The sequence below is a fragment of the Ostrinia nubilalis genome, chromosome 12 (genome assembly GCF_963855985.1).
Source record: "Ostrinia nubilalis chromosome 12, ilOstNubi1.1, whole genome shotgun sequence".
Classification (NCBI taxonomy): domain Eukaryota; kingdom Metazoa; phylum Arthropoda; class Insecta; order Lepidoptera; family Crambidae; genus Ostrinia; species Ostrinia nubilalis.
Window position 1 is genome coordinate 2,891,353 of NC_087099.1, and position 119,392 is coordinate 3,010,744.

Here is a 119,392-nt window from a genome sequence, read left to right on the forward strand (position 1 = left end):
TAAATTTTCGCGTGATTGTGATCAGGAAAGTAGTGTTAGTGTAAATATTTATTATTGTGTACGTATATTTTGTGTAGATAGTGTTATTTGAGCTGATATTCGGTAAGTTTTTTTTTCATTTTCGTCTCTCACCATGAACGATCCTCCTGACCCAGGGGGATCAGTTCCCCCTGTTTTTGATGAGCCTATCAGCTCACCTGGACACTCTTCTCCTTCAGTAGGGTTTTATGTGACGGTAACTAATGATACAGATTCCGAAAATTCATTTACTGCTCCCCCCGCTCTCAAACGTAGCCACAAGAAAAGAAAACTTCATGGACAGGAAAAGAAAAAGGTTGATGGTCGTACGAGTAACGCTGATGATAAAACTCCTTCAGTAGATCCTCCTACTCCCACTCCAATTGACCAGGATTTGCCAAATTCGGGCTCTGCTCCCGCCACTATTGGACGGAAATTCTACAATGACTCTGATACGGCTCCATACATTGTCCATGTCCAACGCAATCAATCGTCTCCCAGTGACAGCGTTTATTTGCATCCGGTGACTTTTGGGAACTTTCTAAAGAGACATAACTTTCACAACATTATTGATGGAAGTGTAAAGAGAATTGGACGAAACAAATGTTCAGTCTCATTTTCAGATTTCTCTCAAGCTAATTCATTTATGAGTCATCCTAAACTGGACTCCAATGATTATAAGGCTTTTATCCCCACATTTAACGTTACTAGGATGGGACTAGTTCGAGGAGTTCCAGCAGAATGGTCCCCTGAGGAAGTCGTAGAAAACATGACAGTTCCATTAGGTGGTGGCAAAATAATAAAAGTTCGTAGATTGAATTTTAAGTCTTATATTAATGGTACAGTTTCTTGGAAACCCTCCCAATCAGTCGTAGTAACATTTGACGGACAATCTTTACCTAAACGAGTTTTTGTATGCTATAATGCTTTGTCAGTGGAATTGTACATTTTCCCTACAATTCAATGTTTTAATTGTTGCCGATTTGGTCATACTAAGGCCCAATGTAGGTCCCAGCCCCGCTGTTTTAAATGTGGGCAAGCCCACATTGGTGATTCTTGCTCCATCCATGAAGACCAAGCCTCCTGCTGTCTTTGTTCTGGTTTCCACTATGCAACTAGTAAGTCATGCCCAGAATTTGTCCGCCAAAAGAAAATCAAGGCTTATATGGCTGAAAATTCCATCTCGTATGCAGAGGCATCCAAGCTCCACCCTCCAGTCTCCAAGTCCTACGCAGACGCTCTGTCCTCTAGTCCTGTAAAACAAAGTACACCTATTAAAAATATGCCTTACTATAATACTAATTCTGGTTCCTCAAAGTCAACCTCAAGTTCTTACAAAAAGACTGTCTTCCTTCCACCCCGTCCCTCTCCTTCACATTCAAAAGGCTATGATAAGGTAGCCCATAATAATTTAATCCGTGACTACTCTTTCCCTTCCCCAAGGGATGGATGTGCTATCAATAACCAACCTAAAGAAGACTCAACAACAAATTTATCTAGCCTTATAATGACTTTGATTAATGTTTTTTCTCAGTGTAATCTCAAATCACCGTCCAACGTTGCCCCTTTAATTGAAAGTCTAATTAGATTCCTGCAAAATGGCTGCGAAGGCAATGCAATGGAACTGCCGGAGTATCATCAGCAAAAAGAGTGACTTTTTTCATATGATTAATAAGATTGAGCCTTTTGTTTTTGCTCTGGCAGAAACTTGGCTTAAACCCAATCAAAAATTTAAAGTTAATGGTTATAATTCTATCAGGGAAGACAGAATTGATGGATATGGTGGAGTAGCCATATTTATCAACAAATCTGTCTCTTTTAGTCCAATTCCAATCCCTAATCATAGTAACGAATTTTCTATTATAGCAATAAATATTTATAATTTTTGTTTAGTGTCTATGTACATACCTCACCCCTCTTCTTCTATCTTAAGTGAAATTGATCAATTAATCTCAACTCTCCCTAAACCTCTGATCATCTTAGGAGATTTTAACTGTCATCATCGTGCATGGGGCAGTTCTATTTCAAATAACTATGGGGAAATGTTATTAGATATAATTGACACTCATAACTTATGTACATTAAATACAGGATCTCCTACCCGTTTTACCAGTCCAGGCCAAAGTCAAAGTGCTGTTGATTTGTCAATATGTTCCCCTAGCCTATCCTCTCTGTTATCTTGGCAAACTCTACCCTCATCATATGGCAGTGACCACTTCCCCATATTAATTACTTTTCCATTTAATAGTCCTATAACATCTAAGTATGTTCCATTACTTAAACACAGATTACCAGACAAAACTAGTAATGCTTGGAATACTTTTAAAGAAGGTGTTGAGAACTATCTATCGTCTCTCCCAATTGTCTCTTCAGGAAATGAATCCACTTGTGCCTTGTCCTTTACCAATATATTAGTTGAATCTGCGAACAGAGCTTTTCCGTTAAAAGTACCTAATCGTAAGCTTCCCCCACAACCATGGTGGGACAGTGACTGTACAGAGGCCATCAAAAAAAGAAAGGCTGCTGAGCGCAACTATAAAGCAAATATGACAAATGAAAATTATTCAGAATTGGGTAAAGTTATTGAAGAAACTCGAGAACTTTTTAAAAAGAAAAAGTTTGAGAGCTGGAGAAAGTTTTGCTTATCAATTTCCCCTGAAACGCCATCTTCGATAGTATGGCAAAACATTCGTCGATTTAAATCTGCAATGACAGATTCTTCCCACCCATTTATCCCGTTAGAAATTGCTTGTCCATTTGTTGATAAACTGGCTCCTCCATGGGTCCCTGAAAAACTAACTATAACTCCATCGCCAGTCGCTGTGTCTGTTATTGAACAGCCATTTACACTGTTTGAACTCAAGGGAATCATCCAAAATGTAACTGATTCGTCTCCAGGTGTAGATGGTATTCCGTACTCCTTCTTTCATAATTTAAATGATCATGTTCTCTCCTATTATTTACAAATTATCAATTCTATTGCGTTGACAGGTAATAGTGTCCCTCTGTCATGGAAGTCCCAAAAAGTGTTGCCAGTTCTTAAACCAAATAAGTCCCCATCTGACCCATCTTCATACCGTCCAATAGTTCTGTCCTCAGTATTATTGAAATTAGCTGAACATCTGGTAAAGAATCGGCTTGAATGGTTTTTTGAGAGTAATGATTTACTGGCTGTTAACCAGTTTGGATTCAGAAAGGGAAAAAGTACTATGGACAATATTAGTTTATTTATCACCGATATTAGGCTTGCATTCTCTGATAACCAGTCAGTTGTTGCAACTTTTTTAGATATAAATTCCGCTTATGATAACGTGATAATCCCAATATTGCTTAAAAAACTCTACGCCTTAAAAGTTCCTACAATGCTTAGTAACTTTATCATTAACATCTTATATGAAAGGTGTCTAGAACTTTCACAGGATGGCTCCACGTTTAGTCGCACTTGTTGGAAAGGACTTCCACAAGGCTCTGTTCTTAGCCCTTTGTTATATAACGCTTACACTCACGATTTGGCATCATCAATTTCCAATAATAATACAAAAGTTTTACAATATGCTGATGACTTGCTGTTTTATAATATTGATAAGAAAATAGAAGTTGCTGCGTCAGCACTTACTTCTTCACTATCTAATTTAAAATCCTGGCTTGATAATAATGGATTAAACTTATCTGCTAATAAAAGTGCCACAGTAATTTTTTCAAGATTGAGAAATCCACCTCCTGTCCAAATTTCTTATGATAATGATTTGATTCCTGTAAAACCTCATCACAAATTTCTGGGAGTAATTCTAGACTCAAAACTGACTGGAAATCAACACTGCGAGTATATTGCAGAAAAGTGTGAAAAAAGAATAAATATTCTCAGATGTTTATCTGGAGTTTGGTGGGGAGCTCACCCTTTTTCAATGAAGCTTATATACAATGCTCTCATCAGAAGTGTTCTGGACTACGGCATGTTTCTTCTCGAGCCAGGCAATAAATCTGCTTTTAAAAAATTAGATCTGATACAGTCAAAAGCTCTCAGAATTGTAACAGGTGCCATGAAAAGTAGTCCAGTAAATGCGCTTCAAGTTGAATGTTGTGATCCTCCTCTCAAATTTAGACGGCAGTTTCTGTGTGATAAATTCCTCTTTCGTACATTCAATTTCTCAAATCATCAACTTTTCCCAAAACTTCACTGCTTATCAGAAAAAGTTCCCATTTCAGACTATTGGAAACATAAAACTATTCCTTGTCTTTTGCACAGCTACAATAAATTAATGTCTCTGTCCTCTCCCATATTCCGTTCAAAACACTTACCATTGTTTCATTGCAGTATTGAATCTCTCTTAGTCCCTATAAATATTTGTTTTCTCCCAATTGATAAGCAAGATCTAAACATTGTATCCAAATTTAATGAAATTTTAGACACAGATTATAATGGTTTTCATCACATATATACAGACGCATCTAAACATTCTTGCACAGAAATTACTGGAGTCGGGGTTTTCCACTCGCAGTATAAAATTGTCCAAAAAGTCAAATTACCTCCAGAATCCTCCGTCTTTACGGGGGAATGCTTTGGCCTTTTCAGAGCAATAGAATATGCAAAATTATATAGACTTAAAAATGTTGTCATTTTTACGGATTCCATGAGCGCACTTCAAGCTTTAAATCAATTTCCTTTTAAATCCAGAAACCAGTACCCTGTAATATATGACATTAGAAAGTTATTTTATGAATGTATTTCACTTGGCCTGAATGTTTGTTTCGCCTGGATTCCTAGTCACTGTGGGATAAGAGGTAACGAAATTGCAGATCGTCTTGCCAATGAGGCGGTCTCCTGTGGAGATTTGTTTCCCTATCAGAGTTATTGTCATGATCTCCTAGCATTGCCCAAACTTTCTTTAAACTCTTCCTGGCAATCGGATTGGGAAATTAGTTGCAAATCAAAAGGCTTTCTTTTTTCACTTCTTCAGCCACAAATACCTACAAAGCCTTGGTTTTTCAAGTTGAAATTTGATAAGAGTGTTTCTTCATCTATCATACGCATGAGGTTGGGTCACACGTGTACACCCTCTCACCTCGCAAGACTCCATATCATTAATGATGATTCTTGTGAGTGTGGCACCGATTCAGGCACTATCAACCATATTTTCTTCTCCTGTCCTAGTTTTGACCGCTCTGCTTTCCTTCGGGAACTCTCTTCCTTACACATTCCTTTCCCGTCTTCTATAATGTCTCTCCTTTTCCATAAAGATCCTGTTGTATATAATTGTATAGCCAAGTTTATAACTGTAAATAATATAAAGCTTTGATTTTTGTATAAACGTATGTATATTATATAAATATCTCCTGTATATTCCTCATTTTCCTGATCATTAATTCCTTTCCAAATTCCGAAAGTAGGCATTTTTCCTTTTAATTCCCGTTTCCCCGTTTTTAACTCGACACTGGCAAGAGGCATAGCATAGCCATAATAAAAAAAAAAAAAAAAATAGTTTTTTTTTTAGATTAGATCATTTTGATCGCAGGAGCGATTTTGATATGAGAGAAAAGATGAGATGCTGATAACAATAATCTGACTAATCCTAAATACATAAAAAATACGATTTGTGTTAATAATTTAGAAGGAGAACTGTGGTCGCAAGAATGTATCTGCACAAACTATGCATTCCTGTGTTTTTTGCACTGTTGGCTAGTGTTGATATGAGTGAAAATAAATATTCACGAAGCGCAAATGAAAAGGATGTTGAAGGAGTTAATTTCAGGAAATTAGAAAAACCTTTTAGGATGAATAAGCTAAATCTACTGTGGACTAAAGCTCAACAGGTATTTCCCTCCCTTACTTACTACTTATATCTAGGCAAAGTTCTTGTAGAAATAGATAAAAATAATCTAAATTCTAGTCACTCCTAAGCTAAAACTTTTTCCTTTTTAGCGTCTAACAGAGCCAAAATTGAAATCACTGTACAGTGATTTGATGATTCAAGACAAAGAAGAAATTACTTATAAACGGATCAAAAGTGAACGTGGGGACAAAGAGGGTTTGAAGGAAGCTGAATTGAGGCGCAAACTTACTAATATTATGTCAGTATATGGGCTTCGAGAGCATTTTGGAGACAGCTCTAGTCCCCATAAAGACCCTCAAGTATGTACATACAATAACAATAACAATTTATGCATTACTGTGTTCAGAAAATCTATAGATCTACTATTTCATTTCAGTCTTACAACTCTGCTATTGATGACCACATCAATAAAAGTTTATTCAAAGATAAAAAACTAAATGCATTGTGGGCAAAAGCAGAGGCTTCAGGTTTCACAAGTGAAGAGTTGTCAGCTTTGAAAGAAGAGTTTTTGCATCACCAGGACAAAATTGACCAGTACTATGAAATACTTGAAGATGTAGAAAAAGGAGACAAAGACGGTTATAAAAGTATGTCTCTTAGTTTTGCTTTATTGGGGCAATTGACCTATTGTTTATATCTGCTATCAGAATGTTTGCAGACATTCAAAGTACACATTACTTATCTACTCAGTAATTTTTAATGAGGTTTATTAATAATTTATATCTTGCTCTCTACTGATAACACATCAATACTACTGTATAATACTAGATAGTGTTTATTGTTTTCAAATTAGGAAAGGAACCATAAGTAACTATTGTAATTATTATTCTTACAGATGCTGTGGATGAAGAGGAACTGGATAGGTTCAATGAGATCAGTAGTCAGTTGGAAACCAATGAGATAAAAAAAGACTTCTTAGATAAGACCAACTTAGTCAGAGAAAAACACAGGGGACTGAGAGATAACTATGATAGATTGCAGAGAATTACATCTAAAGGTGCCTTACTTTTTTATTTTAATAATTATGTTAAAAAGATTATCCTTCCCATCTTGTTAATCCCATTTCCTATCCTACTAAAATATAAATGTTGTGAGAATTTATATTTTAGTAACTACTAAATGCTGGATTTTGGTTGAATCAACAGTATTTATAATAATCAAAAAGTATGTATTGTAAATCTATTTGTTACAGGTCCAAATAATAAGGAATTTATAGAACCCAAAGTTCAAGGTTTGTGGAGAATGGCCACTGCATCTAACTTTACTGTTGATGAACTTGCATCATTGAAGGTAATTTTTAACTTCCAATGGAGAATCCTACTATCCTACTAATATTATAAATGCGAAAGTTTGGATGTCTAGATGTCTGGATGTTTGTTACTCTTTCATGCAAAAACTACTGAACGGATTTTGATGAAACTTAACGGTGTTATTGTTTATAACCGAGAATAACTTAAAGGAATTATAATTTATGACGATCTGTGACAAACGAAATTTCACGCGGGTGAAGCCGCGGGCAAAAGCTAGTGTTCACTAATTTTGATTTTTAGCTTTCTGTATTCTCTGTTAAAAATGAAAAATACACGTGAAATAATTATTTTGATGCGTCAAATAGTTTCCAAGATATTAAATTTTAAAGGTGCGGGCGGCGCCAGCCGGGGAACGCTGAAGCGGCAGGACTATTGCAATTTGCTTTTAGTTTTTTTTTTTCATCTTACGCATATCGACCTCCATAACTACAGTTGTATTTAATTTTTTATCAGGTGGAGTTGCAACACTACGAATCCCGTTTGCTGAAGTTACGGAACTTGCAAGCAGACCATGTAAGCAATGTCGATAAACATCATAGCAAGGTTATTTTTATTTCATGTCACTTTTATTTTATTTATTAAACATTAAGGCTGAGTTGCACCATCTTACTTTAACTTTGACAAACATCAAAAATCTTTCAAAATCCATACAAAAAGCACCGGTTAATGTTAGGCCCAGAACAGACGGTGAAACGCAACTGCAACGAAACTGCAACTGCTAGTTACTTTTGAGTTGCATCTAAGTTTCTGCCATAGCGTCCGTTGAGAGACCACACATGACGCGACCAGTTTGAAACTTTCAGTTTCAGTTTCATTCTTAAGAATCATCAGAAAGTTGCAGTTTCGTTGCAGTTGCGTTTCACCGTCTGTTCTGGGCCTTATAGTTACGGTTAAAATTAGATGGTGCAACTCAGCCTTAGTGATTTGAGTGTTCATGTGTTTTGTTAACTATGGAGGCTAAAAACTTACGGAGCGATTTTCAGCTGAACTCGCTGCGGTGGCAGTTAGACCGGGGCCCGGGATTACCCAGCCGTCGCAAGATGGAGCGATTTACGATCATAGATTATTCATTTAAGTTCCAGACCGCGTCCAATCTCAAAAAGAGAAATTGACCATCTACATTTCCATGTGTAGATAGTACGTGTTCGTATAGGTGTTGCGATCCCGTGATCACAGCAGGCGGGGCTGAAAATCGCTCCGTGATAGCATTCAAAGAGTGAAAGACATTTTTTGCCCTCCTTGGCACCTTTTTAGTTCCCTACTAGCTGACCCGGCGAACTTTGTTCCGCCTTAATGGCAATAAATAAGCAGACTTTTTTTTAAATTTCGAACGGGATAAAAAGTATCCTATGTCCTTCTCCTGGCTCTAAACTACCTCCCTGACAATTTTCAGCTAAATCGGTTCAGCCGTTCTTGAGTTCTAAGTGGAGTAACTAACACGACTTTCTTTTATATATATAGATTCCAAGACGATGTGTTCGTCCGTTTCACGTTTGCTCATATTCCGTAACATTCCCCAGGTGGCGGCCACCGGCGACAAGCTGGACCACCTGGAGCACGAGCAGCAGACCATCAAGAAGCACTCGCGCAAGGTGCAGAAGATGCACGATGACCTCGAGCAGCGCATCCTCGCGCGCCACTCCGAGTTGTGAGGCTGCTGGAACATCCTCCGGATCTTCTTCAAGTGGAATCTGCCAATCGAACTCTTGGCCATTATCGAAGAGGACGGCGCCGTTTTAGAATATTTTCAGATTCCAAAACCAAAATTTATTTGGGAGACCTTCGTGACATACATGATATATGGACTGTACAGACGAATGCTTAGGCGATGGCTTAAGCGTCTCAATGAGGTCGTGTTAATGTATGTGTTTTTGTATGATTAATTTTCAATCAACAGTTTTAGATATTATTATATCAAATGGAAATGTTTAAAATGAAATAACAATGAAATAACAAATCGGTTATGTTAATTAAGAAGAAAACAAAGTGGATTTAATAATGGTTAAGGGTTTGAGGACATGTAATAAATATTTTAAAATGCTCTCAATGCAAATAAATAGTAATCAATAACTTCAGGTTTACCAAATACTTGTAAGATATTTAATAAAAGAATCTCTAAACAGAAAGAATGTAATATGTTTAAGCATGTTTTCAATACATTTTTATTTTCTTGAAATGGGTTTTTATTGATTAAAGCCAGAGTTCCCTAATCAAGAACACACGCAAGATACTTGACAACGGTTTATTTGTCTAGAACTTACCGCATATCCTGCTATAATATTCGAGACAAAGTCCTCAATAATAATTTACTTATAAATATACAAATTACCCAAATAAACCTATTAAAAAAGAATTATTGAAAAACAGGTGGTATTATTAAAAACACCAGTGAATACAGTGCATCAATATATGATATTTAATCTTCATGTACAAGCAAATTTATTAATACACGTTTAATAATTCGCCTCTTTCTGCGAGAATATCAATCGTCGAAATTATAGATCGTATTATGCCATAATATAGTGTAAAATATGTATATATAAGGGCGGCGGCTCGAGGCAACGCAAAACACTGACCGGCACTTCGGAATCACATTCCAAGCTACCTACGTTACAAGTTAGTACGCAATATCTACATCAGACGAACGGCGACGCCGACTAACAAACTATAATTTGTCTAAGAGTACGTCGCGCGGCGAGCGGCAGTAACAAATAAAACTACATCCGGCTCCCCTCACGAGTTTCATTATAATGAATCGTTTAATGCTCACTTCAGTCGATCGTACAGTTATAAGTAGTTTCTCGATAGGACATTTTCTCTATTATGTATATAGATAATCTGTATAATATAATTCTTTCTCACTAATATCTACACCGTTTCCAAGGGTTACAATTAATATATAATCCTCGTCGGATAGTTAGGCGCGGCGACGAGAGAAGCCAACGTCGCGACCGATGCCGAGTCTCGCGCCTCCGTAAGGCAGGTCGGGAGCCGTCTAGTGGCTCCACTTGCTCCAAGTCTGCGGACAACAAACAACCCGTGTTAGTTCTCATCTCGGGCGAGTACAAGAGAGATAGATCCGAAAAGACTCGCACTAAGGTGCAGGGATCTAAGATGAAACACTTTACATTCGTAGTAAATAGTTATTTGCTTTAAAATGAGTATGAAGGTTATAGGAGAGTGTGAGGAAAGACCTCGGAGAGAGTACCATTCCGCTGCAGTCAATAAAGCCAAATGTTGACTCAAAGGATCGTGGAAAGGTCTATAGATATTCCCAGAAACGTTCTCCAGGTCGACAGTCTCGATTTGAACAAGGTTCCCGTGAATGTTCCGTATTGGCAATGTGTTTATTTCTGTTAATGATTTGCTGTGATCTTACAGGACAAATCAAAAATATATTATTCAATTTTGACCAGTATTTTGGTACTTATAAAAGTCCCAGTCAGGACCCCGGTCTGATAATATTTTTTTTTCAATTCAAATTCAATAACAACGCGATGCAAAACGAATGTGAAGACGCGTACCTGTTTATCAGGATGGTGGTGCTGGTCCCAGTGGTGGTGGTCGGGCGCGTGCGGCGGCGCCGGCGGCAGGTAGTGCAGCGGCAGCGCCTGCATGAGCGACAGCGCCGCGGCCGTGGCGCCCGAGCCCGCGCCCGCGCCGTACTCCAGCCCGGCGCCCGCGTGCGCGCCCACGTTCACGCCCACAGAGCCCATGCCGCTCACGCCCTGCTGTGGGAACGAGTTATGATATCAAAACACAAATAAATTGTATAGCAATCTACTGTTGAATATCCGAGTCGATTTCAGTTTAAAAAAAACAGATTCGATTATGATAAAGCCTGGTCCGTGAGCACGTAGAATTTTGTCCAATGACCCCAAGCTACTCATCCTTATCGCTCGCGCGTAATTATGTTGCTGTCGCGCTCGCACACTCACTGCGGGCGCCCATCGCACAGTCGCGACAGCAATATAATTACGCGCGAGCGATAAGGATGGGTAGCTTGGGGTCAATGGACAAAATTCTACGTGCTCACGGACCAGGCTTTAGCACACAAATTGCCGTAATTACTAATTAAAATATAATACAAATTAAAGTAACCGATAACAAGAACTGTATTTGTGTCTATCCACAACGAGGAAGCTCCTAACCTGCATATCACCTGAAAGTAATGGTCAGGCCGAGGTGAAATCGAGCTTCACCCGGAATTACATGAAACGAGGTTTAAACTAATAATAAAACTTACAGTTTACTTCTCCAAGCTGTCACTGTGTAAATCTTGCAAAGTTGGCTTGCCATAGCTATTTACACAGTGCGAATCAGCTTGCGGAAGTCAATTTCTGCAAGTTTTATAGTTTTATTGCTAGTCTGAACCTCGCTTTACATTAACACCCCAACTTTCATTACAGCGCATCAAAATCACCTTTGCATTTGCAACTGCACAATAAATAGGCATTAACATCAGACTATTTACACCCGTATTCACAAACGATGTTTGCTTAAGTGAAGCAGCAAATCGAACGCACAGCATTGAATAGAGTTCTGTGATTGGTTCGGGTGTGACCCTGTGCGTTTACGCGCACTGTGAGACCTCATAGTAATGTTTGTAAATACGGGCGTTAGTCTCCACAACAGAAGAACGACCCTCTAATTTCATCATCATAATTTCAGCCACAGGGCGTCCACTGCTGAACATAGGCCTCCCTTATTGACTTCCACATCACACGGTTGGTAGCAGCCTGCATCCAGCGCCTTCCTGCTGCCTTTATCAGGTTATCGGTCCACATTGTGGATGGACGTCTCACGCTGCGTTTTCCGGTACGTGGCCTCCACTCCAGAACCTATAATTTACCAAAGACAAATAAAATGGTGGATTAGGCCTAATAAAAATGCACCATGTTCAACGCACCTGGTACCGGTCGTGGTCCGTGTGCGGGTGGTGCGGATGGTGCGGGTGGTGCGGGTGCGGCCAGTCGTCGCCGGCCGTCAGCTTCCAGGCGCGCTCGGTGCCGATGGGCCGCGGCTTGCGCTCCTCCTCCTCGCCCCAGCCCGCGCCGCCACCGGGCCCCCATCAATACAACGTGTCACGCACCTGGTACCGGTCGTGGTCCGTGTGCGGGTGGTGCGGATGGTGCGGGTGGTGCGGGTGCGGCCAGTCGTCGCCGGCCGTCAGCTTCCAGGCGCGCTCGGTGCCGATGGGCCGCGGCTTGCGCTCCTCCTCCTCGCCCCAGCCCGCGCCGCCACCGGGCCCCCATCAATACAACGTGTCACGCACCTGGTACCGGTCGTGGTCCGTGTGCGGGTGGTGCGGATGGTGCGGGTGGTGCGGGTGCGGCCAGTCGTCGCCGGCCGTCAGCTTCCAGGCGCGCTCGGTGCCGATGGGCCGCGGCTTGCGCTCCTCCTCCTCGCCCCAGCCCGCGCCGCCCACCGGGCCCACGCCCACGCCCACCCCCCGCTCCAGTAGCGACTGGAATGAGATTAAAATTGTGAAGACAATGTGAAAAGAAATTGAAGTTCGCTAATAAGTCACGCGTATAATGTAAACGGCGATTTTTCTGCATCGAAGATTATTTACTTTCCTGATATTCTATTTCACTATGTATTGTTGCTGGTAAACTTTTTTTCGCAGAAAATTTTAAATCATAATTTTACTGTGCAACAGATAACATGTTCTTACGCAGAAAATCATTAAGCATACACTCAAAGGGGAGCCATTGTTGCTAGACATAATACAAATTAAGACAATGACTGCAGCCACTGCAGTGATTGTAAGTTACCTTAAAACCCGCTAAACATCGTGAAAGCAATAATAGTAGCAACAACACGCATATTTTATCAAGACCGAAAGCCGACGATCTACTGAGGGTCGCGGGAACTACATATACAGTCGTGGTCAACTAATTAGGGACGTTATATGACTAAAACACAAGACCGTCTCTCCAGTCCGAAAAAAAAATCTTCACGAGGCTTTGTAGCTTGTGCCTATTAATAACAAGTAATTTGGCTAGTATTCTAAATATTTAAAGGCCAGAAAAGAAACTAGCTAGTTGCGATCAATGTTTTTAAAATAAATAAATCATTGCCACCTACACATTTATTGACCTAGGGATGGACAACTAATTAGGGACACGTAACACTTTCACTGTAAATGTAAATAAATTGGAAATTATTTAAGTGTTTATTACATAAAAAGTTTTCATTAATAAATATAGAATACAAAACAAAATCATCAAACGTATTTTTATAACCAATATGGTTGGTTTTGTTGGTTATAACCATTTGACATCGGCGCGGCATGGATGCAATCAAATCATTACAGGTTTTTAGAGAAATATTATTCCAAACACCATTAAATGCCACGAAATGCTGATTTTTAGTGCCAGTAGGTACGTTGAGCTGCAACTTTTTCCTTCGTTTCATACCATAGCTCTATAGGGCTTAAGTCTGAGTTGTTTTCGGGCCAATCTGACTTTTTTGCGCTAGGAACGATTAAACAGAGTACGCGGTATGTTTTGGGTCGTTATCGTGTTGAAATGTTCATGAGACTGGTAAGACTTCTTCAGCATACGATAGCATCGTTTTCTCCAATATTTATTTGTATTGGAATTGCTCAAGTTTAACTTCAGTTCTTTTTATAGGTTACACTCTATGTCCAGAAAAACAGCCCCAGATTTCTATATTGCCGCCTGTATGTTTCACCTGCTTGTTCGTTTACTTTGGTATCATTTCGGACTTTACAGGTCGTCGCACGTATTGTCTGTCATCGGATGAAATAAGATTTATCTTGATCTCATCAGAAAACAGCACATTTATCCATTGAGCAAAAGCCTAATGTCCATACTTTCTTGCAAACGCCAATCTTGCTTCTTTGTGTTCCATCTTCAGTAGTGGAACTTTTCGAGGAACTCTTCCTACAAGCTTTGCCTCCACCAGTCGCCTTCTGACGGTCCTCGCAAATACTCCAGCAGTCGGTTCTGGTCCAAAAATTCCGCTCTTGATCAGAACGAAACCCTTAAAGGGGTCTCTCTTTGCGAGAGTGACCATTCTGCGATCATCTTGTGGGGTTGTTTTTATTGGCCTCTTCCTTCTAGGCATACTTTCTGTGGTTTCATGATTTTGTAATAAGCCACTGCATCGTAGATTCATGTTTTTGGAACATTTCAGATGATCTGCAATTTACCGGTATGGCCATCTACACTGATAAAGATTGATTATAACTTAGCGCATTGTTGCTTTTCTTTCAGCCCATTACCTTTAATAATTTGATGAGTTTTTAACTCGCAAGATAAGAATATCGCTTTTCAAATTGACGCCGAAATTACAAATGAACAGAATAAAAGTTATTACTTTTTATTTTTTTTAATTTAGAAGGAAAAACTTGAGCGTCCCTAATTAGGTGGCCAGACAGTCCGTACCATAATTACCGATTCATGTGATTTGATTAAGATTTTTTATTAAGTTAGTGAGTTTTTTAGTTGTTATTGTATTCTGTTAAATAGAGTTCTTGATAGTCAATATGTTTACAAAGTAACAGCCAGTAATATTGAATGAAGCTCACAATAATAGGATATGAACACTTAGTATTGCTTAGTATTCTATCTGTCCCTAATTAGTTGACCACGACTGTATGTGGGCAGCAAAGCGAAGTTACTCCGAAAAACGTTATTCGAAGTTTCAAATGTTGCCATCCCTCTCACGCAAAGCCAGCATGAGCGACGGTGACCCGAAACTATGTAAACAGCGTTTCGGAGTAGCCTATCAGGAACGATCGTAGCGGAAATCCTTGCGAGAGGCCTTAATCCAGCAGTGGTCGTCCTTTGGTTGAAGCGCCCGGTATTATGAGTTACCTGGTAGGGGTGGTGGGGCTGCGGCGTGTGCGGCATGGGCTTAGGCGCTGGCTGCTGGTACGACATCAGCAGCGTGCTCAGGTTGGCCGCGTTGTTCGCGCTCGTGAACAACTGCAAGAGAGAGCGCGGTTAACTTTTAAAGTTAAACGTTGTGGCATCTTATGTACTAGAAATAAGTGTGCGAGAGCACAATGTTTGTTTTGGTAGCTTTAAAATCAATAAATAGTCAATCAAGTTCGCAAAAGGTAACAACATAGTATCAAACAAGATTCTTTGTCGTACAAAATCAGCGAGAGTCGCGTTTTGATAGCTCTAACTAAAGAGTGTGTTGACTTGTGTGAAAACTACCCTATTAATTTGAAAAATCTCCAGACTAATTCATTGATGACCAAGTAGGGTTCTAGACGTTCTAATGGTAGTGGTAGCTAAAAAACTAACAGGCAGTCCTCTTTAGTAGAAGCTTACGACCCCAATGTAGGGTTCTAGTAGTGACTAGATGGAAAAGCGACATACCCGCGTATTCACAAACATTACTATGAGGTCTCACAGTGCGCATGGATGCACAAGGTCACACATGAACCAATCACAGAGCTCTATTTAACGCTGTGCGTTCGATTTGCTGTTTAACTTCAGCTAGCATCGTTTGTGTGTGCGATAGTACTTTAGAAGTTTAGGTTCCTAAAGCCTGGTCCGTGAGCACATAGAATCCCGTCCAATGACCCCAAGCTACCCATCCTTATCGCTCGCGCGTAATTATATTGTTGTCGCGACTGTGCGACGCGCGCCCGCAGTGAGTGTGCGAGCGCGACAGCAACATAATTACGTGCGAGCGCCAAGGATGGGCAGCTTGGGGTCATTGGACGGGATTCTACGTGCTCACGGACCAGGCTTTAGATGTATGAAATGTCACTGGTTGCCGCTGCAGCTGATGACGTCACTCACCTGTTGGTTGTGCTTGTGCTGCATGAGCGGGTGTCTCTGCGCGAAGTCGGGCGCGCGCGGGTTGAGGCGCGACGCGGACTCCACGCCCACGCCCACGCCCGAGCCCACCGAGCCCACGCCCACGTAGCCCAGCCCCATCGCCGAGCTGCTCATGTTCACGCCGCTCGACATCGATACCTGAACAAAAACGATCGTTTTGAGGTTACTCTTGATAACGATTCGAGGCCAAAGCAGGCCTGTTCATCTCCGCGAGTTTACATCGAAAACAAAACACGCACGATGGCCCCCTACAGGATTACTATTCGACAAGGCCTCACATACGAGCGAACATTGACTCACGCACGCGTATTCTTGTGTATGATGGAAAAAAAAATGGTGTACTAAATACTGTGCAGTATTTAACTGCCTAAATAATAATAAAAACACAGAATGTACTTTTTTAAGTTGCCTGAAGTCACTGAGAGGTAAATAAGTAGTTAATATTATTCATGATAATTCATGCTAAATCATGTATTTCCTCCGCCATTATCTGCAGTTTGGCACCTCATGTCACATCATTTTACCGAAGTCAGCCCTATATCTTCAGCGCAGTACCTACCGAGTACCGATCACTGACGTTTGTCAAAAAAATGGTGCTTGACTTTTGAGACAAGCTAATTTACACCATATTGTTAATGACATTGAGCATACTTTTTTTTAAATACCTTCGCGAAGTAAAACCTATGTACGTAGTACTTATTATTATTCTGTGGGCAAAGCTTACGTTTTTTTTTCTTGGCTTTCGCGTTACGTTTAATCGACAGTAAAACAGAATAACTTTGAACTTGAATAATGTGTAAAGGAGAAGTGTAAGAAAATCTTACCATCATGTTGTGTCCATTCCGGGAGTTGTCTTGGTAAATAGTTCCATTTCTTGATAACCCACTCATATCCATTGCATTCACGCTGTTGCCTGTAAATACAAGAAGCATGTTATATTCAAATGATAAGTGTGAAAATTCCTTGCGTGATCGAATCAGAAATGAGGAGATCCGCAGGAGAACCAAAGTGACCGATATAGCTCGCAGAATTGCTATAATCAAGTGGCAGTCGGCGCGGCACATAGCTGGTAGAGACGATGGCCGTTGGGGCTGAAAAGTTCTCGAGTGGCGACCACGGGCTGGAAGACGTAGCGAGGGCAGCCCTCTACTAGGTGGACCGACGATCTGGTGAGGGTCGCGGGAAGAGTCTGGATACGGGCAGTGCAGGACCGGTCGTTATGGAAATCCTTGGGGGAGAATTTTATCCAGTGATGGACGTCTTTTGGCTGAAACGAATCTTTTGTGTAAAGAACGAAAATATCGTCACTCTATAAGGGAAAACTTTTGCCTGAGTGAAGAAATGGTTTTACTCATTTGACAGAAATAGACGCTTCCTTTTTTTTTCGTTAGGAAATGCATGAAATTGCATACCCACTGGCCCGGGGGAACCAGTGGGTTATGTGAGGCTCTCCCTGCCAGATGGGCAGGGCCTACTCACTAAAACCTGACGGTGTCCTCCCTAAGTCTTTGGGACGGAGCTGCGAGTTATTGTCCGAGCTAGACGGCCTAGACATTCTTTCGCAGAAATAGACGCTTCCTAGTGCGAGCCAATGAGGGCTATCGTTTTTATACTTAACAGTTGGCACCCCTGGCGATTGACAGGACCTTACTCTACAGTGGCGCCATCTTGATGAGTGCAAATGCGATAGTCCTCCTAGCACTTTAGCGCTAACCAGCCGGCGCCACTGTCTTCGCTACTAGCAAGTGACAGGACCTTACTCTACAGTGGCGCCAACTGGTGAGCGCTAAAACGATAGCCCTCATTTCAGAGAAACCTACCAAATCTATGTAAGACCACTTCTGTACCTGGAATTACGCAAATAAAGAAATTTGATTATGCGAGATGTCTCACCAATGGGCAAGGGCTGGTGGTAGGCGGGCTGCGGGTGTATGGCGTGCGAGTGCGGCGGCTGGTAGGCCGGCGGCGGCGTCGAGCCGTGCGACGACGCGCGCGAGCACGGCGAGCAGCCGCCGCCGCCGCCGCGGTAGCCCGGCGCTTTGCTCGCGTCCACCATGGGCGAACGCTGCAAATATTACAAACGTTTAATATGCAATTTGTCCTTCCTTATCTATTATTATTATTATTGGTTTTGGGCCTTCATTTGCGCCAGCTCGACCAGGTTTGATCTATTGTGGCAGCCCTTGTCTTTAGAGTTCACTGCTTAGTCCTGTTGAGTCTATAAATTTCCAGATTCTTTGGAGCGTGATATCTGCTATCTCATCCGGGTGCATGATGTGTCGCCCGAGATGGATACTTCTTTTGCTCATAAGCGGGCCGCATGAGCAAAGAACATGCATGGCCGTGTCTTCTTCTGTATGGCAGAATCTTGGAAAGGAGGCTCCGGGATCAACACATCTACATCAACTCAGACAGCCAAGCAGCACTGCTGGCCTTAAAATCCTTCCTTATCTAACAAAACAAACATAAGTAACTTAAAACTCAAACTATTCAACTACCTTAGAGTACTTATCCTATCTTATACCTATTTACATATCAGTCTCTATTGGAAGCAGACACAACTTAGATATTGGGCGCTTAATAGTCCCATTTTTCGTTTTAAGCGTTATTACCCTGACTAAGTTTACCTGTCCCGGATGGACAGCATGAACTCTACCACTATGTCTCTGTTATCACACATACTCATAAACCGAATGCAGGTGATAGGTGAGGACTAGACCTATCGATTTCACCCGACTTCGAGTATGTTCTACGATTTTTCGTAGTTTAGAAGCTATCGTTAACTCGCTGTCTCTCTCATCACGCATACATAAAAATGAGATTTCCACGTAGCGTGCGTGAGCCTAGCGGTTTTGAATAAGACCCGGTTTCCACCAAAGCGAAGTAAAGAGAAGTGTTTGAACAACCAATCCGATTTCATTATTTCCACCTCCTTGCTTAGGTTTCGTTCGGAAATCTCATCTCATCTCCGCTTTGGTGGAAACCGGACCTAAAAGCGCAGAGAAGACCGGGTAAGACCCGATTTGTTTCTTATCGTACTGCAACATCAATATTCCTTTACAAAACTTAGGGAACTATAAACCATATCCATATACAACAGTTCGAAAGCAGCAATTCGAAACAGTAGGCTGTATAATTATTAAAATTGAAGACAGAGATAGATTTTATTTTTATTCTATAGAGACTATTCGAATAAGCTGTGATTAGTCCTCTGTAGGCCTAAGATGCGCGCCGCGATCATCTTTTATCGCCACGCGACGTCTAAAATCAATGATGAGATTTTATCACGGCGCGCATCCTAGCCTGGCAGGAATCCCTTCAGTGATCTTAGAAACAAATTATTATTCTTTAGAGAGAAAATTCGAAAAGCTATGATTTTATTTAGCTTTGGAGTTAGAGTCCCTTCGACCATCTTCAGAGTTTATAACGATCGCACTAGCAAGAACTAAGGCGGTTATCACACTGCGCCGCGCTCCGCCGCGGAGCGCGTGATTTTCATATAAAAAATCACGCGCGCGGACGCGTTGTCAGTGTGGAGTGCCGCGCGTGTTTTCTATACAAACTGAGGTACTTGCATACAATGATTAAATCTGTCGCCCCGCGTACCGGTGCACGTGCGGTGCAGTGTGATCGCCTTAGAAACAATTCAAAGTTTGTATCGATCGCACTAGCAAGTACTTAGACAATAAGTAAAGAGTAAGTGAGACGACGTACATGCAGCGCGCTGCGACTGACCTGCGGCGGCGGCTCGACGCTGTGGTCGGCGGCCCACATGCCGCCCCCGGCCGCCGACAGGTCCTTGAACAGCGAGTACTCCTGCGCGCCGCCGCCGCTGCTGCCCGATGCCTGCAACAACAGTAGGTATTAGGTACGATGCCCATTGACCGGCGCGCGTCGGAGCACACTTACACGGCCGTAAAGAAAATAGTATTTTATTGACAGTTCTTAAGAGTCGTAATTACTTACAACTGATTAAGTGACTATTTTCTTTACGGCCGTGTAAGTGCGCTCCGACGCGCGCCGTTCAATGGGCATCGTACCTTATTTATCAAAGGTTTGTGGGAGTTGCACAAATAGCCAGTTCGTTCGTTTCAGCTAAATGACGTACATTGCTAGACAAAGGCTAAATAAGGACTTTCACAACCACCAGTCCTGCACTCCCTGCATTCAGTTACTCCCCTGGTATATAGCCAGTGTCAAGTAAATTCTTTTTCGTTAGTTTTTTTGTCAAAAAATTTTAATGTCTCCAATGTCGTGAAAGAGCATGGCCCATGGCTCTATTTGGCCGAGGCAAATGGCTAATTGAACTGCAAGCTTTCGGCTCTGCATTGTCATGGTAGCATTATAGCTTGGTGATGAAAACATGGTGATTCCTTAACTTTACAACTTCAGGTTCGCCAGTAGAATAGCTCAGAATAATTTTATAGTTTTGATACTGACCTGGGGCGTGGTGTTGATGTGCAGCGCTGTAGAGGGATTCGATGTATTCTCTTGATTGTCGCTCCATGAGCTTGAATTATCAGGGCTTAGCTACAAATAAAAAAATACAACATCAGTATACTGATCAAGTAAACAGTGAGATCATGAAGTCTATTAGAGTTATCCATTGTTTATGGATCACCTTGTAGAACAGATACATTCACTCATACTAAGAGCTTTATTCTTGTCGGTGCAGCAATTTCCATTAAATTCTGGACATTGTCAACTCCCTCTGTGCCTAAGTTCAGGTTGACCTTTCTCTTCTAATTCTACCTATAAACTTAAGTCTTTGTAGCACAAGTAAAGGTAATCAAAAGTTTCATCATGCATGTGTGAGGGGTGTCTTTATGAGGGGTATCTACGGCTTTATGTCTTTGTAGAATAAAAGCAACTCAAGGCAAAGTCCTATAGACTAAGAGCTAGTGAACGCCAGACCTACGTCATTTTATAAAAGCTGAAAGCTTGTCAGCGTATGCTCCCAATATAGGATATAATTTTGGTGAATTATGAAGTTAGGGTCATCGTGGCTTTGGCAGCTATAAAAAAAAAAACTGTCTGGCAAGGAGTTGGAACTGTCAAAACTGTCTGGCTGTTGGGGAAACTACTTCTAAAGTTCTAATTATTGCCCAAATATTATACGTAAAAATCAGATTTTATTGCTGGCGTTCTTTGACAGGTATCTACGTCTTTGTCTTCGTAGAACAAAAGCAACTCAAGGCAAAGTCCTAGTCATATTAATGTTCTGTAGGGCAGCGGTTCCCGAATGGTAGTCCGCGGAACCCTGGGGTTCCGTGGAAAGGCCGCAAGGGTTCCGTAAAAAATATTATCCCACGTTTCGTGACCCACGTTGTTCGCTCGCACCGACTTGTTTACGCACAAGGGAGGGGCAGGGCGTGCGGGTACTACTCCAGTACGGGGGTTCCGATAGGAAAAGTATTATCAACTAGCTTTCCGCCCGCGGCTTTGCGCTCGTGGTCTACATTTCTTTGCTATAAACCTCACGGAGCCCGAGACCTTTCCAACGAATGCAAAACCTTGGAAATCGGTTCGTGCGTTCTGGAGTTATAGCGTCAGGGAGGAAAACCAGACTTATTTTTATACAGGGTGTTAGGTAAATGGGTATATGAGCCGACACTAGCCCATGTTAGTATGGGCATATAAATAGTATGGTGAAGTCAGAAAATTGATATCTTCATTTTAATTATTTTAATTTTCATACAAATCGGATTTTATAAAATTAATTTTGTATGAAAATTTAAAATAATTAAAATTATGATATCAATTTTCTGACTTCACCATACCATTTATATGCATATGTTAACATGGGTTAGTGTCGGCTCATATACCCATTTACCTAACACCCTGTATAGTAGATTAGGGTTTCTTGGCAAAAAAAATTTGGGAAACCCTGCTGTAGGGTTACCTGCGGCGGCCGCTCGGCGGCGGCGGGCGTGGCGGGCGCGGGCGGCTCGGCGTCGTCGGCGCGCGGCGGCGGCGACTCGCGCGCCTTCAGCGGGGACACGCCGCCACACGCGCTCGTGCTGCTGGCTGGGCTGCTGAGCTGTACGACATTGACGAATTAGACGAGCTCTTATTTTAGTTTTTTTTTTAATTAAATTTACATGACAAATCGGGATGATCGAGTTCTTGAAAAAATTTTTTCAAGTCATAACAGGTGTCTATAACGCGAACGGAACAGCGAATATAAAGTAATCGAAATGAGGGTTTTCGCGATTGAAAAATCCGCCAGATGGCAATACGTAGACGCGAGGTCCAAATGCTGCATGATTGGTTATTTTTGACATGACATTGACAGATATGTCAAAATCCCTCGCGAAAACCCTCATTGAAGCAAATCAAAGTGGCAGTATGCTGACTAGCTGTAGATCCGATTGTCGAGTGACGATCACTCACTTATTTAGTATTGGAAATAAAAAAAACTGGTGCTACAATATACGTAAACTCGATACAAAGATCGCATTATGGATAATATGAACCTACGTTCAGCACCAGAATGAAGCTATTGGAGTAGCATGTATCCACTAGGGTTGCGGCAGCTATTGGCTCTGTGCACGATTACAGCGCCAACTAGCGTCCACAACTTTGTGGGCTCTGTCACATTGACATTTAGGTCGTATATTTGTGAAAAAATATCGAAATGAAAAAATAACAAATATTTTCGACTAATAAATTGTTGTGATACCACGATTTGGGTGGAAAAAAGGTTTTGAAATCATTTTGGTCATTCAAATCAAATGAGGTAAGTCCAAAAAGTGTGTTTAATTTTGATTGTGTCAGGGTTTGTTTACTTTATTTATAGTTGTAGTTTTACAGTAAAACAAAAAGAAAAAGATTATGTTACCCCCACCTAGTACTTCGCACCCAGCGAATAGCTAACCTACATCACCCGTTGTTTGCATCTACGTGGGAACTTTTGCTAGCCAATTTTGTGCCTTGTCTGGTTTACATACCTGAAGCGTGGGTCGTTTCTCAGCGGGCTGCGGCGCGGGCGCGGGTGTAGGAGGCGCTACGGGCGCGGACGCGGCTGGCGCGGTGGCCGTGAGTTTAGCAGCGAAGGTGTAGCGTGCGCCTACGATCACGCCAGTGTATTTTGAGCCTTATTCTTATACCAATAGTCAACATACCTGCAGCGTGGGTCGTTTCTCAGCGGGCTGCGGCGCGGGTGTAAGCGCGGGCGGCGCTACGGGCGCGGACGCGGCTGGCGCAGTGGCCGTGAGTTTAGCAGCGAAGGTGTGGGAGCGCGCGTTCACGATCGCACCCGTGTCTATACTTGCTAGCGTATTTTAAACCTTATTTTAACGTTAATATTCAACATACCTGCAGCGTGGGTCGTTTCTCAGCGGGCTGCGGTGCGGGAACAGGCGCGGGTGTAGGCGGCGCTACGGGCGCGGTGCGCGGTGGCAGTAAGCTTGGCCGCGAAGATGTGGGAGCGTGCGCCCACGATGGCTCCCGTGTAGGATAGCGTCGGAACCAATAAACATTATTTGCTAGACAATTTTGTGCCTTATTCACGTACCTGCAGCGTGGGTCGTTTCTCAGCGGGCTGTGGCGCGGGCGCGGGTGTAGGCGGCGCTACGGGCGCGGACGCGGCTGGCGCGGTGGCCGTAAGTTTAGCAGCGAAGGTGTGGGAGCGCGCGCCTACGATGGCTCCGGTGTAGGATAGCGTGGGCTTAGCGGCTGGCGCTGGTACGTTGCCGCTAGCGCCGGATGACGACGCGCGCTTCTCGCCTACTGCCACTGTTGGATGAAAATTAAGTTGTAGTACGTAACTTACAGAAAGGGGTGGAGAAGATCCTCCTGATCAAGACAAGACAAGATAATAATTAACATCAAATCATAAATTATATAATTATGAGAGCGCGCGCCAATACGTATGCGGCGCGCACGCACACACTGACAAAATTCAGCGCACCTCACCGCTAATCCACGCTAAATTTTGTCAGTGTGTGCGTGCGCGCCGCATACGTATTGGCGCGCTCACATACAAACCGCGCTCGGGCGTTTCTATGTAGATGACCTACTCATTTGTATTTACTCTGGTTATATTCCAAGTGACTCATACAGGAAGGCAGTGGCCAAGATTAGACATACAACAGGACAATCAATTGACATGTAAATGTTTATAGATCGTCAAATCAAATCAAACCTCACACATCCCGACACAAGGCCACCTGCGTGTACATTTTTGAACCCAGGAAAAATGCTATCCATCCTCATCTACCGCCAGAGCTCTACTAAAAACCTGGGGTGTTCAATCCTTTCCCGCTTAGTGGGACGGTGCCTTGTGAACTAGAATCGACCAAGACGCCTTCGACGGCTATCTCGCGCTGTATGGGCCCAACTTATGAATAACACGTCACATTAAAGCCTTGGGCAGACCAAACACGGGGCAGTAGCAGCGCAGTTTGAATGCGGGCCCGCGCAAGTTGTAATACAAGAAACTCTTTGAAGTATGTCACACCAAATTTGAACGCAGGTCCGCGCTCCAACCGCGCCGCACTGCAACTGCCGAAATACAAACGAGGCGGCGCGGGCGCGGGATAGAAGCGGCGCGAACGCGGGCCTGCGCTGTTGTATTACTATGGCGGCCATATTGAGACACCGGACGCAGGGCGGTAGCAGCGCGTTGAAAGCGGTTTTCGAATATTTAAATTTTTGACAACTGCTTTGAAACTTCGCTGCTTTAAGTGTGCCTCAGCCGCGCTGCAACTGACCCGCACTGCTTCTGACCCGTGTTTGGTCTGTGGAAGCCTTAATCGTTATTAGTTACTGACCGTGCAAACGCAGCTGCGGCGGGCGCGCGGTGGTGGCGTGCTGCTTGGTGGCGGCGGGCGCGCGCGCCGTCGGCGTGCTGCGGCTACTAGCGCTCGCGCTCACGCTGCTGCCCTGCTGGAGAATCAATCAACAAGCTCATAACATGGCCTCGTACTCATTATACCATCGTCAACAGTGTTAACTATCCATTGCCTGTCATGTTACTCGTTCTATCGCCAAGAATCGCCATTTGATGAAAGCGAGAGCAAAAACGGAAATGGATAGTTAACAGTGTGGCCGTGTGTGCTTGAAAAAGGACGTTGAGCAACTCGAATAAGCAAAGAAAAAGATCGCTTCTTTGAAAGCGAGACTACGGAATGTTTTTATAATCGACGCAAAGATTCGTGACAGGCGGGGCCGCGTCTTTCCATTCTATACATAGCCAGAACGCAAGGGTGTGAAACTAATCGAGTATAGTTTGGATATGACTTTTTTTACTAAGCTCCTCCAAACTATACACGACCAGTACGCATACGCTGCGTACTGCTCGCGTATACTTTGTAGTGACTTAGGTCAATTATCTTCCTCCAAAATATACTTCGCCAGTACGCATACGGACTAATCATGTATGTATTGTAATGAGTGCGTGATTACAATTTATACGCGAGTAGTTGCATGCTAGTCATTTTGACTTATTGACCTCTCTTTCTATTACATACTAGCTTTCCGCCCGCGGCTTCGCTCGCGTGGAATTTTGTCTGTTACAGAAAAACAATATCGCGCGCGTATTTGCTCACCGTTTAGACCTACCCTGGACTACGACAAACATTTTAAAACCAAAATCAGCTCAATCGGCCCAGCCGTTCTCGAGTTTTAATCAGACTAACGAACATCAATTCATTTTTATTTATATAGATAGATTGATTCATATCTGCGTGTCTACTTTAAACATTGAATCATCTTACGACACGTGTCATTATTTTGATAAAGGATTTTTTGGTGTTTCTTATTCTGCCATAGAAAAGATATTTGTTTTGGGGCTGATATTTCACCAATTGTAGGTATGGAAATATGTCAAAATGATTTTGTTCTTGAGATAAAAGTTAATAAATAAAATAAATAAATATCCTTAGACATTTTACACTGCGCTTCTAGTCCCAAACTAAGCAAAGCTTGTACTATGGGTACTAGACAACGGATATAAACATAATTAAATACTTTTTTTTTGTAAATACATACTTATTATACATAGAAAACACCCAGTCCAATACAAACAAATATGTTCATGCACACAAATGTTTGTACTGTGCGGGAATCGAACCCGCTACCACTTCGAACCACTACACCAAACGGCCGACAATACAAACCTAGCATTTAAAGTCTCGCATAATATTGTATTTAATGCGCGTTGAACTTTCTTCTCTCACTCTCTCTCATATTAATTAAATTGTTATTTAATTTGAAATCTACCTAATCAATTTAATTTCAAAAACCACTTACAATAGTTTTAAAAATCTAGATTTATTATAGATTCAGTAAAATAATAATATTTTATGTAATAATATCAAATAAATGTAATTTTAAATATAGTTCCATATTTTACTGAATTTTACTAAATCAATATCAACTAAACACACTCTAGTCAAGTGTAAGTGGTGTAGTAGAAACTAATCGAGTATAGTTTGGAGATGACTTTTTTTACTAAGCTCCTCCAAACTATACACGATCAGTACGCAAAATTCGTGTATAGTTTGGAGTCACAGATTTACAAACAGGCACTCCGAAATATACACGAGCAGTTTCCTATGGGTGCGTTCTGGCCATGTATAGAACGGAAAGACGCGGCGTGGCCATAAGTAATTTTTGAAACAGAGATGCACACTCGCCGATACTGTATTAATTATTACGTATCATAAATAGCGCTATGCTTGCCTCTTATTGACGTCAACTTTAACCAGTGTGAGTGCGAGAGAAAACTTGATAAATTTTAATACACCACCTGCCACGAGTTTTGCGCCGAGTATAGTGCATCTTACACCTGTAAACCAAAGTGGAAGGTAATGTTCATCCTAAAAAGGTTGGTTTACAGAACATAGCTCATACTTGCGGCTTCCGCCCGTGAATCTCGGTTTGCCATAGAAAGACTTCATCGGGCACATACATGTCTTTCAAACACTGCTTTTCCCTGGATCTTGAACTTTCTCTATACCAAATTTCGTTTAAATTGGTTTGATGGTCCAAACCTAACAATAAGGCCCAGAACAGACGGTGAAACGCAACTGCAACTGCTAGTTACTTTTGAGTTGCATCTAAGTTTCTGCCATAGCGTCCATTGAGAGACCACACATGACGCGACCAGTTTGAAACTTTCAGTTTCAGTTTCATTCATAAGAATCATCAGAAAGTTGCAGTTGCGTTTCACCGGCTGTTCTGGGCCCTAGTAGACAAGAGTTACAATCTCATTCATAATACTACGAAAGTTTATTTATTTGTATTAGGAAGACCAGAAAATAACTTAACATTGTTACGATTTAAATATCATAAGAAATCGAATTTAGATAAGATTTTATGGATTAGATAAGGATAGTATGGATTTAAATGATGTTATAGTGTGGTACCTTGGGCGGCGGCTGCTTGGGCGGCTTGGGCTGCGGCGGCTGCGGCTGCGGCGGCGGCTGCTTGGCGGGCTTGGGCGGCAGCAGCGCCGCGATGTCCGCCTCGGGATCGCGGATCATGGCCGCGATCAGCGAGCCCGCTTGCTTCGTGGCCTCCGCTGAGCCCCTGGGAATATAATATTATGTTAGTCTTGACTTTAGAATCATCAGCCCAGCCAACTTGGTGATTTATCTTTTTGTTATTGTTTGGGGTCTCCTCCCAATCTCAATCTTCAGTCGCCGTTATTTGTTAGATCGCAATGCAAGAAGTCATGCAAAGTGATTTCAAAAACGACTGAGGGAGAAGCCACACGGTGCGGTACGGTCGCGGCGCGGCGCCGATGTCGCTGCGGAAAAATCAATGATATGCCAGACGGTGAGCTCCGGCACCGCACCGTAGGCACACCGCACTTCCGATTGAGCAAGACGATGCCGTGTGGCTTCTCACTATCAAACAAAAAGCAAATGTCTCGAAAAATGAACATCTTACGGTGATAAATCATCTGCGCGTGCGCGCTGTTTTAACACTGTCCTGTTACAAACTTAGTACTGGGAAATAATCATGTTGCAAACAATATGTAAAATCGTGCGACATCATCTCGAGCACTCACTTGATGGTGATGATGCGCTCGCCCTGGCCCTTGCTCTGCTTGTCGACCTCGATGTGCGCGCCGGTGGCGGCGCGGATGGCGTTGATGTTGCTGCCCGCGCGCCCGATCACCCGCGAGACGGCGTGCGACGCCACGACACTATCGTGCGACATCATCTCGAGCACTCACTTGATGGTGATGATGCGCTCGCCCTGGCCCTTGCTCTGCTTGTCGACCTCGATGTGCGCGCCGGTGGCGGCGCGGATGGCGTTGATGTTGCTGCCCGCGCGCCCGATCACCCGCGAGACGGCGTGCGACGCCACGACACTATCGTGCGACATCATCTCGAGCACTCACTTGATGGTGATGATGCGCTCGCCCTGGCCCTTGCTCTGCTTGTCGACCTCGATGTGCGCGCCGGTGGCGGCGCGGATGGCGTTAATGTTGCTGCCCGCGCGCCCGATCACCCGCGAGACGGCGTGCGACGCCACGACACTATCGTGCGACATCATCTCGAGCACTCACTTGATGGTGATGATGCGCTCGCCCTGGCCCTTGCTCTGCTTGTCGACCTCGATGTGCGCGCCGGTGGCGGCGCGGATGGCGTTGATGTTGCTGCCCGCGCGCCCGATCACCCGCGAGACGGCGTGCGACGCCACGACACTATCGTGCGACATCATCTCGAGCACTCACTTGATGGTGATGATGCGCTCGCCCTGGCCCTTGCTCTGCTTGTCGACCTCGATGTGCGCGCCGGTGGCGGCGCGGATGGCGTTGATGTTGCTGCCCGCGCGCCCGATCACCCGCGAGACGGCGTGCGACGCCACGACACTATCGTGCGACATCATCTCGAGCACTCACTTGATGGTGATGATGCGCTCGCCCTGGCCCTTGCTCTGCTTGTCGACCTCGATGTGCGCGCCGGTGGCGGCGCGGATGGCGTTGATGTTGCTGCCCGCGCGCCCGATCACCCGCGAGACGGCGTGCGACGCCACGACACTATCGTGCGACATCATCTCGAGCACTCACTTGATGGTGATGATGCGCTCGCCCTGGCCCTTGCTCTGCTTGTCGACCTCGATGTGCGCGCCGGTGGCGGCGCGGATGGCGTTGATGTTGCTGCCCGCGCGCCCGATCACCCGCGAGACGGCGTGCGACGCCACGACACTATCGTGCGACATCATCTCGAGCACTCACTTGATGGTGATGATGCGCTCGCCCTGGCCCTTGCTCTGCTTGTCGACCTCGATGTGCGCGCCGGTGGCGGCGCGGATGGCGTTGATGTTGCTGCCCGCGCGCCCGATCACCCGCGAGATGGCGTGCGACGCCACTGACACTTTCTTGCAGCTGTGAAATGTATCATTAAGTCAGTTTGAGGAGACAATATGCCACCGGTGTCGGTGTTGCACTGTTGATTCGAGAATCAGGTCACGTGGAAAACGTATCAAGTCAGTTTTATAATAATTTGCGAGACAGGCGAGAATAACCTGACGGTGTCGTACTGCCGATTCGAGGTTCAAAGAACCTCGTCAAGCGATGAACTATTAGGCTGAGTTGCACCACCTAATTTTAACCGTAACAATAACCGGTGCCTTTTGCATGGAGTTTGACAGATTTTAACACGAGCATTCATTTGAACATCATGTGATTTTCCAACATTTTATTATATTTCTCTGCTTGTATTTCGTGACCCCAAAGTTATTACATAAAATCTAATCCTCTGGAAAATGTGTCACTTATATTTTAAAATAGTTGCTTATGACTCACCCCGGCTCAACGGTGGAGAGCGTCTGCACGCTGGACTTGCGCACGACCTCCTTCCAGCCGTCCTCGCGCCGCCCGCCCACGCAGCCGCCCTTGGGCGACGTGCTCTTGCCCTCTGCCTCCAGTCTGCGCACCAAGCCACATTGTTACACTCGTGTCATACATAGCGACTGCTAAACTTATCACCGGGAACATGGACGTGACTATTCTGGGCTTATTCCACTATTCCCCGTTGACAATCCCCATCAACGGGGATTAGTGAACTTTTTGTTCACTATTCCCCGTTATTATAGGATTTTATTTTTAACATTATAAGCTCCAATTGGCGTTAACGGGGAATAGTGAACAAAAAGTTCACTAATCCCTGTTGACGGGGAGTTCGTTCGTTCGTTTCAGCCGAAAGACGTCCACTGCTGGACAAAGGCCTCCCCCAAGAATTTCCACAAAGACCGGTCCTGCGCCGCTTGCATCCAGGTACCTCCCGCGACCTTCACCAGATCGTCGGTCCACCTAGTGGGAGGCCTGCCCACGCTACGTCTTCCAGCTCGTGGTCGCCACTCAAGAACTGACGGGGAGTGTCAATGGGGAATAGTGGAATAAGCCCTATTCTGAATGTAATCATTTACTTTACACTTATGCCTTGATCACACGTACCGAGCAAACGGGCGAGACAGTGCTCTCGCTCGGCCGAGTACTCGGTGTGTATGAACATTACGGCGAGTGCGCTCGGCCGAGTTTTTTGGCGAGACAGATACTTACTCGACGAATCACTAAACTCTCTCGGCCTAGTATCATTTTACCTGTCTCGCCCGTCCACTCAGTAGGTGTGATCAAGGCTTTACAGCTGCGAGATTAAGCAGCGTAACTCAAATTCCTAATCATGAGACTGTTGCGCTGGTGATCCTAGTAACTATAAGTTGTTGATACATTGGCGGGACAACTACATAGATCGTTGTGGAGCTAAACTTGTCGACCTGTAACTTTGTACTAAGTACTACGCCTAATAGGCTGTTTTAATTTAGTTAGGTATGCAAAAATTTGTTATTAATAACCTGTTCCAAGATTGTTAACATAATTTGCATAATGATGACGAGTTACATATTTTTGCTAAACACCACCACAATAAATACCAATCTATTAACCCAAACATGATGCAGAATAAGCAGTGGATGGGTGCAATTATGCTACTGATAATTTATTTACGGCATGCAATCCTGGTATACGACATAGCGACACGAGTATCATACAGACAACAGCATATCAAGCTAAATACTGAAAAATCTTATTTTATTTCGTTGTAAGAGATGCTTTTTGGAACAATATTACAGTCTGATATGCTGCCGAATGTACTGTACACACCGTGAGGACGAACAAACTTGACACTGATCATGTTCCTTATGTCCCGTTACTAATGATATTTCGTGATGTCGACAAATACAATCTCAACTTACTGATACTTGTGTGACTTTTTAACTTTTTCTGTCGTGTCAAACTCGTCCTTGTCCACATTGTGCCTAGTGGATTCGAACACTTGACTCTTTCTAGAGTTATTCCCGTATTTATTTACATTTTGTACTGTAATGCTCTTAGGGCTATCCTCTTCAGGTTTTCTGTAAGAACAAATATTTTATTCCTATACCCCCTTTTTCAGCACCATAACCTTATACTTAACACTATAGATAAGAAGTTAAGCATTATCCACACTAAAACAAGCATGCACAAAAATCATATTAACAACGATTAACTATTAGGAGCCCAACATAACTATAGTTTTAAATGCAAATTAACTACATGTCATTTGAAAGCAGAAAATTACTATCAAGCTAATTCCTCAGTACTTTTAAAACAAAATAAGATAAATTCATCAATTATAAAACAAAGAAACCACACCCAGAGGTCAAGAAAAGTATCGACCTTTAGAAAGATATCAAACCAAAATTCCTGAGGGAATTCCTTTTGGGAAAATATCTAAGTCTAGAGAGAGTAGTCAATATTCTGTCTGAAGATCTACTAAGATGACTGCTTTAACATAAAATTTAATTAAACTAACACTTCTAAGTTCTAAGTGCATTCACAATGAACTTTACAAATATAAGTGCAGTGTATTTTGCCCTTTCTAAAGGTCGACACGACTAGCAGACTATTTTACTGAGGAATTTCATTGGGGCCATCTCTACGCGACTGTTCAACTAAAACAAAGCACGAGGTTACTGTTATAGCAAAGCTTATATCTATAGTCTGGTCGCTGAGCACGTAGAATTTTGTCCATTGATCCCAAGCTACCCATCCTTATCGCTCGCGCGTAATTATATTGCTGTCGCCACTGTGCGACGGGCGCCCGCAGTGTGCGAGCGCAACAGCAACATAATTACGCGCGAGCGATAAGGATGGGTACTTGGGGTCATTGGACAAAATTCTACGTGCTCAGAGACCGGGCTTTAGTACATACTTGTCTCTCTTCTCTTGCCGAGGCGGCGCGGCGGGGGCCCGCGCGGGCGTGGGGGGAGGGGATGCAGGCGCGACATTCTCCTTCTCTTTCTTATCCGCCTTTGGGGTGCTCTCCTTCTCTGGCTTTGTCTCTAGTTTGGGTTTTGTCGGCTGCAAAAGATACAGTAATGTATTTCTGATAAATAAAGTGGCAGGCACATTCTTTTGCTAGTTTTATATGCCACAACGGATTTACAACTGTGCGCATTAAAGCCTTGGGCAGACCAAACGCAAGGCAGTTTGAATGCGGGCGCAAGTTGTAATACAAGAAACTCTTTGAAGTATGTCACACCAAATTTGAACGCGGGCCCGCGCTCCAACCGCGCCGCACTGCATCTGCTGAAATACAAACGAGGCGGCGCGGGTGCGGGACAGAAGCGGCGCGAACGCGGGCCCGCGCTGTTGTATTACTATGGCGGCCATATTAGCATGACACACTGGACGCAGGGCGGTAGCAGCGCGTTGAAAGCGGTTTTCGAATATTTAAATTTTTGACAACCGCCCGCGTTGCAACTGCTTTGAAACTGCGCTGCTTTCAGTGTGCCTCAGCCGCGCTGCAACTGACCCGCACTGCTTCTGACCTGCGTTTGGTCTGTGGAAGCCTTTAGTCTATTCTTAAAGGCATGAAATTACTGAAAGTTGATACAGATGATTTATTGGTTACCACTTACTTTGTCAGGTTGTTTCTTGTTGCTGGCTGCAGGTGGTGGGGGCGTTTTCTCCTCTTTCTTCTTCTTTTTGCACTTGGTGTTTTGCGCGGGGGGAGCTTTCACATCCGAGGAAGAGCATGAGCCCTGTGCAAAATTAATAATATTAATATGTAGCCGTAAAAGAAGTAAGTACAGTCCAACACATCAATTTTCCACAAAATGTCAATGAAAAAGTTCAAAAGCAGGAACTTTGCGCTAGTTTTATCCACTGGCAATGTAATTTTAGGGCATCCATTGCGTGAAGCGAACGTCGAGGACATCCACTATCGTGCGGCGCGGTGTTCTAAGTATTTCACTAAACATAAATGCGCGCGAGGATTCCATTTCACGGAACAGAGGAACTTAGTATTGGCAGGCTCCACTTATAGTGGCAAGTAGCTATTTTTGTTTTTGCAACATTTTTCTTTACTGCTCCACCCCTATTGGCTGTAGGGTGATGTTGTATAGCCTAGAATCCTAGAGCCTTCCTCGATAAATGGGCTATCCAACACAAAAATAATTTTTGAACCCGGACCAGTAGTTCCTGAGATTAGCGCGTTCAAGCAAACAAACTGTTCAGCTTAGAGGCTTTTTAGTATAGACTAGCTGTGCCCGCGACTTCGTACGTGTGAAAACTCATCATTTTCATTGTTGCTCTGCTTCTATTGATTGTAGCGTGATGTTGTATAGCTTATAGCCTTCCTCAATAAATGGGCTATTTAACATTGAAAGAATTTTTCAAATCAGACCAGTTGTTCCGAAGATTAGCGCGTTCAAGTAAACAAACAAACTCTTCAGGTTTATAATATTAGTATAGATAAAGTCTTCTTGTCATACTAATTATGCGATGAACCGATTTATTCTAAGATCAATGAAATTGTATAACTCCAAATACTGTCACTTAGATATTTTCAGCCTAAAACCAAACAAATTTAGGTCGTTGTTAAAACAGTAATTACCTATTTTACTGTTTTAACAACGATGCGATATTTCGAGTTTTAATTAATTGCCAAGTTATAATACTGTATTTAACATAGCATCTAAAAAAAATATTTTCTTTTTCTGTTTCTGTTTACTCAATTTTTATAAACGATACCTATGTATAAACTAATTGTGAAAACTATTTTGGCAAATGTGAAGTTTAATTGGTACCTCTATATGTGTTATAGAATGCTGTTTGTTTTCTTAACAATAAAATAAAATAGTGCGTGTGCGTACCTGCGAGTTGGCGTCGATGCCGGAGTCGCCCTCCTCCTTGGCGGCGGGCTCGTCGTCGGGCTCGCCGCCCTCGGAGCACTCGCCCAGCGCCTTCTCGCTGTACATCGAATTCTTGTCGTTCTCCGCCTGCAGTTTGCGACGTTCCTCCTGAGACACGTGGCGGTCAGATTACATTGTACCCCGGATGAAGTGCGAATCGATAAGACCCGCGTATTAATGGGTAGTTGACACCAATAACCAATGATTTCAAGACACAACTTTTTTTAAAATTACACTTTAATCTAGGAATTCAACAATTTAGCCCTAAAAACTGAGTTGGTTTTTCGTTTAATTCTCAAATGAATTCGCGAACTGGTGACATCAAAATTCGGATTTCCATACAAAATCTAGGGAGAATAGCGTTTATCAGTGTACTGTTTGAATAATTCTCCTTAGTGATGAGATTCGGCTCTGATGCATCGCACGCATGCACGTGTCGCCTCTGCAGCTATTGGCTCTGTGCACGATTACAGCGCCAACTAGCGTTCACAACTTTGTGGGCTCTGTCACATTGACATTTAGGTCGTATATTTGTGAAAAAATATCGAAATGAAAAATTAACAAATATTTTCAACTAATAAATTGTTGTGATACCACGATTTGGGTGGAAAAAAGGTTTTGAAATAATTTTGGTCATTCAAATCAAATGAGGTAAGTCCAAAAAGTGTGTTTAATTTTGATTGTGTCAGGGTTTGTTTACTTTATTTATAGTTGTAGTTTTACAGTAAAACAAAAAGAAAAAGCTACTTTAACGGTTTCATTATATAACAGTAAATATATTTAAATGTTCCTGTATCACAAGTAATAAATTAAATATCGTTTTCAGATCGAAATGAGTATTGTTTTGAAGACCGGGTTTGTGAGTTTTACAATATCAAATTCCAACCACAAACCGTATTTAAAGGAAAATTGTTGGTATTGGCTGGACAAGTCCGAGATGTAGAAGAATTAAGAACAAAACAAGGGCAGAGTTCAATAATTCACGCTCTCATCATAAGGCAAACATCTGTGCACAACAACTACTGTGACTCATTTTTGTACTACCACGTTGTATAGTCTAGTTATTTCCAAATTGTAAACGGCTATTAAACCAGCCCTATCGAAAAACAGTCCACTCTTTTATTTAAGTTCCCAGTAGGACCCTATTCATGCGATTAATTAATGATATTAAAATGTATTATGTAGAATCGCTTTGCCATTGACAGATACATCTGATGACAGAGCTTACATTATTTCTACTTTTGACCACCATGAGCGCTGCGATCGATTGTGTTACCCCCACCTAGTACTTCGCACCTAGCGAATAAGCAGACTGCGCAAAGGAGGTGCTGTATCCCCGCTCCCGTTATTATAGAAGAGTCATCGCATAAGAAGACAGACTAGTTTTACTATTAATTCACCAATTCATTAATTCAAAGTACCAGTCGACAGCACATCAGACTATATTCAGACATTTTCGTTTCAAAGTCGCCCCTATCGCAACTACGTAAGATACCACAGTGTTTACACGGTAATACTATCTATACAGTATTCCAACTCGGCCATATTTTTGAAATAAATGTCAACAGCCCCGCGGTACGTCACGGTATGACAACATGCGATAGGGCTGCTCACCTACAGTACCCATTCTAATTACATCTGTCTACGTAGAATTTCTATCTAGTTTTGTGATTGTAATTTTTTTTTATTTAGACAAACAAAATACTTTGTGAATGGAATAGGATAAAAATGCGTGTTGTTTTGTGATTAGTAGATTTAATTTAAAAAAATATACTAAAATAATTTTGAATCTACTAATCATAATGAGTATTGTAAGTACTCAATACTCATTATGGTTAGTAGATTCAAAATTGTTACTTTGTTAATTGTTAAATGACCTGTTACTTTAATTTCAGGCGGGCGAAATCGTTGGCAAAAGCTGGTTTTATACAATATATAATTTTCATTTCAAATCAAAATGACTGAACATGACCATTTCTGACAGTTAATGACTAGTTTTTGACAAATTTGACCGTAAATGACGGTCAGTCAAATTCAATCACCTTAGTTATTTTCAACACTAGGCCATCGACTTCCGTTCGGCACATTCGCGACACCCCTAATTTTTTCATCTCGACCACGTCCCGAAATTTGAAATTCGAAGGAAAGCTCGCGTTTCGTCGGTTTATATGAAGTTACAATACTGTATGATATTATTACCGTGGTGTTTACGTTGACGTGCTGTCGACTGTACACAGTGTCAATTGACTGGCATGTCACAAGTGTCAACTACCCCGAGCTCAGCTGTCAATACTCACTGCCTGCGTAGTACCGACCTTCTTCTCCATCTTCTTCTTCTTCTTGCGCTCGCGGCGGCGCGCGGCGGCCTGGCGGCGCGTCTCCTCGCGGCAGCGCTCGGCGTCCAACTCCTCAAGTAAGATGGTCGCGTTTTGGTTGGCGCGCGCCGCTTGCGTCTCTTTGGCCGCGCGGATCACGCGCACGCACTCCTGGCATTTCTCAAGGAGTTCCTTGTCCGATATTGTACAGATGTACCTGACGAACGTAATAATGACATTATTATCAGGCTCCAGTTACAGAAAATCTATTCATGAAAAATCTCATCATGTTATAAAGTTTCTTTTCTGCAAATAGGGTTTTAAATAGAGCTTTAGACATCTCAGTATTACTTTAATTCTACTACTGCTTCGGGAAAGTAAATTAGCCAATGCTGAGAAGCAGCGCCAGAAACTCGGTCACCATTGTGAGCGTATTTTTCAAGGGTTTACATGAAAAGACAAATTCTAATGCATTAACATAACTATACGTAAACATAATTGCACACTACTAAACTACTAAATTTTTTCGCCACAATAAGTTTTACATCCTACATTGATACAGCCTATCCAAAACTGAACGATAAAGTAATGAAAAATAAGTAATACAAACCTTGTCATTTCCTGGTCAGAGGGGAACTGCGTAACTACGCCTACCATCCATTTAACTACTTTAGTATGGCCCTTTCTAAATGCGGCCATTAGGCATGAAACCTGAAATATAAATTAACTATTTAGCCATCAATTACATATCAATTTTCAATATCATTCTGCCATTCATCTCCTTAGACATTATTATTAGGCATTGGACATCTGCTGTACCGCTTATCAAGCAAATAAATGAATTCTGATTTGATTTTGATTTGATTAGACATTTTAACTTCATTTGTTTATTCTGTTTGGTGACGTCACCTTTCTATTGTCCTGCGAGTCGATGTCCGCGCCGGCTGCGTAGAGCATTTCGACGACTGTGAGGTGGCCGCCGTTGGCCGCCAGCCACAGGGGGGAGTTGCCTTTTTTGTTTTTCACCTCTACCGCCGCTCGCCTAGGGGATTACAGTATAAGATAAAAGTGAAAGAAAAAAAAAGCTAAAAGAGTGAACTAGGTATATGAATGTTAGCTAGAATAACCATGTGCTTGCTACCTCATAACCTCGACACAGGTTTTCCCTTAACCTATAACGGGCAAGTGCCTCGGCTATGATGAACTACATAATGTATTTGATACTCGGTACGAGTGGTCTAGTAGTATGCATGATAATGAGGAATACAAAGAAACAATAAGACATTGTGTGCTGTTACTCTGTAAGGCACACATTTGCGAACGTAACCTTTTTACATTACGTGCTAGCTTCCTATATTGCTATCCCTCACTCCTGTGTAACTTATTCAAAAATTCAAAATTATTTATTGTGAAACATAGGTATTTACAGATAAAATTATTGAGTGTAAGTAGTGTGGTGTGTCTTACGATTTTAATTATTTTCAGTTTTAACCCTTCGAATCAAATTGCGACGACTCTGATCAGCGTTAGATGACCTACAAGACTTTACACTGGATTTTAAAATATTATACCTTGAAATAAGGTTTCAATTTTATTTTACTTTCCTATAAAATTGAACGAATGATCGCGTGAACTTCACTTAGTACAAGTGTATAGAAACGTTAAACTGAGCATTCTTATAGTACTTAGATTTACACACCTCTGCAGCAGCAGCTCGACGAACTTGGTGTGTCCTTTATCCGCGGCGATGGTGAGCGCGGTGTCGCGCGACGAGGGCACGGGCGGCGCGTTGACGTCGGCGCCCTTGTCCAGCAGCACGCGGCCCACCTCGACGTAGCCGCCGCTGGCCGCCTCCATGAGCGGCGTGAGCCCCGTCTTGGCGCGGTGCTCCACGTTCGCCTTGCGGTCTAGGAGCAGGCTCACCACCTCGTGCCGGCCTGGTAGGGAAAGCTAACGTTAGTGACTTCGTCTTTGACGTTAGACTCTTGACAAAGTGGTCGTGATTTGTTATGGGTGGATGTTGCTCGCCAAAATAAATTGTAAGAAAACAGCTGTTTGAAGAAAGCGAGAGCATCATGCCTTCGGAAAATAGTGACGTCACAAAATCTCAATACCAATTCTATGGAGAAACATCGTTTTGATCATAAAAAAGCAAGTCAATAGATTGGTTGTTTTGTTCGAGCATGTGTCTTCACTATCACTACATAATATAAAACAAAGTCGCTTTCCGCTGTCTGTCTCTATGTATGCTTAACTACGCAATGGATTTTGATGCAGTATTTTTAATAGATAGTGATCCGGGGCGGATCACTAGTTAAAGATATAACCTGCAAAATTTACGACTTTAAGTGATAGCGGGTGGGGCACATAGCTCGTAGAACTGATGACCGTTGAGTCAGAAAAGTTCTCCAGTGACGACAACGGACCGAAGAACGTAATTTAGGCAGACCTTGACAGGATCACCCGTCTTCATCCAGGTGGACACCCTCTAGTTGAAACAATATAACCCTACATACCTTGGAAGCAGGCGAGCGTGAGCGCGGTGTTGCGGTTGGTCTCGATCTGCGCGTTGATGTCGGAGCCGCAGTCAAGCAGCAGGCGCACGGCCGCCGTGTGTCCGTTCATGGCCGCCAGCATCAACGGCGAGATGCCCAGCTTCGAGCCCGTGCGGGAGTTGATCTCCGCCTGTGACAGAATGTATTGTATAGTCAAGTTTCACGCGACAGCCGAGCTAAAGAGAATTTAGAATTTCGTACAATGAGGGCTATCGTTTTAGCGCTCACCAGTTAGCGCCACTGTAGAGTAAGGTCCTGTCACTTGCTAGTAGCGAAGACAGTGACACCAACTTGTGAGCGCTAAAGTGGTAGGACTATCGCATTTGCACTCATCAAGATGGCGCCACTGTAGAGTAAGGTCCTGTCAATCGCCAGGGGTGCCAACTGTTAAGTATAAAAACGATAGCCCTCATTAGGCCCAGAACAGACGGTGAAACGTAACTGCAATGAAACTGCAACTGCTAGTTATTTCTGAGTTACATCTAAGTTTCTGCCATAGCGTCCGTTGAGAGACCACACATGACGCGACCAGTTTGAAACTTTCAGTTTCATTCATCAGAATCATCAGAAAGTTGCAGTTTCGTTTCACCGTCTGTTCAGGGCCTTACCCCAAGCTATGCGATGGATAGCTTAGGATCATTGCACGAAATTCTGTTTGTTCGGGGACTGGCTTAACACTTGAATGAATAAATACACTGTGAATTAAAAAGCTTCAGTTAAATCAAGGCGTTTAACCCCGCGATAGTAGACAGCAAAGTGGTATACATTCACGCGTTCGCGTTCCAGACGTTCACTATGAAAAATGTCTAAGATTTAAAAAAACAGAAACATCAAAATAACAAGCACGATCTGATCTTCACCTCTGCTTGCAGACGCCGCGCCGCGGCCAATCAGAGAACGCGTCGATGTGAACAGATTGCTACAAGTTGGTACACGACATCTTCTCGCTACCGTGCACGTCATCGTGAACGTAAGCTGAACGCCTTGGTTTGGCTGAAGCTAAGAATTGGCAAGGTCGGGCTCTAACATTCATTTCTAATGCCGCAAACCTCGACTAACCTGGTGGTGCAACAGCAGCCGGATGATATTGACGTAACCACCCGACGCGGCGAGCGACAGCGGAGTATAATCCGATACGTTGCAGTGCTCCTTGTTGGCGCCGCGGCTGAGGATGAGCTCGACGACCTCGTAGCGGCGTACATGACCAGTGGCTGCTGCTAGACACTTTGTTATTAGTTTGTGAGGGCTTACCTGGTGGTGCAACAGCAGCCGGATGATATTGACGTATCCGCCCGACGCGGCGAGCGACAGCGGCGTATAGTCCGACACGTTGCGGTGCTCCTTGTTGGCGCCACGGCTGAGGATGAGCTCGACGACCTCGTAGCGGCGTACATGACTAGTGGCTTCTGATATGTAGAGGCTGTTGATAGTTTGTAAGGGCTTACCTGGTGGTGCAACAGCAGCCGGATGATATTGACGTATCCGCCCGACGCGGCGAGCGACAGCGGCGTATAATCCGACACGTTGCGGTGCTCCTTGTTGGCGCCGCGGCTGAGGATGAGCTCGACGACCTCGTAGCGGAGTATTATTGACCAGTGGCTGCTGCTAGACGCTTTGTTATTAGTTTGTAAGGGCTTACCTGGTGGTGCAACAGCAACCGGATGATATTGACGTATCCGCCCGACGCGGCGAGCGACAGCGGCGTATAATCCGACACGTTGCGGTGCTCCTTGTTGGCGCCGCGGCTGAGGATGAGCTCGACGACCTCGTACCGGAGTATTATTGACCAGTGGCTGCTGCTAGACGCTTTGTTATTGGTTTGTGAAGGCTTACCTGGTGGTGCAACAGCAGCTGGATGATATTGACGTATCCGCCTGACAACGGAGTATAGTCCGACACATTGCGGTGCTCCTTGTTGGCGCCGCGGCTGAGGATGAGCTCGACGACTTCATAGCGGCGTACATGACTAGTGGCTTGTGCTATGTAGAGGCTGTTGATAGTTTGTAAGGGCTTACCTGGTGGTGCAACAACAGCCGGATGATATTGACGTATCCGCCCGACGCGGCGAGCGACAGCGGCGTATAGTCCGACACGTTGCGGTGCTCCTTGTTGGCGCCGCGGCTGAGGATGAGCTTGACCACCTCGTACCGGAGTATTATTGACCAGTGGCTGCTATATAGATGCTTTATTATTAGTTTGTGAGGGCTTACCTGATGGTGCAACAGCAGCCGGATGATATTGACGTATCCGCCCGACGCGGCGAGCGACAGCGGCGTATAATCCGACACGTTGCGGTGCTCTTTGTTGGCGCCGCGGCTGAGGATGAGCTCGACGACCCCATAGCAACGTACATGACTAGTGGCTTCTGCTATGTATAGGCTGTTTATAGTTTGTAAGGGCTTACCTGGTGGTGCAGCAGCAGCCGGATGATATTGACGTATCCGCCCGACGCAGCGAGCGACAGCGGCGTATAATCCGACACGTTGCGGTGCTCCTTGTTGGCGCCGCGGCTGAGGATGAGCTCGACGACCTCGTAGCGGCCGCCGCTGCAGGCCAGCGAGAGCGGCGTGTCCTTGGTGCGCTCGGACTGCGCCTCGATGTCGGCGCCATGGTTCAGGAGGATCTCGACGATCTTCTCGTGGCCCGCCGTCGCTGCCAGGATGAGGGGTGTGAAGCCCTGTGGGGTTGCAATGACAAAGATTAGTTATGAATAAACACATCCATGTATAGCATAGCAAACATGTGAGTACACACCATACTGACTGATCATGGTTATTATTTGATTTGTTAACAATAACTAAAATTGGTGTTTACGCTGTTTTATTGCTGATTATCTCTCTTTAAGACAACCCATCGTTCGATGTACCGACGATATCAAATAGCTGTATCAAAACAGTTCTCGAGGAGGCTTACTTCTAGCTCTAGGAACTCTGCATCGAAATGATATTGGTGATCTATAATAGATTGTCGTGTTTAGTGAAGAAGTGAGGTGCAGGTCAAGAACTTGATTGTTGTAGTTAAAACAATCACGCACCTTCTTGTCGCGGTGCTCGATGTCGGCGCCGCGCGACAGCAGCAGCTCGACCAGCTCCTCGTGGCCGCCGGCGGCCGCGAGCGTGAGCGCGGTGTCGTGGTTGGAGTCGGTCTCGGTGTCCACGTCCATGGCGGAGTAGGCGGCGGGCGCGGCGGGGTCGGGCCCGCGTCGTGAGTCACGTACCTTCTTGTCGCGGTGCTCGATGTCGGCGCCGCGCGACAGCAGCAGCTCGACCAGCTCCTCGTGGCCGCCGGCGGCCGCGAGCGTGAGCGCGGTGTCGTGGTTGGAGTCGGTCTCGGTGTCCACGTCCATGGCGGAGTAGGCGGCGGGCGCGGCGGGGTCGGCGCCGCGCGTGCGGCCCGCGCCGGCGCCCGCGTTGGCGGCCCCGCCCGCGCCGCCGAACCGCGTTTGGGAGCAGCGGCCCTGTTGAGAACATTATGTTAATACTTGACACTTATACCACACCCATATCCTGTTCCTCAGCTAATCTAATGTAAATAAAATTGATGACTATCATTCATTGCTGGTATACTTAAAAGCGAAAAACTATCGAAGTCAAAAATATGACGTTAAAAACTGAAAAAGACAAACATGTTTGGAGTGTTGTCTCGCGATTATACCTTTAAATATGGCACTCTTGATAAACTGAGTTGTGAACTTGTGCTATATCATCTCAGCATTGATCGAAGCAATAAAGTTTAAACCGTACTGGGACATGTAAATGCGCTATTTGAAAGCTTGATTACTGAAAACGATTTTTGTGACTGAAAACAGGACCATCTCCTGTTTTAATGACAGATGACGACTGGATCAAAAACCTTGTTCCTGTCCTAAGGGTATTTTTAATATCGTGCGGATTTTATCACAGTCGCAATATTGTCCTGCGTCCCCATGCCCCCATGTGCTTATTTCACGGATTACAATACTTGTACGAAAAGGATACTTGCAGGTGTCACACATACAGGGCAATCCCGTGTGCGTGATGAAATCAGCATGGTATTAAAAACATCTCAATAAAATTAAAGCACCCACCTTGACCTTCTTCTTGAGCACCTGGTTGGGCGGGTGGTGGTGCTTGGCGTGGTGCGGCGCCGGCGGCTGCGGCAGCGCGGGCGCCGCCCCCGCGCCCGCCGCCCCCGCCGCGCCCGCCATGAACGTGCCGCCCGATCTGGTGGCACAAATAAAATGTTTAGTGTAAAGCCTGGTCCGTGAGCACGTAGAATCCCGTCCAATGACCCCAAGCTACCCATCCTTATCGCTCGCGCGTAATTATATTGCTGTCGCGACTGTGCGACGGGCGCCCGCAGTGAGTGTGCGAGCGCGACAGCAACATAATTACGCGCGAGCGATAATGATGGGTAGCTTGGGGTCATTGGACAAAATTCTACGTGCTCACAGACCGGGCTTTAATAGTAAACTACAACTGTTGCCATACTAACGACTCTCAATAATGATATAAGTTCTACGCATTTTAGTACTGCTTCTTCTCAGCACAGTAGTCAATATAAACCTGCTCTTGAACGAACATCCAGGGTAATAATGAAAAATGTTCTTGATAGACTTAATTTCAGGCAGATTGTTGCAATACCTACGAAATTGGCTACGTTTTATAGGTATTGCCTGATAATCTGCCTGAAATTAGTTTCATGAGCTCTACAGAGCAGTATTGTCGCAAAATGTTGCTCTAAGACCTTGTAGTTTAAGAGTATATCGGCATTGTTGCCATCGTTTACAGCGTTGTGTAGCATTACTAAAACTGATCAAAGGCTCACGGGGTACAGTAGAAATGTACTCTAGGAAATCATAATCATTTTAACCACACAGGACGTCCACACTCCACAGCTACTGAACATAGGCCTCCCCCAATGACTTCCACATCGCACAGTTGGTAGCGGCCTGCATCCAGCGCCTTTCTGCTACCTATATCAGGTCTACCTCTAGGAAATAGTAACACAAATCTATCCACGACTCTTCGTTCCTGCTCAACCATACACACACAAGTCATGTAGTGTCATAGGCATAGGTCACTTTATTTACCTGTAATCCTCATAGGACAACGTCGGCGCCGGCAGCGCGAAGTGCGGCTGTTGGAGGTCAGGCTGCTGCTGCGGCTGGGCCAGCTGCTGCGGGACCTGCTGCTGCTGCTGTGGAAGCTGCTGTTGCTGCGGAAGCTGCTGCTGTTGCTGCGGGATTTGCTGCTGCTGCTGCGGCGCTTCTTCCTCGGGCCGCGTGAGCGCCAGCGCGCCGGGGCTCAGCACGCCCGCGGGAGAAGACGGCCGCACTCGGTACTGGCAGCCCGCGTTCACTTGCTGCTATAAAAATGTGAACATAAACAATGTTAGTGCGTCGATTCAAGTGATTTTTTTTATGTGACAGGAGGCAAACGAGCAGATGGATCACCTTGATGGTAAGTGATTACCGTCGCCCATAGATACCCGCAGACCCAGGGGCGTTACAGGTGCGTTGATGAACGTAATGAGAAAACTAGACGATCACGTGATTAAAAAGTGCTTATCCATCGCCACAAAAAAGATGGGAAGGGGAAGACCCCAAATCACCTGGTTGATGAATGTCCAAAAGGACATAATTATATTAGGACTCTATGGACAAGACATTCAAGATAGAATAAAAGAGGCGCATGATTGGGAAAGCCGACCCCGCGTAACGGGACAAGACGAGGCAGAAGAAGATTGCGTTGATTCAAGTGTATTTTTTATAATTTTCAAGGGATTTGGAACAAGCTCAGATCAACGACCAGACAACCCAAGATAGATGCTTTAGAACGAGGATGGCCAACCTAAATGTAATGGTAAAAGGCACAGAAGACGTGTTTTTAATTCTAAAAAAAATTGTGATAGTTGCCAGGTTTGTTACAAAAGGTAAAGCTAGAATATGATTCAGTACTATATCACATAATGTTTTAAAGAAATCATTTTTCTACATTCAAAGGGACTATTCCCATCCCGTTCCCACCGCTGTGTAGCCAGGATCTACACTTCTACAGCTTAACCGCCAATAAAAACCCAACCAGTGAAAGTCAAGTTTGTCTCGGAACTTTACTGTCATTGGACCCGCAACGAAATTAATTAGAAGAATATAGGAGTTAAAAACTATAGTTCACTAGAAGCTTAAAGAACTCACCGTGAGGTCGAGGTGGTGATGGTGGTGGTGGTGATGATGGTGGTAGTCCGGGCTCTTGGCCCAGTCGGCGTTGAGCGCCTCCTCGGCCGCGGCCAGGATGCGACGCGTGGCGCGCTCGTCGCCTTCGTCGCCCGCGCCCGCGCCCTCGCACTTCGCCGAGAGGATCTCGTGAGACTTCTGCTGCATAACCTGCGTGTACACGTGGCCTTTAGATTGTGTTGAGTGTATTTATTTTTTAAGGCTATAAGGCCGGGTTCCCACTATGCCGGGCCGGCAGATCTCCCGGTCCGGTAAAATCGCCGGAAGGCCTAGCGGCGGTACAAATTGTATGAAGCTGTTCACATTATCCCGGATCCGGCTTTTTCGCCGAGCCCGGCATTTTTACCGAGAGTTTTGTCGCTACAAAATGCCGGCAAAATCACCGGACCGGAGTAATGTGAACGAGTTGCGGCCCACCCCGCCGCGCCCGTGCTTCCCGCCCCGCCCCGCCCATGCTCCCCGCACTTCATTCGGCTCGGATTTCGGATCCGGTGATCCGGTGTAATGTGAACACCCTTGTCCGGTGTCCGGTTTCCGGCAGATATGCCGGTCCGGCATAATGGGAACCCGGCCTAAGGATACAGATTGTAAGCCCTGCGCACAGCTTAGTGAGGAAACCCACGATGGGTTCTAGTTTTTCAGCGCCGTCGCGAGATAATAAAGGCCGTTATACTTATTAACTTTTTTCTACGAGTCTTCACCAAACGCATATTTTTGTGCGAGAGCCTATCACCCATCTGAGTTTCTACACTAAGGTCGGGCGGTGAGAAAATGATGTTATGTTAATTCAAACTATAGTCGAGTGTGATTGTACCAATTTGGGTTCATAATTCGAGTTAGTAATTTTAGTCGCTCTAGGCACACCGCTGAGGTTCTCACATCAAATTACTGACTCAAACTACAGAATGATCTGAAGTAATTTGTGTTTAGTGATCAATTAGTCCGAATTTCCGTCGTCAGCCGTAATTTTGAAAAATGGATCGCGCAGCTGGACGCCGTGTTATGAGTGTGGCCGTATCGTAATATACTCAACATCAAATAAACCGCACCTTCCGCGACGCGAACATTAAAGATTTTCTTCTGACACAACCATGGTGCCCCAACAATATTGGTGTTATTTGAAAGCCTAATAAATATTCTTAAAGAAAAACACATTTAATTTCTTAGTAAATGATTAACATATACCATAAATGTGACTTGAAAAAAGACCTCACTTTGGGCTCACCTCTGGGATCAATTAGACCGATTTTTATGGTTATCAAACCAAATAATGATCACACGTCTTTAACAGATGGATAATGATTAATCCCAACTTAACAGTTTTATACCCATAAAAGTTGGCTCAAGCGTAACTACCGATTTTTTGTAGAAGTGACTCTGGATCCTTCAAAAGACACATTTTGGGGTAAAAACCTTTCCTTTAATGAAATGAAGTTTAGACCTACGCTTTTAAATGGTGCCAATATTGGTGGGAAGTGGGGATGCATACGTTTGAAAGTGCTTATTATTACATATTCTGTTTAATGGCTTCAATGGTGCGTATTTGAAGCACACTGGTTTCGCCAATGTCGAGTGTTTAACGAGACACGGTGGACAGTGAAATTTGAAGATTGCCCGGTGATAATTTATTTATTCCATTCTTCATTGAGTTTATTTTTTTTGTTAGTATCACCACCTAAAACAATGCGAGACACTCACAGTAAAGAACGACACAAACAAATAATTAGTAGATCTGGTACATAAGATTAAAAAAGGGATATAGGATTAAAGTGTTAGGTATTTATGTCGCGGGAGGTGCGATTTATTTGCTGTCGAGTGTATGTGGCGAGTCGCTCGCGAGAGCGGGAGGAGGCCGCTCGGTCGTCACCTGCAGCACCAGCGAGCGCAGCTCGTGCGGCGGCAGCGCCACCAGCGACGGCACCTCGCGCTGCAGGTAGGCCAGCACCGCGCCCAGCTCGCGCGCCTCCACGCCCGACCCATCCTCGCCCTACGAACAGCGCGAGTTAGCCCTAGCCACCGGGATCGCGTTGATCCGGCACTCCTAGCGGTCCGACGGCAACGGCCGACGCGGATGACGTGACTACACAAGAAGCGTTGACACAGAAAGAATCTATATACTTGAGAATCTAGTCTAAGGGATTTGTAACTCCCGGTCAATTTGACTGAAATAAATGTGTCTCGCCGTAGCACTTGTGTAAAATATGAATTTATGAGAGACTCTCGTCGTTGACTACTTGAACCGTAAAAGGCTATTTCTTCGGACTATCTCGCTCTCTAATGAGTGATAAAATCGATTATACCAAACGTCAAGGAAGGAGCCGAGTTTGCTTTTTCTTTGCGTCAGAAATAAATGAAATTACAGAGCCGATTTTTGCCTACGCTTACCCTTTTTATCCGAAAATGAGCTGGAAGTGCGAATAAGATAATAAATTTGGAAAATAATTTTGTAAATATACCTATTATGTCGCCTGAATGGAACACCTAAATGCGATGCCTAAGCGGATGATGACCTAAAGAAATGTAGAAAAGTTTACCAATGGCACGTATCCTTCGGGCGCATGCTGCACATTCTGTACGTAAGGTTGCTGAGGCAGTTGCTGTGGTTGAGACGGCTGTTGTTGTTGTTGCGGCTGCTGTTGTTGCTGCGGTTGCTTTTTGGGCTGCGGCTGCGGTTGCGTTTGCGGCTGCGGTTGAGGTTGCGGTTGCGGCTGCTGCTGCTGCTGCAGCTGCGCGGCCAGTTGTTGGAACTGCTGCTGGAATTGCTGCTGTTGGAGTTCAACAAACTGGTGCTGCGGAGAAATAATACGTTGGAGCCATTTTGCTATGCGTTTCTATGCAGTAGAATATGATAATGACCTACTATTATTTTATTACGTTACGCCCAAATCGAAATAATTATTTTCTCAACCGACCGACAGCATTTCTACCTTCTCTACCGACATTCTATCGATAGTGACAAATCTAACAATGGTATGATATAACACTATCTACAGTAAAATCAACTGGTACCTAACTCTACTAAGTTCATGATTAATTGGTCGGCTGTCACATTACCGCGAGGTCAGTTTCGCCGACGTGTTGGCCAAGCTTTAGCATCAGCTCGAACATCCTTCCGAGCTCGACTACTTTACGCACAGCCTTCTTATGCCAGCTATCTGGGATTATGCTGACCTGAATTGATGATGCAAGATGACTTCATGGATTTTAATTGTTGCATTATTGTATTATTTTGTCCTACACTGCCTTACAAAGAGATACCTATTCATATGTACACAAAAAAGGAACTGAAATCATTTTTGATTCATTAAGCAGTTTAACTATTTATTATACAAAGAAATTAGCGTCCTAGGAGTGTACTAAACTAACGATCTACACACATTTTCCTAATAATGTTAAGTAAATAAATGATGATATAACTGGTTGTTACCTGGTTGAGGTTGGTAGCGAGTTGTTGCACGGGGAACAACTGCTGTGGAGGGGGGTACGGCGGCGTGGTGGGGGGGTGGATGGTCGTCAGACCTGCGTAAGAAAACACAGAAACATTATGAATAAAAAAATGTTGTAAAAGTAAATATAAAAGCTAAATTGAAACAAAAAATGTTACATCCTAAATACATTACTTGCTAATACACTAGGTTACTTCATAATGAAAATGAAAAGATTAATTACAGATTACAATAAGGCAAAAATAGCATTTCATTAAAAAAACAAAAGGTTATGCATTACAAGTTCTACACCATAATTTTGAGAAACACAACCAAGCACTCTGAAGATATATTTGTGATGTTAATGTACGTTTTGTATGATAAATTGGTACTATATTAAGATTACTTTAGGTCTCAAGTAGGTTGGAGTTATGGACTGACTGAGCAACTAAAACATTCGTTAGAGCTGATGGGATGAGAATTGAGATTAATCCATCATACGGGACAAAATACAAAGGTGCAAACAAAACAAAAATGTTTAATCTATTACGAGGAATCATACAGTCAAAATATTACAGGTTTACAAAATCAATGAAGTTGTTAACTTCAAATAATATAAAACAAATTCGTATGACCTAAATAATGACATCTTTTCAGGGCAACTAAAAAACTATGTCGGCAATAAACTATGATATAAAATACCAGACGCTTATAAAGAAAAACAAGAGTGACGGTATTCGTTTTACAGCTGAAATTATATGATTCCTAATAATATGTCTATTTGTAACCACCAACAGAATGGCAAGCTAAGTGGCGGATGAGGCGATGCGACTTGCCTTGAGCGCTGTACTGGAAGTCGGGCGCATGGAGCGCCGTCACCAGCGTGGGCGGACCTTCACAACACAAGCATCGCTTAGACCTTAGACCTACTGCTGTATATCCTATCTGGCTACTCATTAGAACTTGCAAGAGGCGCCTGAAGTCATAGCAAAGGCAGAAGAAACCATTAGAGATGGTGGTTTAATGCATATTCTTTTTTTATAACATGTTATATGATGTATTAACATTTAACTTCAATAATGTACTTGTTGTGCATAAAACACGTTTGAAATAAATAAAGTAGTGTTAAGATAGGTTTATCGCCTTATTTCTTACCTGAGGGATCAGCTAATTCGAGAAGATTCCGCTCAGTCTCTGGCAGTGCTTCGTTGCGGGGTTGACTGGCAAGTGCCTCCGATCTCTGTGGATTTATTAACGTACATTAGTATAGCATTAGTTTAAATCGAATTGAAATAAAATGTATCGACTTGCATAACAGTTCACAACAATTAACTACAAAAAAAAGTTTTAATCATGATTTTTTTTTAATAATGTTTACATCGTGTCTATATATTTAGTTGCAATCAATGTGATGTATATTATCAAACATGACAAATGATTAGTAAATGATAACAATGGAACTACTGCCATTACCAAAATGTTAGTATGATATGTCACCAAATAAATATAAAATACAGTAACACTACTGACAGTACAAACATGTAGATAGACTTAGAATAACTTATTGAAGTGAAACTCACATTTACGTTTTTTTTAATGTCTTTATATTTGGCTCTATTCTTGTTAACATCCTTCCACGTAAAGCCGGGTGGGAGCGATACGTTAGCCATGGCTCCGTGGCGTATCTACACCGTGGAAAGCAAGCACAAAAGGAGAATGAATATGATAGTATCTCGGAATTAAGCGGAGTACACGACTAACTGCATATATGGCAATGTAAGTCATAAAGCTTCGGATTAAATGTAGTACGTTACAGCAGAATGTAATGCTACAATTAATTAACTTGGGGAGCCCTACCTATGGGAACTTGTACCACACCAAATCTTTGAAAATTTGAAACACTACATTGTATGAAAAAAAAGGAATATGTAGGAAAATAAGTGTGATATTCAAGATCATTATAACAGATTAAGCTATAACAATATTTATTTGGTTGAATAAGACTTAGGTAGTCAAAAACCGAAACTGAACAAAAAATACAAGATACAATAACAGGAGACAGAAAGACAAAAGAGATATTTCAAGTTGCTTTTTTTTAAACGGAAAATCAATGAAGACAAAGAATGAACGTGTATTAAATTAGTGAAAGAAGACAGTTAATGATTTGAATGAGAATGAAGCAAGAGATGAATAGACATATTATTATGACGTTATAATGTGATGGATGAAGGTGCCAATAGAATAACTAAACCATTTTGTTCACAATCACTGTTCCCTTGTTATTAAAGCTTTGCATTAGCTCTTGGCATTTTTCTTTTAGGAGCGTAGCGATTACATGGAAATTTATATCAGCAAGGACCTATTATGGAGATACAATCTCCGTAGCAAAATGCAGATTGTAGAAAAAGTGACTTTGCTGAGTAGCAGGACTTTGCAACCTTGCAGGTAAGTCTGGGAAATCTAGGTATAAATGTCGGATAAAATGTAAGCTTTGTATTTTAAGCATTAATTTAAGCTTTTCCAACTATTTACAACAACAGTGGCACACGGAATGCACATTTTAATTGTGTACTCCTGCAAGTATTGACATTGATATTCAGTAGTTATTTGTAACATTAGCAAAAAATATTAAAATTATAAAATTATGTAATACATAATACGGGACTATTCCCATTTCTCGTTAGCACCGCTGCAACTCCTGTGTAGCCAGGATCTACAGCTTTACCGCCACTAAAAATCCTACCAGTCTAGGTCAAGTTTGTCACCTAATACATATAACCTGTTTAGAGACAAATAAACACATTATATTCTGTTTCTGTTGCCTCGTAAAGTTCGGTCGCCGAGCACGTAGAATTTCATCCAATGACCCCAAGCTACCCATCCTTATCGCTCGCGCGTAATTATATTGCTGTCGAGACTGTGCGACGGGCGGCCGCAGTGAGTGTGCGAGCGCGACAGCACTATAATTACGTGCAAGCGATAAGTATTGGGGTCATTGGACGCAATTCTACGTGCTCGCCGACCGGACTTCAGTATACAATCATGTCTAGTCCGTGTGCCACCGTGTATCGTCCTAGCTGCGTTGTGGAGGCGAGTGTAACCAGCAGGTAAGTATTCCTACCTGGTCGTCGAGTATATCAGGCGGCGGCGGCAGATGGTGGTCGGAGTGCGGCGGCGCGGCGCGCTGTTTGCGAGCGCACTTGTGCTTGGGCAGCTGGCCGGGCGCGGGCACCGGCGACGGCGCCCCGGGGCCCGCCGCGCCCGCTGCGCCCGCTGGCGGGGGAGCCGCCACCGCGCCCTGCTTCTTGCGACCTGGAATACGCTCGTGTATCACTACACTGATATAAAATATACCGGAGTTCCCTCCGGTCCTTCTAAAAAGTTTGCTTTCTCAATCGATTTGGAAATTGCTTTAACAAGTTACGTGTTAACAAATGGATGACCATCGTCTGTTCAGTTCACCTAAGCAGGTGGATAATTTTATTCTATTTATGTAAATGTGCAAAATTAAATCGCAAATAAATTTTGACATGAGCCGTAATTTGATGTTATTCATCATTATCGTGGCATAGTGCGGTCACATAACGCGTTTGCTCAAAGCTGTTGAGCATCCACCGCATATGATAGTATATGTAATAGAACAGCTGGCCTAGGATGTGTGCTACGATATAATGCTATTGCTAATTTTAGACGACAAAATATTGAATTTTAGACGATATAACGGCGCGCATCTTAGACTGGACACAGTTAGATAGCAAATAAGGCCACAATATCCACTATAGCAGGGTTTCTTAATTTTTTTTTGCCAAGGAACCCTAATTGATTATACTTTTCCTAGCGGAACCCCCGTACTTCTCCGCCCGCACGCCCTGCCCCTCCCTTGTGCGTAAACAAGTCGGTGCGAGCGAACAACGTCGGTCACGAAACGTGGGATAATATTTTTTACGGAACCCTTGCGGCCTTTCGGAACCCCAGGGTTCCGTGGACCACCTTTCGGGAACCGCTGCACTATAGAACACTCACCATCGTAGTAGGGCTTGGTGAAGTCCGCCGGCAGTTCAGGCGGCTCAGCCGTGGGCTGCGCCGGCGCCGGCGCGGGGGCGGCGGCGGCGAGGGCGGGGTGGTGCGCGTGGTGCGGGTGCGCCGGCAGCAGCGCGCGGGCCGCGGGCGCGCCGGGCGCGGGCGCGTGCGACAACCCTAGCGCCGCCGCTTGCGCCGCGCTTAGACCGCTGCCCTCCTCCGCAGCGCCGTTGCCTGCTGTTGAGACGACAACGCGGTTTAGTAAGAAAGAAAAGACGCGTGCGACAACCCTAGCGCCGCCGCTTGCGCCGCGCTTAGACCGCTGCCTTCTTCCGCAGCACCGTTGCCTGCTGTTGACACAACAATAATGCGGTTTAGTATTGTTGTTCCCAACGAGTCACACCCAAACGAGCGACAACCCTAGCGCCGCCGCTTGCGCCGCGCTCAAACCGCTGCCTTCCTCCGCAGCGCCGTTTGCCTGCTGTTGAGACGACAATGCGGTTTAGTAAGAAAGAAAAGGCGCGTGCGACCACCCTAGCGCCGCCGCTTGAGCCGCGCTTAAACCACTGCCTTCTTCCGCTGCACCGTTGCCTGCTGTTGAGACGACAACGCGGTTTAGTAAGAAAGAAAAGACGCGTGCGACAACCCTAGCGCCGCCGCTTGCGCCGCGCTCAAACCGCTGCCTTCCTCCGCAGCGCCGTTGCCTGCTGTTGACACAACAATAATGCGGTTTAGTATCGCTCGTTCCCAACTATTCACACCCAAACGAGCGACAACCCTAGCGCCGCGCTTAGACCGCTGCCCTCCTCCGCAGCACCGTTGCCTGCTGATGACACAACAATAATGCGGTTTAGTATTGTTGTTCCCAACGAGTCACACCCAAACGAGCGACAACCCTAGCGCCGCCGCTTGCGCCGCGCTTAGACCGCTGCCTTCCTCCGCAGCACCGTTGCCTGCTGTTGAGACGACAATGCGGTTTAGTAAGAAAGAAAAAAACATTTATTACGATGAATATCACATAAGGATAAAGTAGGTAATGTGGGAACAACCCTAAAAAAGACAGAAATAGCACATAAAACATTAAAAAGTGAACTGAGCAGTGCCACCCTGTCGCAACAGCGATGCCCATCGCAGGACCGCACTCAGGATATGCCGTGGCCACGACGCTAGTTTTCAGTGTGTACCTCGTAAAAGTAGCAGGAGGACGCTGGATGCAGCCCGCTCTACCAACCAGTCGATATGGAAATTATTGGGGGAGGCCTATGTTCAGCAGTGGACGTCCTATGGCTGAAATGGCAGTGGTCGTGGATGTGTACAATTTAACATTGACCCTGTTAAAACACAATCGTAGATCCTGCTGCACAGTCAGCTTCGACTGTGATCTACATGTCAGGCGGCCAGCCCATGAACCAACAACGAGCTCCGTTGGCACTCTACATTGACTAATAGCCGTGTAAATAACTTTTTTTATACATTAGTATCACTCGTAGAGTGGAGTTTCTTCTGGATATCTAATAGAAAGTCAAATGGTAGTAAAAACACACGTGTACGTGCACAAAGTTAACCGATGAGGCGGCAATCAAAACGCTAATTCGGAACGTAGGAGAAGAGGTCAATGATCTGCTGACAACAACACGTGACGGGGTGACTGACCTCTCGGCAGCATGACGGAGTGCGGGTAGTCGAGCAGCAGCTGCACGACGGGCGTGTGCCCGCCCTTGGCCGCCTCGATGAGCGTGGTGGAGTTGTCCTTGAGCTTGCGGAAGGGATCCGCGTCGCAGGCCAGCAGGAACTTCACCACGTCCACGTGTCCGCCCGCGCACGCCAGCGACAGCGGGGTGTGGTCGCCATTCGCCGTCATACGGTTGACGTCCGCACCCTGCGAATACAAGCAATAGAATTGAAGACAAATCCTGAGATTGTCTATAAAATAAAGTCACATAAACTACTTGTGCGTGACGTAATCGTGTAGTCGTTTGTATGGACTGCTTTTGAGATAAACCAAAAATGTGAATAATTCTTTAGCCTCATATTCACTTGAGCAGCTTCAGTCTGCCTCAAGAAGAGGCTGCTCAAATGGATATAAGAGCGAAATGGGTACAGACTGAGGCTCGGTTTCCACCAAGACGGAGCGGAGCGGAGAAATGTTTTGAATACCCAATCAGTTGTCATTCAGATTTTATGAAATTAACAGATTGAAATCTGACTGCGTTATTTAAAACATTTCGCCGTTCCGCCTTGTTGGAAACCGGGCCTGAGGAAGGCGCACAAAAACTGCCAAAATCTGTCTCCGCCCGCGGCGATGTGCTTTACCTCCCGGGGCCTCAGGTTGAGGCAGCGTCTCCATTTGAGCAGCCGCGGGTCGAGGCTCTAGCGGAAAACAGTCTTACCACAGATCACATAAACTAAAGGGAGATGTGAAAAGGCCACTGAATGCAATGTATGCATGACACATACTCTTCGCGACGTATTGATTTTATTTTGTTATTTTGATTACTTTGTGTCTGATTTTCAAGTACGACACTGGGTTTAGAAGTTTTAGAACTCAGCGCATTAGTTGGCAGCTCTCTAGATATGGTGCTCACCTTGCCCACGAGGAACTGCACGGTGCACACGTGCCCGGCGCGGCAGGCCTTCATGAGCGGCGTGCGGCCGCCCTCGCTCTCGTCAGAGTAAATACAAATGACTAGGTCATCTTCATAGAAACGCACGGGCGCGGTTTGTATGGGAGTGCGCCAACACGTATGCGGCGCGCACGCACACACTGACAAAATTCGGCGGAACCACGACTGGCTCCCCGCTAAATTTTGTCAGTGTGCGCGTGCGCGCCGCATACGTGTTGGCGCACTCCCATACAAACCGCGCCCGTGCGTTTCTATGAAGATGACCTAGTCATTTGTATTTACTCTGCTCTCGTGCTCGAGCTCGGCGCCGGCTCGCAGGAGTAGCTCGGCCACGTCGGTGTGACCGTTCTCACATGCGTACGTCAGCGCCGTGTCGCCCATGCCTGGCTACTCTCTAGACCTCTATGGCTCACCTTGCCCACGAGGAACTGCACGGTGCACACGTGCCCGGCGCGGCAGGCCTTCATGAGCGGCGTGCGGCCGCCCTCGCTCTCGTGCTCGAGCTCGGCGCCGGCTCGCAGGAGTAGCTCGGCCACGTCGATGTGACCGTTCTCACATGCGTACGTCAGCGCCGTGTCGCCCATGCCTGGCTACTCTCTAGACCTCTATGGCTCACCTTGCCCACGAGGAACTGCACGGTGCACACGTGCCCGGCGCGGCAGGCCTTCATAAGCGGCGTGCGGCCGCTCTCGCTCTCGTCAGAGTAAATACAAATGAGTAGGTCATCTGCATAGAAACGCACCGAGAGCGGTTTGTATGTGAGCGCGCCAATATACGTATGCGGCGCGCACGCACACACTGACAAAATTCGGCGGAACCACGACTGGCTCCCCGCTAAATTTTGTCAGTGTGCGCGTGCGCGCCGCATACGTGTTGGCGCACTCACATACAAACCGCGCCCGTGCGTTTCTATGAAGATGACCTACTCATTTGTATTTACTCTGCTCTCGTGCTCGAGCTCGGCACCAGCGCGCAGGAGTAGCTCGGCCACGTCGGTGTGACCGTTCTCACATGCGTACGTCAGCGCCGTGTCGCCCGTCTGCGTCTGAGTGTGCACGTCCGCGCCTGGCAACTCTAGATCTCTATGGCTCACCTTGCCCACGAGGAACTGCACGGTGCACACGTGCCCGGCGCGGCAGGCCTTCATGAGCGGCGTGCGGCCGCCCTCGCTCTCGTGCTCGAGCTCGGCGCCGGCTCGCAGGAGTAGCTCGGCCACGTCGGTGTGGCCGTTCTCGCATGCGTACGTCAGCGCCGTGTCGCCCGTCTGGGTTTGCGCGTGCACGTCCGCGCCCGCGTTTAAGAGGTATCTGTGGGGAATAAGCCACGTCAAATACTTGTATGGAGAGAAGAATATGGCATGTAATCACCACCAATCAAATTAACATACATTTCGTCTGTCAAACAGAACTATACAGAATGACAATTAAAGTACACGTCTATGAGAATCACTGCCGAAAGAAATACATCACACAGTAAAAATACAAGTGAAATCACATAGTAAGCGATGTTGTTTGACTTTTGACAAAGATGACTGAGTTTCTTCCGCCACTTCTTCTCAGCACCAGCCCATATGTTGTCCCGAAGTAGTGGTAGGGCAAGCTATATTTGGGGCGTGTATAAGAGCCCAAGAAAGGGCCTATGTACTGTTAATTGCGAAAAATCTAAAACGTTAAATAACGGTATCGTTGTGGCCAATGAGCTGTTGTCATAGTGTGACAGTGACGTATTGTCAACGTTAAGAGCCATTTTACATTTTCGTGCGAATTTCTAAGATTTTGGAAGCATGAATTACTATCTTAAGCAACACCCAGAGATTATTTAATAACTGCGAAAGATAGGTCAATCCTTGGTGTTGACCATTAATGAAACGGATTTACTAAAACTCTTTTGCTTAATTCACAGTGCCCCATCTCCCACAACCATTTTACGGAAAAATTGCCGCAGACTCATTTTCAAAGTCCTGTATCTATTATTTATGCTCATATAATAAGCTTAAAAATATATAGTAATCATCGGACATATATTCTTGTAGTCCATTAATGAAATAGATTCTTGAATTTCATTACCATTATTGAGTAAAATCTAAAAATAATTTGGCAAATTTGAAGATTAACGTCACATTTTGATCGTGGTTTTTGGTTTAAAAACACAGCAATAACTTCAATAAAAGTATCCCCAAATAAAGAATATTCATTGTAGAATTGATTTCTATAGTTATTGTTTAAATATTAGTAACCACTTTGTCAAAATATTGATGTGAATATCAGTATAAATTACAATGCGCAAGCCGACATCGATTAGTATGGCGCGAGCGCCCGTCAAGGCAGGACCTGTGTCATTTTTCCCGCCGTGACGTTTACGTGCGTTCGTGTCGTAAAGCGGTGATTTGTACGGCGACCAAATACATTTGATACTATGCCGAGAGGCTGTTTCGAGTCGGCCGGCCGAGCAGAAATTGAAATGATGAATTTTAATTTCTTTGACGGATCTGGGTGTAACTATGTATAATATGTAGGTACCATATTTAATTTAATAAATAAATTATAAAAAAAGTATATCCATTATGCTAGCACCCTTAACACAAGCATATTGGTTGCCTACTTTTGGACTAGATGGCGCTGTGAAATTGTCCAAAGATTTGTTTATTTATTTATCCGCTTTGAGTTTTGTTTCGTGAAGAAGAAAAAGAAGCGTTTTGTTTCGAGAGGGAAGCTTTGTTGTTAAATCTATACTAATAAAAGAGGAAAGATTTAATTGTTTGTTTGTTTGTTTGGACGCAATAGGCTCCGAAAAAAAATTCTTTCACGATTTAGAATCCTAATTTTTTTCTATGTAGGCTATAAAATATTTTCAAAAACTTTAGTCCAAAATCTTTGATAAAATTCGACGTTTATTAAATATATTAGATAACATATTAATACTTTTTTTTTCAGTACGATTTTAGTACCTACTTGTTTTTCAGAAATTTTACGATTTAACTAAACTTCTAAAGTGTTTATATTTTATGCATAATTTATTAACTTCTAAAATATACATATTTTATATCCTATTGATAGATGACGTGCTTCGTATTTTATTAAAATTATTACCTGACTAGGTTAAAAAGGTGTGGAATGTTATTTTGGAGATAACTTGGTTCCATAGAAATATAGAGAGATGCTAAGTAATGCGCTGAGTTCGAAACTCAGTGTCGTATTAGAAATTCACACACACAAAGAAATCAAATTATGTGCTCATTATCCACTGCGGTATCAGTATTCAACGTTCGAATAATCTTAGTACTATGCAAGCAATATAAACTGTTTACATAATGACGTCGCTACTGTCATCATTGCTTTCACAAGCAATATGTTCCAATTTGTCCCTTGTCACATTTCCCTTTAGTTTCTGTGATCTGTGCTTGTTTCTAAGTTGATATCAATGAAATATTCCTTAGTACTTTTGATTTAAATTATTTTTTTTATTTTGACACGTGTGTGATGTATTCATGCTATAGCTATACCTACGCATCTATATTGTATCGAGTGTCGACGCGCTGCGTTTCTTTTCTAAATAAACCAGTCAGTCGCGGACCACCGTGTTATCAATTAGCTCCCGTAGTTAGTACCTATATCGATATACATACATAACAACGTGTTTGAAAAATCAAGGTCAGATTACAATAAAATAACAAGTGAAAACGTAACATTGCATTGCAACTCGCAATTTCGCAATATTGATGAGGAGATTCCATTGGAAAGTCTGTATTCATTCCTAGGATTCCCCTAACACCATCAAATTCAAGAGAATTAAAGAGAGTGCAGTTTTCCATCTCATGCTTAGGGACCACGGTTTAAAATGGTGTGGTTGCATAGAGCCTGCAACGGGCAACCGCGTGCGCAGCTGCTCATACTAATTTTCGATACAAAAGCAAGTGTTTACGCCTTCACGAGTTTTAGCGGAGTTCCATATGGTACCGGGAGTAGACTTAATGGAAATCTATGCTTCTCCGACGACCAGTTGTATGTGGAATACTCCAGAGTATGCGCACACAATAGCCTGGTGATTTTAGCACCTGAAGGAAAAACAAAAAAACATTGTTTACAAAGAAATCTGCGGCAGGTGTAGTGTTTTAATTTTGTTTTAGAAAGATCTCATAATTTTGTAAGTATTCAAATATTTAAACATTTGTAGATTTTATATCAAAAAATATAATTATTTAACTAAATTAATTTTCTTAGAATATTTTAATTCTATTAGAACCATTTTCCACTTCATCGCAGAAGAAGTCGCGGGCAAAAAGCTAGTATGAAATATGTAGTATTGCCCGCGGCTTCACCCGCTTGAAATGTAGTTTGTCACAGATCGTCATAAATTATAGCCTATACATTGTTATTCTGGTCGACTCCAGGGATGGATGAGCGTCGCTGTCGCTGGCGACAGGGTCTTCTGGTTCAGGGTTCATGGCGTAGGTCTCAGGCAAAATGAAATTCACTCGTAGAAATTAATAAACTCAGTGTATTCATGAAAATAGTTACACACAGCACTAGAGTCGTATCGGAACTGAGTGATCCAAAGGTCTTGCGATAGGAACGTCCGACCCGAGTGATAGTTGAACACAGACTGCCTAGTACTGCTGTACTGTACTGTAAAGTTTCATCAAAATCTGTTCAGTAGTTTTTGCGTGAAAGTGTAACAAACATCCAGACATCCACACAAACTTTCGTATTTATAATATTAGTAAGACTAGTAAGAAGTAAGATAGTAAGATGAATTATTTTAGTTACCTATTTGTTTACTTATAATAATATTTATTTATTTATTTCTTAGCTCTGTCTGATAATGGATCTGGAGGAGATGCAATGGCTACCTCCGTAACAAAACAATAGAACCCTATGGAGTTTGGGCTTGTGTGATTCGCCTTGACGAATATTTCGTATCCAGGGTCCGATGATGGAGCTGTAAGGGGGCAGATTTTTTTTTCACTATGTGACTGTCTTTATTTTGTACTTAATATATATTTTACATATTATACCTATTCGTGTTTCATTATGAATCGAAATATAAAAGACTTAATAAACTCTATTAAAAATTTAAATTAATTTATCAAGTTTGAATACCTCATTCTACCTTAAAATGAATAACTTAAATCAAGTCTTAATACGGTCACGGCTCAAGATTTTTTTGTCCATTTCAGCGTTCTTTTTACTCTTTTGACGTTGCGTTGACAGCTTTTACCTAAATTCGCGCGGAATATTTTTGTGAAATGGCTCTTAATCGTAGGATCAAACGTTAGAATAGAGGGACGCGCCGAGACGACTCCGCGCGCTTTTGTGCTACGTGATGAATTGTAATTAAAATAAGGCAATATAATGTGAAAGTTGAGTATTCAGTGTTTTATTTATGAGAATAGATCGACCGGCATCTTTTTTTTTATCCACAACGAGGAAGCTCTTGGCCTGTATCTCACCTGATGGTAAGTGACGATCAGGCCGAAGGTGGAAGCGAGCTTCACCCGGAATCCTCAACCACGGAGGAACTGGCTATCTTACCTCTAACTGCCGGAACACAACAATGTTGTTTAATAGTAGGTACTGAATAAACTATTTGAATTTGTAAACTTACCGCACAAGCTCGAGGTGGCCCTCCTGCGAGGCCTCCATAAGAGGGGTCGACGCGCCCAGCTCGGCGTCGGCGCCGGCCTTGATGAGGAAGTCCGCCACCTCCAGGAAGCCGCCGCAGCAGGCCAGCGTCAGCGCCGTCTCCTGCGTCTCGTCGGTCTGGGCGTTTATCGACGCGCCCTGCCCGAGGAGGAGGGCTACCATCTCTTCATGGCCTGCGGGGAGGAATAAATATAATCTATATATATAAAAGAAAGTCGTGTTAGTTACACCACTTATAACTCAAGAACGGCTGAACCGATTTAGCTGAAAATTGTCAGGGAGGTAGTTTAGAGCCAGGAGAAGGACATAGGATACTTTTTATCCCGTTCGAAATAAAAAAAAAAGTCTGCTTATTTATTGCCATTAAGGCGGAACAAAGTTCGCCGGGTCAGCTAGTAAATAAATAAATATCCTTGGACATTTTACACTGCGCTTCTAGTCCCAAACTAAGCAAAGCTTGTACTATGGGTACTGGACAAGGGATATAAACATACTTACTTTTTTTTTTGTAAATACATACATATTATACATAGAAAACACCCAGTCCAATACAAACAAATATGTTCATATTGTTCATGCACACAAATGTTTGTACTGTGCGGGAATCGAACCCGCAACCTCCGGAATAGTAGTCTGTTACGAACCACTACACCAAACGGCCGACTGAAGAGGAATAGGTTAAGAACCGCTGTAGAGTGATCATCATCTTTACAGTCCACTGCTGGACTATGATCCTCCACTGTTGTGGAGGGTTTTGCCATAATCCCCACGCTTGGCAGGCGGGTTGGAGATCACAGTTTACAAGATTTTTATTTTTCAGAGAGCGCTGCTGCCCGTTCTTTGATGTAGTCCCTAAGATGTAGAGAGGTAGAAGTGATAGAAGCTGGAAATATTGTAAATGGAAAGTTATACGCTATTCTCATTTTAAACACAGCAGTGGTGCTTTATGATGACTTATACAAAAACACAAGTACACAACCTAATTTATGGGGTGAAAACATGCTGTTTCTATCGTAGGCATTTGACTTTACAATGTGTCTTCTTCAGACGCAAAAACGGAAAATTTTCATAAGTTCAAAAAATAGTGCACTAAATTAAATTTATGTCCGTTTTCACCATTAATCCCTAATTTTTAAGTGACAAACGGGCATTAATAACTTATCAAGAAGCTCGAAGCTTCTATGATGTCCGGGGCATGTCCCTGCGGCCGCGGCACTCACCCTCTCTCGCGGCTTCCATGAGCGGCGTGTACCCCTCGTCGTTGACCTCCTCTATGTTGGCGCCGCGCTCCAGCAGCAGCATGGCCAGCTCCACGTGCCCGCCGCACGCCGCCAGCGTCAGCGGCGCCTCAAGCTGGCCGGGGCGTGTCCCTGCGGCCGCGGCACTCACCCTCTCTCGCGGCTTCCATGAGCGGCGTGTACCCCTCGTCGTTGACCTCCTCTATGTTGGCGCCGCGCTCCAGCAGCAGCATGGCCAGCTCCACGTGCCCGCCGCACGCCGCCAGCGTCAGCGGCGCCTCAAGCTGGCCGGGGCGTGTCCCTGCGGCCGCGGCACTCACCCTCTCTCGCGGCTTCCATGAGCGGCGTGTACCCCTCGTCGTTGACCTCCTCTATGTTGGCGCCGCGCTCCAGCAGCAGCATGGCCAGCTCCACGTGCCCGCCGCACGCCGCCAGCGTCAGCGGCGCCTCAAGCTGGCCGGGGCGTGTCCCTGCGGCCGCGGCACTCACCCTCTCTCGCGGCTTCCATGAGCGGCGTGTACCCCTCGTCGTTGACCTCCTCTATGTTGGCGCCGCGCTCCAGCAGCAGCATGGCCAGCTCCACGTGCCCGCCGCACGCCGCCAGCGTCAGCGGCGCCTCAAGCTGGCCGGGGCGTGTCCCTGCGGCCGCGGCACTCACCCTCTCTCGCGGCTTCCATGAGCGGCGTGTACCCCTCGTCGTTGACCTCCTCTATGTTGGCGCCGCGCTCCAGCAGCAGCATGGCCAGCTCCACGTGCCCGCCGCACGCCGCCAGCGTCAGCGGCGACTCGAAGCTGGCCGGGGCGTGTCCCTGCGGCCGCGGCACTCACCCTCTCTCGCGGCTTCCATGAGCGGCGTGTACCCCTCGTCGTTGACCTCCTCTATGTTGGCGCCGCGCTCCAGCAGCAGCATGGCCAGCTCCACGTGCCCGCCGCACGCCGCCAGCGTCAGCGGCGCCTCAAGCTGGCCGGGGCGTGTCCCTGCGGCCGCGGCACTCACCCTCTCTCGCGGCTTCCATGAGCGGCGTGTACCCCTCGTCGTTGACCTCCTCTATGTTGGCGCCGCGCTCCAGCAGCAGCATGGCCAGCTCCACGTGCCCGCCGCACGCCGCCAGCGTCAGCGGCGCCTCAAGCTGGCCGGGGCGTGTCCCTGCGGCCGCGGCACTCACCCTCTCTCGCGGCTTCCATGAGCGGCGTGTACCCCTCGTCGTTGACCTCCTCTATGTTGGCGCCGCGCTCCAGCAGCAGCATGGCCAGCTCCACGTGCCCGCCGCACGCCGCCAGCGTCAGCGGCGCCTCAAGCTGGCCGGGGCGTGTCCCTGCGGCCGCGGCACTCACCCTCTCTCGCGGCTTCCATGAGCGGCGTGTACCCCTCGTCGTTGACCTCCTCTATGTTGGCGCCGCGCTCCAGCAGCAGCATGGCCAGCTCCACGTGCCCGCCGCACGCCGCCAGCGTCAGCGGCGCCTCAAGCTGGCCGGGGCGTGTCCCTGCGGCCGCGGCACTCACCCTCTCTCGCGGCTTCCATGAGCGGCGTGTACCCCTCGTCGTTGACCTCCTCTATGTTGGCGCCGCGCTCCAGCAGCAGCATGGCCAGCTCCACGTGCCCGCCGCACGCCGCCAGCGTCAGCGGCGCCTCAAGCTGGCCGGGGCGTGTCCCTGCGGCCGCGGCACTCACCCTCTCTCGCGGCTTCCATGAGCGGCGTGTACCCCTCGTCGTTGACCTCCTCTATGTTGGCGCCGCGCTCCAGCAGCAGCATGGCCAGCTCCACGTGCCCGCCGCACGCCGCCAGCGTCAGCGGCGACTCGAAGCTGGCCGGGGCGTGTCCCTGCGGCCGCGGCACTCACCCTCTCTCGCGGCTTCCATGAGCGGCGTGTACCCCTCGTCGTTGACCTCCTCTATGTTGGCGCCGCGCTCCAGCAGCAGCATGGCCAGCTCCACGTGCCCGCCGCACGCCGCCAGCGTCAGCGGCGCCTCAAGCTGGCCGGGGCGTGTCCCTGCGGCCGCGGCACTCACCCTCTCTCGCGGCTTCCATGAGCGGCGTGTACCCCTCGTCGTTGACCTCCTCTATGTTGGCGCCGCGCTCCAGCAGCAGCATGGCCAGCTCCACGTGCCCGCCGCACGCCGCCAGCGTCAGCGGCGACTCGAAGCTGTCCGTGGGCATGTTGACCTGTGGAACATGTTTGTAACGGTCAAACATCTGTTATGGAGTGAGTAGACAAGTAAGTACGATAATCGCATTAGTGAGGCCCAGTTTCCATTAAAACGGGGCGGAGCAGAGAAGCGTATTCAATAACCAATCAGATTTCATTATTTCCACTTCTCGTCTCCGCTCCGCGCCGCGCCGCCGCCGCTGTCATATTCTATAGAAAAAAATGACAGCCCGACTCTTTTTCGCACCGCCCCGCCTTGATGAAAACCGGTCCTAAGGTCTCTTACACATCAACACGATACAACTCGCTTCGTGTTACAATGCTGCATTGTTTCACGAACCAACGTGTGTGGTTATTGCTCCACCATGTGTCCAAGACTATTCCCCTTGAAGTGGATCGCCTACTTTTTGACAATGACGGGCATACGGTCATGACATAGTTGGTCGGCGCCGGCGGCCAGCAGGAAGCGCACATGTCCAGGCGGCCCTTGTAGCACGCCAGCGTGAGAGTAATATAGACGAACCTGCGCGCCGGAGTCTAGCAGCAGGCGAGCGACCTCGACGTGGCCGTCCATGCTGGCCTCCATGAGCGCCGTGTGCATCTCGTCGGTCTTGTGCTCGCGGTCGGCGCCGGCGGCCAGCAGGAAGCGCACATGTCCAGGCGGCCCTTGTAGCACGCCAGCGTGAGAGTAATACAGACGAACCTGCGCGCCGGAGTCTAGCAGCAGGCGAGCGACCTCGACGTGGCCGTCCATGCTGGCCTCCATGAGCGCCGTGTGCATCTCGTCGGTCTTGTGCTCGCGGTCGGCGCCGGCGGCCAGCAGGAAGCGCACATGTCCAGGCGGCCCTTGTAGCACGCCAGCGTGAGAGTAATATAGACGAACCTGCGCGCCGGAGTCTAGCAGCAGGCGAGCGACCTCGACGTGGCCGTCCATGCTGGCCTCCATGAGCGCCGTGTGCATCTCGTCGGTCTTGTGCTCGCGGTCGGCGCCGGCGGCCAGCAGGAAGCGCACATGTCCAGGCGGCCCTTGTAGCACGCCAGCGTGAGAGTAATACAGACGAACCTGCGCGCCGGAGTCTAGCAGCAGGCGAGCGACCTCGACGTGGCCGTCCATGCTGGCCTCCATGAGCGCCGTGTGCATCTCGTCGGTCTTGTGCTCGCGGTCGGCGCCGGCGGCCAGCAGGAAGCGCACCATGTCCAGGCGGCCCTTGTAGCACGCCAGCGTGAGAGTAATATAGACGAACCTGCGCGCCGGAGTCTAGCAGCAGGCGAGCGACCTCGACGTGGCCGTCCATGCTGGCCTCCATGAGCGCCGTGTGCATCTCGTCGGTCTTGTGCTCGCGGTCGGCGCCGGCGGCCAGCAGGAAGCGCACATGTCCAGGCGGCCCTTGTAGCACGCCAGCGTGAGAGTAACATAGACGAACCTGCGCGCCGGAGTCTAGCAGCAGGCGAGCGACCTCGACGTGGCCGTCCATGCTGGCCTCCATGAGCGCCGTGTGCATCTCGTCGGTCTTGTGCTCGCGGTCGGCGCCGGCGGCCAGCAGGAAGCGCACCATGTCCAGGTGGCCCTTGTAGCACGCCAGCGTGAGCGCCGACTCCTTGAACTCGTTGGAGTGCGTGTTGATGCCGGCGCCGTGCTCTAGGAGGATCTTCGCCACGCCCACGTGGCCCGCGGACGCGGCCTGGATAACGACAAAGTCAATTTAGAATACAAATGTACAAGTTTGAAATGGTGAAAGCCCTCTATTACAAAGCAAATTAAGTCTGAGTAGATTTAATGTGTTTAGATATACTATACTAAACAGATAAGAAACATCAAATATGTCGATCTTTTTATCCAAATGTAAAAGTGTTAATCCTCCAGCTGTAATTTGAAATTTTTCGATTGAAATTAATACAACTAATTAAACGATAAGACGAGCATGAAAAGATAAACTTATTGATTGATCTTTTAAAGTTGTTTTAATTTCAATTTTAGAGTTGACCACCGACTGTTAGTTGGCCAATAGTTGGGTCGGACTGTTAATTGTATGAAAGTGCGCACATATTTACACCGATTTGGTATCGGCCGATTCTTCATACAAATTAGAATCGGGCCCAATTACCGGCCAACTAATAGTCAGTGGTTTGCGCCTAGGCAAACTGTTCTGAAACTCATTTACCTTCGGTGTTCACGTCAATCGTCGTTCCGGGTGTGGTAATGTCATTCTACACACATTCCAGACCTAAATCTACAAGAACGGCGTGTTGCCGGAGACCAACACGGCGTTGACGTCGGCGCCATAGTGTAAGCTCCCTGTGCGGTGACGTCATTCTACACCCGCCACGTACCTCCATGAGCGGCGTGTTGCCGGAGCCCGACACGGCGTTGACGTCAGCCCGTGGTGTCTAAGCTCCCTGCGGTGACGTCATTCTACACCCGCCACGTACCTCCATGAGCGGCGTGTGCCCGTTCTCGTTGTGGTCCTCGACGTTGGCGCCGTTCTCGAGCAGCGCGCGCACGCACTCCTCGTGGCCGCCGGCGCACGCGTACATGAGCGGCGTGTTGCCGGAGCCCGACACGGCGTTGACGTCAGCGCCGTGGTGTCTAAGCTCCCGGTGCGGTGACGTCATTCTACACCCGCCACGTACCTCCATGAGCGGCGTGTGTCCGTTCTCGTTGTGGTCCTCGACGTTGGCGCCGTTCTCGAGCAGCGCGCGCACGCACTCCTCGTGGCCGCCGGCGCACGCGTACATGAGCGGCGTGTTGCCGGAGCCCGACACGGCGTTGACGTCAGCCCGTGGTGTCTAAGCTCCCTGCGGTGACGTCATTCTACACCCGCCACGTACCTCCATGAGCGGCGTGTGCCCGTTCTCGTTGTGGTCCTCGACGTTGGCGCCGTTCTCGAGCAGCGCGCGCACGCACTCCTCGTGGCCGCCGGCGCACGCGTACATGAGCGGCGTGTTGCCGGAGCCCGACACGGCGTTGACGTCAGCCCGTGGTGTCTAAGCTCCCTGCGGTGACGTCATTCTACACCCGCCACGTACCTCCATGAGCGGCGTGTGCCCGTTCTCGTTGTGGTCCTCGACGTTGGCGCCGTTCTCGAGCAGCGCGCGCACGCACTCCTCGTGGCCGCCGGCGCACGCGTACATGAGCGGCGTGTTGCCGGAGCCCGACACGGCGTTGACGTCAGCCCGTGGTGTCTAAGCTCCCTGCGGTGACGTCATTCTACACCCGCCACGTACCTCCATGAGCGGCGTGTGCCCGTTCTCGTTGTGGTCCTCGACGTTGGCGCCGTTCTCGAGCAGCGCGCGCACGCACTCCTCGTGGCCGCCGGCGCACGCGTACATGAGCGGCGTGTTGCCGGAGCCCGACACGGCGTTGACGTCGGCGCCGTGCGCCAGCAGCAGCCGCACGATGTCCACGTGGCCCGCCGACGCCGCCTCCATAAGGGGGGTGCAGTCGCCCTGGTAATGGATTCATGATATGGGAACGTGATAGACTACGATTGAAGGCTTTATAGCCCGTGTTATGAATAGAACAAGGAAAGATTCAACCACACCAACGCGACCCATGACAGTTCGCGCGACCTGACGTTGGCCTGTGATCGCGCCGGCGATGGCGACTTGCACGCGTTGGTGTGGTTGAAGCAGAAAGGCCTATGTTCAGCAATGGAGCAGAACCAGTCCTGTGGCTGAAATGGCTGAAAAATTTATACTTCCTCTTCTTCTTGTCGTGTCAAAAGAAACCTACACAGTTTCAGCCCAAAACTCAGCTACAAGAGTGGCGTTTTCAGTAGCAGTCATTAAATCTACCTGCGTGCAGTTTTTTGGGCACGCAGGGCACGACATGTGTTTCATTGAATGGGGAACACAACCACACTGTTGTTAACACACTAGCTATTATAAGTGTTATTTACACTAGTGTTAACCATAAAGGCTTCAACATAACCATAAAAGAAGGAAAGAAGAAAAAATTACCTATGTGACATTTACAAAGTACAACATTATCTAAGTTATTCCTTTACCTGAATTGTTATCGCCGTTTGTATGAATTAAATGTATAAATTACGACTTAGACTGATATAACAAAAATTTAGACTCTATTCTGAGGTAATATTCTAGTTTCTTTCTTTGTGATTATACACGATCGTCCGTGCGCCGCGTGGCGCTTAGGATAACAAGGCCAAAACTGACAAAATATAATAAAATAAACATTCAAAGGACTAACTTGTTTGTACTACATGAAGCAATAAAGATATTATGATTATCCCTAATTAACATGATACATATTGGTTATATTATGTCACTTATACACAAACAGAGGAGTGGAACACTTACCTTGATGCCCCGGTCCTCGACACTCGCGTGCATCGCCAAGAGCACTTGCGCGAGCTCATAGTACCCGGCAGAGCACGCGAGGGACAGCAGGGATTCGCCCTCCTCAGTGGTCTCATGCACCGAGCGGCCCTCCGTGAGGAGCTTCCGAACAGTCCCCACGTCACCGTCCGAGCAAGCCTCGGCCAGGGACGGAGCACCCTCGGCGCCCGTCGACGACGCCACCGTTGGCGTTGTGCCTGTCGCTGTCGACCCACATTGGGTACTGAAACAAAACACTGCCTCAAAACCCAAAACAAAACAACAAACCATATAAAAACAAAAGAATATCATCAGCTAAGATCAAAGCTTCACAAATCATTGTTGCCGCGTCTCATCGTGACGGAAGCGGGAGGACACTCCGCGGCGACCGAAACGAGAAATCTGCGGAACGATAACTCAATCTCGGATTTTCATCATGTAAAATAACAAATGAGTTTCATTCGTCGATGAATTATGAATGACAAGTTGTAAGAGTTACACAGGAAATGAGTTTATTGATCATTAATGAGGGAAATTATGCGTGGTCAACTATTTAACTGATGTACTAAAACAAGTTAATGAAACGCACCAAATATGGAACGAATGTCGCGTAAGAATTGGGTCAAATCCCAGACTCAACAAGAGCTAAAACAAGATACTAGGTTAGCCCCAACTTGCGCTTTCGTCATAATTTATTAACCGCAATTTAAGTTACACGACTGAAATCCGTTGCATTTTAAAATAACGTTTTATTAAATAAGTTTATGTAAGTGGTTGTGATAATGATATCAATTTTTATACTGGCACATTTTTTACAAAGATTGTGTCTTGTGTCAGTGATTTAATTCATGCAAAAACCGTAACAGAGTGATAAGGTACAGTAGTACACATTTAATAAGGCGCGTCGTGAATCTTCGGCCACGCAGACAAGGACAAAATTTTTCCGATTATGTTCCCCGTCGCACTTGCGCAAGCCCCGCCCATTTCATAATTACACTGCAGGCCAATTGTAACGGAATTACGGGGAATAAAATATTTATCTTTTTGCCAAAAAAAGTTTAATAGAGTATTTAAATAAATAAATAGACTTCTTAAAAAACAAATTATAAATACACTTGTGGTAGCCGTCGTTGTTCCCAATTTCCATAACACAAGTGCTTTTGTTACATACTTTGGGATCGATCGGAGCAATGTACGCGTCTAATATGTATTTATTTATTTACTAGCTTTTGCCCGCGGTTTCACCCGCGTGAGATTTAGTTTGTCATAGATCGTCATAACTTATAGCCTATATTATGTTATTCTGGGTTATAAACAATAATACTGTAAAGTTTCATCAAAATCCGTTCAGTAGTTTTTGCGTGAAAGAGTAACAAACATCCAGACATCCAAAGTTTCGCATTTATAATATTAGTAGGATTATTTTTGTGGGATGTATTTAATCCATAATTTAGAAATGTTAATATTTGCATGCTACATATAATTGTAGCGAATTACGATAATGAACTTTATTTTATTTATCATAACACCTTTAATATACTGTACTCTACTAAATGGCAAATAAATATTTGAATTTCCGAATGTGAGAAGAGTGAATGCTGAATCTATGAATGAATTGTGAATGTGAAGATGTACGGAGATTGGAGGCTCACAAAAATAAAACACTTTTTTTGCCACTAAGTGTACTTTTGTCTGCAACGCGTCTACGCACTCTAGAGTATGGCGGCTGACTAACATGTGTCACAGCGCGCGCAAACATGACGCGGCGACGGACCAATACCGGCACAGGAAGAAGACGCGCCGTGCGTGGAGTATCCCGATTGGTCAATAGCATTTCCCGCGCTACTTAAATTCGTCTTCTGCGCAGGTACATCGGTGAGCCTTATTAATTGTGTACTACTGTACGCTATTGTTTCCGCTTTATGAATGTAAGGAGGTGGGTATAATAGTGCAGACTGCAAATAACTTGTCAACCTGTCGTTCCGGTCTACTGGCTCAAACCAGCTTCTGGTTCCTTGATTATCAATCAAATCTGACTGCTTAATATAACATAGAAGAAAACAAGCCCAGAGCCTTGAAATGTTAAAAACCGAAAAATTGACAAACAATCTACGGCGATTTAAGAGACACATAGGTTTATTATAATGTACTACTTATTTGTTAACTGCAAAGGTGAGACTTTTACTTTTTTATTAAAATCCTCAAGTGAATTTAATATAATGTGATTAACTTTTAACAATCCTGTATTTTTTTTATTGTAACTTACAAAAATAAAAGTGGATGATACAATATTTGATAGAGTGAATAAGAAAAGATGAACTTGAAAGACAGAGAATGACTGTTCAAAATTGGATATCCTTAGTGGTGACAGTGGAAGTAACACACAACAACACTCAACAATAGTTTAAACACAATAGTTTTAAACACACAATAGTATATTAACTATTATGTTGCATTTTTACTATAAAATTATAACTTCACGGGATTTATTGCAACAATATCTATTTTAACGGTAAAAACGTCGGCTTCTTATACTTATCGTAGGTTTCAATGAGGGTTTTCGCGAATGAAAAATCCGTCAGATGGCAATACGTAGACGCGAGGTCCAAATGCTGCATGATTGGTTATTTTTGACATAACATCGACAGATATGTCAAAATCCACCAACGCAGCAGTCAGACCCCACATCCACGTCCTTCACACCGGCACTCCCGTCCACATCTAGCGGATCTTTCATTCGCGAAAACCCTCATTGCAGTTACTTGTCATACCTACTATTGCATCCCTTGATTTTTAACTGTTGTGTATGCATTTAATAAATAAATATTCGTGTACTCACGGCTTATCCTGGTGGTGGTGGCGGTGGTGCGCGGGCGGCTGGTCGCTGCGCATGCGCGTGAGCGCCGCGGCCGCCTCGTCGAGCGCGCACGACACCGACGACGTCAGCCGCCGCAGCACCTCCGGGTCGGCCAGGTGCTTGCCCTCGCCGGACAGCTTGCCGATGCCTGCTGGCGCAGATATACTGTTACTAAGATTACCAGTTTAAAGATGCGGAGGTTTTTTTAAAGAGTATGTATTAGATATTACGGGTCGGTCAAGTGCTTGCCCTCGGCGGTTTGTTGGTGCCTGCTGGCTCAGATATTGTTACTAAGATTACCAGTGTTAAGATGCGGAGTTCTTTTTTTAAATGTGAGTTTTTTTTAAAGAGTGTTTGATCCTACAGGTCGGCCAAGTGCTTGCCTCGCCGGACAGCTTGCCGATGCCTGCTGGCGCAGATATACTGTTACTAAGATTACCAGTTTTTTGATGCGGAGCTCTTTTTAGTTTTTTTTTAAAGTGTATGTATTAATTATCACGGGTCGGCCAAGTGCTTGCCCTCGGCGGTTTGTTGGTACCTGCTGGCGCAGACATTGTTGTTACTAAGATTACCAGTTTTTTTGATGCGGAGATCTTTTTTAAAGGCCAGTTTTTAGCAAAGATTATTTGATCCTACGGGTCGGTCAAGTGCTTGCCTCGCCGGATAGCTTGCCGATACCTGCTGGTGCAGATATACTGTTACTAAGATTACCAGTTTTAAGATGCGGAGTTCTTTTCTAAATGTGAGTTTTATAAGAGTGTTAGAAGATCCTACGGGTCTGCCAGGTGCTTGCCCACGCCGGACAGCTTGCCGATGCCTGCTGGCGCAGATATACTGTTACTAAGATTACCAGTTTTTTGATGCGGAGCTCTTTTTAAAGGCCAGTTTTTAGCAAAGGTTATTTGATCCTACGCTACGGGTCGGCCAGGTGCTTGCCCTCGCCGGACAGCTTGCCGATGCCTGCTGGCGCAGATATACTGTTACTAAGATTACCAGTTTAAAGATGCGGAGTTCTTTTCAGTAGTTTTTGCGTGAAAGAGTAACAAACATCCAGACATCCAAACTTTTGCCTTTATAATATTAGTAGGATTACGGGTCCTCGGCCGTTTGTTGGTACCTCCTGGCGTAGACATTGTTATTAAGATTACCAGTTTTTTGATGCGGAGCTCTTTTTAAAGGCCAGTTTTTAGCAAAGGTTATTTGATCCTACGCTACGGGTCGGCCAGGTGCTTGCCCTCGCCGGACAGCTTGCCGATGCCTGCTGGCGCAGATATACTGTTACTAAAATTACCAGTTTTAAGATGCGGAGTTCTTTTCTAAATGTGAGTTTTATAAGAGTGTTAGAAGATCCTACGGGTCTGCCAGGGGCTCGCCCTCGCCAGATATCATGCCGATGCCTGCTGGCGCAGATATACTGTTACTAAGATTACCAGTTTTTTGATGGGAAGTTTGTTTTATAAAGAGTATGTATTAGATCGTAGGAGTAGCCAGGGGCTCGCCCTCGCCAGATAGATTGCTAGTTTTTTAAGGCGGAGTTCTTTTTTCATTTTCATAGAGTATTTTTTTCATATATTGCTTCGTAGTCGTACAGTATACAGATATAGCCAGTGCCAAGTATACAAATAATAATGCGAGTGATATTCTCCAATTTCCCTGAATTTTTGGTTCGAACAAGTTAACATTAAATTTAGATTCACTTTACGTCAATGAATCAAGAAATTAATAAGCCCGTCACAACATGGACTAGCTGTCTTTCAAATTTAAGCCATAGCGTAACTTTAAAAATATGTAAATTTATAAAAAAGTTTCGATTTAGTTTACTTTGTCGCTAATTTCCTGTTGCATTTAAACAATTCAGTTGTTAAACCAAATCTAAATTATTAACATGTCTCACCGCCACGGATGTAGTCGATAAAGTGACCGCCACTCGTAGCCTTCTAATATGCGGCAGTGGTTAACTTTTAATGCCAATAAAAATACCATGATTGATTTGAGAGGTGTAGCCTAAATAATTAGCGCTAATATTTTACGTTATTGTGACGGTAAATAAATCACTTGCGGTAAAAAAAATTCGCTCTAGTTATTTGAAATCGCGACACCTCAAAAATTAAGATTTAAATAAATTATGTAATTAAAAATTCGTTGTTCAATATTTCAGCATTTTTTGGTATAAATTAGAGATTTTTTTAAGTATTAAATCCACCGAAATAAATAAATAAAAAATAAATATGGCTTGAAAATGACAAACCTGAAGATAGGTTTTAGTAAAGTTTAATATAGAGATATATTTGTGTATCTTTTGGACCTCGTGTACATCGATCACCGGGGGAAAGCCAACACGTGCCAGTTGCACGCATAAGCACTATTATATGCTGCGACAATATCACAGCACTCGAGCTTAATGCCCACTGATGTGGACTATATTGCAGTAATATGTTTAATGTTACTTTCTTTTACATTTCACTTCACGCAAAATGCGTAGACATGTTGACAAGTAACAAGTGGAAATTCATTGACATAGAAAATTTAGGCCTCAGTAAAATGATTCAGTATCCATTTAGTTTTTTTCCTATCCAGAGGAGTATCATAGTTTACGAAAGTATTCTAAAGTGGTCTTGAAATAAAAATAAAGTAGGCAATAAAAAGAAAGTAGGAATATTGATTGAAAGGAAACCGCAATTTTACGCGTTTTGTATATTTCGTTAAATTACCAATTAATTGTGTTAAACACTCATTAAAAGACCGTTTAAAAGAGTGTTACAAATAAGTATATTTTATGCAAATGTTGTATTGTTATAATGACCGCGACATGCGGTTCGACTGTAGGTCGTTTTAGTTTTATCAATCATTCAGTATGTAGTTTTAATTAGTTTTGACTCCTAACTGCCTCATTATAAAGGCACAATGAGGACTGATTGAGTTTTAAAGTTACAAAAAATTGAGTTTAAAAGATATCAAAAGGACAAAATTTTATTATGAAAATTATTTAATAATAGTTAATAACTTGAAGACTTATTACAAAATACCAGCTCTCGCCTTTCATGATTGGACTTTGATTTCATGGCGATTGTTTTATTTTTATATTTGTTGTTTGGCTCCAAAACATGAATTTTTAATTGGCGTAGGGAATGTAGAGTATTTGATATTAGTTTTATCTCGATCTTGACAACAAAGTGATCCTATAATAATTTTCCTTAGGTACCTCAACAGTGTCTTAGTTTAATGAAAATGCGAGTAGAACGAACAGTATATCAAAGTGATGCACTTGTATCATAATTTATAATTATAAATTTTATTATATTGTAATAATAAAGATATTCATCTAAAGAATAAACTTTATTGGTAAGAAACTTATCAGTCGAATAAACGGGTACTATTTCGACTAATGAACCTATAAATTCTTAGCATCCGACGTAGATACGTCTACTTTTACTCATACATGAATAATGTGCATTATACATAAATCAAACTCTAAAATGAGACAAGCACGTCAGCAGATAATTACCGTTTAGTGAATCCCTTGTTTACCTGATAATTACACAGCGTTGGATTTGCAAACGCAATTAGTTACATTACAATAAAATAAATTATGTAATAAGTAAAACAATTTTATTTTTATTGGCGCCACGGTTTTTATGCGTACATTTCATTAGTTTGATTAAAAGGATTTCTAGCTTATTTAACAGAGATTTCGTCTAGGAGGGATCACGTTATGAAAAGATTTTTAACTTTCGTACAATAATAATGCATGTTCATAGTTTTGTGGTCCTACACTTAGTAATGTGATAGAAACCTACAGTAGCGAAACTTGATGCAAAAAATGTCTATGAAAGAAGAAGCATCGGTTTGACGTTTCAAAACAAAAATGCTCGTTCTAAGCTTGGAGACACTGGGTAGCCTACTTACGGGCATTCCCGAAATAGGTTACGGTGTCAGACTGCATTTAGTTATTTGCGAATGAAAACAATGTGTCGGACGAAGTGTCTGCACTTAACTTCGTATGGTTTGCACTCGACGTGTGTCCATTCCAGTATAAATTCTTCAAATAACGAGTACCATAGCAGTCTAGTTCAATATTCACGATAATACTTATAACTTTTTAAAATCCTACCCCGAAATTACAATTACTTCGTAACAATCAAATTCAATGATACTTTTAGTAGAGCGAGTGTTCACCCGCATGATAGGGTCTTGTTATTGATTGCAGTCAAAAGCAACATCGCATACAAACTAACGAGTCTATTGAGTTGAGATAGATATTTATTTACTTAATTGAATTCATGGAAATAATGATCCAATAGTGATTGTAGAGTACAATAAGTGTCGTCAAAAATATAATTGAATGGGGCTACTTTGTAAAAAATACGGTTTGTTTAACTCAAAGACTCAAACACAAGCTGTGAATGAGTGACTAAATAATAAGTACTGAAACGATTTTTACGGTGCATGGTGTGAACGATGAATAGGTAGGACAAATGTGTTTGCTTCACGACACGTCACAAACATCGCCAACCAAAGCAGTATTGATTTTTTAAAATATTAAATAGACTATAGGTAGATAAATGGAAGTAAATGCAGTTACACGTAGTAAAAGGTCAAGGCGTTTGATTTATTCGATCGGCGGTTTCATACTTTTAGATTGCTTTAATGACATGAACTACAATATAAAAATTATGCTGATTATAAAGTTATAATGGTTTGAAAACTTTTGAGTCGCATTGCGGTCAATATCGATGATCGATGAAAACCAGGTTGTGGCCCGAAGCGGCAACGTACTCGTACAATCCTAAGGGATTTTATAGCCGTATCAAAAATGCACTTTGATAGAACATTCAATGGTGGAAACGGGGTAACTTTTAGGTCAAAAATCGTAAAATTTTTGATCTCTTTGTTCAACACGTGCAATTCAGCCAGAATTGCACATAAAGTTCAGACAAACCAAGTTAATGCAAGGCGGCTGGTACGTTACGTCACGACTATAGACTGTTGTGAAGTAGCGGTTTAAGGATGAGCCGGCTCTCCGTGTCGTGATCTTATAAAGGCCATGAGTTTGTAAGTGAGGAAGCATCATAGTATGCCGCCGCTTATCAATCTCTATGGGAAAGCAATGTGTGCCCCAAGTTGAGAGAGCTCGCGGTCCTAACGTACTGTTTCCAGTCAACGTAAAATACTTCAGATTTGTTATCGCTATGCCAAATGTTCTCTAAATCTCTACGCTTTTGATAAGCGCGCTCTGCACGTGTACTATAAAAATATGTGCATAGATTAAGGTAATGCATACCAACATAGTTATTATGGCATCTATCCATGTAGATTAATGTTATCATGAAATAAATAATTTGAATGGTAAAATATGACATAAAATGACAATGAAACTTTAATGGATTTCTTGTAGTCTTTTGTTTAAAGTAAATAAATTTTAATTACTTGGGCCAAGCCCGATGTCTGTCTGCCGACTGGCGCGTCTGCTGCTTAGCTGTTGTGACGTCGCATACTTCCGACATGTCCGAGCACTGCCTAACCCGTCACACCCACGACTTAAGGTCCACAATCGCGGAAAGGAGCCTAAACGTGCATGCACAAACTATTATGTATGGAGTGTGTGACCCGCCATGGGAGCGGGATATTTACCAACTACGATTTTTATTAAATGGAATGACAATTAACAAATCCATTAACATATTGGACTTTATCAAATTCAGAACTACGTAATATTATGGACTCATATGAAATGTCCTTGATACAAATCAACAAACACAATGTTAAAAAATACACACATTCAATAAACAAAGAAACCTTTTTAGCAGTTTCATTAAATTACTTTTACTAAGAATATGTCATGATTCATTCAAACATGTTATTAGGGTGCATTTTCAATGGAAAATAGTAAAGGGTGTAATGCTTAGATCAACATAACTAAGCGGTAGGTATGGCGTGGCGTAGAAATTGTTGTTCTATATTGCTAAGGCCACTCTATTCTGACCGTTAAAGACGAGCACATAAAGATGTCGTAACATATTTATTACTGTTTTGTTTATCAAAATAACGACCCCGTAACAAAAGCGACACAATTTCATTGTTGAGATGGTGCTAAAGCCTTTGTGTAATTACACTATAGCACTCATGTGGAGCTTGATTTCTACAGTGCCTGATAAGATCTATAATTTAAAGGTTAAGTGATACTGAACTTTCATAATATGATTGGAAGGTTTCATGAAGAAAACATGTAATTCAACAAAAACCTTTATATGACTGGTAAATTCTAATAGGTCTCTTTATTTCTTGATGTAAAACAATCAATAATAAATAACACTACTGCACTAATACTTCAGGCGACAAAACGATAAGTAAATAAGTATTTAACATCGAACCTAAGTAGTGATAATCCAGCTAGAGCTAATCTGTTATTATATAAACTTATCCAGACTCTCTGGATAAGTTTATATTTTACTTCTCTCCAGAAGCAATTGGTCTTTTATTAACAATTGCACATAATTCTTAATTTCTATGAGAAAATATAATTATAAATTGCCATGTTTCATGCAGTGATTTTAGAATAAGCTTTATTTTTGGGTCAGTGCTATACAAATGTGCAAAAAAGTTCCAGGTGCATTCTTTTCATAATTAAAGTTATGCATAAACAATGCTTTATCATTGTAGGTACATACTGTTTGTTGTTATTGTACATGTAATAAGCACGAGTTATTAAAATATAATGTGTTTACTAACCGGCTGCTTCCAGAAGGGCTTCAAGTCTTGCCTGCATCTCAGGATCAACTGCTCGCTCAGGGTCATCGTGAGAGAGTAGGAACTTGGATGACTCTGCACCACCACCTTCTTCATCCATTTCCGCCTGATAACATTCATTATTTTTCTTTTAAATATCTGTGATAGAATGACAAACTACCAACCATTGAAAATGTTAAATGCATAATATTCAGCAATTCAATAGTTAATGATGCTATTGATTGTATTGAAAGTTAAAGAGTCTACTTATTAGGATTTACAGCAAAGTTAACATAATATCCGTACCGCGCGGGAATAACTTGACATCTCGACCTGCACTTTTTTTTTTTTATTAGCTTAAACGTTTCCTCTGCCTTATACCCTTCTGGTATAAAAAACTCAACTCGAAATACCCAAAAATACTTGAAATACAGCTCTTGTTCATAAGTAAATATCTCTAATTTAGGCAATAAATATTTGACATAACGATATATCCAATTAATATTATTCGTACAAACATTTATATTTCGATTTATCAATGTATGTCAGAACATGTATTTGTTAATATCTCGACTTATACATTTATGGATTTTCGTTTTTAATTTGACAAAAACAGTTATCAAGTTATGATTCCCTCTGAGTACTAAACATATCCATGATATGTGCAGTTGTCTAGTTATGCACACTGTCAAAAGTTTGGATATTTGGAGTTATCCAGCTATTACATTCGTATAATCATATTTTTATATGTGTCATTAGCAGTTTTTAAAATATAACATTGTCAGGATTACGAGTGTCTTTAAATATTTTTTACTTAGGAACCCCTGAAAATATATTTTTAATATATTTAAGCGTTAATTATTACTTTTATTACTATTTTCAATAGTTTAAAACTAAATTAACGTTTAAATAGCAAGTTGAAAGTATAAGGATAAGTTTAGTCAATAGGTAGGTACTATCTACTAATGTTTTTTCATAACAGACTAAGATTTCGTTTGACAACCGAATATAAGTAAAAAATCTAATAATAAACTTTTAGGTCAACTTTAAGTTCCGGATATTTTTTATAGTCTATTGACATCAATGACATTAATTAGGAATAATGATGAGGTAAGTAGGGTCGATACGCCAGATCTCGTCCATTTAGTGAGTTGGTAGATTTGAGGAATAAAAATAATATAAAATTTTTCGTAATCATTTTGAACGAAAAATTGTTGTCATTATGCTCCCTTTAGTCTTTATAAGTATAGTATTAAACTTGCTCTAAACCATTAGAAGTTTTAATATCTTTGTAATATTAATATAATATAGAAAAAATGCATTCAAAATCACTAATAATTAATAACAGCATGGAAATATAAAAAAATCTAGATAAAATCTTACTAATTGGTATTCAAAATATTTAGGTATCACACTTAATAATTATAAACATACATTTATTTTTAGTTTATTTCATTTTTTTAAATTTCAATAGTATGGCTCAATTTGCAATATAATGGTCTCCTCTCTAGGCACAGTTTGCTTTTTAATATTATTTACAACGTCTGTATTTAAAAAATTGTCGTGATAATGTGGACGCAAATTGGCTATCACAAAGGGTAAGCTACATTTGGAGCGTGTGTTAGCGTCCAGGAAAAGGCCTAAGTACTGAAAAAAATCTTTGTGTTCGATAAGTCATGTCAATAACGTTTTAAATAATATACAACATGCATTGTTTTGTATATTTTAATATCTTAGACCCAGTTAGACCAGACCGCGATCACTTCTGACGCAAAGTGGAAATTTCATTGTAGTAAATTCGCATCCACCTTATTTTAAGTGTCATTTAATAAAGTACAATCACCGATATCATTATCCGTATTGTATGGTTCATGGTTAAGGCTTAGAGACTGCGGTAAATCCCAAACTAGACCTAAATATATTAAAAACTTACCTTGAAACGCGCACCTGCTCACGTGGGATTTATTTTTGGCAAAAACGGTAGCATGCTGTAAGATTTTTTTAATGTGGGTTTACTTGTCATACATTCAGGGAATCATAGCAATAGCTTACGTTCTAGAATGATCCATCATTTGGACGTGAACTGGACGGTGGACGCGAAAGGGCGTGTCGACCTTACGCAAAAATATATCCAGTTAATTTTAATTATTTTAAGCTAAATGGTAAGCCTAAAATAATTAAAATTAATTGTGCTTGTTATGAAGCATGGCTTTTGTTCTTTTATTTGTCTTTTTTTTAATTTTAAGTAAACGTACGATTATCTGATCAAAAACAATCATAATCTGCGATTATATTTGATTTTTCTAATAAATTTGTTACTATTTCATTTCAAAAGTGATAAAAATATGTTCTATTTTTATGTTTTGTTTTTTTACTTAAACTTCATTCAAAATAATTAACTTAAATCCAATTTTTACACCTTAAATGTTTGTTTTTCTTTGGTGAATAACTTGACAAGTCGTCGGTACACAACTTGACAAGTCTTTTTTTTAATAGATTAAGAAGATAATTTAATCAAATTCTTACGCCAATCGAAAGATACGCATCAAATTAGCTTATTTCAATCATAAAAGTATCATTTATAATTAATTCCGATTTACCAGAGAACTCTAAACTTTAAAATCGCTCCCCTGAAAAGTACGCAAAAATGACATGTCAAGTTATTCCCGCGCGGTACGGATATATGGTTTTAAGATTATTATTTCTTGTACTGGGTTTTGTTTTACCTATGAATACATTACATTATAAAGTCAAAGTACTTTTGCTGTCTTACAACAATACATTTGTTTTGATTATAATCAGTCAGAACATTATAATAAAAACTTGTTGTAAATCCTAGCAATGTAAACATTTGGGGAGGAAAACAGATTTGCTTTATCAGAATATTTTAAAGAAATTAACACCAGAACATAACAATTTTAGTGACAACTTTTTATGTTCAGTCACAAACTAGATCACTCAAGATGAAAGGCCAAGCACTCATTGTTTAGTTGTTTTCAGTACATTTTAAGGTTATTAGCCTGCATCTGCAAATCATTTCAACATTAATACTGGGCATGTTATACTACTAGTTAGTAAGAGTTAAATAGCGGATAATGAAGGATGTTGGAGTAAATTGTTAGAATCACAAGGACCATTCAACATCAATAAAACCAAAACAGAGATATTTAATTGTCCATCGCACACACATTATGCAGGTTAACAGTAAGTCACTCAAACTGCCACAGCGATTGGTGTTGGAGAAGCTCTCGGCACTCAGTAAGGTTGTCTTCGACTTACCAACAGGTCTGGCCTGCTTAGGCACAAACAAGCCAGCAAGATCTATAACACCAATGAGAAAGTCGTGAGTACTGACAATGTGGTGCATAAGGACGAGTTTACACCTAACAGTTACTAACAATGGTCCTTGCAATTCACCAATAACCATTATTTTTGCGCGAATATCGGAAGGCGTTTCGCAGAATTTTCTCGCGAGTGTCAACACTTGACACACTGTGATTGACAACATTGCTAGTGGAATCGAGTAGAAATTATATAATTCACACTTTTTAATGGAAATAATGATGTGAAAACACAATAATCATCACTTTACATTGACGAAATGCATGTGATTCCAGAAACATGGCCACCTTAGATCAGTTCATAACCAAAACACAAATAGACAATGAAAAGAACCTTACGGAGGATTAGCCCGATTATATCGTGGAATTACAAATAATCAATTGAATACTGTCTAGGAGCGGCTGGCATAAATAATTTCATGCATTACTCAGTAGTACGTATGTACTTATGACTTTCTGACGTTTTACGGAATATTTGGCAAGCAACGTACTTCAGTGGGAATGAAAGATATATTTTATTCGTAGTAACAAGTTACGCATGATATCAGACAAATATTACTGATAGCCATTATGATTTTAGTGAGAAAAGAAGTTGTACGGAAAAACTAGACATGTACAAGATGTCCCTTGCAGTATTTAGAGCGGTACAGATAATCACATTCCCTCATTGCCACCGCCTCTGCCGAAAACAAAACACGTTTTACCTCGGATACAGAGTCATCCTCGCTTTCCGAAGAGTCCGTCATGTATTTGGCAGGGGCTCCTGAATACGTTTCGGTTTCAGATTTGGCCGGACTCGAAGCCGAACTCTGAGGAGTGGACGATTTTACCACATCAAGTTGCAACTTCACCTTATCGATATTTCGGTTTTCAGACTGTCCAACATTCTGCATTTTTGTCCTAAACCAATATAACTTAATTAGTCTTTGAGTATCAACACTTTAACTACGAAATTAACACGTTCTTATATTAGCAAACAAAATTTATTTCGTCATTTAGCCAGGTTGATACCCGCCATGTCTACTACTATGGCGAGGTTCCCGGATGCTTCAAGTAGGCTAGCCAATTATCTCCCTCTGGCGATAAATTATTGAACTTTATGTGGTGTGCCAGTGCCATCTACCTTTTCCAAAAAATAGAACACACCACTTCTGAAAATAATTTTAAATCTTTTAAAATTAATTTCTAAAATAGCCACAAAATTATTTTATAAAATTTTAAAATTATTAATGAATAATAATATTTTTTGCCAAATATGCTGAATGTTCGTGTGCACACTTCGCGTCTTTGCCGAATAACGATCATTCGCGGAGGTTCGCGTTCGTGATCATCACAGATAAGGTGATGCTGTCAAAAATAATATTTGAAGTTGCACCAGTGATTTTACTGGCGTATTCCAACGTTAATTTCCACATCTATATATATAAAAATGAAACCCGTTTCGCGTTGTCACGGCATCACGTGTGAACGGCTGAACCGATTTCGATAATTCTTTTTTTTAAATGTTTGTGGAAGTCCAAGGATGGTTCTTACGGAAAAAAATATTAAGAAAATCTCTACGCTAAGGCGGTACGAAGTTCGCCGGGTCAGCTAGTTTATTATAAAATAAAAAAATAAAACCTAAATTATTTATACTCTATTCTGTGCATTAAATAATTTAACTTTATGATTCTGTGATAACAACAAAGCCGGTTCTCCAGAGCGCGTGTTTTGCCCTACACAATCAACAAAAACATGTCAACATTCAAGAAAATTGTCTACAAAAAATGTTGAAAGTTAAAATGTTTTTGTTGATTGTGTAGAGCAAAACACACGCTGGAGGTTGCTGTCGCTCAGCGAGAGTTCAGGCGATCAACAAAAGCAAAGATTTGCGCTCTGACGATGCAATCTTTCTGACAGGTGCTTGCGATTCTGTTTCGCTTACATTTTAACAAGAGTGTATTCGATAAATTGAACTTGAATGTGTTTAACACACATTGTGTTTTATGTGTGTGTATAAAAATATTACATAGCTGTGAGTACAATTTTAATTACGCGTTCCAGTTTCGTATCGAAATTTTTGGTATTTATTACCAAGAGCTCGTGACTTCGTGTCAGGCGATCGCGATGTACGACGAAGATGATCCCGAACATTCGTGGGAATATTTGTATTATATCTTTGGCTGTATAGACACAACTCCACTGTCGTACTCTATCAATATTACGTAATCTTTGATACAGATTTTGTTAAATTTTGTCTTTGGTCTCGTTTTGGCCAATCATGGTTTGACTTTATTATTAAACGGCCAATCCCATTTGAGTCAAAATGAAATTGAAAATAATTGGCCAATGGCCTACCGGCATAGAAATACTAGCACAGAATACATCAAGCACGCCGAGAAAAAAAAAAAACAAAAAAGTAATCGAAGAAAATATCAGAAAAAAATCAAGAAAGAAAATCTCGGGAAAATGGTTCTGTTTTTTCAAAACTTTGAATTAAAAACATTTTAGCGTTATTTTTACAGTTTAATTGGTTGGACAAAGTGTCGAAAACATATTTTTGACCATGTATTCTGTGAATAAATCATGTTTTTGTTAGAGAAGAATCAGCTGACGCTTACGCTCACAGATATGGATAGATGCAGCATGTGTCAAAAATTGTATGAAGCCGAGCGTGCCACTTTTTAAACGTCATTAGTGTCATTTTAGCGAATTTTAGTGATTGCCGCAACGTAAAAGTAATCGTATCATCGTACTGCATTTGCAAAGTCATCGAATGATATCGTGCGACTCGATTCGAAAATTAATTAATTCCGATAAAACTGATAATTTGTTAAATACAAAACCAAAAACATCTTTATTTACCTTTTTAAAATAAATTAATTCTTACAAATCGTCAAATCTCGTTATTTTTTTTACCCTACCAGCGTTTCAAAACATAAATTTGTCAAGTGCATGAATACATGCATCAGTGTGTGTCTTATTGTTATGAGTAAGTACGGTTCCTTGGGATCGGTATGAGTGCACCACATACAGGGACCATGGTTTTAACTCTTAAGAGTACATCGCAGGATATGTATTAAAAACAATGCTTCTTTATACTTCTTCTACTGCTACTTTATTCTAATTAATTATTTGTTACTTGTGCTGTTAATTACAATTCTCAATCCGTAAATAATTTCTTCTTTCTACCGTGTTCGTACTACTGTCCTCGTAAAATCATCGTAACCGATTGTTGTAATCGGATTACATGAACATCACTCGACCATGTATGTCCATTTGGACATATCGGAATGGCACGCTTTGACGATCAACTTGCTGTATCTACTCTAATCCATATCTGTGCTTACGCTAAACGAAACAAAAATATTTTTACATGAAGAATGAATTAATTTAAAATATTTGAGGGGTTTCACAGGGTGTTTACTATTTTCGCAATGTGTATGTTATATTGGTAGCCAGCAAAATGGCAAGGGACGGAGACTTGCCGACTATTTTCAATCCGAAGCGCGTCCGAGCGCCGTCTGTGATAATAACAAGTGAGGAGGTGGTGGAGAGCGAAAGAGGTGCTGGAGATGGAGACAGAGAGCGTCCGAATGGACCTCCGACCCCGCTGACCCCGCGCGCTCCGCTGACGCCGCAGGTGTCGGTGTGCTCGGCGCCTCCGCTGACGACGCAGCCCTCCCTGCAGCAGGCCTACAGCGAGTCCGCTACCAGCAGCCAGGACGAGGAACGACAGTTGCGAGATAAGAAATGTCCAAGATCTTGTTGCTCAAAGTTTGCTAAAAAGGTTATCTAACGATTTTATTCAGTTTTGTTTTTGTTTATGACATTTTTTGTAACAAAAATATGTTAATAATTTTATTTTTTTCCAGATTTACTATGGCATCTGTGTCACACTCATTCTCACCATTTCTTGGGTAACAGCAACACACTGCGTCAAGCATATGTACTTGGAAGAGTACCCACCTAACACTTATGGGTTGATTCACAGCACCGAGCCTTCATCAGTTTTGTACAATAATTATACTACAAGACTTCGCTCTCATGTAAGATATTGAATAAAATTTTTTGTGGGCAATAAATGTAACTTTATTAAATTATAGATTAGATCTGGCTAGAGGCTAGATGGTCCAAGTTTCATAATAATTGAAATTCATTATTACATTTAATTTAGAGATAAAACTTAAGGAATGTAGTAGGACTTGTATCATTTACTTACATTATTACTTTATTTCAGAATCTCTACAATGCCCCATTCTTCACTGCATGGTTCTGCACCAACTGGCTCATCCTGTTCTACCCTCTCTACTTGATAGTGATGTTGATTCACAACAAGTGCAAGTCGGCCAACGATATTGTCTATGATGCATTTACTGACTTTAGGGACAAGGGATTCACATTTGGTAAGTCTTATGATGTTGTTTTCTGATTTTTTGGTAATAATTCTTCTGCCTGGGCCAATATTTCTCTGGGAGAGAATACTGTGGGATTAGGTTCAAGTTTTGTACCCTGTTGTATGTGCAATAAAGTTGTAAATAAAAGGTATCAAACTATCAATACCGATACCAAAAAATCAGGCGACTGCTATATCTTTGTATTAGTTTTTACTTATGGCAGATTTATCAAAATATTTTTCAACAGCTCGTTTTATAAGCCGGTGTGGTCTCTTCTGCTTGCTGTGGGTAGTCACAGTGTACATGCACACCTACTCTCTGAAGATACTGCTGTCCACGGATGTGGTGGCGCTGTTTGCAACCAACGTCTCCTGCATCTACCTCCTATCTTGGGTCATTCTTCATGAGCAGTTTGTTGGGGTCAGGGTAAGTGAAAATACAAAATATTTTTATTCAACTTTATGTATAGAATAAAATATAAAAAAAAAGAAAACATAAGCAGAAAGAAGTCAGTCTGTTATCAATTTTATCTATAGAATAAAAAAAAAAGAAAACAAGCAGAAAGAAATCAGTCTGTTATTTACATGTACAGGCAGGGTTCGAAAATATCCGATATTTATTATAAATATCAAAATATCGGATATTTATGATATATATCAGATATATATCAACTTTGATATATATCAATTTTGTATGAAAGCCATACTATTATTTAATTGTATTATTTATGAATACTATTGCATATGTGTTACATAAACATGTTTTTAATGTTTTTAAAACTTAAAATCAGACAAATAAAGCAAAAACATAAAATATTCTTTAAATACGGCAAAATCAACTAAAAAAATAAAAATCTTACGTCAAAAAGTACAAATACAGTAACAAAATTTAAAAATTGATATATATCATCAAAACCGGCTTGATATATATCGGATATATATCCGATATATATCTTGATATATATCCTTTGATATATATCCTCGAACCCTGTGTACAGGGTGTGTAAATGTGATTATTGTATTAACTTTACATTATAATTTCATTCACAGTTTGTCCTTGGACATTATAAATGAGCTGATTACTATCACGACAGAACACGGCAGATTGCGTTTAATAAAAAAGTCAATTTTATAAATCCGCCTCGCGCGGTTTGTGACTGCGGCTATACGACGACTTTTGTCTGATAGAGAAAGGCTATGCATTCCTTCCTGTTGAATTATCCGCCTTTCCGCAACTAACTAATCTAAGTTTAGTTACACTACAGCCCTCCTAGACAAGTAGCAAAACGGAACAGTCTTAATTTATAAATCCCATCACTTTAAGTCACTTGAACTTGTTATCATATAGGGGGGCTGATATGGACTACACTTACAGTGTTACATTCTAGACGATAATGAGACGAGATGTGGACTCGACATTACTTACCGAAAATTTAAAAACTTCTTATAGCCATTTATTAGACTAACGGCCTATCTTAACTGCGTGGTGCCCCACAGATCGTGGCGGCGATCCTGTGCGACACGGGCATCGCTCTGCTGGCTTACATGGATGGCATTACGGGTAGCTCAACTCTCGGTGGCGTCGTTCTGGCCGCCTGCGCTGCCGCCGGCTTCGCTATATTCAAGGTATCATACTTGGGGATCAAGACTGAAGTAGTACGACGTTATTTAATGTTCGGCCAAACCAAAGCGATCAGCCTGCTTCACTGTGAACCAAAAGGCCAATCTAGCTGGACAAAATTATTTAAGGCTTGGAATAGGTACAAAACGCTTTAAAAACTCTTACTTTGATATAATATGTTAAAAGAAATGAACAGAAAGCTTTTAATAAAGATTTGAGTATTGAGTATTGAATAATGATAAAACTAAAAACCAGCATAAGCTGACTCTCTTTATTAAACATTTTGTACGTGTATGGAGGTCTAGTTAAACTGGACTTGTTAGTTTAGGTAAATTATTGTTTTTTTATACTGGTGCTTGATATTTTAACATCTTTGCATTAGTTCTGTAAAAGTACTAAGGTATAATGCTAAACCTAAGCCTAAGTACTTTTAAGATGGCTTTCTATACTGAAAATTACAAAGCTGAAGACCTTGTTTGCTACGCGCTAATTTCAGGAACTAAGCTACAGCCCGATTTGAAAAATTGTTTTTGTATTGGAAAGCCCATTTATCATGAAAGGCATTTGTCGATATAACACCCTACAGCCAACAGGGGTGGAGCAGTAAAGAAAAAATTTTGCAAAAACGGGAAGTATTATTCAAACTATTTTTACGCATACAAAGACGCGAGCACAGCTGGTTAATAAATAATGGAAATTAAATAAAACTATAACAATACCTGGCCGGCCATTACTAAATCGTCAGTAGGTACTGCAGGACTTAAATAAATCGTCAACTCGTTGCGTCTTCTTTTTGTTTTGAACGTGGCTTGGACGAAGTCAATCTTTGGACGACCAGGACTTGAAGTACTAGATTGACTTTCTGAAGATGACGTAGATGGATGCAAAATACGTGTATCAATTTGAAGTTTTCACCATTCAGCCATTCAACACCAATCGGCCTTGTCACAAAATCGTCCCGAATTTTACCAAACTGAACCCATTTTTCGCCTAATTTTGAGCTAATCTGACTAAATTCTTTATAATGTTTCTTAAACAACACTCCATAACCTCTTTTTAGTCTTATCTAGCTAAGAAATAATCGAATAGTCCTGAAATTGTATTGTTTTTGTGTGTTTTAACCATTCGTAATAAAACTCGCTTCGGGTCACCGCCACTAAGTTTTCTGCAAAAAAATCAAAGTTGTGCTTCAGTGTGCTGTCTACAACCTACTATTTTTTGAAGCTCACATATGTGGCTACTTCATATAAAAAATCCAGCCCGGGGACATGAGGGGACATGTAGTTCCTGGTCTCGAAAATACAGAAAAACGTGAAAAAATACGAATTTTCATTTTATTTCTACATGTATCTTAATTAATTAATAGACTTTAGGAATATTTTTTTGGTTTAATATGTAATACATACCTTCTACTTCACGATCCATAACAAAAATTTTCACAATTGTATTAGAATTAATCAGGAGACACTGATATATCAACCTCAAGAAAGTGAAGATTTTGATCGTAAAATACTCACTTGTTCAAGTTTGTCTTAAAATTACTAAATTATCAGAGGATAGTTGCTAAAAATAATGACTGAATCGTTACCTCTGGTTATTAAGCTATCGTTTTTGCTAAACGAATGAAAGATATGCGATGACCCTTTTTGTCCAGCTAGATTGGGCTTTTGGTTCATAGTGTGCTTGGGCGATGGCGATCAATGCGTTTAAATTTGATCGCCATAGCCATCGTGCACGCCGGCTGCACGCGTTGGTTTAGCCGAACCTTTAGAAGTCTCACCATGATAAATGAGATTTCTAATGGCGCAGTTACACTATGCGTGAATTTGATCGAACACACGCGCACGGAAGTATTGGCGACACAGATATGGATTAGAGTAGATGCAGCAAGTTTCTCGTCAAAGCGTGCCATTCCGATATGTCCAAATGGACATACATGGTCGAGTGATGTTCATGTAATCCGATTACAACAATCGGTTACGATGATTTTACGAGGACAGTAGTACGAACACGGTAGAAAAAAGAAATTATTTACGGATTGAGAATTGTAAGTAACAGCACAAGTAACAAATAAATCAAGAAGTTAGGTCAGTGATCGCAGTAGGTATAGGTACGTCTATGTATACGAAGGCACTGGATTTTGTCGTTTAGAAATATCTTCAAAACTAGATAACTGACTTAGCTTTATGAAAGAAGACGTATTGGCAAAACTACGCATTTTTACATTTATTAAAAATAAAAAGCTTGAGTAGTCTTTAGTTTATAAAACTAGGTCAGATACTAGGATATAATTTAAAAGTATGAAATTAGGTAGGTATGAATTACTAGTAGTACTATTTAACACAATGGAATAACGATAATTACTTTGATATACATTAAGCATAATAAAAATATTATGTATTTGAAAATTAATAATATAGAATGACGTTTACCGCTAAAAAAGTGGCACGCTCGTCTTCATACAATTTTTTTTACAAGCTGCATCTATCCATATCTGTGATTGGCGACGCTGTTTACACTATATCATTCGATCAAGTTCGCGCATAGTGTAACTGCGCCATAAACTTTTCAAATCGATGTAAATTATGTTTCACCGGCACCTCAGACAATGGGTGTGGCGTGACGTCACACAACGGACGTGAAAAGCTCTGGCAGGAAATCAAATCATTGAAGAATCACACTGTGCTCGCAACAGTCGACCACTCGACACGCCACCTTGTCACTCGTAGCAAAGCGTAGTTGATTAGGAGCGGTAGTGACCTAAATACCCTAACTCCCTAAAGGTTCAGCCAAATCAAAGCGTGCAACCTACGTGCGTGATGACGATCAGATGTCGTGTATGAATTTGTAGCAATGAGTTCATATCAACGCGGCCGGTCTTTGGTCGCGGCGATCTATGCACCCGCAATGATCGCCATCGCCGCGAGTGCACGCGTTGGTTTAGCCGAAGCTTAACTAACAGAGGGCTAGTGTGAGTTTACATCAAACATCGTCACTAGTGAGCGCGTAAAAAATGACGGTATGACAAATTGTACAGCGCCCCTAGCGGCAATTTTCAAGAACTATAATTTTCATATACAGGGTGTTAATTTGATAAAATCCGATTTGTATGTAAATAATTAAAATGAAGATATCAATTTTCTGACTTCACCATACCATTTATATGACCATGTTAACATCAAATTAATTTTGTCTGAAAATTAAAAAAATAAAATGATATAAAATTTTTGACTTCACCATACCATTTATATGACCATGTTAATATGGGCTAGTGTCGGCTCATATACCCATTTACCTAACATCCTGTATGTATGTATTTTCAGATTAGAAAACCAAGTCATAAGTCGTACTTTTCTGTAGGTGCTGTTCAGAAAAGTGATGGGTGAGGTGAACGCGGGTCAGCGCGCACTTTTCTTCTCGATCCTGGGCGTCGTCAACGCGTCCCTTCTGTGGCCAGTGTGCCTGGCTCTGTATTTAACGGGCTCGGAGATGCTGCCGTCGCAGCGGATGCCCTGGATACATCTTCTGGTGGCCGGGGTGGCTCTGCTGGGTGAGAATGAACCTTATTTGTATGGAGATAAAAAGGTTTTTTAATGCAGAACGAGGCATCACCTGATGTTAAGTGAGATGCAGTCTAGTGCAGAGGTAAGTGTTCGAGAAAGATTTTAGCAGACAGTTTCATGTCATATTAGAAAATATAAGCATGCTTCATGCAAATTTTTGGTATGATACTGTGAAGTTAGGAGAAAAAAAAAGTTACGATATTAATTTGCTTCAAACTGATTTTTATATTGAGTACATGTATTTTGTTCCAGTGTTCCACTTGGTGTTCCAATTCGGGAACATCATGACTTACAACATCTTCGTGTCGCTCGGGCTTATTACCGCAGTCCCGGTTTCGGCAGGTAAGACCAACTTACCAAAACAAATTAATGATTTCCAAAATGCAGATATCTAATTAATTATCATATCTTTTTGTAGCATTGGACGTGGTGCTTTACGGAGTCCAATTCGAGGGTATGAAGCTGTCTGGGATAATATTAATAACGGTCGGCTTTTTCTTGGTCATGTTCCCTGATAACTGGCCCGACTACATCATGAGGCTGTTGAAGTAAGTTTTTAACACAAAATATTGTACATTATTTTCTATAATAATATTTTGACGTTCATAAGTGCCACTTGTGGTCTAAACAGAATAAATATTTTTGATTTTGATTTCATTAAAAAAAATAGTTGGAATGTTTCAAGTTAGTATCAGCTCTCTCCCGCAACTTGATGCGGAACATTCGACTTCTAATCAAAGTTTCAAAGCTATGGTGGTGAGGCTGGTGGGATGGGATACTTACTTACTTCTATTTGTATCTGAGTGTGACAGTAATATAAGCGGTAAGAATGTGCATCCGCTAAGTAGAGATGACGTGTAAAAACGATAGGTTTTATTTTATTTTTGTTGATTCAGAAAACCACAGCTCTTTTTACACGTCATCTCTCCACTTGGCTTCTGTGAATACGGTATTCTAGCGGAAACGCTCAGCGTTTTTTATCCGAGGTCTTCCGCCGATATTGAATAAATAAATAAATAAATCTTTTGGACAATTTCACACAGCGCCAGCTAGCCCCAAAGTAAGCATAATGCTTGTGTTATGGGTGCTAGCTTAACGGATATACTCCTTATACAGGGTGTTAGGTAAATGGGTATATGAGCCGACACTAACCCATGTTAACATGGTCATATAAATGGTATGGTGAAGTCAGAAAATTGATATCTTCATTTTAATTATTTTAATTTTCATACAAATCGGATTTTATAAAAAAAAAATTGTATGAAAATTAAAAAAAGTAAAATGATGAAATCAAATTTCTGACTTCACCATACCATTTATATGACCATGTTAACATGGGCTAGTGTCGGCTCATATACCCATTTACCTAACACCCTGTATACTTTTTTTTAAATACATAAATTTTAATATTATACATAATCACACCCAGACCCGTCACAGAAATTAAAATTCATCATTTCAATTTCTGCCCGGCCGGGAATCGAACCCGGGACCTCTCGGCATAGTAGTCCGTTCTGAACCACTACACCAAACGGCCGACAAATAACAATGGACTTCAACGGGATAAAGTATTAACTAATTCATCTCTCCAGATGGAGCCGCCGCCGCCAGCGCGGCCACAACGGCTCGGGCCGGCGCGGCGACGCCATGGACTACCGCACCGGCTACATCCGCTCGCACCTGCGCTCGCCGTCCGGCCGCGTGCGGTGACCGCCCGAGCCCGCGCCCAGCTAGGCCCGGCCCGGCCGCACCCAGCGCCGTATGCAGTCCTTCTAGCTTCGTCTTGTAGCCGGACCATTCGGAATGACGCAAAAGGGTAGAGACACCCTGGACTATTGGCATGATTTTTGTGAGCTGTCAAAATGAGATTGTGAGTTTATTGTGAGGTCATCAAGTCGTAAACTCAATTGAGCAATCAAACATCGAATTTTACAGCTAATTGATAACTAACTCAGTTTTCAGGGATAGATTGAGGTGTTTTTGAGAAGCTGTGTCTTAGATTTATTGGTGTCAACTACCTAATTCATACAAAATCAAGGTTTTAGCATAAACGTACAAAAGTCCGTTAGAAGTCGGAAGATTTGGACAAACGAAATTCTATTATGAAAAACGATTATTATACCATGTCTTGATTTTATATGGATGTACTGCGTTCAGAATTCCGAATGTGTCTGGTCGAGCTTAGGGTGCGTGTAAGTTGAGATGCAAGCAAAGGTTAACAGGACTGTCAAGATTACTTGACAGTTTGGCTCTAATCTTGAATCTCAACGTAAACACACCTTTACTTGCACATGCTGAATCCAATGGGTACATGACACCCTAATTAATTTCAAAACTACAAAAACAATGTCCACCTAAGTATTGAAAATATAACGTCATGAACTCTACTTTCTATAGAGAAACAAAGCTTCCAAACAATCATTAGATATGCTAGTTGCTAGATGTAGATGTCATGAATCCATTGGCTTAATGCTTGGTAGCTTCCCTGTGATCTAAAAAACTTCTCGCTCGGGTGACGTTGGACGATTCCATCGGCAACAGTGGTCCATCCAAATAAAGACGTCGTGATATACGTGAACATGCGACCAAATAGTAACTGCGGCATCATGAGTGTATGCGGAACGGCTTCGGCCTGGCTAAACAAAAAGTGTGCTGTATAAAGTTCAGCTGAACGAATTTCGCGCTAAATCAGCGCAATTTTATAAAGTACGGCGAACATCGAAGTTTTCTTACGAACCAAAAGATCGATTAACACAGGACGATGCAACTTTTTATGCTAACTTAAGGATGCAATTTCGTTTCAATTACATATAAAAGCCTTAGTGTGGGTTATTATTATTATAAATTATTAGCAGCTGTTCATGGCAATATTCTGTTCTCACAAATTAGACGATGAATTTAATTGGATTACGTAATTATTTTTAAGCTTTGCTTTGGTATCGCCTTAAACTTTTAACATACGAATATACTTATTTACATTGTTTTCAACAATGCCCATTGGCCCAACACTGGCGATATTTTTAAATACTCAGTATTTTTTCGTCCTGTGACAAATTACCTACATTATTTTTTCAAAATTTACTCTTTCCACTACTTTAAATCACTCTATCGTAGAACATTTACTCTTCTTAATCCTTCTTACATTTCACTGTAATATCGCCGTTATATTGTGAGGAATTTGTTTTTGCTGGAATTTGATTTTGAATATGATACCAACAAGGAAAAAGAGTAGGTATGTGAGACAAGGAAGAGCTGATATTTGGAAATCGTTTTGCGGAGAAGGGTGTTCGTAACATTGATTGTATTGTATTGACTGTATTGATTGACATATTATGAACGAATTCCTCACAATAAAATAGTCTACTCTCTTACTCACTCTGCATATAGACTGAACTATAGAAATACGTACCTCAATTACCTGTCCACATTATGAAAAATTGCCAACTTTTATATTATGAAATTGATCGATTACTAAGGTGATTAATTACATCATCTCTATTAAATAGTCAAGAATAATCCTTCATCGTACTATTAGCGGAATATTTGTGTGATAATTATCATAAAAACACAATGATATATTACAATACAGTCGTCATATGAATAAAAGATATGACTGCCGACATAATTTCACGTAGTCCTACACATCGGACCTTGTTATTATTTAATAAAATAATCTATCACCTCGCACTTATGACTATTTCATAATTTCTTAGGTTCATAATAATTACTTAATCTTGATGTTGTGATTCCTACTGTAGAAGATTAGTATAGGTTTTGGAACTTATTAAAAGTAAGATTTTTACTTTGTATTCTATTCCGTCTACGTGCCTATCTGTGTGATTATTATTTACATACGAAATATACGGTTTGAAGTTTGGAAAGGAAATAACTAACTTGAAATTCACTCGGTCTATGTCGTTGTAAACCTACAATGTTTAATTTCCCACTAACTGGATTGAGGATTTGAATTTATTTCTTACTTTTAATAGTTCCAAGGGACGGCTTCCGATTTGTATTTAAGTATATTTGCAACTTTGATCTAGTCAAATGCTATAGTCAGGGTAATAAGTAGTAGGTATAGTAAGTACACAATAGTGTATACTATTTATATATTTTATTTCGCATTACAGGATCTCATATTACGTTATGTTGAATTTAAAGTCACTGTCATTTACCTTAATAAATCTATGCTCAGATATTTCTGTAGATTTCCTTAGTATGTAAGTATAATATACCGCCCCAAAACCATGTACTTAGTAGATATTTAAACAGGCACTTGTATTGTTAACATATTCTATTATTATTTACATTGTGTGGTATAAAAGTTTGTTTTTCCTTACATGGTGAATAATGGTACAAACAAACATTAAATTAACTATTTTTATCATGAACTATTAGCAAGAAATGACGATGAAAGAGAACGGGTAAAATCAATATCTATCAAAAACTGAATGTCATGTTTGTATACTTTATCTGCTACGTAAGAATAAACTGACTGCAGCCTTATTCACTGTCCGTATTCGGATATTTTATCAAATATTAGCTTTAAGGCTTTTGTTGTGAAACGTCGCTAACTAGGTGCAAGCTGGTGATTGGTTTAATTGCTATAAATTCGGAGTTTCGGACCAATCGTATACTTGAATGCATTTTAAAACGACGTTTCAGAATATGGGCCTAAGTTTCAACAATTGCAATGTCACATTTGGAAGTTGTGATACACCGGCTACCTATAACCGCGAAAATATAGGTAATCGGTTATAACATCTAACACTTCAGCTATTACAACTAGAGGCTATATTTTCAATACGCTAATAAATAAACAAAACTAGAAAATTATGACCCTTCTAGATAAATGTATTTTGTGTGTTATTTCTTTCTTTTGAATAAAGGTCAATTTTTAATAAATCCGTAGCTTGCAGAGTATAACAATAATACTATTTAATTAATATGTTAAATGATTATTATAAAAATGATATTGTTGAATGAATTTATTGATACTGAAATTGATCTCATGATTGAACGGAGTGATTCTCTTGTTAACGAAGAATAAACGAATACCCGTGTTAACCATTGTTTTAATGGTTTGTTTCTAGTTACGTGCCTTTACGAAGTTATTGAACTTTAATTAATTGTTGATTGTTGTGATAATATGTTAGTGTTTTTTCATCACACATTCCATTTATTCTGTGAAAACATTCGCACATTTTCTTATTGAAACACATGAAGCGAAACGTTGCCTCCGCAGAATAACAGCGTCCTGTTCTGGGGTCTACCTCAGAGCAGGACACAATGCTGAGCGGATGCCATTTTGGTCCACAAATGTGCAAGTATTGTAAACTGTATACTGTAATAATTTAATATGTTGGGCCAAATAAATTATTTTCCTTCTTTCTATATTCCAAAAGCGCTCATTTACAGAGAGCATTTATGGTGTTATGAGCTTAAGCCAATAATGAAGCAATTATGTTTTGTCATAAAGTTCAAATTGATTGTTACACTGCCTTGCTACATTAACCGTGAAAGCTCTAAGTGAATAAGCACTTTAAAGGCTGTGTATTATGCGCAGTCGCGTAGCGCTTTGGAAAATTAGAATACATTAAAACAATAGGAGCTATTGAAAAACATATTTCCGTCATAAAATATGTGCGAATGACACAGTTTCTAAACGTAACATTTCCGTACACGATTGGTTTAATTTCAAAACCTACCGAAATTAGCTCAACATTTCAGTTGTGACTTTTGTATGATTGTTAAACTATAGAATTATTTTTATAATATAGTTTTACGTCATATTATTAGACTATGAAATGTAATAGATTTTAAAGTATATAAGTTAAACGCTTTTCAAGCTAAATATTATATTTTGCTAGTGTTACTAAGCGCAGTACAACAAAATATCAGTATTTATGGAATTATGAATATGATACTCTCTTGTTAAAATAAACGGTATTGTTTCGATTTTGTGCTGGTGAATGAAATTCGGTGTGTTATTCTTCCCTTGTCTGACTGAGATACTTACTGATATTTTTAGGTACTGTTTCAGATTATATCTCACCGATTTAAGTAAAAGTAAATAATTTAATTAAATAAGAACTGGTTTATCTGGTCTATCTTAGTTATTATTAAAAGAGACAGAATAAAAATCATGATAATAATAAACTGAATTTTGTACTTTAAAAGCAATCTCAAATTTTGATGTTAATTGTACATTGGTTATTAATACGCCGGTCTTTATTGCTCGTTTTTAAATTATAAAATTTTAAAGACTGAAATTGATAAATGGAATTTGATTAAAATTCAATTACGCTGTCATGGATGTTAGTATTAGTTATTATCAATATTTACTTCGTGCGTAGTGAACATATAGGGTCGTATGTATCGGTGTTAGATGTTAGAGCTCGGACTCGTCACGAGATTAGAAGCAGCATTGTGTGTAGTGAACACGAGATAACACCTTGGCCCCTGTGATTCATTTTGTTAAAACGTAGATGTATTGTTGGTCATAATAAAATTTGTAATAGAATAAGGTTTTTTATTTGTGCTATATTGACTTAAACCCCCAGTCAATTTAAATTTAGATATGTAGTACTGTAAGTTCCGTTTCTGTATGTACTGTATGCAGTAATTCAGTCGAAATAATTCAAACTACAAGTAATATTTGGACTAATCCAATCTTATATTTTGTGTAAAAAAAGTGTGTCAATTATACAAATACAATTATTCTAATTAAGTCCATTATGAACTAAGCATATTCAGCCTTTTCCGTTTCACATTTAAACGGATATTGGTACAAAATAGACATTCACCTGCTAACATAAAAGTTTTCTCCAAATAGGTGTTAAACAGATATTAAGGTTTTTGTCGATTAGATACATTTGAAACCATTACACTATGTGTATGTAAACCACAAGATTCAGAAGTATATTTAATTTTTATGGTGGTAACCGACAGTTAAATTCGACAAAGTTTTTAATTGGATTTAGTTAAGACACTATTTTATACTCAAACCTCTAGATTTCATCTATTAGGTTATTGACCATTGTTCTGCTTTCTATAAATTATTGAGAAAAAATATTCAAGCTCGTTGATAATAAATGTAAGAGAAGTAGGGTAAAGAGCGAACCACGCTAGCCGCTAGTTGGCCCCGGACACGCGGTCCCAGCGCCAGATGGTGCCGTCGTCGCAACACGTCAGCAGCACCTTGCCGTTCCGGGACAGAGTCACCTGGAACGAAATTTTGTCTATGGTACTTTCAAACTTGTCAATGAGTCATTCATGGAAAAATGTGTAATACGAGTATGCTTGTTGCGCCCTTTGATACCAACCACTAAGGCGCGAGCTGTTTCGGTTAACTTGTAGGGCCTAGGGCAGCAGACAGGTGTCATGCCCTTTTTTTTCGTCGGGAAATGCTTTGCCCACTGGCCGATGGGGGCGGTCAGTGGATTATGTGGGACTCTCACTAGGCATTAGGCCTACGCACTAAACCCGACGTAGTCCTCTAGGGCCACTGACACGGAGCCGCGAGTTATTATCCTAGAAATGGACATTCGTCTGCGACTCCGTCTCAGGCTATGGCTCGCTCTTGAGCGACCCCCTCCGGTTTCGAGGGAAATGGTGGATCCTCCTCGGGTCGGGTTAGGGGCAGCAAATCCGCCATTGAGATTGTCCTCAATCTCAATAACGGCGGCCACATTAAGCGTCTATAGAAAGACTTTTTTTTCTGTCGGGAAATGCTTTGCACCCACTAAAACCTGACAGTGTCCCTCGGGGCGGGGTTCAATGAAACGAAGCTGCGAGTTTTATTTTCACCACCAATCCCTAAGTTTTAAGTGACCCCTATGGTAAGGTAACACTTATCAGGAATTGAGTTTTCATAGGGGTCACTTAAAAATTAGGGATTGATGGTGTAAACGGGCATTATTGTCCTAAAATTAGACGTGCTTACCTGCCTGACGGCGGCGGAGCACCGCGGGTGCACGAGCTGCGACACGCGCGAGCCGCCCGCCACGCTGCCCAGCTCCCACACCATCGTCTTGCCGCACTGGTTGCCCAGCGCTATCACCTGGACAAAACATACTTACCGGTTAAATTACAAATTACAATACACTTCTTTTTGCTTCGTTCGGAAATAGAGCAGTGTCTAACGACGCGTGAGCCACTTGAGGCGGAATTTTATTCAAAAACTTCCTTGTCACACTTGGGGACTGGGGAGTTAAATAATGTTCACGCTCTGGGTCCAATACGACGCCAGTGTCATAAGAAACTGCTTTAGCTCCTTGGTGACAGCAGTTGCTTATGTTATTGGGTTACTTAATGGATACTTTATAAGTCCGTTTAAAACATAATTTAAATTGTTTGTACTATATGTAGATAGCCATCTCAATAACTTGCAATCTGAATATCAGAAAGTATTCTTACCCTTTGACTATAATCGACCGCGAATCGAATGAACCAGATCTCGCACTCTTTGTAGTCAAAGCGGTGCACAATGGTCACAGAATTGTCTCCGGGCCGCAGTTCTGTGTCCTCCAACCGCCCTGGTTTCCAACAGATTATCGCATTCTCGCAAGACTGCAAAATAGAATAACAACCTCATTTTTTAATCATGCTAACTTCATCCAATATAATATTATTTACACAAAATAATGTGCTATATTACCTTAGATAAAATGAGATCACCCATCCACCTTACACAGTCCACATAATTCCTGTGAATATCTCTGGTTGAGAAATCAGGAAAGTGCTCCTTCAATGAATTGAATGGTCTAAGTGCTCTGTGAGGGTTGAAATTATAGCTCTGTTTGATAGCTTCATTCATGGAGGGTTTATCTAGCCGCCATAGCTTCAGCGAGTGATCCATGCCGCAAGACATGATCCTTTCTCCCTTGAGATCGAAGTCTGCACTTAGAACTTCATCTCTATGGCCTTCGACTCCACCGAATATTGCAATGCAGACATCAGTCATAATGTTCCAGAGTCGTAGAGCGTGGTCTTTGCTGGCAGATAGGAGAAGGTTGGGGTCTCTGGGGTGGAATTTGACCTCGTTGATGGCGTGTCCATGGCCAACATAGTGCTTGATGCAAGTCTGTGTGGCAGGATGAAAGATGCGAACTATGCCACGCGACCCAGCTACTGCTAAGAGGGGAAGGTGTGTTTCCTCTTCATATGACCATGCACATGTGTAAAATGTTTCGTCAACCTGGAAATATTGAATTGATCAGCTTTTCCTGCTGGTGGCTAAGTTATGATGATTGAATTGATGATATTAAATGAGATTTTATTTAATTGCTTACATCTGGATCAGCATAGCACTGCAGGAACTTGAATCCACCTGTGTCCGGACACTCATAAATGGAGACCCGGTTACTGCCCACCACAGCAAACACTAGTGGCTCCCCTTCACCAAGGTGGTGGTTAAACTGGCAACCAAACAGGGGCTGGCCATGGTCCTCCTTAGCACTACAGCTGGAAAATATGGTATAACAATGATTTACTTATAGCATTTAACTGATTTTTTAGAATTATTTGTTTGTGAATTTATGTCCCCTTAGGCCTTTAATAATTATTCCGTTAACTTTAATAAACATATCAATTATTAAGGTATTTTAAGCCTTTTGTTTTTTATATAAACTATACATGAATTATTGCCAACAAAATATTCTGGGATAGATAATATAGAGAAAATGTGTATTAAAAATATAGTTTCAGAGGTGTAACAAACAATAACAAATTAGTAGGTTGGTAAGTCTTGTTTAGCATTGTTAGTGTAAGGACAAAGACTTACTTGAATTTGTACGGAGGTTTAACTTGCTTGGTGGTAGTTTTCTTTTTCCCACGTCTTCGTTTTTTTGCTCTAGAGTTTGTCGGTGTCTCACTACGCGAAGTATTATCCGTATTCGATGTGCTATCTACGCTAGAAGTATCATCCTGTGCGAGGTTAGGTTATGTTAAAATATTGTTACGATACTAATGCCTAAATGAAAGGAATGATATTCTATGCCTGGCGGATTTAAAATGCATATTCAAAAGAGTTCAAAACGTAATAAGTAACTAAGTTATATGTTTGAATCAGAGTGCAATTAGTCAGTGTTTACTTACAGCCTCATTGTCAGATATATTCATGGTTTTGATCGTTTTGATATAAATTTACTGCTTTGACCTACACATAAACAAAATTTCACTGTAATTCACTCAAACCATGAGTTAATTTAGATTTAAATTGGTAAAATAAAGCCTAATTTTGCAACTTTGCACTTTACAGCTGATTACGATTAGCAGACAAAACGGCGTCCTAAACGTCAAACGTCAAATTTTCGCGCCTAAAATAGATTTTTTAAAGTTTCACGGCATTGGAATCGTTTATACAGCCAAATCTCTTGCCCGCGTGACTTCAAGGTTGACTGGAAGAGAAGTCTGAAAGCATTATGTTCGCCTTTTGTACCTCGGTATTGTGAGCAAATTATTTTCGGTCTGTCACAACTTTATCGAACGCGGCCCTCGCTTTGAACAATACACAATACCTAGAATGAGAAATGATTTTTATATACAGAAACTTTTACCGTATCAGGGTGATATCAGGATTTTCAGAGGATCATTATTGGGATACACTTTTTACTTTACTAGAAGCCTTCAGCCTTTACTTTGTCCTTCACAAGACGTGTTAATAATGAAAATGAAACTGTCGGTTATCATAGGTACATTTATTTCATTAATATAACAAATACAATACATTATAGCCTAATTAGATATGCATCACATAATATTTTAAACATATACACATCTAAATAACTTAAGTAGCTAGGAGTTATAAATAGATTTTAACTTTATGCTAAAAGATAGGCGACAATATCCACTGGTAAAGTAAAACTCTAACAAATATCGTAACTTTCTTCATCCTATATTAAACAAAATACACAATAAGGTAACTTATGTAGTTTGTATAGTTTTGTATAGTAGGTTTATTACATGATTTATTGTACCTATCAGACTAATTTTAGTTCACAGCCATAGTTGCTAATAGTAACTTTTGTAGGAATAACATTATTATAATTACCTACCTAATTATTTTCACTAATTTTATTAATGAAGTATCCTTAACCTACATATCTACATTATTATTATTTTATACGTATTAATTTTAATACTGAAATGTGTACTATTTATAAACCTAAGTAGGTACAATTTAATTTTATTAATGTATTTTGTGTACTTAACGGCATGGCTATTTTTATTCTCTCTTTGGCTTAACAACTCTTTGCGTTTGGATTAGCAATATTCCTGAGTTAAATTGTTTGGCTACTTCGTTGGCAAGATTAAATTGTCCCATGGCTGGTCACAAACTTGCGCTGATGTCAGTCATTATCAGACAAAATCCAAAGTAGTTCCCATTCATTGTTAATGTGGACTTCAGAAGTCAAGGGCCTGTAGCGACAGTAATTAATTAGCAATCGAAGTAGCTAGAGCCGTTTTAGTTTAGCATGATACTTTAGAACATGCCTTATTAGAGCTTTGTATGCGTACAGTGCCCAATATTTCATATTAATTTTAACATTTTGATGCCATTAGACAGAATTTAGGTATCATCCAATAAGTAAACAATGTATTTAACGCCTAAAATAATTTTCTGTGACTCAGTATTATGTATTAGAAAGGGGATGTACAAGTGCAAGCATGGCGTAGAGCAACACGCAGCCAGGGCAGGAAACGGTCTACCCGAGCATACACTCCTGGGTAACCTTGTCTAGCACATCCTCGCCCCCATGAGACGATCCCTGAAACAAACAGTGCAGTTTACATATTTAAAGGAAGTAAAACTCTTTAGTTCTCGAGTGGCGACCACGGGCTGGAAGACGTAGCGTGGGCAGGCCTTCTACTAGGTGGACCGACGATCTGGTGAAGGTCGCGGGAAGAGCCTGGATGCGGGCAGCGCAGGACCGTTCATTGTGGAAAACCTTGGGGGAGTCCTTTGTCCATCAATGGAGTCATTTGGCTGAAACGAAAACTCTTTAGACACATGCCGCTCCAATCGATCAACATGGAAAGCATTGGGGGAGGCGTATGTTCAGCAGTGGGCGTCCTATGGCTGAAATGATGACGATGATGATAAAAACTCTTAAATTTTTTGCGATAAATAGCTTTGTTTGATTTTATGGTAAGGCAATAAGCTACTAAGCTACATAACTTTGCTTTTGTTACGAGTAGGATCACTACAGTAAATAGTTTATTTATTTTCCGTCGGGAAATGCTTTGCTTTGGCCAATGGGGATGGCCAGAGGGATGTGGGACTCTCTCTGCCAGAAGGGCGAGACCGCACCAAAACCCGACGGTGGCCTCCGGAGCCTAATGCAAAGGAGCCACGAGTTATTGTCAATGGTGGCGGGGTCCGAACCCGCGTTGCTTGGATCTCGATTCAGCCAGTTCGACACTGACACCATAGAGTTATTGTCGCTCAGATATTATATTATATGTCTTACCAACAATAGTGTAATACGGCTGCGAAACAAGAAGTGGACCGCCTGAGTCACCAGTGCACGCGTCGCGTTCAGGGGCATTGGCACATAACATTCGCGGAGTCACTTTGCCACGACCATACCCAGCGCCTGCGCAGTCCTCCTGGGTCCAGATTTGCACATCTGCCTGGAATTATCATCAGATATTTTTATCACCGATGTTTTGACAATGTAGAGATAAAAATGACCGACAGTTATGTATGTTGCAAGCCATTGCTGTTTTTTAATTGGGCAGTTTTTTCTTATAATGCGATATTATGATAATTGATTTGAAATACATGGTAGTACAAAATATGCTATGGTAAAAACGTATTATAAGTATTTGTACTTACATGTAACATATTTTTATTTAGTCAGGTTTATTAGCTTACTTTCATGGGTATGTTCGATGCTGGTCCCTTTTCGACAGTGCTTCCCCAACCGGACACAATGGCATCTGCTCCTGCGAGCACCTCCTCATCATCTGTAAAAAAACGACTCTAAAAAAAGTAGACAACTGCTATTTTTATTTTATTTTATTTTTTTTTTTCTTCTTCGGGCTTCTTCCGATGATTTCCATAATGAGCGACAATACCGATCTGCAATATAATAACGTCATTATCAAGAATGTATTACGTTCTAGACACGCTGGCAGGTATCACATTACTTAATCGTTCGTATCAGGCAGCGGCTTAGATAGCCAAGCACTGTTATTCTCATTCTTTTTGGGCCACGGCTTGGCGGTGTGAACCACTCATCTAACTGTCACCAACTCAGACCAGCTTGGATGAACTGGCATATCTTGAAGCCACTGTTAGCCGTAATTATACCTACTGGTTGAACCTGACCTGCATACTTATTATCAGTAAGTACAACGGGTAACAACGCCACCCTTGTGGTACGTAGTACGAGTACAGAAGAAGATCAGTACGTACCAGGTAGACACGCTGGCCGGAACAGGTTGTCAGGCAGCGGCTCAGCCAGCCGCAGCACGGCGATGTCGTTGTCGTAGTTGTACCGGTTGAAGTCCGGATGCTGCGTCACGTGCGACACCTCGTAGCCGGGGGAATGGGTGTTATTCACGTCGTACACGCCCACCAGGACGGTCAGCCGGGATGCTTCGACTCTGAAATGGTTTTTTTTTAATCAATTTTAGTGCTTAGCCAGACTGCATACACGCGCTTGTCTTTAATGGGCAGTCTGGCCAAGCACGTGTATAGTGATATCTAAGATAATATATGTATAATATTAGTGCTATGCATCAGCTAGAGAAAATTTTCTTTATATCCTACGTACGAAACAATAGTAAAACTCTCCACATTTAAGTAGAGCACTCTACCGTTATAATGATTTATGATTATGAATATGCATTATAAAGTGACTAACGCTATTGTAAGAGACTCGCTAAATCTAGTAAGCACGTGTTAACTTTTACTGCATTACCTTAAAGTTGTTTTAAGAGATTTTTAATTTAGGAGAAAAGTGTCCTTGCGTCTGAAAGAAAGCGAAAGCAGTGACTCATACGCTCAACCTGAATTAAAATCCGTGCTGATTCTGAAAAAAATCCACCAGCCTATTAATATAAGTATCTAGTTATTACCCAAGTTTGTTTGGGGACCCAAGGAAGTTAGATGAAGCGAAACGAGACAAAACAGTGGTGCAATTTAGCCATTGTCATTAGTCACATACGTAATCTATTTTAAAACTAAAACAATGTTAGCGCCTAGGTCAACTAAGGGGGTCAAGTCCACCGCATTGGATGCGCCTTCGGGCTAGAGGTGTACCTCAGTAAGATATTGGAATTCGATGACTGAACAAGTTATTCCTTAATTAATCAATACTTTTTTATGGTTTTCAGGATAAGATTCGTATGAAACAATAACTTTAAGCAGCGAAGCAGCTGGTAGAAACTACTAGTTATCAAATACCTATGTTTATAGGATTATTAAGTCTGGTAGATAGTTGAAGTTGAAGTACAGAGGGTGAAGATTGGAGAGTTTTTAGATTTTTAGCAGTTTTTGGGAGATTTTGAAACAAACCCTAATGGATGACAGAGAAAAAGATCAATGACGTTTGGAATCTCGGCATTCGTCGAGTCAATATTATCGATGTTTTGCTACAAACGTACATCTCTAAACCAATGTGAACTGATTCAAGTGACTCTGTATGTATGTTACACAAAATGACGCTGTTTGTATTTCAATATGACGTCAGGGTCTTCGGTGCTGGAAACGACGCAAAACAAATGTTTTCTTGTGATACAAGATAACAGGAGATATTTCTTAATCGGTTATGCTCACAAAGGACAGAAATAATTTCAACATTGAAACAAGGTACCTTACGACCTACGTTGAAATATGTGCTGATAAACATAATTTAAAGAGATGGGAGTGTCAAGATTCCTAAGGATGAGATAATTGTTATCTCAATGAGACCTAGAATATATATTTTTTTCTCGTATCTTCATAAGAATAGCGACCATTGCGACATCAATATGTCGTGCCTCGATTTTGGGCGTTTAGTATGCAAGATGAAGAGACTTGGTAATCTAACCCTGACGGGCTTATCTTCAACGCTACCCAAGATATTTCGAGCGAATATGACCAAAAATGTGTTACAATTCGGTTTCACAAAGAAACGAATACTCTCCGAGGCAGAGCTTACAAATTCTTAGCCACATTTAGTGTGGCAGGTTTATAATGACAGGCCATGACGAAACAATCGTTGCCCTGTTTGACGACAATGCACATGCAAATGTTGCATCTGGACAGAGGATCTGACTTGCGTAATTAGAAAGCGACCCCAATGTTGAGAGGTCAATCATGTGTTCAATTTGCAACACCTGCCCTAAAGGGCGTGATATTGAAATATATTTTTTCATTTACCACATCTACTGGATGAGGGGACGAGCTGGTTCAGTGACGTCGCAAGTGGGATCACGCACTCTTTTTTTTTATCCACAGCGATAAATATTCGATTTCAAAAAAGGGTTATTCTTACTTGGCTATAATTATTTTACCGCCTTACTTATTTAGGTTACTGACAATTTTTATAAATAATTGAGTCTTATTGTAGCAATGCATGTTCTGATGCTCGTACATATTCTCAACTAGCTTTTGCCCGCTGCTTCACCCGCGTGAATTTATTTTGTCACAGAGCCTTTATGTTATTCTGGGTTATAAACTATAATACTGTAAAGTTTTATCAAAATCATGATAAAACTGTACAGTATTATTTTCGAAAGTTTGTGTGGATGTTTGTTACTCTTTCACGCAAAAACTACTGAACGGATTTTGATGAAACTTTACAGTATTATTGTTTATAACCCAGAATAACATATAGGCTATAATTTATGACGACCTGTGACATACTACATTTCACGCGGGAGAAGCCGCGGGAAAAGCTAGTTTATAATATTAGTAAGAAGTAAGATGGACATTTTAAACAATGTAATCTTCAACACAATTGAACTTGATTGAAATGATCATGAAAAATTCGATTACTTTTTTCAATTATGCCAAACAAATTACTACCTTGCGATCATACGAAGCCCGCAGCTTTCACCGATTTTTGTTCGCCTACATTATTATTTATTATACAAACAGCGCATTGTTTGCAGATCGCAAGTGCATCGGGCAGCTCGTAATGATTGGTCTGGCAAACCCATACATATTCATGACTTCCATGTTATATTGAAATACCAATTAGAGGGATCACAGTCGGAATTTGCAGTAACTCTAGCTGTAAAATTCTAGAGATAGCTTGCGACTCTACCCACGGTAAATAACAACTACAAAGTAAGTACATACTACAATTTAGGCGCAGCTGTGTACGAAGTGTGATCGAAATCCGTTTAGCCATCAAAGCGTTGTGAATTTGTGGATATTCAAATTTCACCTAATTTTAGGTAGGTATTCTTTGCAGAAGTTCAGTACAATAATTTATTTTATAGTAAGTTTAGTAATCTTGTAAAAATAATAAACAATCAACTATTCCTCATTGACATATTCATATCTTATTAAAATTTATTGCAAAACAGTTTTGCAAGATTTGCATTTTTGCATGGCTGTCCTTAATTTTGGTTGTCAAGAAAGTGGGTATTGCAATTGATTGCTATTCACTGAGGAGAAAAGATGACCTGAATTGCCAGTCACAGAACGTAATTCATCTTTTCGGAGCCTTGCTCATAAACATATTCTTTCACATTTAGTAAGTACTTTTACATAAAGCCAAACACTCAAATGAGAAAACTTGACTCGTTGAGATATACCGAAATGTAATTGTAATCATTCAACTCACATTGAAAAGTTACACTCAGCCACTTTACAGAAGTGTGTAATATCTATACAAAGGACTTGTAAACATGAACTCATTTAATCAAGGCGTAGCATAACCGTGTTTTCTCGAAGAAAAATATATGTGCATAACTAATTATGCCACCTTTAGGCTACGAGTAAATTCATCAGCACTTTACATCGGAGTTTCAACAATATTTTGTTTCTTTTACAGTCCTCATTTTAAGTGAACGAAAGCAGATAGCTTTCATTAACTTTCACATCGAAATCGAATTTGTACGCGTTACTGTAAAGACCTAAAAATAATATTATTGTGTAATTATCACGTGTAAACAAAGATTTAACTTTATATCCTGTCTGGTCAATCGAAATGCAAACGACTCTACAGGTAGCTTTTTTAACATTTGAGTGAAACATTTCTTGATTATCAACATTTACGACTCGACTTTTTACAGCTGGATATAGTCTCCATCAAATAGTCGTTCGGCTAGATATTTCCTAATCTAGATAGACATTAGTTATGAATATTAATTCTAAGCATATTTGTAAGAATTTATGTCTCTTGGTATTGGAACATGATTGGCAATAAATGACTTTTAAGTCCAATTCCAGTAAGTTTAGATCTTTTAGATTATTAGAGTCTAGATTGAGAGAGATTTCTTCAATTTATTTTTCTGTAAAACTTGGAAATATTTTTATTATGCTTTCATGCATGCGTTATTTTATAACTGACTGTACACGTGGGGTCAAAGTCAACGAAAACAAGGTCAAAGGCGCAAATACAAAGAAAGAGAGTCCGTCAATTTCGATTTAAATTTAGGCTTCATAATTTTTAAATTATTCAAAAATGGTTAATGTTTACGATGTAATTTATCTATTACGTCACAGATGAGTAAAAGCTTATACTCGTAGTAACTGTGTAATGTACTCGTATTCACCACGGTTAAACTACAATTACGAGTTGATACTATAACATACGTAACAATATTAATTGTTATGGAATTCAACTAGGCTTATATCAGAATGTTTTTATCATTAAAAGAAAACTATTAAAGTTTTGAATTAAAAACTAAATCAAGTTAACATCTTACGTCATTCTGTTTATATTGATGTCAAACAATTAACGGAGTTGCAATGGTGTTTTAGTCAGTTTTATAATTATATTAATATTATTCATCTAAATAAATCGGTCCTATTTTCTAAAAATCAATTATTAAAAATTATTTAGTCTCATGCTATTAAATTAAATTATGATTAAAAAATAATAAGCGTATTTCAACTCCATATGCGCGTTAACGCGTTGAACTCTTTTATATCGAAACTGTAAATCAAGAGATTTCCATGAATTATAATAATTATTTTTATGACTTAATCATTTTGCATAAGAAGATATATGGTTATGTTTATATTTTGGCCATTTCGATTGTGCGTAGTTTACTAAATATCATCTGCTGACCACAAAAATGGGTCGTGGCGTCAATGGAAAGAAATGATGAATTTGAGTAATTTGTCATGTAAATTGAGGAGAACCGCCTCTGTGGTTTAGTGGTAATACCACCTGCTTCAGACGCAGAGGTCCCGGGTTCGATTCCCAGTGGGGGCAGATTTTTCTGTTCAGTTTGGTTGGTGGTAGGGCTTGTTTTAAGTCAGCCTGGCTAGCTACCACCATCTTACCTAAGTCTGTCGCCATAAAAACAATATTAACAGCATTGTTGTGTTCCGGCAGTTAGAGGTAAGATAGCCAGTTCCTTCGAGGTTGAGGATTCCGGGTGAAGCTCGCTTCCACCTTCGGCCTGATCATCACTTACCATCAGGTGAGATACAGGCCAAGAGCTTCCTCGTAGTGGATAAAAAAAAACTAAGTAAAGAAATACGATTTAAACTACGATGCAGTTTGAAAATTATAAATTAATACGCTTTAAGTTTTTCAAATTGTACACATCCTTGCCACCGGGCATACCTTAGGTGAATCGTTCGTCACGCCTTCACACAATAGCATCGCAGCTCGCAGGGCTAATAGTCCAGTCATTTAAGCTTAAATTAGGTAAGAATCTCGGAATTAGAGATACCCAGCTGTAAGTCTGTAAATACTTGTATATTGACACCCTAAAAGTTGTCTCAAAACCTACATATGGTAGGGTGTAAGCAACTATTAAATTTTAAGGTCAAAGGTCACAAAAATCGGTTTTTTGCGCTTTTTTTGGAAATATCTCATTTCCTATGGGTTTTTTGCTATTTTTATTTATTATCAATATTGTAGAATACTAAATTCTCTACAAATTTTGTTTAAAAAATTTTTTTATACGGTGAACCGTTTTCGAGATAGAGGGCGGAGAGCGCGCGGTCACTGCATCACTTCAGGTCAACTTAAGCGGTTTAGGTTTTTTATACAAAAGGATTTTCCCGCTAATTCCCGTGGGAATTTCGGTAATTACTTGTTGTAAATAAGCTTTAAGTTTACTAAGGTACCTACATGCCAAATTTCAAGCGTCTAAAACTTCCGTTAAGCGTTTAGATTTTTCATACAAAAGGATTTTCCCGCTAATTCCTGTTCCCGTGGGAATTCCTAAGTAAACTATAACCTGCCCAGGTGTATGAAGAATAATTGTACCAAGTTTCGTTAAAATCCGTCGAGTAGTTTTTGTTTCTATAAGGAACATACAGACGGACAGACAGACAGACAAAAATTTTACTGATTGCATTTTTGGCATCAGTATCGATCACTAATCACCCCCTGATAGTTATTTTGAAAATATATTTCATGTATAGAATTCTGTCCGTCTGTATGTTTCTTACAGAAACAAAAACTACTCGACGAATTTTAACGAAACTTGGTACAATTATTCTTCATACACCTGGGCAGGTTATAGTATACTTAGGAATTCCCACGGGAACAGGAATTAGCGGGAAAATCCTTTTGTATGAAAAATCTAAACGCTTAACGGAAGTTAGACGCTTGAAATTTGGCATGTAGGTACCTTAGTAAACTCAAAGCTTAGTTACAACAAGGAATTCCCGAAATTCCCACAGGAATTAGCGGGAAAATCCTTTTGTATGAAAAATCTAAACCGCTTAAGTAGACCTGAAGTGATGCAGTGACCGCGCGCTCTCCGCCCTCTATCTCGAAAACGGTTCCCCGTATAAAAAAATTTTTTAAACAAAATTTGTAGAGAATTTAGTATTCTACAATATTGATAATAAATACAAATAGCAAAAAACCCACAGGAAATGAGATATTTCTAAAAAAAGCGCAAAAAACCGATTTTTGTGACCGTTGACCTTGAAATTTAATAGTTGCTTACACCCTACCATATGTAGGTTTTGAGACAACTTTTAGGGTGTCAATATACACGTATTTACAGACTTACAGCTGGGTATCTCGAATTCCGAGGTGAACTTACTATAATGACTGGACTATAAATCATTCATGAATCTTGGCGTGACACCATATAACAAAATCTATGTTAGAGTTTTGTTATGCTAAGTTGCTCGTGGGCAAGTAAGGAAAACGGTGGCGATCACAATAGACGGATAGCGGTCGCAGTGATACTAGGACTTTATAGAACCAGAATAGCCGCTCAACGCAAAAAAAAAATACTCGAGGGCATCATCTGGTCAACAATATCTGGTGATGTGAGCTGCACCTGCATCGCAGGACCAGTCGTGGAAACCCTTGGTGGAGGTCTTTGTCCTGCAGTCTTTTAGATGAAACCTCTGCAGATTCAGGACAGTTACTTTCTCTGGTACTCACTCGTGGACACAGTGCGTGGCGGTGATGAGGGTCCCAGGCAACGACCGTGGTGCCTCGCGCCACACCACAAGCTGCGACAGTGAGAACACAATCTGCTCCTGCTGTCCTGCCTCTCATATCTCTGCTAGTACTCACTCGTGGACACAATGCGTGGCAGTGATGAGGTGGCCCCAAGCGACGACCGTGGTGCCTCGCGCCACCCCACTGGCTGCGATAATGTGAACACTGCCTGCTGCTCCTGCTATCTTGTCTCTCATGTCTCTGCTGGTACTCACTCGTGGACACAATGCGTGGCGGTGATAAGGGTCCCAGCTCCCATGCGACGACAGGGGCGCCTCGCACCACCCCACAAGCTGCGAAGACTATCTGCTGCTCCTGCTGTCCTGCCTCTCATCTCTCTGCTGGTACTCACTCGTGGACACAATGCGTGGCGGTGATGAGGGTCCCAGGCAATGACGGGGGTGCCTCGCACTACCCCGCAGGTTGTGACAGTGAGAACACTGCCTGCTGCTCCTGCCTCTCATATCTCTGCTAGTACTCACTCGTGGACACAATGCGTGGCAGTGATGAGGTGGTCCCAAGCGACAACCGTGGTGCCTCGCGCCACCCCACTGGCTGCGATAATGTGAATACTGCCTGCTGCTTCTGCTATCTTGTCTCTCATCTCTCTGCTGGTACTCACTCGTGGACACAATGCGTGGCGGTGATGAGGTGGTCCCAAGCGACGACCGTGGTGTCTCGCGCCCGCCACCTCACTGGCTGTGATAATGTGAACACTGCCTGCTGCTCCTGCTATCTTGTCTCTCATCTCTCTGCTGGTACTCACTCGTGGACACAGTGCGTGGCGGTGATGAGGGTCCCAGGCAACGACCGTGGTGCCTCGCGCCACACCACAAGCTGCGACAGTGAGAACACAATCTGCTCCTGCTGTCCTGCCTCTCATATCTCTGCTAGTACTCACTCATGGACACAATGCGTGGCAGTGATGAGGTGGCCCCAAGCGACGACTGTGGTGCCTCGCGCCACCCCACTGGCTGTGATAATGTGAACACTGCCTGCTGCTCCTGCTATCTTGTCTCTCATCTCTTTGCTGGTACTCACTCGTTAACACAATGCGTGGCAGTGATGAGGTGGTCCCAAGCGACGACGGAGGCGCCTCGCAACAATCCGCTGGTTGTGACAGTGAGGACACTATCTGCCTCTCATCTCTCCGCTGGTATTCACTCATGGACACAATGCGTGGCAGTGATGAGGTGGCCCCAAGCGACGACCGTGGTGTCTCGCGCCACCCCACTGGCTGCGATAATGTGAACACTGCCTGCTGCTCCTGCTATCTTGTCTCTCATATGTCTGCTGGTACTCACTCGTGGACACAGTGCGTGGCGGTGATGAGGGTCCCAGGCAACGATCGTGGTGCCTCGCGCCACACCACAAGCTGCGACAGTGAGAACACAATCTGCTCCTGCTGTCCTGCCTCTCATATCTCTGCTAGTACTCACTCGTGAACACAATGCGTGGCAGTGATGAGGTGGCCCCAAGCGACAACCGTGATGCCTCGCGCCACCCCACTGGCTGCGATAATGTGAACACTGCCTGCTGCTCCTGCTATCTTGTCTCTCATATGTCTGCTGGTACTCACTCGTGGACACAGTGCGTGGCGGTGATGAGGGTCCCAGGCAACGATCGTGGTGCCTCGCGCCACACCACAAGCTGCGACAGTGAGAACACAATCTGCTCCTGCTGTCCTGCCTCTCATATCTCTGCTAGTACTCACTCGTGGACACAATGCGTGGCAGTGATGAGGTGGCCCCAAGCGACGACCGTGGTGCCTCGCGCCACCCCACTGGCTGCGATAATGTGAACACTGCCTGCTGCTCCTGCTATCTTGTCTCTCATATCTCTGCTGGTACTCACTCGTGGACACAATGCGTGGCGGTGATAAGGGTCCCAGCTCCCATGCGACGACAGGGGCGCCTCGCACCACCCCACAAGCTGCGAAGACTATCTGCTGCTCCTGCTGTCCTGCCTCTCATCTCTCTGCTGGTACTCACTCGTGGACACAATGCGTGGCGGTGATGAGGGTCCCAGGCAATGACGGGGGTGCCTCGCACTACCCCGCAGGTTGTGACAGTGAGAACACTGCCTGCTGCTCCTGCCTCTCATCTCTCTGCTGGTACTTACTCATGGACACAGTGCGTGGCGGTGATGAGGTGGTCCCGGGCGACGACGGTGGCGCCGCAGATGACCTTCCCGTCGCGCACCAGCGCCGCCAGCCACGGCAGCTCGCCTGGAGTCACGGCCACGCCTCCGACCACCCGCGCGCCTCGTGCCACCCCGCATGCTGTCACAATAAGTAAGGGTTAAAGAAATTACCAATAATAACCAATAGTCCACAGCAATAGCCCAATTTCAACAATAGCCCGGTGTACTGTGTCGGACTAGCTGAATTAAGATCTGAGGTTTCGAACTTCGCGCTGGACTATAGTGGTCAACCCACTCGTAATCGTAACACACATAAGCATATTTAACTTTCAGGGGGTTATTAGCATCATCATTTCAGTCAAAGGACATCCACTGCTGAACATAGGTCCCCCAAGGATTTCCACAATGGCCGGTTGGTGGCGGCCTGCATCCAGCGCCTTCCTGCTTGCTACCTTTATGAGGTCGTCGGCGTCATCCAAGTAAGTTAATTTACAAAAAAAAAAATGTATGTGCCGAATCTAAGAATTGTAATCGAGTCCTTTGTACACCTTTGGGGATAACCCCCTATAACCACTTCGGGACATCAAATCGGGTGGTGTCGCGAAAAAATGGCGAAGAAAAACAGTCATTTTTTCTCAGTTGTTTAATTGCAGGTTGCATACATTATAAAGTTGATTAAGAAAATTCATTAAAGAAATAAATTATCCAAAATCACATTATAACAAAAATTCTACAACCACCTATGTAACTATCGTAAATTTTATAGCGTAATAAATGAGAATACTTCGTTTATGGTTTTCGCCGTGACTTAAAGGGCGTTCATGTCATTAATTTATTGTCACAAAACTGGGTTAAGTCGCCACCACCGCGATAACGATGTGGGTTACAACTGAAATGCACTTGATACTGAAACAATACTTAATAGCGTTATGACGTGATGATCTTTTCAGGACTGAAGCTCACCGCACAAAACATAAATCGTTCCCGGTTTCTACCGAAATACGCGGATGTTAGTAATTAATTAGCGATTAACAACAAAACGAGCGGTTGAAGTGGCTGCGCACACACCCTCCGGCACTTAACACACTTGTGGAACACCAGCCATGTTGCACACCGCAAGCTCAAGAGGCGGACTCTCTAAAAGCACTCAATGATATTAGCACTTCATGACATAACCGAAATTGAGGAATGCTCGAATGGCGCATTAGAAATTAAAACCTGAATCGTATTGGATCCACAAGTGCACTCGAGTTCCAAATCCGATAATAGTTTCGTTACGAAATTCAAAACATCGCATCGATTAATATCCGCTTTCGAACTTTCTGAAGTCGCTATTTCACCGAATATTGGACATACCACATTTTAATAATGCACTTCTGTTTAAAAAGAACTGGCCGATTGTATTGGTCACCGTTTTTGAAAATAGAAGATGAAACTCACTGCAGGGCTTGCAGGCGCGAGCGACAGCCACCACAGCGAGGATGAACAAGGCGCGAAACATGTCTGCCGGAGTCGTAGCCCAATCTGGAGGTAGGGGGAGACGCCGGCCCAGCTATTATAGGGCGCGGGCGGCGCCTCCGATAACGCCTCGGGGCCAGGGTGAGCGCAGGCCAAGTTCACGGCAACGCGAGCACTGCGAGAATGACGCTGCGCCGCTCAATCTGAACACCCCACTGCTTGCTGCTGGGGGCACAGCCAGCGATGGGAGTAGTTAATGACCTTGACGTTCATCGTCGCGCTTTTATCATTTGTTTTTCTTCCGAGTAAAGATGGCATTAGTGTCTAATTACATGGCATCCGGAAACACCATGAAAATTAAGACATGATCAAATGAATACGAAATCTTGAAAACAAAATATCTAAGTGCTTAATTAAGAGCAATTGCTCGTGTGTTAAAAATAATGAATGATTCAAGAAATCAATTTCTTGATTTTGATTTATGTAGCGCCATATTAATAACACCCATCAAAATAAATTGCGTTACGTAACTGCATCGAGAGGAACGTTGGGAAATGCAAATAAAATTGATGCATCCTCGTCTTTACGACTGGTTTTAGGGTGTACAAAGTTTACTGCAAATCGTTTTCCGTGTCATGCCATTCATCAAACTCTTGCGCATGCACGAAATTTGTGGCAAAGTGTTTTAAGACTAAGTAAGTAGCACATTGGTATTCGCATATTTTAAAATTATGAAGCCGTGGGCGTTTATTACAATTCCGTTAAATTATGAAAAGAAGAATAAAAAGGTGGGCTGTAAGTTAGCTGAAATCCTTGTCAGGTTAAAACCATGTTTTTATGTAAGTAGAGCTTTCAGTCAGCGTCAAAATAAAAATGCATATGCTGCGATGACCGACGATAAAGAAATCCTGGAGTTATGGTGTGTATCAATTTAATGTTGCGGTTGCAAGTTTATGAAGCATTGCATCATACACGTCATGGCCACATCCTTTCTGCTTTCAATGCACACGAATATGTAGGTTAATCGGTGAAAAAATGGTGTCAAGAGTTGTTTAAAATTCATTAATAAAAGCTGAATCGATCGATTCTGTACTACACATCGAATTCTTTTAATTGACTATTGTAAGATTATAAGTTGTTAACAGGGGATGAATTATTGAATAATATATATAAATAAAAAGAAAATGTTACGAGTACCTATTGTGTTATCGCATGCTTCATTGCGTTAATGACGATGAAAATGTGTGAGTGCTCACACATTGTAATTAACGCTGAATTAAGTCATGGCTTATTAAGTTAACCCATTTAGTACCGTTTAACATCTCCTTTATTTGACGCAAGTTAACACTGTTGCAATTAATTCAAGATTGAGATGCACCTCGAAGGTTTAATTGAAAATAACGGAGTAAAGAATTTAATTAAGGAGCTGGTTTGGCATTCCTGTCTCGTTGCGCATGATTAATTTCAGTCTCGAGTATGAGCTTTGGTCGTTTTACTCTCTCCAGGATCTGACGTTGGAAAGAAAAAGGTATACAGGGTGTTAGGTAAATGGGTATATGAGCCGACACTAGCCCATGTTAACATGGGCATATAAATGGTATGGTGAAGTCAGAAATTTGATATTATCATTTTAATTTTTTTAATTTTCATACAAAATTAATTTTATAAAATCCGATTTATATGAAAATTAAAATAATTTAAATTAGGATATCAATTTTCTGACTTCACCATACCATTTATATGCCCATGTTAACATGGGTTAGTGTCGGCTCATATACCCATTTACCTAACACCCTGTATAGTAAGAGTTACTGTTCTATTAGGTTAAGCAAAAGTAAGTCCTGTTCAAGAGTATCCTTTTAGAACGCTGAGCTTTGTTATGCAATGCGGTAATTACACCCGCGCCGCAGACCACCGTATGACTTGTTCGTTAAATTTCGTTTTATTTGGACAATATTGCCCAACACATTATGCAACCAGGATTAAACGACGCTTTTAACGTTTTGCAATTTTCGATATTTTGGAACAAACATACGGACTCTCACACTGACCTACCCAAATACCACAATAACACGAGGCGCCATTCTACTTTCGCATTTATAACGTCTGCAATGATACAAAATGCGTTTACTGATTTATCGGCGACAGTAATGATTTACAAACAAACATACTGTTTTAAGAAATGTATGACCTTTTTTTAGGAATGCGTGTCATTGTAATTGTTTTCCTTTTCGATAAGTAGCGGAAAACAAACAGTTATGTTGTGTACTGAGATGGAAACTTCCTATTTTTCTCTAGTTTAGATGGGTTTAACCGTTGTATGGTAATTTCCTGTATGTATAATAATCTCGTGGTGGCCTTGCGTCAGTTTTCGGCGGTAGAGCCGCGGCTGCGCCAGCGCCTGAAGATCGCAGCAATCGGGCCAAGGCAACGGTGTCGCCCGTATTACGATAACAATGCAGCCTCATATTATGTATAGTTATAATTATGCATTACCATTGAAATCAGTGGCGTATTGAGCGAGTAAACATCGAGTTTCAATTGTTCGCACAATAATTAGGTGGTAAAAGTTACTTTATTATGCTCTATAGATTTGAAAGTGAAAAGATTTCGCGCTAACTCAGTGGAAAGTTGATTTATTAGGGCGTTGTAAATTGTAATTGATTAATTTTATAGCCACCTAATAGGTAGCACCTTTTTTGTAAGATAGAGTCATTAAATGGTTAAAAGAGTTGAAACCAATTAAGTTTTATATTTAGTTATGAGTCACAGATACTCCTTTATATCTTTTTTTTTTTTTTTTTTTTTTTATGTGATAGGAGGCAAACGAGCAGACGGATCACCTGATGGTAAGTGATTACCGTCGCCCATAGACACCCGCAGACCCTATCTTTTAATACAAGTAGTTTTATGTAGATCATACTCCATGGCAGTAATTATAGTTAGTGAAACTAAAAAATAATACCTAAATTATATCCTTGGACATTTTACACTACGCTTCTAATCCCAAACTAAGCAAAGCTTGTACTATGGGATGGGTACTAGACAACGGATATAAACATACTTAATTTTTTATTTTTTGTAAATACATGCATAAAATGCATATTATACATAGTAACACCCAGACTCGTCACAGAAATTAAAATTAATCATTTCAATTTCTCCCGGGATCCGGGACCTCTCGGCATAGTAGTCCGTTCTGAACCTACACCAAACGGCCGATATAGTCCTTTCTATGTGATGTTACAAATGTGCTTACATTCGGTTGTTCTTATTTATCTATAAAATTCACTCGCACGAGTTTAACCACAATGGTAGAGCAAGCTAATCTTATTTATGGGTCTGCCTGAATGAATTGCAATTGCATCGGTGACACACCCATTCAGGACGCGTGGCCAGCATGCGGCGTGGCCGTGTAGCCGCCCTACTTTGCGTATCGTTTTCGCTTTAAATTTATCGCCTCAGTGAAACAATATCATTGAAAATACAACAACAAAACAATGATTAATTGTAGCTATCTGTTCAAGGATTGTTTAAGTAGGTTCGCTTGTAAATTTTCCGAATGGTAAGTATGTCATTACCGCACCTACTCATCGCTGTTTACTAATGCAACTAATGCAAGGGAGTTGAGAATTGTAGGCAATTACATATTCTATGCTAACACAAATCGGCAAAGACCTACCTAATCAATTTGCCTACCTAAGTAATTGTGTAATAGTCATACCCTCAAGGGCCCTGGCAACATGTTACTTTGAAAAAACCTGTAAAAACAAACCATATGTTTTCCTATTAGGTATTATCTCTCGTACATGTCTTTATTGATGCTCTACCTATATCTTAACAAGCTTTATAGCAGAAAATTATGGAAAATCTACTAGGTATTTGTTGTATAAGGAAACTTGAAGATAAACATAGAGTATACTTTCTGGACACAATATCACGGGAATGGTCGACTTTCTCGCTAATTATGAAAACGATACTAAAATAAATCGATACTGCTGTGTAAAACATGA

At 42.2% G+C, this 119,392-nt stretch overlaps 6 protein-coding genes, 2 long non-coding RNA genes and 1 pseudogene across 9 annotated transcripts; 3 read left to right on the top strand and 6 right to left on the bottom strand.

The window, feature by feature from the left end:
• Window positions 1-832: 832 nt before the first annotated feature.
• Window positions 833-3,356, bottom strand: LOC135076811 (uncharacterized). Its single transcript, XR_010258334.1, has 2 exons — window positions 1,927-3,356; window positions 833-1,271 (listed from the first exon to the last, which is right to left on the bottom strand). It is a non-coding gene; the product is annotated as an uncharacterized LOC135076811 (long non-coding RNA).
• Window positions 3,357-5,505: 2,149 nt separating this feature from the next.
• On the top strand, window positions 5,506-9,335 carry LOC135076801 (alpha-2-macroglobulin receptor-associated protein). 2 transcript variants are annotated; one of them, XM_063971246.1, is made up of 7 exons: window positions 5,506-5,829; window positions 5,939-6,148; window positions 6,226-6,436; window positions 6,685-6,846; window positions 7,042-7,139; window positions 7,613-7,702; window positions 8,680-9,335. In XM_063971246.1, exons 1-7 carry the CDS (start codon window positions 5,650-5,652, stop codon window positions 8,809-8,811), a joined length of 1,083 nt encoding a protein of 360 aa, XP_063827316.1. In that variant the 5' UTR covers window positions 5,506-5,649; the 3' UTR covers window positions 8,812-9,335. The 2 variants fall into 2 exon arrangements, with proteins under 2 accessions (XP_063827316.1, XP_063827317.1); XM_063971247.1 differs by having other exon boundaries at window positions 7,613-7,672.
• A 217-nt stretch (window positions 9,336-9,552) lies between these two features.
• LOC135076647 (ankyrin repeat and KH domain-containing protein mask) lies at window positions 9,553-55,919 on the bottom strand. Its single transcript, XM_063971069.1, has 44 exons — window positions 55,749-55,919; window positions 55,297-55,374; window positions 54,365-54,590; window positions 52,715-52,948; window positions 51,813-52,003; window positions 50,272-50,376; window positions 49,847-49,931; window positions 48,694-48,785; window positions 47,801-48,055; window positions 47,134-47,253; window positions 45,228-45,416; window positions 44,124-44,398; window positions 43,119-43,254; window positions 42,087-42,509; window positions 41,457-41,729; window positions 39,014-39,182; window positions 38,197-38,434; window positions 37,407-37,539; window positions 37,108-37,208; window positions 36,498-36,714; window positions 34,144-34,290; window positions 32,908-33,030; window positions 32,199-32,347; window positions 31,201-31,359; window positions 29,753-29,875; window positions 29,180-29,332; window positions 28,847-28,984; window positions 28,679-28,816; window positions 28,511-28,648; window positions 28,343-28,480; window positions 28,175-28,312; window positions 28,007-28,144; window positions 27,360-27,522; window positions 24,762-24,876; window positions 23,504-23,724; window positions 20,428-20,517; window positions 19,723-19,833; window positions 17,881-18,052; window positions 16,812-16,900; window positions 15,949-16,125; window positions 15,007-15,117; window positions 12,069-12,626; window positions 10,684-10,890; window positions 9,553-10,178 (listed from the first exon to the last, which is right to left on the bottom strand). The coding sequence occupies exons 1-42, from the start codon at window positions 55,917-55,919 to the stop codon at window positions 12,414-12,416; spliced, it is 6,855 nt and encodes a 2,284-aa protein (XP_063827139.1). The 3' UTR covers window positions 9,553-10,178; window positions 10,684-10,890; window positions 12,069-12,413.
• Window positions 34,681-35,291, top strand: LOC135076812 (uncharacterized). The gene is made up of 2 exons (XR_010258335.1): window positions 34,681-34,833; window positions 35,009-35,291. It is a non-coding gene; the product is annotated as an uncharacterized LOC135076812 (long non-coding RNA).
• A 338-nt stretch (window positions 55,920-56,257) lies between the features above and the next one.
• On the bottom strand, window positions 56,258-62,617 carry LOC135076648 (ankyrin repeat domain-containing protein 17-like). The gene is made up of 4 exons (XM_063971070.1): window positions 62,536-62,617; window positions 62,198-62,347; window positions 60,940-61,150; window positions 56,258-56,642 (listed from the first exon to the last, which is right to left on the bottom strand). The coding sequence occupies exons 1-4, from the start codon at window positions 62,615-62,617 to the stop codon at window positions 56,258-56,260; spliced, it is 828 nt and encodes a 275-aa protein (XP_063827140.1).
• A 46-nt stretch (window positions 62,618-62,663) lies between these two features.
• LOC135076649 (ankyrin repeat domain-containing protein 17-like) lies at window positions 62,664-82,761 on the bottom strand (annotated as a pseudogene).
• Window positions 82,762-84,955: 2,194 nt separating this feature from the next.
• LOC135076789 (solute carrier family 35 member F3) lies at window positions 84,956-93,952 on the top strand. The gene is made up of 9 exons (XM_063971222.1): window positions 84,956-85,395; window positions 85,481-85,654; window positions 85,846-86,011; window positions 86,250-86,428; window positions 87,499-87,627; window positions 90,983-91,172; window positions 91,438-91,527; window positions 91,604-91,733; window positions 92,778-93,952. Exons 1-9 carry the CDS (start codon window positions 85,072-85,074, stop codon window positions 92,893-92,895), a joined length of 1,500 nt encoding a protein of 499 aa, XP_063827292.1. The 5' UTR covers window positions 84,956-85,071; the 3' UTR covers window positions 92,896-93,952.
• Window positions 93,953-97,837: 3,885 nt separating this feature from the next.
• LOC135076790 (polycomb protein EED-like) lies at window positions 97,838-101,468 on the bottom strand. The gene is made up of 7 exons (XM_063971224.1): window positions 101,284-101,468; window positions 100,970-101,112; window positions 100,479-100,650; window positions 99,845-100,384; window positions 99,604-99,756; window positions 99,131-99,247; window positions 97,838-98,409 (listed from the first exon to the last, which is right to left on the bottom strand). Exons 1-7 carry the CDS (start codon window positions 101,305-101,307, stop codon window positions 98,320-98,322), a joined length of 1,239 nt encoding a protein of 412 aa, XP_063827294.1. The 5' UTR covers window positions 101,308-101,468; the 3' UTR covers window positions 97,838-98,319.
• A 435-nt stretch (window positions 101,469-101,903) lies between these two features.
• Window positions 101,904-115,541, bottom strand: LOC135076467 (trypsin-7-like). Its single transcript, XM_063970931.1, has 6 exons — window positions 115,362-115,541; window positions 113,901-114,060; window positions 104,609-104,799; window positions 104,066-104,157; window positions 103,659-103,821; window positions 101,904-102,956 (listed from the first exon to the last, which is right to left on the bottom strand). The coding sequence occupies exons 1-6, from the start codon at window positions 115,420-115,422 to the stop codon at window positions 102,829-102,831; spliced, it is 795 nt and encodes a 264-aa protein (XP_063827001.1). The 5' UTR covers window positions 115,423-115,541; the 3' UTR covers window positions 101,904-102,828.
• Between the last annotated feature and the right edge of the window lie 3,851 nt (window positions 115,542-119,392).

Excerpts from the sequence above, each read along its gene's own strand:
- LOC135076467 (XM_063970931.1), bottom strand. The coding sequence starts at position 115,422 with ATGTTTCGCGCCTTGTTCATCCTCGCTGTGGTGGCTGTCGCTCGCGCC. Across the intron at positions 104,158-104,608 it reads CCGGCCAGCGTGTCTACCTG|ATGATGAGGAGGTGCTCGCA; the intron begins GTACGTACTGAT and ends GTTTTTTTACAG. Across the intron at positions 102,957-103,658 it reads GCCGTATTACACTATTGTTG|GGATCGTCTCATGGGGGCGA; the intron begins GTAAGACATATA and ends TGTTTGTTTCAG.
- LOC135076648 (XM_063971070.1), bottom strand. The coding sequence starts at position 62,617 with ATGCTGCTGCTGGAGCGCGGCGCCAACATAGAGGAGGTCAACGACGAG. Across the intron at positions 62,348-62,535 it reads CATGGAAGCCGCGAGAGAGG|GGACACGCCCCGGCCAGCTT; the intron begins GTGAGTGCCGCG and ends CCGCGGCCGCAG. Across the intron at positions 61,151-62,197 it reads CATGGAAGCCGCGAGAGAGG|GCCATGAAGAGATGGTAGCC; the intron begins GTGAGTGCCGCG and ends TCCTCCCCGCAG.
- LOC135076789 (XM_063971222.1), top strand. The coding sequence starts at position 85,072 with ATGGCAAGGGACGGAGACTTGCCGACTATTTTCAATCCGAAGCGCGTC. Across the intron at positions 87,628-90,982 it reads CCGGCTTCGCTATATTCAAG|GTGCTGTTCAGAAAAGTGAT; the intron begins GTATCATACTTG and ends ACTTTTCTGTAG. Across the intron at positions 91,528-91,603 it reads CGCAGTCCCGGTTTCGGCAG|CATTGGACGTGGTGCTTTAC; the intron begins GTAAGACCAACT and ends ATCTTTTTGTAG.
- LOC135076790 (XM_063971224.1), bottom strand. The coding sequence starts at position 101,307 with ATGAATATATCTGACAATGAGGCT. Across the intron at positions 101,113-101,283 it reads ATATATCTGACAATGAGGCT|GATGATACTTCTAGCGTAGA; the intron begins GTAAGTAAACAC and ends AACCTCGCACAG. Across the intron at positions 100,651-100,969 it reads AAACCTCCGTACAAATTCAA|CTGTAGTGCTAAGGAGGACC; the intron begins GTAAGTCTTTGT and ends CATATTTTCCAG.
- LOC135076801 (XM_063971246.1), top strand. The coding sequence starts at position 5,650 with ATGTATCTGCACAAACTATGCATTCCTGTGTTTTTTGCACTGTTGGCT. Across the intron at positions 5,830-5,938 it reads TGTGGACTAAAGCTCAACAG|CGTCTAACAGAGCCAAAATT; the intron begins GTATTTCCCTCC and ends TTTCCTTTTTAG. Across the intron at positions 6,149-6,225 it reads GTCCCCATAAAGACCCTCAA|TCTTACAACTCTGCTATTGA; the intron begins GTATGTACATAC and ends ATTTCATTTCAG.
- LOC135076647 (XM_063971069.1), bottom strand. The coding sequence starts at position 55,919 with ATGGGCGACACGGCGCTGACGTACGCATGTGAGAACGGTCACATCGAC. Across the intron at positions 29,876-31,200 it reads AAAAAGTCACACAAGTATCA|ACTGGAGGCAGAGGGCAAGA; the intron begins GTAAGTTGAGAT and ends CTTGGTGCGCAG. Across the intron at positions 20,518-23,503 it reads AGAAACGACCCACGCTGCAG|CTAAGCCCTGATAATTCAAG; the intron begins GTACGTGAATAA and ends TTTTATTTGTAG.